This window comes from Neodiprion lecontei, chromosome 4 (genome assembly GCF_021901455.1).
Source record: "Neodiprion lecontei isolate iyNeoLeco1 chromosome 4, iyNeoLeco1.1, whole genome shotgun sequence".
NCBI lineage: Eukaryota > Metazoa > Arthropoda > Insecta > Hymenoptera > Diprionidae > Neodiprion > Neodiprion lecontei.
The window spans coordinates 26,118,077-26,261,620 of record NC_060263.1 but is presented as its reverse complement, the minus strand read 5'-3'; the positions used below and the strand labels follow the sequence as shown (position 1 = coordinate 26,261,620).

General features: G+C 39.0%; 10 protein-coding genes and 6 non-coding genes across 25 annotated transcripts; 6 read left to right on the top strand and 10 right to left on the bottom strand.

Moving 5' to 3' along the window:
* The first annotated feature begins 5,752 nt into the window (after positions 1-5,752).
* Trnas-gcu lies at positions 5,753-5,834 on the top strand. The gene has a single exon. It is a non-coding gene; the product is annotated as a tRNA-Ser (tRNA).
* A 692-nt stretch (positions 5,835-6,526) lies between these two features.
* Trnas-gcu lies at positions 6,527-6,608 on the top strand. Its single transcript has one exon. It is a non-coding gene; the product is annotated as a tRNA-Ser (tRNA).
* A 915-nt stretch (positions 6,609-7,523) lies between these two features.
* Trnak-cuu lies at positions 7,524-7,596 on the top strand. The gene has a single exon. It is a non-coding gene; the product is annotated as a tRNA-Lys (tRNA).
* A 304-nt stretch (positions 7,597-7,900) lies between these two features.
* Positions 7,901-7,974, bottom strand: Trnan-guu. The gene has a single exon. It is a non-coding gene; the product is annotated as a tRNA-Asn (tRNA).
* Positions 7,975-9,427: 1,453 nt separating this feature from the next.
* Positions 9,428-9,551, bottom strand: LOC124294278. Its single transcript, XR_006904232.1, has one exon. It is a non-coding gene; the product is annotated as a U5 spliceosomal RNA (small nuclear RNA).
* A 715-nt stretch (positions 9,552-10,266) lies between these two features.
* On the bottom strand, positions 10,267-10,389 carry LOC124294277. Its single transcript, XR_006904231.1, has one exon. It is a non-coding gene; the product is annotated as a U5 spliceosomal RNA (small nuclear RNA).
* Positions 10,390-30,203: 19,814 nt separating this feature from the next.
* LOC107227717 lies at positions 30,204-118,171 on the top strand. 7 transcript variants are annotated; one of them, XR_006903715.1, is made up of 9 exons: positions 30,204-30,620; positions 67,184-67,242; positions 98,706-99,272; positions 102,483-102,875; positions 105,572-105,984; positions 107,981-109,624; positions 110,329-110,501; positions 111,564-111,884; positions 118,120-118,171. XR_006903715.1 is itself a non-coding variant. In XM_046736402.1 (9 exons), the coding sequence occupies exons 4-9, from the start codon at positions 99,123-99,125 to the stop codon at positions 111,794-111,796; spliced, it is 3,006 nt and encodes a 1,001-aa protein (XP_046592358.1). In that variant the 5' UTR covers positions 30,204-30,376; positions 30,527-30,620; positions 67,184-67,242; positions 98,706-99,122; the 3' UTR covers positions 111,797-114,831. The 7 variants fall into 7 exon arrangements, 6 of the variants coding, with proteins under 6 accessions (XP_046592358.1, XP_046592360.1, XP_046592359.1 ...); XM_046736402.1 differs by lacking the exon at positions 118,120-118,171 and having other exon boundaries at positions 30,204-30,376; positions 30,527-30,620; positions 111,564-114,831; XM_046736404.1 differs by lacking the exon at positions 118,120-118,171 and having other exon boundaries at positions 98,706-98,916; positions 99,045-99,272; positions 111,564-114,831.
* On the bottom strand, positions 56,901-60,692 carry LOC124293843. The gene is made up of 2 exons (XM_046736400.1): positions 57,379-60,692; positions 56,901-57,236 (listed from the first exon to the last, which is right to left on the bottom strand). The coding sequence occupies exons 1-2, from the start codon at positions 60,673-60,675 to the stop codon at positions 57,048-57,050; spliced, it is 3,486 nt and encodes a 1,161-aa protein (XP_046592356.1). The 5' UTR covers positions 60,676-60,692; the 3' UTR covers positions 56,901-57,047.
* Positions 60,727-62,010, bottom strand: LOC124294098. Its single transcript, XM_046737962.1, has one exon. The coding sequence runs from the start codon at positions 62,008-62,010 to the stop codon at positions 60,727-60,729; it is 1,284 nt and encodes a 427-aa protein (XP_046593918.1).
* On the bottom strand, positions 80,545-91,461 carry LOC107218608 (balbiani ring protein 3). 3 transcript variants are annotated; one of them, XM_046736408.1, is made up of 5 exons: positions 85,172-85,346; positions 83,939-84,215; positions 82,135-82,347; positions 81,859-82,029; positions 80,545-81,709 (listed from the first exon to the last, which is right to left on the bottom strand). In XM_046736408.1, the coding sequence occupies exons 1-5, from the start codon at positions 85,272-85,274 to the stop codon at positions 81,697-81,699; spliced, it is 777 nt and encodes a 258-aa protein (XP_046592364.1). In that variant the 5' UTR covers positions 85,275-85,346; the 3' UTR covers positions 80,545-81,696. The 3 variants fall into 3 exon arrangements, with proteins under 3 accessions (XP_046592364.1, XP_046592363.1, XP_015512017.2); XM_046736407.1 differs by lacking the exon at positions 85,172-85,346 and adding an exon at positions 91,142-91,461 and having other exon boundaries at positions 80,586-81,709; XM_015656531.2 differs by lacking the exons at positions 80,545-81,709; positions 81,859-82,029; positions 82,135-82,347; positions 83,939-84,215; positions 85,172-85,346 and adding exons at positions 88,772-89,015; positions 89,136-89,348; positions 89,895-90,171; positions 91,142-91,356.
* LOC124292606 lies at positions 91,996-94,100 on the bottom strand. The gene is made up of 4 exons (XM_046736410.1): positions 93,917-94,100; positions 93,325-93,601; positions 92,418-92,489; positions 91,996-92,250 (listed from the first exon to the last, which is right to left on the bottom strand). Exons 1-3 carry the CDS (start codon positions 94,026-94,028, stop codon positions 92,435-92,437), a joined length of 444 nt encoding a protein of 147 aa, XP_046592366.1. The 5' UTR covers positions 94,029-94,100; the 3' UTR covers positions 91,996-92,250; positions 92,418-92,434.
* A 9,785-nt stretch (positions 118,172-127,956) lies between the features above and the next one.
* Positions 127,957-128,926, bottom strand: LOC107217365 (CXXC motif containing zinc binding protein). Its single transcript, XM_015654868.2, has one exon. It carries the CDS (start codon positions 128,602-128,604, stop codon positions 128,119-128,121), a length of 486 nt encoding a protein of 161 aa, XP_015510354.1. The 5' UTR covers positions 128,605-128,926; the 3' UTR covers positions 127,957-128,118.
* A 636-nt stretch (positions 128,927-129,562) lies between these two features.
* On the top strand, positions 129,563-131,724 carry LOC107217367. The gene is made up of 2 exons (XM_015654871.2): positions 129,563-129,694; positions 130,067-131,724. The coding sequence occupies exons 1-2, from the start codon at positions 129,655-129,657 to the stop codon at positions 130,357-130,359; spliced, it is 333 nt and encodes a 110-aa protein (XP_015510357.1). The 5' UTR covers positions 129,563-129,654; the 3' UTR covers positions 130,360-131,724.
* Positions 130,497-137,414, bottom strand: LOC107217366 (balbiani ring protein 3). 2 transcript variants are annotated; one of them, XM_046736387.1, is made up of 4 exons: positions 137,315-137,414; positions 132,463-132,745; positions 131,827-132,039; positions 130,497-131,678 (listed from the first exon to the last, which is right to left on the bottom strand). In XM_046736387.1, the coding sequence occupies exons 1-4, from the start codon at positions 137,319-137,321 to the stop codon at positions 131,666-131,668; spliced, it is 516 nt and encodes a 171-aa protein (XP_046592343.1). In that variant the 5' UTR covers positions 137,322-137,414; the 3' UTR covers positions 130,497-131,665. The 2 variants fall into 2 exon arrangements, with proteins under 2 accessions (XP_046592343.1, XP_015510355.2); XM_015654869.2 differs by lacking the exon at positions 137,315-137,414 and adding an exon at positions 132,931-133,205.
* LOC107217353 (dynein regulatory complex protein 9) lies at positions 133,441-138,028 on the top strand. The gene is made up of 9 exons (XM_015654855.2): positions 133,441-133,470; positions 133,716-134,002; positions 134,092-134,245; positions 134,366-134,638; positions 134,725-134,898; positions 135,820-136,163; positions 136,236-136,519; positions 137,334-137,581; positions 137,652-138,028. The coding sequence occupies exons 3-9, from the start codon at positions 134,228-134,230 to the stop codon at positions 137,964-137,966; spliced, it is 1,656 nt and encodes a 551-aa protein (XP_015510341.2). The 5' UTR covers positions 133,441-133,470; positions 133,716-134,002; positions 134,092-134,227; the 3' UTR covers positions 137,967-138,028.
* Positions 138,029-138,174: 146 nt separating this feature from the next.
* LOC107217369 (dnaJ homolog subfamily C member 3) lies at positions 138,175-143,198 on the bottom strand. The gene is made up of 6 exons (XM_015654873.2): positions 143,005-143,198; positions 142,792-142,902; positions 142,330-142,529; positions 141,491-141,816; positions 141,061-141,404; positions 138,175-140,977 (listed from the first exon to the last, which is right to left on the bottom strand). The coding sequence occupies exons 1-6, from the start codon at positions 143,051-143,053 to the stop codon at positions 140,553-140,555; spliced, it is 1,455 nt and encodes a 484-aa protein (XP_015510359.1). The 5' UTR covers positions 143,054-143,198; the 3' UTR covers positions 138,175-140,552.
* Positions 143,199-143,544: the final 346 nt, after the last annotated feature.

The following is a 143,544-nucleotide window of genomic DNA, read 5'->3' as shown; positions in this document are numbered from 1 at the left end:
TAATGGGATGAAATTTGACGGAAAAGAGTCGATTGATAAAAAAGATAGGGGTGCGTCAAAAGACGGTAATTGACAACGATCGTCCTTCTCTTGTCTCGAGGACTTATTGGCTTCGGATGAAAGTGATGAAGAGATTATGCACTAGTGTGCGTGAAAAGGTGAATCGCACACCGAAATTTTCGCTGTCAAGTATTAACGCACTTTAAGCGCAATCCTGTTTCGCACTCGTGAAAGTTTCGCAATACGAAAAGCGGCTTATGCAAGTTTCGTTTCATTATTTTGACTAATCCTCACAGCTATAGCCACCCGTCGCATTCCACCTGGACGAGAAAACTTCGTAAACTGTTTTAAGAAGATTACTCAAGCTTTCTTTACCGTCAATCTTACATTGCTTCGTAAGTTAACTTTCGGTAGTATGCATATTACACCATTCTTGAAGCGAATATTTTTAGGTGAAATACGGGCGACGATTGGGCGAATGATTTGATGATTTTTTTCAATCTATACATATAAAATTCAAACCGAAACGATTCATCCGCATGAATATTTGCGGAATAAATTTTTGCGACTTTATAAAGCTCGAGGATAAAACGACCGTTGAAGTATCTCAGCTTACTGAAGAGGACAGCTCCAGCAAGAATGAAAATGCAGGAAAACAGAAGAAACAGCGAAGGTCCCGGCATCGCGTTTCTGGTAGAATTGCAGAATTTAATCTCGAAGTCTCCGAAGTGGAAGCTCTGGCTTATACAGCTTATATGGCGCACGTCATCCGCTACGCCATTGTACCAGTGAAGAAATAATCCCGTGATTACGACCCTCGTGAAACAGTGGCGTCAACAACCGAATCGATTTCTGATAACCAATTTTTCACGCAACAAACGGTTCGTTTCTGCGGAATGATCGAAGGCCGATTGCTTTTTGAATAGTCTTTCAAAGTCTCATTGCACACTGAAACATGGAGAGAAATTTCTGGTTACAGTTACTCTAGAGTTCTTAAATATTTTCATTTTTTACGTTCACCGAATAATAAGGTTCCATATAAAAAATGAAAATCAATTTTATAGCTGCAACCGTAAAATCTATCATGTGTCACTGTTCTTTTTGGTCATGCACACTCGTTTTATACTTTCTCGGATAAGCTATTCCGACAATTCAATTTTGATTCGACAAGAAATTCATGCTAAGGCTTCGTTAAATTGAGACAATGTCATCAATCAACCAAAAAGTTCAACCTTTCATCAACCAGAAAATGTAGCATTTACAATCCATCGTCGCACCAAATTCTAACAACATTTAAATCGTTGTTGTATCGACACGCATTTTGCCACAATTTTCGGGTGACTATGAGAAATTGAATTTTTCTCAGTGGCCGAAGTCACTTCACTTCGCTATTGCTTTCACATCGCGAACTGTTCGTACCTAGTCGAGTAAACGTAGCGCTCAAAGTTCCACGACTATGCGCCACCGTTTATCGTCGAAAATTGGTAGACAGTAGACCTAAATTCGATTAAGCCAAGCTATGCCTGCGGCGACTGAAGCATCGGGCTCAAATAATTACTCAGGTACCCGCTATCTCATCAACGTCGAATTTACCCCGAACAATGAGGACCTTTCAAGGGTCGAGCTACTATTTGGAAACTCCATTTCCAGACCCGTACGAACCGGAGGATTTTCTGCCCAATCCCATTTTAGTCTTCTTGCTAGGATTTCTGGATCTTTGCGCTGTGGGTCCGATTCGTTTTTTGGTCTTTCCATGACTGTCCTCGATGTAATGTAATGGATGGTCACAGATGAAAATTACGTTTGGCAAACCGACACTGAGTGGATTATATGTATATCGGGATGGCTCATTTTTTTACTTTTTTTTTCGTAAGGTGCTACTAGAAAAATTTGCGAAAAATGTTGAAAAACGATGTCGTAAAACCTGGAGGAGGTAGGAAAATATTTATAGGTCGATACCAATTTTGAAATATTATTTTATTTATTTTTATGTGTACACCTTACGGACTTATATTATATATATATACTTACATTAGTTAATTTTTTTCGTATCATGGACCGATTAATCACTGTTCATCAAAATCAGTAATGAAAACGAAATAGGGACATTAAGGTGATGTGATACTCCGCTTTCGGTAAGAAAAACTGTTGTCCAAATTTCTTCGAGACGATTAATCTTTCGGATAAAAGACGCGAACAGCCAACTGCGGAATTGTTAGGCGCAGTTTGATGTTGCTTGGTGGATGATTAATCGGACCTCGATACGAAAAAAATAAACTAATATATGTATGTAAGTCTGTAAGGTGTACATATAAAAATATGTAAAAAATATTTCAATAATTGGTAGTGATCTATAAATATTTTTCTACCTCCTCCAGGTTTTAGGATAATTTGTTTTTTTCAATATTAGTCACAAACTTTTTGATCAGCACTTTAAAAAAAAAAGTTTCCAAATGAGCCACTCTAATGTATATCTATCATTCACATTTGCGCATTAGGAATTCATCATAGCTTGGCTAAAGCCATCGTCTCGGAATCTTAAGTATCATATAAGTTTGTTCAAGATCTAATGATGAGAAGTTGATGTAGCAGTGCGCTTAATCGATATTCGAACGCGAAACTAATGAAGAACAATTAGCGTCAACCTAAGTCATTTGGCTGTCGGTTTCTCTTGCCGTGAATTTTTATTGTGCGGTATAAAACTTATCCGGTCCATTTTGCATGCCGTTGAAACGCGTTATGCAACCCAAGACGAATCTGCTGCTGCTGTTTTTCTTTCATCAACTAGGCCAACGAGAGCTTATTACACTTTTCCCACTTCTGTAAATACTGTCAGATGTCAAGGCTTTATTTTTAACCTGCGCGTAAGTATCGTGTAACGAAGTGACGCAATGAACCTTCCGAAAGAGTCGTAGATATTTCTTATTTGTACTATAAAACAGCAGTGTCAACTTTTATCTTTTCCCCCGGTGTTGAAACGTCGATTTTACAAGTCGAACAACCAATATAGTTAGTGCCAAAATCTCAATCGGATATAAAGCTTGTGGGTTTCACCCTTTCGCAAGTAAGAAATTCCAAAACTCCGAATCTTGGAAGACCGCGGATCATCAACGACTTCCTACAATAATTCATTGATTCTAAAGCGACTGAAGTTTCCTAAGCAACAATTTCACAAAGACGGACAAGCTGAGAAAGCAAAAAATTACGAAATCCACTGACGCAACTGGTCAAGCAACGAGACATGTCATTCGACGAAAAAGAGGAGCAGACAGCCCGTTGATCCCTGATTCAAAGTCGGGTCCATACGAAGATGAGATCGATGGTATTCGGGGCACGTGTTGCACCGAAGAGCGGCAAAAAGGAAAAGGACGAGACAGTTGAAGAGCTTGTAACGCTGACGCTTCAGTTTCCTGACCTCCTGAAGAATCTGAAATGACAGGTGTGAACGTATCCACCAGCAGACGTGATTTCGAGAACTGTAGCGTAAGCAGCATTATGTTGAATTCGCCAAATATGAGGAGAGAAATGTCGTTTGAAACCAAAAAAAAATGATCGGAACAACAATTTAGGTTATCGGTGTACAGACCATTTGGCGTAACGTTTGATTTCCTGCTTTGCCTATTTATTTGATTTCATCTCGTAGATTTCAGAACAACCTAAAATCGTTACAGTTTGTACGCACGTTAAACAATTTGCGTTATGGGAATACTAATTGCCTAATCGAAAACCAGATCTATGAAGAAAAAAAAATTTTATATCCAGTAGCTATAACCATCAGCGAGGAATTTAAATGAGTTTCGTGAGATAATAAACGCATTATGTTACGAAAAAATTATACTCTCGGCATGTTAATTATACTTTATTAAATTTTTAGTATGCAAAACTATAAAGAGAGCGAGTAAGTGCCGCCACATACTTTATCAGATAACAGTGAAGTTTGCATGAGAAATCTAGAAAGATTGGGGAAAAAGGTATTGCAAATATCGTCGTGTTTACACAGCTGTTTCAGCCTCGTTAGCATCCTTGACATGTGTATAACGTTTGATGCCAGTGATTGAGAACGAGTTTTTTAACCTACACATGCACACTGCACGTTACAACTGCAGTGTTTATACATGCAGACATGCACTACACTCAAGTACCATTGCCGCTACTTAAGCTTATCGCTATGCAAACATGTGTTCTTATCAAGGGCGTAACAGAAAAATCACCAGCTGTTGCAACCGCGTTTCAACTAATCTATACTGTACATTCTAGTTTGTGTACGATTGTCGATAGTTGAGCGGTGAACCGTTGAATTAAACAAATTTCCAAGTAGTATAAACAACAAATCAGATATTATTGCAGGGACTGGCAATGAATATGCGTAAAATGGCTGAAAAATCCGCACATTGAGCATTCATCAAATTAATGTATTCTTCAGTTACAACGTTTTTTACGTCAGCAAAAAAATAAAAAGTATTGGAATTATAAAAATTTTGGATATCAGTGTTATATTTCGAATCACTTCGAAATGATGAAAAATCTACTAGATTCGTTCGATTTTTTACTCTACGACGATTCGTTTTATTCAGAAGATTATTCCATTCAATGTGACTGAAATACTTTTTTTTTGTCTTGTTGGCACTGTTGAATATAATTTGACGACACTGCGCCGATATACGTAGCTTATAACCATCAAATGGCAATATTGAATTGGCCATTTAAATAATACAAAATTTCACATAATACCACAACGCGGTTGTTCTATTTGATGATTGAAAAACACACTCGATGAAAAATAACCCACTAATTTTTTAGGGTTTTCAAGCTTGGGTGAGAACCCAGAAAATTGAAGATGCGTAGAGTTCACAGGCCAGACTCATATATTTTGAAATAGTAAAATCATAGCAGTGGTTTTAGAACTAGGTCTGAAATCAACCAGCTTTAATTTTATTGAAAACAACTTTAACTGATATAGCCTGTAATTTTGTTCGACTGAAATGTCATTACAAGTGTGCCTGTCAGCATCAGTATTGATATTTCTTAAACAAATGGAATGTTAGACTGTTTCATTTATCAATTGCATCTTTGTAGATTCAAGTGGCCATGTCTGAGTAGATATACCTGAATATAAAAATGCAATTATGGAGCCTTACAAGACGTATTATAAATTATAATGTGATTTAAATTCTGAATGATTTACATCACGAAATTTTCTTACAGAATGTTGCAAGGTCGTGTTAGATTGATATTTGGAAACTCTACGTACCGAGGTCTGAATAGCTATTTCTTCGCTGCGAACCGCTAACATATTCTCAAGAATAAAAGACTGAAAAGCCATTCCACACGCAATGATGTCGTTAGGATACCAATTCTTCAGTTATGACATGCAATTTTACCGAATTACTACCGGTTCCTGCTACTAATCATATCGGCCTTACAGCCATCATAACACAATCGCCTCAGAAATCACTGCAATATTTACTGCCAGAGCCATTGATGTACGAATGTATACTTTGAATCACTGGAATGGATTATAAACAAAAGGAAAACAAGTGGAAATGGCGGATCCGATATTTTTTATGCGTGATCGACGAGTCGACGAAGTGTAAAACGACGGCGATATTGAATTCTCATTTCCAAATATTTACCCGGCGGGCAAACACGGTTTAATGTTGATATTATGAGTAATCGATGTTTTTGAGCTAAAGGTGATAAAGAGAGTGAATCGAAAGTACGGCGGCCATTTTGAGATGTCATATGATAAGAAGACGAGGTGGCCGAGAGGTTAAGGCGTTGGACTGCTAATCCAATGTGCTCTGCACGCATGGGTTCGAATCCCATCCTCGTCGAATTCTTTTTTGTTGCTTTATCATTCTTCCAAATTGAAAATACATCATGTCATGGGGCGGGGTTGAAGTTTCGAAGACCCCTGATTTCGAATTATTTATTGGTCAAACTTGACGTAAAGAAATCAAACTTTTACGCAACAAGAATGTTTCGAATAGTCGGAAACGCGACGGCTCAAAGTTCCAAAAATTCAAGTTACGATGGAGGGAAGTTCCGAAAAGTAAACTTTCGATAGAGCAAAATTCCGAAAAAGACAGTTTCGATAGAGTAAAATTCGGAATATCAAGATATACTCACACAGAGAAGTTCACTCAACGAATGGGCGTAAAAAATCAGAAAAACCGAAAATCGGTATGACCAGGATTCCGAACGTAAAAATATCAAAAATTCAAAATAAACAAAGATCAAAGTAGTGAAATTTCACCAAGCTAGAAATTTAAAGAACTGAAAATTTTCGACCATTCAGAATTTCGATGTTTAAAATTTTTTAATTTTCTCACTTTCTCACTTTTGGAACTTGATTTGTTATGCCCTTTCGTCATTTTGTCCTTTCGGAACTTATCGATTTCGGATTTCCAACCGCGCTCCCATATCACGCTCTTACATTTTCAATTATCATTTCGTTTGCTGATTGATGTGTAATAAAAATGAATCTAAAGTACGGCGGCCATTTTGAGATATCATTGTTCGACAAGACGAGGTGGCCGAGAGGTTAAGGCGTTGGACTGCTAATCCAATGTGCTCTGCACGCGTGGGTTCGAATCCCATCCTCGTCGAATTTGGTTCTTGTCTTTTTTGTCATTCTTCCGAATTAGAAAATGCGTCGTACCATACTTTAACAATTTTAACCTCATTTCATTGGCTGATTAGTTTTACCATTACATCATTTGTTTACATTGCAACGATCTGCAAGTCACGGACCTCAACGTGTCAAGCAGTCGTCTCGTTCTCGAAAATTTCATCGATTTTTCCATATCCTTTTTATTAAATCTGTTTACGGATATATCAATTGTACAGTCTAAATATCGAAAGTTTCCAATTAAAAACAGTGGTCAATTGAAGGTTCAGAAGCTATAACTCATTGTAAAGACAAAGAAGTTCAATTTAACTGAAACTGTGTCGTCTCAGTGAGGAAACAAATGTTTAAAAGCACGTGTTGGCATTAAAAACTCTCCATTATCAATAATTTTGAAGTAATTAGATTATCGTGCAATTTTTTAATGAATCTGGAATGGATTCTCTATAAATTCTCTAATCGGAAGACGAATTTTTCCAACAGTTTTTAGTTCATCAGGGGTTGTAATTGATAAATTTATCCCTCGTTCGAAAAAATTTTAACATTGTGAAAATTTAGTGCAAGGAATGCCTATGTAATTTGATAATCAAAATGACGCTTGATGCCTTCAAATTCTACAAATAACACAGTTCTGAGTTCGAGGAAGCAGAAGAATCCTTGAACAACTAAATTTTCCTCACTTAATTTACCGTTTTAAGATTATTTTTCGCAACAATTACTGGGGGTATTTAAAAACTAATCAATATACCTAATTTTTACTTTTTGAATATTGATTCGAATATTTCATTATTTGATGAATTTTTCCACAGAACGTTACATTGAATACATCTTAAATAATCTTGAATCATACAACTTATACTAAATTTTATTGCAACTACATCAATGTACATCAATAGCCCGGCTAGCTCAGTCGGTAGAGCATGAGACTCTTAATCTCAGGGTCGTGGGTTCGAGCCCCACGTTGGGCGAGATACTTTTTTGTCTTTTTATATTGCATTCGCGCGATCAAGGAGACTTTTGAAACCTGGCGATCAAGATTTGACAAATTTAAATTCATTATAAGAGAGAGATACTTTTCTGTCATGCATCAACTTACGCTCGCTTCATACCAATCCGTCTATAGGCTCTTGTATCGCAATCTAGTAGGCATTTTAACGAAAAGGAAAAAACGACTGAACAAAAATGAAACTTACCGTGCACTCGAATTTGCAGGTAGTTGGAATAAAGCTCGTCGCCGTCATTTACCGGTGTGCTTGATTTTTCAAAAATAACCGCCCCCGGGTGGGCTCGAACCACCAACCTTTCGGTTAACAGCCGAACGCGCTAGCCAATTGCGCCACGGAGGCTTCGAGGATGAGTTAGATAGGAATTTATATAATTCTACGTACGATAAATCTCTTGCTCATGCTGTTTCCAATTATAGTAATCTTTAGATTGACGACCTGGCTCTTTTAGGAGTCAGCTAATAACTCGGAAACTCCACCGGACGTGTTGACTATTTATACACATAAATCATACTTTTATGAAATATCGAATTTCAAGGGAAAAATGCTGGCCCTCTGAAGGTTGAAGGAATTTATCGTAATTATGATTTTAAGTTTTCGTGTCAGGCTTCGGAATTATTTGTTCCCTGTCGTACTTCGAAGATCAGTTCGACAGTGAAGACTTATGAAAACCCCAACGGTTTGCGTTGAAAACTTTGCACAGTCGGTTATAAGACCCAGCTAGAAAGTTTCGTGGCATAAAACGCGATCGACCCATTTTCACGATTCAGTAAAAAGTAGATAAATTCAAGGGGATTTCCTGTAATTGGAAGTATCCTCAAGTGAACTGAGTGATTAGTATACCTATAATAAAAACTCAAAAAATATCCCGCACTTCAGAATCTCGTCAGATTTGCCTTGTTTGCCATTCAGGCTATTTTCCTTATAATTTGCATTGCGAAAATGTTGTTTTTCGTTGCGAAATTGCTTTTGCTTACCTACGAACCGCCTGGAGGCTGAGTCGACTCGGAGCTTGAGCATCGTTCTTGTTGACGGATTGGTAAAATCAACAATCATTTTCCTTCGATTGCGCTCGGCGGAATCCCTTATACCTCGCTGGAATCCTTTATACCTCGCTGGAGCGGCGATAGATTGCTTCTACTCTGGGTGGGGCAGCAGTTACGCCTACTTACCTACAACACGAATATACCCAACATCACTCGCTAGCAGCTCAGTAATCATTATTGCGAACACGACTTTCATTTCGGAATGTCTTATCACACAATCTCGAGCATTCAACGGTGGGGGTGACCTTTAGAGATGTAAGATTCATAAGAATCTATCCTAGGGCAGAGGTAAATATTTACATTGATCGAAAATATTCTTAATTTGCAATTTATCGAGCAGTATTCGATTTCCTTGTTCCAGAGAAATTGCAATCAAGAGTCATCATTTTTTTTCGTAATTGACATATCACTCTGGATCACGCCAGGTCATGGTCTCTACAATGTGCAGATTGAGAAGAATCTATCGGTGGTGCTTCTTGGGTTTTATTATTTTCTGTTTAGCCACAATGCAAATATGATTTAATATAACACAATGAGTGCATTCACGAATAACTTTGAATACCGCCCGACTTCATGTCGATTTCTCAGTGGTAATCATCGCCATTAGGGTGTGCCAATTTACATGTGTACATAGGGAATCTGTACGCGATGTAGGGATAGTTCGTACACATGGTTCGGTGAAAGCTCGTGGAGCAATCCTTCACAGCAATCAGTAAAGCAGTTGGATATTGTGTTTCCATTGTATTGTTGCCCTAGCTTATGCCAGGGTCTATCAAAAATTAGTCTTATAGACTCATCAAGTTGTTCCCCTCCACGGAAATCTTTAGTAAAAGGCGAAAGATTTATTCGTATATTGAAGGGAAACCAGAGTACCTATTACTGCAGCTAGGCAGGTTGATATATGTATCGAGGCCATATATTTGTTGCGAGAGAGAAAAGCTGCACTCAGCCTCTAGTGGCAGGCAGTAGCATTGTAGCCTGAGTGAGTCGGTTGCCTTACCGTGGTGCCAACAACGATTGCCGTGCCGCGTTTCTGTCATCCGGCATCCTACTTACCGATCGAAGATACCTACGTGGAGTATATGGCCCGTAAAGTTGTGAGATTGCGTCATGCTTACGAATAGGTTCATTCACGGTCAGTTGAGTATTACGATGGTAGATATACGTGCCTATGTCATAATATGCGAGCACTTGTGTTTGAGAACTGCAGTCCATTAGCTGTGATATTTTCGGGAATAACGACAGAATGAGTTGACAGATTACTCAAACAATGCAGAAAAATACTGAGCGATAAATTTTGTTGAAATTTTATCCAAGTAATCTGTAGTGTTATTACATTTCACTATTTGAATTTAATAATTCTAGATTTTTAGTGGTTCATATTCAACTAATTTGAACGAAACTAAAAATAGTCGGAAGCAATTTGATTTTATTTCGAAATCAACTCATCAAGAACCTTGACGTTGAATCAATGTAGCAACATTTTCCGCTTCTCAGAGCGGAATTATAATAGTCAATTCTACAAATATGGCCCAATTGGACTTCATGCCCCGTACAAAGTTTGTAATTCTGTTTACCGTAATTTATAGTCCCAGTTTTCACGGGGACGCAAAAAAATTCGAGTTATAGACTCATCAAGTCGTTCCTCTCCACGGAAATCTTTAGTAAAAGGCGAAAGATTTATTCGTATGTTGAAGAGAAACCAGAGTAATTCGGTTTGTGAATCGTTCAGGACTAGGCAAGATCGAGGTCTTACTTTTAAAGCGAGAAATTATGGGCTCGAAAGTCGCCTGGTGACGATTAATTGAACTAAGCGCAGTTAGCTCACAATCAGTCCCTACTACCTCCTGACGTCACCAGACCGTTACTGCAAACCCATTTATTCTACCTATCGCAAGGGCAAGGCGATCTGGTTAAGAACAAGGAAAAAAGAGATATCAGATAATGAGGTTTTCCGCGATCTATACATGTAAACATTCTGCGGCTGTTTATTATGCGCAATATTTTACTTTTGAAGTTATACTTCTTTAGGCGCGTTATGAAAAACTGATGAGAATGAAATTTCAAGATGCGCGCGCATCACTGTAACACAAAATTAACAGGATGAAGTTGCCCACTCAACCAAATTCGAGAGTGAAATTTCAAGATGCGCGCGCATCACTGTAACACAAAATTAACAGGATGAAGTTGCCCACTCAACCGAATTCATTAAGTCTCGAAACAAAGCTAAATATTTATCCACATGGTTTTAGTTTTTACAGTCACAACACGTGTTTTATTTTCATACAAGTGCGAATTATACATGTGGCAATAAAATATATTCAGTAGTGATTTAAATTGAATATTTGGATTAATATTATTTACTATTTGTGAATATTAGTGAAAAAATTGTGCTAAAATACTTTTTCAAGTGCTTCAATATAATTGAGGTTAGTTATCCGTATGTATTATTTATTGATATAAATTAAAATATCATTATTGAAGTTATACTTCTTTATTTAATATAATTAATACTGAATATTATTAAATTATCAATGTTGAATATTTATTATTTAATGATGCCAAAGAAGTATAACTTCTCACGCGCGTACATAAGTACACGCACCCATTTTTTTTTTTTATTTTGCAGCTTCTCAAACGAGATGTACAAAATTTAAAAATAAAAAATTAATTTTGCAGAAGCTTATGTGAATGAGTGTTAAATGGTCTTAAGAATGTTGCATGAATTATTCTGATTAACTGGTGATTCGCACTATTTTAATTTCTTCGAAAATAAATCTAATAGAATGCATTAACATAACATTAGTATAACACATTTTGGCCAACAACGAAAGGATGTGAAACTCCTCGATACCAAAAAAATTTAACAAGGTAAACTTAACATGAACTGAACATTGAATAAAAATTTTAATTTTGGTTATTATATTCGAAATTTGTGTACTTTGTTACCAAGGCTGTCATATGTCTTAAGTTTTTCATGAAAAGTTCACATAATGAATCAATGATTTACAACTCATTTAATTTGTACCGTTGCGGAGTAACGAGAATCTTAATTTTCCTTCCACGTAGACTGCAGAAGACTTGTCAAATAAATTACTTATTTTATTTGTGCGTTGGAAATTCAATACTGCATTTTCATAAAAATAACCGAAGATACTAATTATTGAACAAGTGCAGAAATCAATTGAATAAGTGCAGAAAGCGTTATAGATACTTGCAGCACTCGTAAAAAGAAGCATCAGAGCCTGAAACTGCACAGTGTTGCACATTTACTTCACTATAAACGGATTGCCAAAAATATGTGGGCTAAATCGAGCGACCTCCTGTACGGACCACCGGATGGATTCACCGATTCCATTAGATTTCCCTCAACTCATAAGCAACGTGCAGGAATATAATTTTTCTTTTATTAGCCTTCTTATGGGATCGACGTGGATCTCCTTTGCAAGCATCCAAGATATTTGAAAGTGAAACTCCTGGCGGAGGAAAAACGAAGCCAAGACAGGCAGCTGGACACACCCTTCCTACCCGAGAATTATCTGCGGCTCAGTAACGCCGCTAGTAGCTACCTATCCATTACTTCCTCACCTCAAACCCTCCCCTCGGATACGTGACAACCGAGTTGTAGACATAGACGTAAAAGTTAGGAGAAAATGGATGAACAGCAACGGGGGAATTCTCTTAGAATGCGTCAGCTTCTGTTGTTGTTTTAATGAGGTTGGGTTGGCCAGAAATCGATACTCTTTATCAATTTTATTACGAGACACTCGTACATTGCGTATAATTCATTTAACATATTATCGTATTCTTGAGCTGCGAAGATCGCTTCAAAAGTACAATAACAAAGTTTCAACTTTATGGACTTCATCGGATTTTGGAAAACTATCGGCTATCAACTGGCTTCGAATGCACCATAATACACGCTCGCTTGGAAAGCATATTACCTCGGAAAGGGTGGAGGAACGGTTCTCGTATATGGAAACGGATACAATTGACAATATATTGCAAAGCGTTGGAACGGGGAGCAGCCGGTCAGTGACTCGGTTTTAGTCACGTTCAGCAGACCGTCCCCGTACTCACATGGCGAAGTATAATGTACGCGTGTATGCGAATGAAAAGTGCTTTGAGGGTGACATAAAAGTTTGAAATTCAATTTCCTACACGCACTTCGTAACTTCGGAATTATGTAACTTTCAACGACCCATGGCCCAGTGCTTTGAAAGGTTTTCCAGAAAACACGCGTTTCGCATCTGTAATAAACATGACTAAAACGATGGTTCGATTTAAATAAAATTCGTCAAAATTACGGGTTTTTGCGGAATTCAAAAATAATCTTAAAATTACTGTTCAGAATATGAGAAATAGTTTGTACAACAGTTTCTTTTATTTGCGACATTGTAATTTTTCCGAGATAATTTATCAACTGTTGCACCCGAGTAAAACACAACGTTGAAATCGTTTTATAGCTGCCGTGATACGAAAATTATTCATTTACGAACTTGGAGCAAATAATGCGCATGAAGCAAATTATAGCGTTTTGGAAAAAAATCCTATTTATTATACGTTGCATAACAGATAAAATGCCTCGAGTGCTGCATCCAATATTTAAATCGAGACAGGGTGAGTGAAGTGGAGGCGTATTACCGCTTTTCAACCCATCGGTCAATTCGCTTTGAAAAATAAGTACGTATTCCGCAGTGGCGTTGTACATGCTGCACGACTCCTTTGATCCGAATCACTTTGCATTTTCACACTTCTACACACCTGCCTGTCTGCCTGGCAGCGAGCTCGTCTTTGAACACCCCATTTGTCCGAACCAACGCAACGCGATAGACGCCCAATGCTCCTATTCGCTTATACAGGGTGTCGTGATTTATTTTTTATACCATTTGCAATAAGAACCAGAAAACTTACACGAACGTACCGTAAGGAACCTACAAGAAGCACTTTCTGAGTCAGGGAAGTTAGATTTTTACTCAGGTTTTGGAGAAACGTTTCATTTCATTTCAAAAGCGACTACAACGAATCGGTCTACCGTGAATCCATCCGTAAATCGGTAAAGTTGAAACAGTAATTATTGGCGAGCTAGATAAAGTCACATTAAAGATGCTGTAACGGTGAGAAAATAAAAGTGCGTTGGATGGAATGTAGCAATAGCATTTCAAAATACGTATAATAATATCCGCGCAATACACTGCATTACTTGCCAACATTTTTGTTCAAGCGTCAAAACGGTCCTAGAGAATTTTTGTACACTGTATCAGAACGGTGAAATTGCAAAATGTTTACATAAGTTTATTCTAAGCATGTAAGATCGAAATCGTGAAAAATCAATTCAAAAGATCGATTGTTTATCCGTATAATTTCTGCTTTGCGTAAACTTGCCATTGCGTGATACGTGGGGTGAAGCTATCCGAATGAAATGCGAATTTCTATAATCTGGACGAATTGGAAAACCCTCGGAAATTGCCGAATAAAGGGATCCAGGAAGAACCACCCCTTATTGTTAGACGTAGCGGAGCGCAGACGCAGAGTTCCGACGTTCAGGCGGAGGTCGGTCTTTGAATAAAATGTAGCTTGTAGTATAGCGGGTCGTTACACGATGCCGGGGGAAATTCAGGTACCTGCTTTATCATCCAGCCTTCCGCGCCGATATTTGTCTGATAAATGTGACAGACGTGAGTCCGCAGGTTGTTATAACGACGCGCTGCGCAAACTGAGCCAGCAGTTCCCCCTTTTGCGAAAAAAATTTTCACAGGAAGAACCTGAAGGAATTCCTCAACTGTTTTCATTTTTTACATAATTTTTTTTACATTAAAAAATGAAAATCAGTTTTACAGTTCTAATCATAACATCTGTGGTATATTGTAATATCTTTTTCGATCGATTATTGTCACTTGTACAATATTTACTTACAAAACTAAAGAAATATAGCAATCTCAACAACTTCGCAACGTAACCAGAAAATGTAGCCATTGACTGTTGTAAGCACACAGAATAGTTACTTTCGTCACATTTGCTTTCATTTCCAACAATATTCAAACCGTTGTTGTAACGATACTCGGCATTTTACCATACTTTTATAACAACTGTAACATGAAGAGGAATTTTTCTCACCGCAGTATCGCCGTGAGCTTATTTTATGTTCCGTATCCCGTATCTCAGCGAGAGCGAGTGGTATTCGCGAAATTTTCATCTTGCGGGCCCGGGGAATTCGCCGAAACTTTTTTCTGCCCTTCGTCGTCTCTTGGGCTTCGTCGCATTCCGTCACGTCCTTCCATCCAACCATGCTTTTCTCCAATCTATGGGGGATCCCATTTTCTCTGGCCCATTGCACCCTCGCTGCTTCAGAACCGTCCGAGCTTTTTCAATAAATCAAAAGACGAGAGAGCTTCAACGCGTTCTTTGTCAAAGGGGTTTCGTGGCTAGGTGCATCGGTGAATTAGGGTTCTTACATGTTGCCCCATTCCGTGCCTCCTACCTTCTATCATCTTCCCTTATTTTACCCGCTACTCATCACGTTCCCCTCCCTCGTGGTCGTAAGTTTTCCTGAAATTTTCCTGAACTTTACGAATATCGTTTTTCAGTGGATCAATTTCAGATCTCTGCAGATGTGATTTTTTCATAAAATTTCCTCACTGGTTTTTACCTATCGATTACTTATTATCGACCTACGTGTTAGTTGACTTGATTTTATTCACTCGATAATGTTTACTCTTTGGGTCAAGACATATGCGTGAGTGTAATCATGGGTTGAAGTTTTTTTGGAAAAAACATTCGACTCTCTCGACGATCTCGACGCTGAGATGTTCTTAAGCACCTCTCTGATGTACTTTATACTAGTGCTAAAGAAAAAGAATTCATACTCACGTACACTCGGCTTTTAAACGAGGATATAATTCAATTCCAACAATTTCATGAATTTCCTTCGCGACTTCTGGAGGTGAGAATTCAAGTGAACTATGAAACAGCCACATAGTAAAAAGAAGTGGTAACTTTAAAAATTATCACCATGTTTAGCTGGATTGGGTCAAAATAAAAGTCATTGTAATGGAAAAGTAATCTACGAATACATTGACATAAATCTACTGTTTGTGTAAAATTCTGATGCGTTAAATTTGTGCCTAACTCAAACCTGGAATGTCGGGGTAAACGATGTATATAGCAAGTAGCGTGTTTCAGAAAAAAATAATTAGCGATTTTGTACCCCCTAAAAAGTTCATTGTTCAGGTTTCAATAAAGATTCTGTCCTAATACAAGCGTTTTACGATTTATGCGTAAGATCACAATTATTTAAATTCATGAAGAATCGCAAACAAACATTTTTTTTATGTTTCTTACATCAATCGTAATATCAATTTACGTCACAAAGAAGACCCACACTTGTAACATTAAGTCTCCATTTGACGTTTTGAGATGTGTATCTGACAACTGTTTCATTATTAATTCAATCTCATAAAATATTAATAATTTCATATAAACTTTCAATTTAGGAGAATAAAATTCCCGGTTGATACATCGTTGTGTCAGTGATTGACAGAATCTTTCTTTCAACCAACACGAATGTTTTAGGGGGTCCCATGGTGAAAAATCGTTAATTATTTTTTTCTGAAACACCCTAAGCCAATATGTACGTATAAGGTACGCGTCTAGTTAATGGAAAGACGGGCGGGAAGCTGGTTGTACGGAAAGTTTAAATCGATGGCAGTCAGCAGAGTTGAGAGTTGAGAAATGATGTCATCATTCATCTTCATGAATTATAATCGCCGGCACGTGGTTGGATATCATTACTCACTAATGGATTGATGAAACCAGAAGCGTCTAATAGAAATTGAACAACGTTCAGAGCAAGACCCGTTCATTGACCAATTTATTACTAATTGAATGAGCATTCGGTAATTTGTAATTTATTTGTGCCACGTGATCTTGTACCAATAGGGCCATTCGGTGTATAAATTTGAATTTTACAACGATTCAACGAAAGAGTACCATTTTTTTCAATCTCGACGAATTCTCGATCATATTTACATTCTTCACGAGGCTAATGCTTCAATTTGTAGAGAGATATGTGCGATGTAGGTAGTATGACATATACAGATACTTGAAGGAAAGGAGCAAGTTTTTGCTCTTGTCTCAGAATTCGGAGGGATTTCCCAAAGGTGAGGATTCTGCATCCGTGACATTCCCCAGTGGAGCCAAAGAAGTTACAAATTTCCTTTATGTTTTTCAATGTTTCTTTTTCCTTCGCAGGCCTTCCGTGCCACACTGTGAATGCCACATAATATATCTCTTCAGAAAGCTTCGGCCTCGGTGGTCGTTGTAAAACATGAAAAAAAAAAGAAACACAAATAATAACACAGCATAGAATCGACGTGGGAAAGTGAAGAATGCACGACCACAAGCCTACAAAGTGGAAATTTTTCTTTCAAAGCTCTTCAATTGAAAATTTCGAGAGTTCTTCAACAGAAGAATAAACCGACGGCAGAAAACTTTCAGCGAAATTCGACGCATTTTTTTAAACGGAACTTGAAAATGATTGAATTGGTATCAATGTATTATTCTAAAAATCTGTTGAAGTTGTAGAAGTTGATTTTGACCTGAATTATTTCAAGAAAAAAAAAAAACTCCCCAACGCGTGCCTGTATTAAATAAGGTTCACCGAAGTAAAACAAGGCTTCCAAAGTCTGCTGATTGAAAATTTTTAACGCAGAGCAAAAAGCTTGAGGGTGATTGGTCTGAAATATTTTCGACTCATGAGTTCTCCGTGGCAATTTTCTGAAGGAAATTGTACAATGTACAGATCCGGAAGAAATTGACGGACAACTGGAGATACGAATTGGCGTGGAGATATTGAAAAGTTCGTTTTGTATGCGGGAATGGGAGCGCGAGCGTTCATCGGGGGCAATAAAATTCTGGAATAGAAACGGGTGCGAAGCGCCGTGAGAGGCTTGCGGTTAAGCCGGGTGCAGGGTGGCTCTGGTTTTGGATTTGAGTACGCCAGGACGGGAAGGGAAGGAAAGCGAAGGGAATAAACAGCTCCCCCTCTATTTGTTATCAGTCGGAGACTAAAGCTCCAAGGTTCGGTTGCAGGGGTTGCATTCCGGGCCGGCTTCCGCGTTTCACCCTTACATACAAACGCGTTTCGCCTCTCTTCCCTTATCCGGGCCGAAACGCTCCGTCGGAATGAATACTTCTTTATTTCTTCGATTCCTTCGCCTCTTTTCCCCGTCGGCGAGATACGATAAGAAGGACTCGAGGTATGCGGTTGGACAAATAAAACGGATTCACTTATCACGTTTCCTCGATCAACGGGTTCCGGGTTGCCGAAGAAAGATGGCGAACTTCAATCGGTCACAGGGAAGCTTTTTTTTCTCATCTCAATGGATTTCAGGATGTCGGCTCGTACAGTCTGCTCAAGAATCGGTGCGTTTTATAAATTTCATTACCGGAACAGTCTCGCTTTGATTGCTTATCAATGTCAATATAATTGGTAAATTGGTAAGCTACGAAGAAATTGTTGAAAATAACGGGAAAGAAGGCACCGGAATCATAAAAACAAGCTTATTGATAACTATAGATTTTTTCTTTCATATCGTGTCAAACACCAGTTTAAAAATTTGAGAAGTTAAATCGTTCGATTTTGTTCTACGATGTCTCATTTTATTCAAAAGGATATTTTCTGCAGTATCACGCGAACAGACGTCCACTTTTTTCACCTGTCAATTCAGTATTGATATTTGTCGATCACGATCAATATCGGTACAATGTTCTAAAATTAAATTTTTAACTACGCTTGCATGATAGAGAAAAGTGTTTCCGTCAATTTTTCGAAAATGGTCTTCGGAATGAAATTATTTATCGTAGAGTGAAGTCGAAAAATTCTACCAGATTTTTAATTATTTCAAAGTTCCTATTCAGCATCACAACAATTTATCAGCCAACGGATTAAAAGAATTGTAACAGTTCAATTATCGCTTCAAAGTTAGAGAAAACTCGATCGAATACGAAGAATGAATAGTTGAAAAAAAACTAGCGAAAGCAGCTGAAACGAAATTGCGGCAAAGTAAAAAAATGATCAGTCACACGAATATCGGACTCGTAGATTTTCTTTTGGTGATTCGCAGTAACCGGCGATATAGTAAAATGGCATTGGTTCTGGGCATTTGAACGATTTCATTGTCAGGAACCTCATACCCACATATTTGCGACCCATTACCATTCGGTGTTCATGCGTCTATAACCGAGGGCGATCACCGATCGGCGTCTAGCGGAACGATGAAAATTAATAGAGGTTGTAAATATTGCAGTTAGACGGTGAAACGGATCGAACGTCGCTGCAATGTAGTATTCCGGCCTTATTATTTGGCTAATAAAACCTTAGAGCGGACGCAAGCGTTCCTGCATACGCAGGTTCTCGAGCCAACCGAACCATTCAGCTACCGGTAATAAATTTTCATTCCCATCTACGCACACATGCAAAGCTCCGCCGGACGGGGGCGTTCAGGTCCGCCAACCAGTGCAGCTTGTACAAGGGAAGAAGAGGTCACGGCTGCTAGTCGAGCATGTCTGATATTGCCTCAATTACGCTCGTCCGAACGCCGCAATGTTGCACCGTCGGTGACCGATTCTCCTTAATTATTTTCATTTTTTACAACGATCAAAATATATAATTTATACAACGCGAGCATGTTTTACGCCTTTTTCCATGCGTATTTTCCGTACGCAAAGTATCCGCAGTTATGACGATCGAGTAAGTTTGCGAATGCGCATGCGCAGAGTACAGAAAAACCACGTTTAAGTTCTTGGAGTAAAAGTGGTCTTTTCTGTACTGTACGTGAACCTAACCTCAAATCCGTGCTTCGTGAAAAACCGCGTAATATACTCTTGCTATGTAACTCGTACACCAAGTTACATCTTAAAACAAATTAACACCCGATCGACACTTCATCGAAAACTTTCGGTATGTTAGTATTCTTCTCTACCATGGGTATTGCTTGTACTAGATTTTTTTTTGCAACTGCTGCAACGACTTGTTGACGGTGGCAGCAACAAATTGTTGATCGAGACCGTATTTAGCTGAAAATATGTAGTCAACTCAAAACGTACGGGTTTACATATCCAAAACGAAAAATGTAATATTGAAAACTACGATTGCACTAAATGGTTACTTGTGACACGTTTACTTGTGAATCGATCTACATTTAAACGATTACTGTAACGACACCTATTTTATTAAAATTCTCCAGTTCTATAAATCGAATTAGGTCCGTTTTATCGTTTTATCCAACCCTTTTAAGATTCTTGGCGTTAATTGCCAGCCACGATCGTAATACGAGGTTGGAACTACTGGAACAATTCAATTTCGTCGTAACCGTAGGCTCTTCGTTACTGGTTACTTTACCCTAAATGCCTTCAAAGAAACACTTCTGGCTTTCACCGATGACCAAACGAAACCGGATGAACTCATGCATGGTAATTTTACGCGCGAGTGGGTAGATTACTTTAATTGGGAATTGCAAAGTTTTATCGAACTCCAAGTTTTAGGATTCACCAAACTGTTTGTTGCCAGACTTTAGTTTATTTCCAGCGAAATACAGGTCCCAATATACATTACTGACTTCAAATTACAAATTTACACTTCGGTGCGAGCTTTTGCAAAACTCGAACAGCGTAGTGAATTGTGAGGATCGTGAAATTTGCGTGAATAATCCTCTTATTTTATAGGATTACAGCTGAACTGAAAATAATTTTTTTAAATCGGAGGCAAGACTGTTCCGAATAATTTTCGGAACAGTCTGTTTTTTTTTCTCCTTTTTTTTCAAACCATCAAAGTAACGTGAACCGTGTTGAAAAATTCATTCCCGCACGTTACGCAGGTACTATTAATTATAAGTCGTATTCACTGGTCGATCTTCCGGAGTCTGACCTCAGTCGTGACGCAATTAACCGCAAAAATGCACATGCAGCGTGTGGCGCGAACTGAGAATGCTTGATTAGCTGAGCCGGTGCAGCAAGCCCGTTTGGAAACAACAGCGACAGCCCTTTTTGCCCTGCGTTGGAAGCTGTAATGCGTAGGAGAGCATGTGCAGCTCCGCTTTAGAGAGCCACCTTCAGAAATTTCACCCTCTGCCAGCACATGGAAATTCATATTATCCGAGGCAACGTATAATGTATGTACGAGCAATTCTTTGCTCGAATAGAAAGGGTTCTGAATTAGTACTCTCGTTAGATTTGACGCGATAAAATTTTTCACAGTTTCTATTTTCAACATGAAATTATTTCCGAAAGAGTTTTCCGCTTAGCACTTATCGATCTTTACTAATCAAGAATCGAAAATTTTTAGGGATTAGCGAGTCAAAACTAATAAGGTGGTGTTCCTCTTTCATATACGACTTGCTTTAAAAAAAAAGAATTCATGAGACCTCGAACGTTCTATTTCAAAAACAATAATTATGTCGACCCCCATCGTAAATAATCATACGTGAGATTTTCGAATTTAAGTACAAAACTAAACTTTCCCAAAACATGATGTTTAGAATTTTGATGTTCTTTTTTTGAAAACACAAAAAACAAGCGGAAAAACCAAAATTTTCAAAGCTGATTCGATCTGGTATGAAGTTTTATTGATTTATTATTCATATTTCGAATCGGATCTTCTGAAATTAAACCGATTATTCCATACATAATTTCCAAATATGTTCGGTAAATTGATTTTATATGTAATTCTCCGTATCAGATTCGAATAATATTTAGAAAAAGGAGAGAAATGGTAGAAATTCTCATCCCAATTTAAAAAAATTTCCATCACATCCAAGAGTCGAAATTCAGAACCCTTTCAACTCGAACGAGAATGACCCATACACGTCTGAGAGGATGTATGTAACACGCGTATTTGCACGACGGTTACAACTTCGCGTGTATATGCATAAGGGAAAAGGTAGATGTCAGCAGAATCCAGAGTTGGATTGATACGCACCTGAGCCTACGCCGTTCCGACAAGACAATGATATGGAAACACCCTGCGGAGTGTTTGATGGGGGTAATTTTCACGGGCGGATTCCTTGAAACTTGGGGAGACAGCTCGGGTGCCGAGTTTTTGGGAAACTAATAGCTGCCAGCGGTTTTCCCCTGAGAAGTTACGCATTATTACACACCTGTGATACTTCCTCGCGAATGAACCGCCGAAAATTAGACAACGCGAAATTCCGATATCCATTATGAACCGAGGGTGCTGGCCGATTCAGAGTTGAATGATGCAGCAGTAATCAGCTAGGGCGAAACATCCAAAATTAGTAGGCGCGGTGTGAAAGATTAAGAGCTTTCTATCAAAGCTGCTGATTATTGTATCTCCGCAAAAGAACATACGCAGGCTTGACGCATAAATTATACAGCTGGTTCACGAAACGAATGAAGCTGCAAAAAATGGAGTAAACTACGTTTTGCTAATGCGAAGGAATAACAGAGAAGCGCGTTTGAACAGTCTCGGAACTAAACATAATTTGCAGTCCGTTGATGTAATTCTTTCAAGATTTATCTGTACGATATTTTCTGTCACTTCAGGAGCAGTGACGTGTGGAAAACTTATCTTCATTTTTAGTTCGACTTTCCCGGTTCAATTCCGCTTTTACACTCGTTATAAAATTCAATGACGATGTTCGCCTGTTGATTTGTCAAAGGAGTTAATCCTCTCCATTGACGATTAGCCCGATGATTTCAACATTGCGCAGCAGGTACAGTATTTCGTCTTACACGGCAACGGCTCGTTGAAATTTACCGCTCCAATTATTCCACGCCCACACATATATCCGATGTCGTAAAATACGAAAGTGCATAGGGGGACGGATTCTAACCCTGGTGCATGCGTTGAATCGCCTGAAATAAACTGCGGTCATTAAACGTTCGTGGACAAGCGAGTACCTAATAATTCGCACCCAACGTGAATTAAGACGTGGAACGTCATTCCGACGACGTTCGATCCTCGCATGGATTTCCGAATCGATTGGAATCATCCAAATGATTTAACCATGTTACAACAACTGTGACTGCGTAAAAATGCCGGTGTAATAATTTGTTGCATCGAAATCTGTCGACAATAAAAATTCAAGTTTCCGCTGTCTGTTTGAGCTATTTCGTAAAGAAAATTGTTTGCACTATTTCCAGTATAACTAGAGAAACTCGGACAGGGTTGTTGGAGTTGGAGTTTTCATGGAGAAAGTGTAAAATGAGGCGTTTTGGGGTGCGCAAAGGTAGACGTGGATGTTTGTGACTTGTTTACGAAGCACCCCCCTGGCTCGTTTCTCGTCGCGTGACAATTCGGACGGCGGGAGCTGGCTAGGCTATCAGCCGAACTGCCAAGACAAATAGAAGAGTTTCAAACCGTCATAAAGTTGATATTTGTTTTGGCGACATTCCAAAGCCGAACGGGCGAACGAACGGCAGCTTATAAAGTCTCTCTAGCGGTGTTGTAACGGCTTCTTTCCGACCGGCCTGGATATATCGTAATTACTGAACTTTTTTTTCATCCTCCTTGCAATCCCGCGGATTTTCAACACTTTCGCAAACTCTGCAATAACTGATATCGAATTTTTCCAGCAAGTATCGTCGCCCTCGATTGATGAATACAATTTATTGACCGATTGGGAAGACCAAAGTTGTGTTACTGTGAGTAAATATCAGGATTAACATATTATTGCCTGTTATTATTTCCGTAATATCATTGAACGAGCATTATTTGAATAAACTTAATTCATCGTTATCAAAATGTCTCGTACGAGTGAGTATATTTCATTCAATTAAATTTTTTTCCAATCTCACGGAAGCAATTATTATTCGATTGATTTTGATACTTACAAAAAAATATCACCGCGAGGTTACTGTTATTATTTTCGTTTCGTGTTTGCAAGCGGATAGAATAATATAACGAACGTTGGAAAATCGGTATCCCTCCTCCCCTCAATTTTGGCTGAAATCGATTTCCCTATCTACGGTGCAATTTCTATGCCTGTTATAACGTTTAATTACGTACAGATTATACGCGTCTCTAACACGTTTAACCTTTAATGGGTGTATAATAATACAGCTCGATGCGGAGCAAATATTTACCGGGACGATGGCGCCAATTTGTGGTGCTGTATCCACAGAGACTCGTGATACACGTTGCGTGGATGCTGGTGTCATTATCGTGACCGGTAACCGCAGACTTGGAAGTCACGCCACAAACGCTGGCAATCTGTTAGCCTGTTCCAACAATGCCGACAGGCTTGATCCAATGTCTGGAAATTTCTGCAAGCCCACTTTCCGATCAGTCATATTTGATTTATTGCTGTACTACGGTTTAAACTTTTCGACTCTTTTACTCTCATTCGTATATATGAATGTTGTATCGATATTTCGTAAAGTTTACAGCTACAATCTTCCTACCTCAAGTATTAAAAACTGTTCGATCCACATCCTTGCTTTGGAAACTTTATGGAGATACCCTGTAATAACTCCCGTTTCATGGTAACCCATATGGGGGGGAAAAAAAAACCTCAAAAACCCTCGACTTGGGGATGAATTCCTACCCAAGGGTTTTCTGCGTAAAGGTAGGGTCATCAAGGTCAAATGCTCTAATTTAAGTTTATGAAAAATTATTGTTTACTGCTGAAAATTTTGATTAAGGGTAACGAACCCTCGTCAATAATTTTACAGAGAAAGATTCACGCTTTGCTTTTGCACGGCATTTGACACGTGACTCAGGAATAAGGAAAAAAAAATATTTTCACACCGTAAAAAATTTTAACCAGTAGTAATGCAATAACGTTGCCACGCTTTTCGCGTATTTTTCTGGTTGAAAACAAATCACAGTTTAGTCGGCTGTATTTTTGAGGTGTTAAAAAACAATGCTTGTCCGTATCGGGGCCGTTTTCCTCAACAATACAAGAGAACAATAGCAGCTGGGTTCAAACTGTCGTCAACGTTTCAGTACGAAATCGGGTCATTCGATAAAATCGAGTTACATACACTTCGCTACATAAAACATGCACATAATTCATGGAAATGGCCGATATTTAGAAAAAGTTGAAGAAATAGAATTACGGTGAATCTTTCAGTAATTCAACTTGCAATTATAATTAAATCGGTTTTCAGATTTTGTCGCGAAAAACGATGGAATTCGATGGAAAAGTTCAAAGAAATAAAAGATAAATGGTGACTTAAACGACAAGAGAAAACTTTTATTGCAATGTTATCTTTACAAGCGGATTGAGAAAAGTGAAATCGATTCAATCAAACTCAATATGACGGTCAAATTTATCACCAAGATAGTGACTGTATGAAACTGAAAATAAGAATGTTCAATATGTTATAAAAAATAGTAGCTATCAATCGAATAATTCACGTTATGTGTAAGTGTAAGGTGTTTTGTTGGATTCAATTGAAACCAAGCCAAATCATTTTCTGGAATAAGGACGCATATTTTTTTACTGTCACCATTGTCTGTACATGTAATTTATGTCACAATTACGGTAAATTTTGGAGTGCCGATAATTTTTCGGATCTCGAAAGCATTGAAGGATAAATATTCGCATGGTTTCTAAGTGAATTCGATTAATATAGGCCATGTTGTAAGCAACAATTTTTTTTTTTTTTTTTTTTTTTTTCAACCAAACTAAGTTTTCCTTATCCGATTTTTATTTTGACGGGCTTATTTCGTGGACCATAGAGATCTGCGAGTATTGTGTGAAAAAAAACTTTACAAACGATTAATTATCTCCGTATAATAGCGTACAAAACTGTATTCGTGTAAGTATGGCACAAGAGAAGTTCGTCAAAAATCGAGATATGATCAGCGTGTAAAATGAGCCCCGAAACATTAGAATCGTGCGAAAAAAGTCAAAGTGCAATCATTTTGAACGTTCTAATTGCAAAAAAACCTTCGCCAAATTGTTCATATCTCAGTTAGCGTTGTTCAAATTTGTTCAGTTTCCGTTCTGTGACATTATATTAGAAACATTTTTCATTCGCGTTAAAAAAATATAATTTCCCGTGATTTTCCACCTCGCCCATCTTTCGTTTCGAACGTCGTTGTTCTCGATTTCGTCGTTAAATCGGAGCACAAAATTTCGCCACTCTTTGCGCAAACCCCTTATAACAGGGCAGCATCGAATCACGAGGCAAACACGGCGATGCAGAGGAGAGGCTGCGCCTCTTGTCTTCATATCCGAGCGAGGGAAACCTTCCTCGCTTTTCTCACCGCCTAATACGCGTGTATATATATAAATACATATGTGTTTACACGTGTACATAAACACGCCCGACCCCCCCGTACATCTACTTAAATACGTACATATGTCGAGCGTATACCTCGTACTCACACCGGCGCCTTCGGGTCGAACATCGGCTTCCACATTCGTCCTGCGCCTCAGCCCGACTCGCAATAACTCGATCTTGCCTCTCCGTGCTTGACTAATCGATGACTGAAGGGCTGAGGGAAAATTCGTCGCGAAGAAAAAAAATTACCGACGGTTATTATTACGGTTTTCTTTTTCTTTTTTTCTCATTTTTCAGGCGACGAATTTCAAACTTGCGGCGTATGTGTTGACAAGAAATTCAAGTACATGGCCGTATAATGTACGTATAAATTGAAACGTGCATGGTACGTTTTAGAAATGATGATATGAAAAAGTAATCGGCGAATTTGAAAAATTGAATGTACAACTCTTTGGATTTTTCCCGTCTCAGACTAGTAAGGAAAAATCTACACTGTGCTTCGATCTCCGGTTAGGATATGCTACGTTTTATTGGAAATTAAATTTCAAACTATGGATTGAAACGTTTTAAGGTATAAGGACTGTAGGAACGTGTGTGCAAAAAAATATGGGGACGAAAATATAAGCCGATGAATTAGACAAGAATAAAAAAAAACAGAGGTATACACAGATCTTTCAAACATTAAATACCAAGGAGGAAGTTATCACATGAAACGTGTACTATTAAAATTTCTCAGTAATCGTAAAGGTGTGAAAAAAAATTGTTAGTTTTAATAAAAATTCAAGAATTGAACATGAATTAAAAAACAAAAAAAAATGTACAAAGAATCAGCTAATTAATTGTTCTTTCCAAACTCAAAATTGAATTGCAATAGATATCTTTACGTTGGTCTATTTTTTTTTTTTCAATGTACCAACTATTAAATTGACAAATCAGAAATTTCAGCACTTTATGAGTTGAAATTTTCAAACCACAAAATTTGTGAAATATATGAGTTGTAAGATGTATAAACCAAAAATTGAACGACAGAGTAGTAACGAGACGAAAATTCAAATTGATCGATTCTTTTTCTTCCTCATTGGCTACGTTCAAAGTCAAAGTCAAAATCAAAATCAAATGAATCAGTTACAAAATGTATTTAAGCATTTGATAGAATATTTCGTATATTCCAGCGCGCGATCTTAATGGCGGAAAGGTTTTATGACAATTCATAGTTTCATTAAAAATATTCTTCAATTCCAGGTAAAAATATTCATTTATTTTTCACTAATTATATCAAATGAGTACTTAGTCAGTTAGACGACGATAATAATTGATACTTCGATCACATAAATTGATGTTGCAAAAGAAAAGTAAAAAACAAAAACCAATTGCGAGGCAAAACAATCGAGTCGTTCGATTAATCTAGTTTGAAAAATAATCGATTACACTCGATTGATCGGGAAAACAATTGATTTAATCGAAAATCCCACCTTCAACTTGTCTCCATCCGCGGTGTAAAGTGCATTAAACTTGAAGCAATATTCTTGCGCCATTGCGCAGCTCAAACCGAAGGTTGACTCGGTTGACTTTTTAACGTTGATGCAGCAACTTTACCGTTCCGAGATAATACATGAAGGGCGTACGTAGGTATGTACATAAATTTACCTAATTTATTAGGTGACATGGTACCCGGGTGTTCTGGTAGGCTGATAGATGCAACGTGTACACCATAGGACCGGATTAGTTACGTGTTGCATGGATCTACTCGTCCTACTCGTCCCGCACGCACTGCCACGTTGATTTATCGGGTTCGTACCGAGAATCACAAACGATTCCTTTTACTAACGATCAATTGTGATCTTCGTGATTTATTCCAAGCTACTCCGCGATCAATTCAGGTCTACCTGCAGCGTGAATTTCTTATAGGACCTTCGTTATTCTTATGATTAATTAATGCGGGCACAGACTTTGCATCGTATCTTAAAAACCATGAAATGCCATGGCAGTGTCACTGAAAATAAATATGGTATTCAATCGTTCGTTATTAATACTTTGTCAGAATCTAAATTGAGTCACAACATTCCGCGGTTATTGCTTGGTGTTTCATTCGTCGTATTTTCTAAGGATGAAATAATCCGATCAATCGTAAAGGATCGATACAAATTACTGTATAACGAAGAGAAATTGCAAGGATCGCCTCTGTAAGATGAAATTCAATCGGGGTACGTCGGAAAAATTATTTTACCCCTGTCGAATGACGACTCAATTGAAAAAACGAGGTATCGACAGAATAACGAAAAAATTTGTTAAATATGAAACTGTCAAACACCATTCTTATCCGCTAAATTTTCCTGGACTTCACTGACATTTCATGAGGATGTAAAAAATAATCGTTACACTATGTGCGACGTTTGTCAAATGTTCGCATTTGCAATTGCGTGTTGTTATTCGGTGAAATATCCTAAATACCGTGGCGGGATATGCGATTGTATAACACGCAATTTCGTCAGTTTTAAACGAACTAGAGAAGTCCGAAATTCCGGGCAGTAAAATAAGGTGCGAGAAAGCCGCGACTTATTATACACGATAATAATGAAATTATGTAATTCACCTTGTTTCGCAACTTATATTGTACAAATAGGTGATTTCAAAGGTAGATAATACTTTCGCGCCTTTCCATTCCATCATCGCATACTTCACTTATACAAGACCTTGGAGAAATTGTATTGCGGACACGTCGAGACAATATTTAAATGTATTTTCATGATTTTAAATCCAAAATGAACGAAACAGTTTGTCGCATAGAGATTTCAAATACGACGATATTTTTATCCTCCGATTCTTTTAGTCTCTGACGATACCTCGGAACAATAAGCCGTGCAACATAAAATGTGAAACAATTCATTTTATAGCAAAATCTATTTTTATCATGAGAAAAAGTGGCAGAATTTTTCTACGATAACAAGATTAGAAATTAAACAAATATTCGTTGTTTCATTTATATATTTGTTTCAATTACTATATCATTGCACCAGCAGCTGAAAATTTTTTACTCTCAAACATGTCGAACTGTTTCGATATCAACGAATTCCAGCACTCTGCACATTTATTTGTAAAGTGCAGTAGTTTTGATCAGAATTGTTTGGTTACGGAATATTCACCATCAAAACCAAAATTTCTATGTTTCAGCGAAACATTCCTTTCGATTTACTTAATCACCGTATTTATCATTAGCCAAAATTCACCAAATTTTTTTCTGCGCATATAAATCAGATTTATGACTCTTTGAAAATTCAATACGATTTCCACCCTTCTGCGATACATTGCGTGCCTATTTCTACTACGTTCTTGACTCTCGTCCCGTCGCCCTACAATAACGTATGTACCTACGTATAGATTATGTGTATATAGGTATACACGCGCATATATACGTAGATACGTACCGCACATGCGTATACATTAGGGTAGGTTTTGGTACCGAAAATTATATACAAATTTTCTGCAAGAATTTCTCAAACGGTATATTCGGTGTGCCAAAATGTAGATGTTTCGATAAAAACTGTTGTTTTAAAAGAGAAAAGAATATAACAAAAAAACCTCTGGGATTGGAAAAAAATTAAGATATGTGTCTATAAAACTGCCGATCGGATATTTTGACAAAAGTATAGTATTGTACATCTCATTAAGCAAATTCACTTGTAAACAAAGCTCCGTTAATTATATCTTCGCGAATACTAACGTCTTCGATATTTCGTAATTGGCTAGTGCTGTGCGATTAATCGATTAATCAGTAATTCGATCGATCGTTATTCCGATCAGACGATAAATCGTCGACTTCGGTCGATCGTTATTGAGATTAACTTTCTTTCGAGTACTTTCGAATAACCGATTAAACAAGAAAAGGATCAATCGAATGAAGTCGATCAATCGAAGCTGCCGATTGATCAATAAATCGCACAGCATTAGTACCGACGCGACAGCTCATCCTCGTACCCTTACGTTCTACAACCAAGAAAAAAACAAAAACAATGATATTACCGAACAACAACCAAAAACATCCCTGTCCAACCGTATACGCGTATCGCGCGTTTCTCGATAAGAAGACAGTCGGTCCGACAGTGGGTGTGCAACGAGGACGAGGAGACGCGGACCTCCGCCCCTGTTTCGCCTCCTCCCCCCTTAAGCTCGCGGCGCTTTGGCACTCGGCGCACCCCCGGATTGGCCCCGGTTGTCCCGTCGAGGCGCGGGCGTCTCGCCCGTTCACTTCGAAAGAGCTCGCAGGCCGCAGTCTTCGTTCGGTGCTCGTCGCGTTCGCGTCGCTTGTCGTCGCGCCGAAACTCCGTCCGCAGGTGCAACGCATGTGCGTTCGACACGTCTCGTCGGCGTTTCATTTAATACGTGAGATACGCGCATACGTGCACGTTTCATAATTAATTACGGAGTTCGCGTTGTGCGGGTAATTTATTGTACGTTGAAGGTTTTTTATTTTTTTTTTTTCTTTTTTCTCATCGGTTTTCTTGTATCAACGATTCTTCGTTCGTTTTTTTCTTTTTTTTTTTTGGATCGATTGGAGAAAAAATCAAATTTTCACGATCCACGCGATATTTGGTTCTCAGTTTTGTTGATATAGGATTATATGCGTTTCTACCATTGGTTTATATCATCGCCTGACCGACATCCCCGGAATGACGTTACGCCTCGATGAGATTGGTAAGATTCTATTCTATTCGATTTTATCGTCGTCTTGTTTTACTATATACTTGTCATTCATCCGTTCGTCGATTGTCACTCCTACTACGCTTCTCCGTATCTTTTGTCGCCCACTTTACTATACGTACTACGTTTTACTATGGAATACGTTTGATGCATCTTTGTTTGTGCGATGTACACGACTGTCGGGTCATTTCGGAGTTAGTCGACGATAATTTTTGATTTTTTTATTGGAAATACTTGTATGTACTCAAAAGTTGAAAAATTCGTGTGCGTAACTAAATAAAAAAGAAAAAAATTTGACCTAATTATTTTTTTGGTCAATATTTGAGTATGTAATAAAAAAGAAACAGGCCTTAGCCCAACTACTGTTCCGATGGTAAATTTTTTGAGGGATGAAGCAAACTCTGTGGAATCTTGTACATTTTTTGAGAGTACGAAACTGGTATACTGTGACTAAATATTACACAGACGTAGTCGATTATTGTCATTCAACTCTTTTCGATCAATGCTTCAAGGACGTGAAAATTTATGGCAGGGATTTTATCGTCTCTTCCAGCTTCGTCAGCTGATAAAACTGTGAGAACAATTACTTTTTTGGAATCAAAATTGGAACGTAAAGTTTTATCCAACATTTACTTCGTGCAAATGATTTTCAATTTTCCTACAACTTTGGTCCGAACAACGCTTTGATTTGAAAAAATTTCAAATTTTATACTACCTATTCAATTCTCGATTTAGTCACTATTTAACGATCGAACATTGTGTCCATATTATTATGTATTTTGTGCGTAACAATCGGACACTACGCATTTATACGCATATCTGTACAAACTTGTTGCAATTTTTCTCACGTAATCTGTAAAATCTTGTGAATTAACGTATTTCCCTACGTTTTAATTTGCATACGTCAATCGAACGTTTCTTGTACATACGCGTTGCCGGTTTAGGCAGCAATTAACGGCCTGATTAATTAATGCGGCGATCGAGTATCACTGACCAGGCATAAGAGCTAGCTGCTACGTTATACCTGTGGAGAGGCCGTTGAGCAGTCCTGTAACGTGTTCTTCGCGTTATCAGATCCTACACGCCGCGTATATTGTAAATGGAAGGAAGTAGTTTCGATGCTAGGTTTACTTTTTGCATTTCCATATTCTCAGTCTGCTCAAGACAGCATGAAATTGTACATCCGCTATCTTTTCTTTCTATTTTTCTCTCGTTAAAAATTTTGATAAATTGTTATATCACGTGACGTAAATTGTATCTTATATATTATATACCTGATTCGAGAATTAATTCTGCAACCTGTCGATAAGCTCGGACCTTCGTTTTTGGAGTCTTATTCCAAATATTCATCACTCATTTGTCTTTTTGATATTGGAAATCATTTCTACTATATACAATGTACAGTGATTTACAAATGAATTTACAGTTCATCCATTTTGCAATCGGGCATAAACGACAAAAATATCGTCATCGTTCGATCACGTATAAGTACCGATCGTCGTTCCACGAATTAAGTAAATCAAAAACGAGCAGTTATGAAAATACGTTGTGTAAAAATTTGTTATTTGTGAGTGGATTTTGAACCTTAACAAGATCCGTGCTGACGGTGTGTTTATGAAAGCAATCATACAAGCCGAAAACCAACTTGTGCCAATGACCGTTCCCCCATTATATAATTGATGGAAATTAACCGACCGTGTAAAATTAGTATCGGTGTACGTATTGCCGCGTATCAGAATCGCAGAACGTATCCGCGTGTTGGGTTAATTATTCGGATCGTTCCCGCAGTTGAACCGATGCAACAGTTGCACACAGAGATCCGAATATAAAAGAAAAATCCAACTCACTGCGTATCTTTAAAACATCTCTTTTTTGATTTTTCATGCGACAAAAATTACTCTCAACGTTATTATTACTGACAAGTAATTTTCTTTAAATTTGAACTGCAATTATAGCAGACCTTATATGTATAGCTATATAATTAGGTTGAAAAAGAATAGTTTTCGAAAATGCGAGTTTCGATCCTACGGTACTTGAAACAACAATGTTCATTCAAGGGAGAACGTTACTTTACAGAATGATCAAAGGCTGATTGTAGAATTTCATTTGTACAACGAAAGGATGAAATGTTGAATAAATATTGTCTCATAGTTTCTCGACAATTGTAAAAGTATTTAAACCGTTATCGTAACTATACACCAATTTTCAAGCGACTGTATATAATGTACAAAAATGACGGAATGTTTTTTCAAGTGCAAAGAAATATTTCACATCCAAGTGTAATTCGCACAGCGATGTTGCAATGATACAGGAACAACGATATTATACGATAACCGAGATAACTCGACCTGTGTTGTTACACAAGACTTGTTATTTTCCTTCGCTCCGTAATTACGCGTATAATAATATATCGCATTGTTACATCCTTCTGCGTTTCGTCGAGGCAGCAGAAGGAAAGCCTCCTGGTAATGTACAACGTTTTAGATTAAAACTGATTAATCCAAGAATAGTATGATCAGGATTAACGACGTCGTCTCGCAAAAGGCAGCCGCCCGCCTCATTCCATCGCACGTACCATGCAGCTCAAACGTTTCCCAAGGGTTCAGGCTGCTTATTGCTACTGGATGGGCCAGCGCAGTGGCAAAACCCGTGGAGAAGGAGGCTGACGAGAAGGGAAAGGGAGGGAAGGGGAGGGTCTGGGGTAGTTTAATTGTGGCGTGCAGACCCTGCAAGGGCGCTCTGGCTTTCGACGGCGCAAGTCAGAGGGGCGCGCGATGCATAAATGCGAAACATCGAACCTAAGGGCTGCTGGTTAAAGATGCAGAATTCGCGTGCGAGAGTTGTAACTGTTTGTAGGGGGAGGCTGAAAGTATTAACATCAGGGAGGAATTCACTATCAGGCAATTTTGTTAAAACGACTTTCGAGTTGTTGGCTCTTAGAAATATGGCCATTATTCGTTTGGTATGGCTTACTAAATTTCAAGCAATTTTATAATTGTGCCAAGTGACGGTTTTTTCTAAACATGCATTGGTCACCGACTTCAACCTCATTTTCTAGGTGACCGTGTTATTCCAGTGAAGTTTGAAAATTATACTTTAAACTATCGCGTTTCTTCATTTTGTCCTTTTCTTGGTCAATTCGAAAGGCAGGTCAATATTGTACCGACATGTTGTTGGATCAGTTATAAGTGAAGGTGCACATTTTTTTTTTCTTGAGGCTCTCAATTCGAAAAAAACTATTAATTCGATACGATGAAAGCGGAAAAAAACCTACAGCAATACGCGTGCCTCTTCATTTCAGTCCTTTCAACCGCATATAATATTTATAAATAAAGAACACTATTTGTAATAATTTCCACTCTGAATCAATTTTTCACCTCAAACACGAACAAGCTTAATTCACACTTTTATTTATAGAATAGTCGACAGGTATCTATAAAAAAAATTCGCAAAGATAACGTAAAAACTTTTGCCTGGAATATCATCAAAATGGTGGAAAAAAAACCAGAACACTTATATCGATTGCATGCGTACTGTAGGTATAAATATATGTATTGAATGGAAATATGTATACCTATATACACACCTTATACATTGTAATATACGTGTAATAATGCAATGGGATAAAACTGGTTTTCAAAGAACCAGATCCAGGCTTAAGCCGACAAGGGTAGAGCATCGCGGGAAGGGGATGAGAGAGAGGAGAGAATGCAGGAGGGGGAAATCCAAACAAGAAAGTGTTATAACAGAATGGTTATAATAAATAATACATTGCATAGCCGCCTGAGTTGAAAGATTTAAAAAGAAAAAAAAAGAAAAATGAATTCTTATGCATCTCATCGAACAAACGATCAATCGTACCCTTCGTTTATACGTTTTTTTGTTTTCGCATAAAATCTGCTTGTCATATCGAGGGGTGCGTTTTATTAAAAACAAGCATTTGCTGAATTCAACCTACATACGGGGATCATTCAGACTTCCGTACTTATCCGATATATTTTTACAACGATTCGCACGTTTGAACTTACACGTAATTTCTTTAAATTATATTGAAGAGTTTTCATGGATCAGAATTTAGAGATGTAAAAAATAAAAACGATTGTCGAGCTGCTAATTTTTTCGCAATTTACCTTAGATTCTAATCGAAATATGTGCTGTATGAAACTCTGTAGAAAAAGGATGGTAATTTTCAGAATTCTTGAAAAGGTGTTATTCTTGGCTTCGTAAAATATAATCAGCGATAATTTTGTTGAAAACAATTGCTTTAGTAGCAACTACAGATAGCAGATTTTATTACAGATTTTGTTTTCACACATTCGATGTTAAGTGATTTTTTTGAAATACGATTACGCGAAAATGAAGAAGCGCTTATAGAAATTCATCACATCCGACAATATCTCGAATTTTCTTCATTCTTTCGTTTCATCAAATTCGGGAATGATCCCAAGGCTGATTTACATTGAAAGTAACGAAATTGCGAAAGAGTGCAGCAGCGTTTCGTGCGTATCAAGAAAACGACGAGGGTGTCGAGGAGCGCTTGACAGATTAATGAAGTGAAAAGAGGAGCGAAACGCGCGAAAATCCCTCCTCGCGACGATGCGCTTAAGACGAATTTCGTGTCGAATCTGTAGGATTTTTTTCCTCGAGGGTTTATCGATTCCTAAACGCGGGGTTTTGGATTTCTTGCTTCTCGAGCGCTGCAGGCTCTCCAGCTCTTCACCATCGACGGAAGTAACATTTAGACGCCGTTAGAAACACCTCGGCCGAACTTTTACGTCCTCGCCCTTGGAATGAAAAATAGCCCAACGTGCAGCCTCTGAATCATTCAGTCTTGAAACGAAAGCCGGTGACGAGTTCACCGCTTTTGCAAATTAGTCAGGAATAGATACGCGTACCTACGACGTTGCTAAACTCGCCAAAGTTACCGATACCAGCCAAAAGTTAGGAATGGAGATGGAAACGTGGAACAAAATTATTTTCAATTTTATTTTACGTCAGCTTTTGTCTTGGAAAAATTGTGGTAAACTTCTGAAAATTAACTAATACCTGTGAGATAATTATTTGTCAATCAGTTTATAATACTGCATTGGGTGTAGTTTAGCAGCTTTTTCACGATAGGAATTGGGTATATAATATAAATGTGCTGAAACTTGGTCATGTGAAATTCTGCTTTTTTTTTTTTCATTACTCTGAAAAAATCTTTATACGTAACACGCAACTGTGAATACAACGAGGCGTTATAAATTAATACAATTAAATCTTTTCATAAAATCAAACACCGATTTTTTTTATTCATGTATTACGTAATATAGGTGCATAGAATATTTGACAATAATTATAATCGAAATGAATATTTTCTTGGATTCGAGGTTGCAGTTTTTATCCATTTTTTCAAGTTTCATCGTGGTTTTCTCCATTCGAAATATACTAAATTCCGCCATAAATATCATCATCGGGAATAACTGTAATAACACGCTTTGCCCGACATTCTGTGATTAAATTCCCTCCCGCAACTTTCCCGATCACCAAGTCGCTTAAATAAGTAAATCATCCAAATGTAATAAAAGAAAATGTAAATTACGAAAGCACGCGTACAATAAATATACGCGCAAAAGCTGCTGCATCGGGAGTAAAAGAACGAAGCATAGCACAAAGGGGGACGCAATTCGTTTATGTATAAGTACAGAAAAAGTCGTAAAGAGACGTACACCGCACTCGATCTTCCCTTCCCTTCTATTCCCTTTGCTTTCTTCGCACAGTACTAAAACGCAACCGGGATGCGGTTCTCCGTATGCGTAGACACCCAGGAAAAATTATCCCTCCCCCCCCCCCACCCTCACCCCCTTAAACCCCCCCCCCCCCCCCCCCCCAGGCGGCAACCCTCGAACAGAGACGGGATGCGCCCTCCGCCCTTGCACTTCACTGTGCTGAGCTGTCGCGATTTAGTGCGTTACGTTGCCTCGGATCTCCTCCTCTTCACCCTCGGATGCAGGCAGGCTGCGTGCTTTTGCAACCCCCTGAAGGGTTCCGAGCGGGGTGAAGAAGGGATCAAGGGACGCGTTTATCTGCCTGTATGCAGAACGTTTCGGAAAGTTGAGAGAAATTTGATTATTTATTATATTTTGTAACGTTATCGGTTATTGCGAGAAAATTCTGTGTAGTAAAATGAATTGCGATAAGTCTGAGAATTGTTGAAATTGGAAGAGAAAGTTTGGCGCAAGTGAATATTCGTTTCATAGTTGGGCAACGTTTAATTGATTCAATTTACGCTGTCAACATCAGTTTAATTGGAATAGAGTTTAAAAACAAAAATTACTAAAAGCTACTAAATTTATTTTAAAACGTGATAATGGTCGAGTAGCTCTCGAGTAACCGTGACTAGGAATTTCTCTCGTGGTTACAGGCTACATCTAATCTAAAAATCATAAATCATAGATGTAACTTTGAAGGTGAATTTGTAGAAAGTAAGAAAAAATTTCGGGATAATGAAAGCAGAACGATTCTTACGTAGAATTTCGTTCTGTAAATCGTTATTTATCGCGTTGCACGAAGTTTTATGTACCTACATGACGAAAATATAACCCACCGAAAGTCGTTAATTAAAGTCGATAAATTTTAGCGGCTGCGAGTTATAAGCAAAACGTAAATCACGTAGGTATAACGGAAACTTTCCGGGCGACCAGTAAACTTTCGGTATTTATTATACGAATGCTTTTAAGTTTTTATGTACTTTCGGAAACAATATCAATGAATACGTAAAACATTTTTTTTTCATATCAAATGCCAAGTCTTGTACGTAAGGTAGATTTGCAATAACCTAGTTTTTTTTACATTATTCGTCCGCATAAAATTTATCGTTGAAATCTACAGAACAAATTATGTTATATTACATTTATATTAACATTTTTATACATAGATACCGGTTCTGTGCATTTTAAATTTATTTTTTGTTTCATCCACTAATTTTATTACGTAATTCCACCTCGATATAAAACTTGCAGCAAATTGCAAATTATTCTCACAAACATTGTTTCGTTTCGAAAAGTTTTTACGACCAATTCGGTGACCGTTTAAAATCCGTCAAACGAGAGAAAATCTCTGACCCTTCGAGAGCCCTTCCAAGGTGTGAGTTAAAAAATCTTTATTGCCTTGGTGCATGCAGCAGCAGCAACAGCGGCACGAGACGAAAGTATGTACGCGGATTGAATCAATACCGAGAAAAGGAGCGAGACGGAGAGAAAGGACGAAGGATATGAAAGAGCGAGACGAAGGATTTAAGTAGCGCGTCAACTCCGCAAAGATCAGTTCCTTATAAGGAAAGAACCGTTTCATTGAATTACTCTGGACGCGGAGTGATGGATGTTGGGTAATTTTGATCGAAGATAAACCGTTTCACGATCTTATAATTACCACGATTATAATGTGTGCGGGTATAAGACGTACCGACAATTCTACAAATGCCAATGTTGGATCCACGAGTCTTCAATCGATCAGCAAGATCCGAAATCTCTTGAAAGTTTAGACCGCTTGACGAGGTAATTCGTGTGCTAATTGTATCGCGCAGTTTATACATATCGATTGTACGATGTTAATACGACGTTTTCGAGCTGTCGACATCTTGTCTGTATTATGTATAATATATCATGTATGTATCTGAAATCGTACGTCATACATCATACATAGTATTAAAGTTCGAAGCCAAAGTTTGAATGTTCGGATGTTCGGATCTTCAGAAAGTGACGTTAACCAAAATTTTTTTTTTCTCTTGACGTCATCGATCTACAGTAATCGCAACGACCAAAATCAGCTAGCCGAATTCCTCAGTTTGGAAACAACCGCGCAGTAGAGCGGACGCATGAGAGTCGCGCTCCGCAAATTTCGAGTACCGGGTTCTCTACCTTCTGGATCCTGCGCTCGGGTACGCTTCCTGGTGCAACTCGACTTCCAGGACGAGCGCTCCGTAGTTCTGGCTGTCCTGGTCCTTGACCTGATGACTTTTGACCTTCCGGGCTAATTTTCTAAATAAATTAGGTACACTAGGCATCCGACCCCGAGCGAGCTTTAGCGAGCGTGGGTTTGAAAAAACTAGTTATTATATGAATGTCGATATTATAGTGTGTTGAACTCGTAGTCATTTTTAATCGAAAACTTAATTAATTTACGGAAAATGGTAATGTTTTCAAATGACATTCAATGAAAATAATCGTGTTTGCATGTTTTTTCCGCAACTCGAATTGCTTTATTGTCTCATGAAATTGGAGGAGTTGAAAATGATGTCTGAAAGCTCGAAGAAACGCTGCATTCCAATCAGGAATGTAAATTGCAGTGCGAATTTTTCGGCGACGATTGTCGTGATGGGGAGGATATAATAAAATGAGCGAGAAGGAAAAAGATGGGCGAGGAGGAGAAGCAGAAGAGGGAGGTTATCGTTGCGCGATAGTGGGCCAAGGATGAACGGGTGATAAATAATAATTATAAGAGGCGAAGTTGCGCGGGGAGCTGCTGGTTTATCCGAATGACGAAATCCATTCCATTCCACCGGATCTCGTTATAAAAGTGTTTCTGACAATGGCCAGAGAGAGAAAGAGAGAGAACGAGAGAAAGAGCGTTGCAATCATAATTTGGCACGATGACGATGGCGCGGATTTATCGCAGGGAAGAAAGAAGGAAAAAAGAAATGAAAAGATAATGAAGACGAATTTACGAGTGATGATGATCGTTACGCTAAGAAGAAAACGACTCCATTTGTCATATGTATCTACAGTTACCAGTGCCGAGCGATTAATCGATCAATTGTACACCACTAATTGTCACTATAAAATTCTATGGTAAAACGTGTATCGTTTCAACAACGGTTAAAATATTGTTGAAAGGTACAAAAGAATTATACGATAAATTCCTGAGTTTCGAACAGTCACAATTCCCAGTCCGTTGAAGGTAGGCACTTTTGCCACGTATGGCTGAGTTTGCTTCGCGGTTTAAGTTGGGACACCCTGTATATAGGTATGTAGATTTTTGTACACATATGTATATAGAGTGTTTCAGAAAAAAATAATTTGTGATTTTCCACCATGCCACCCCCTAAAAAGTTTGTTTAGGTTAAATGGTTGTGTGAAAGAATACGCTCGCTTGATTTTTCACTATCAAATAGCTGCGGGTGGTGAAGTGACCAAAAAAGATTGATCTTCGACACCGCCGAAAGGAAATTTCGGCTAATTCGATTCCCGATGTTCTACGAGACTGGCGTTAGTATAATTTTGCGATTCCCTAATTGACTTTAAGCGTGTCTGGGAAATTGTCCTGAAATCACGATCGAAGAGGGTGCAAGAGCTGAAAATACTGTTCGTAGATAATTTGTGGGAAGTCGTCGCTAAGTGATTTAGAAAATTTCCAAATTAACCGAATCCCTTGGAGCGTTTTATGGTATGACAATTATACGTTTCACACTCAGCGATTTTCGGTAGTTATAAAAATTAGGTAATCAGTAATTTTTACCTTCCTTTTTCTTGCAAAACCAACCTTGGTGAAAAAAATACACATTTCCATGAATTTCCTAAAAAAAAAATGGCATACGTTGATTTAAAATCGCGATTGTCCATCAATTTTAGTATTCAAGCACTAATTTAGTCGTTTAAATTTACAGTTTATATTATAACGTTTGGTTATTAACAATTTAATTATCGAATATCTATAATAATAACTCTCTGGTTATCTGCTTTTAATTTCGCACAAAACTTATAACCTAATTTAACCCAATTTGATCTAATCCAAGCCGCAGACAGGAAATTAATTATACGAAATTAGTTATAACACGTTAACACCAAGAAGGATCATATTTTATGAAGTTTGACACGTTAGTGCAACGTTGCGTTTTCAGCGAAAATTATTATTTCGCAAATACCGGATTGTCTGCAATTCACAATCATATTCATATATTGTCTACTCAACTCGACTACTTCGAAATTATTCTAAACTTGCAAAATAATATTTTTTCTTCGATACTTCGCTATATCAACGTTGATAATTTCAACCACCATCGTATCCTATAACCCACCGAATGCTAATGATGAGAAAAACAAAAAAATTAACGAATGCCATTACTCTTGAAAATTACTCTGATCGTTATTACGAAACGTGTCTTCACTTTTCCGAGAACCACTACGTCATTTTTACAGCAATGTTTCGTTTGTACTTTTCGAGGCTAATGGCCGCGGGTCGTGGTCTATAGTTTTGGAAAGATTAACACCGTGTATTGTTTGCATTCCGCGTTTCGTCATTTCCGACTTTGCGTTGTTACATTTACCAACCAATCAATAAGCTTGAATCGATCTGTCTCAAACTGCGTCTAATTCGCTAACGATACAAATGCTGTAAGTGTGCAAATGATTGATGATAGACTATTTGTTTGGTATCGCTATCTGTATTTCACTGCACAAATAATATTGGACAACGATTTCTATTTTAAAATTATCACGGAACAATGCAGCAGTGAACCAGAATGAACCGAATGTGTGCGTTGTTATGTCAATAGTTGCAAGTCGATCCGAAATAGTCACAACTCAAGCCATTTAACCGTCGGTGCAATTACTTTCAAATAAAACTACTCGCTGAGTTGTCACGAGGATTGTCAATTCTATCACTTCTGAACGGGCTTCACGTATGTTTAGTTACAAAAAAGTTCCAACCTTGAGTAAACACGTATGTATTATCTATTAGAATCATCGAAAAACATCGAAATATTGTTGCAGTAATTGCTTGGTGTAAAAATGGTCAATTGTAAATTTTAGGTCACAAAATAGTCGACTTGAATGTATATTACTTTTGACTCGTGGTACTCTGTTAGCTACTCGACTCCAACGCATTCACGGTTGATCCGATTAGTGGGAACTTTTACTTATTGCTGACTATTCAGTTGTTCATTTTGGGTGTGAAACCTTCAATTATCAGCTTGGCGATAAAAAGAATACTATTCATCGATATTGAATTAGTCAAATTAACTGAAGAAACAACGAATAAAAGTACTCTTACAACAATTGAAGCCCCAAGTGACGAATTAAATAGTAACAACAATCTCATTTATCTCTGCGTAATACAAACGTTAATAATTGCGTATCGAATCTGACCCGTTACGTAGATCTCTGTAACATATATCAGCCGTTTAGATCGATCAAGCTTGATCGCAATTTCAACGTGTCACCGATATTACACCAGCATGGCGGGTTTCAAAAATTCGCGAGACGATGAACGTCGAGTCCAATATGCAACAAGTAATGAAACGATGTTTTGAAAATAAAAACGAACCGTTGTCTTACGTCAGTGCGTTACGGATCTCCGATTGCGACTGCGTCGAAAATAGTCTCTAACGCGATTCCGTTGTCGCCATTTTGCTCTCCCACGCATTTTCAAACGTCGGCGGCGACAATCATGCATGAAAATGTGCAGCCTCCACATATACCCGTTTCCGATATCCCCGAGACCGAGTGTACGGTGGATATAACAGCTGCACGGACATCGTGACACTGGTTATAACTACAAGTGACATTCGTGACACGTTCGAGGAGCACGTGAGACTCTGGAGACTTGTACTCTCGCACCTTCCACCCTTCGACCATCTACGAAGAGGATGATAATTTACATCCTGGAGACACTGTGCCGTTTCTATTTTTAGATCGGAGAATAAGGATACACACGTACGGAGGGGTGTACATTGTGATCAAATGAAACGCCACTGTCCCTCTTTTCTGTACGCAGAGGCGTACGCGTGAAGGTGAATACTTAATGCCTGTATAATGATGCAGTCCCAATGGGACAGGTGAACCATCGGTCCCCGGGTACTGGATAAATGACGGTGTGAGGTACGACGCCAAAGACGGCTCGACGCGTGTCTTTTGACAATAAGAAATGGACGATAAAATTATACCTTAGATGTAAGAAGAGGGGTTTCGTTGCGGGAGGGACGAGATCTTGGCTCTTGCTGCGAGTGCTGATATTTCTTGATATGTATCGCGCTTGCGGTGCGTGTAACGTTGTACGGTTCGTTATACGCGAATACGTTGTAACGAGGATTTTCGCACAAGCATGCACGTGTTTAACCCTCGCGCGGTCTTCCTTATAAATATTTATACCTTTTCAACAGGCTTGGATATATTCAAAGAGATTGTAATTCTTTTTTTACTCCTTGCGCTGCTAAACCTTACCCAACGTAATTCGAGAAGAAACAGTAAACGAGCGGTGATAAGTTTTTTTCTTAATCCAACTATCTTTCAGGATTTACCAAACGTACCTTTCCAGTCAACGAGTGGTAAAGACAGAAATATCGTGTGATGAACGGTTGGAAGTTCGACTGAAACTCGACGAGTTGAATTCAGTTGAAACAATGTTCCCTTAGGACGATTGTTTTTTCTGTCGTAAATTTCAGATGCGATAGCATAATTATGGGTGACTTTGAAGAGATCCTAGTATCGAATCATTTCAACAATGAAAAAATCCCATCGTTTGAACAACTTTAATGGACTATCGCTCACATTGATCGTAATTGAATTTTTAACGTATCAGCAAAGTTATGTTTTTCACTTGGATTCTCATTTGATCCGAAAAAAAACAAAGAAAAAAAAAGAGTTCAATCGAGTCACTATAAGTAATGAATAGTAAATCAGTGCCTCGATAAACGATACTTCAATTATTAAAATTGTTGAAACAACGTAATTGTTTCATTGCAGAAATGGTTCGATTATGAAATAATTGTGCTATTGTAGCCGAATTTAATTTCTGTGTCAAGGGTATATTGTTTCAACTGAATTCGATTCGATTAACTTCAGCTGCACTTTGAAACCTTCGTTACATCATATTTCTTTCTTTACAGCTCTTTGGCTGGACTGTAGATTCGACACACCCTGAAACCCTTGTTGTATAATTCATTCTCCGACTTCGCTGCAATAAAATCTTTTTGTAAAACTATGAGACGAGTAAAAAACGTTTTTCCGCGAATCATCTTTTCATACTCCACGTAGGCCGTACAGTTCATACATTTTATACCATATCACTGCACAGAGAGAAGAATTTCTTTCAGCAAAAAATGGGTCCGTTTACGCCGAGGCAGATATGCGATAAGGCATATCGGGTGTGTCGCAGCGTAGAATCTTTCAAGGCGATAAGGAAACTTTGAAATACTTGAGCTCGTGTGTATCGAGATCTCCGCCCTCGTTCCTCGTTCGAAACTACGAGCTCCGTGTTTTTCCGTCTCTCCGATACCCACAGCTATAAGGGGTTGCCAAGAAAATCTTTATCGAACCATTTTATAATATATTGCAAGGGACACGCAGCGGGATAAAATCAAATTTTCATCACCTTTTACCCGATTTATTCTATTTCTTTATTCCTTATCTCGAAAGCAGAGGAACCGGTATACACGTATATTTATGTCCTAGTTTTTGATACGAATCTCGCGACTCTGATTTTAGCTCAAAACACGGTTTCACCCATAAATTGAGCCTGATCATACGTTCATGATTCGATCGCACAAAGTCTCGAAAGGTTGAAAATAACCTACGATCGCTTATTAGCTTTAAAAAGCTCGAAAAAAGAAGGTATAAAAGGCTCATAATTTCCCATTATCTCAATAATCGTCATCAATTTTGTTTAAAAAAGAAGATTGAAAAACTGCTTCTGTACCTATAATAAATATATTCTTCAATCTTGGGTAGCGGCAAGTGGTTTCATCTGCATACATTTTTTACAAATCCGTCACCGGTTCGATACCGCGTCGATATCATCCCCTAGTTTCGATGCGTCGACCGATCCTTTTATCAGAAAAAGGACGGCATGGGAATGTGTGCATGAATGCATCGAAGGTACGCCTCGAGGTTTTCCATTAGTGGATTGGGCTCTTGAAAGGCTTCGAAGACGGGCGAGATTTGGAGGAAAAGAAGAAAAGAAAGGAGCAAATCATATTTTCTTTCCCCCTTTAATTCTGCGTATCACCTCTAGGGGATTGCGTTTCAGGCAAATGTCGATGCCGACAGTATTTGCTTGAAGGGTCGAACGATGAGAGATTGAACTCCGGTTAAAAAGGTGTTTGCACAGCGCTTAAGTTCCCCAAATTATCGAACTTACGATATTGACTTCGAAATGCGAAATGGGGAAAGTGGGTTTAATGATTCCCACGAGTTAATTTTACACCTGCAAGTCTGTGGATTCATCCGAGTGCTTTTTCACTTCCAACAACTTTTACAGATGAATATACGATACATACATTCTTTTTCTACGATACCTTTGTTCAAACCAATCGGGATTAAATTTTTTTCAACTTCGTTTATCTACATCAAGCGAATGATTCCATTATATTATCATTGATTCCTTGTTAACTCAAAGAAAGTTTCAGACATTTAGGGTGGTTCTTTAGCCAATGCAAAGTCCTTAGCTTTGTATGAGATTATGGCCGTTTGACGTTTTTTCAACGCAAATGCTATCACAGTTATTTCACGAAATCCAAAGGCTTTGTCAAAAAACGAGATAATGGTGGTTGGAATAATGATTTTTCCAACAATGCCTTGACACGGCCGATCGTTTCGAAAAGATATTTTACGATAAACACGACAATGTATAAGTTACAAACCTCGCTTCCGGAATCCGATAATACGGCGCGGAATTTAAATATCTTGAATTGTATTTTCACATATCCTGGATCGATTTACAACTAATAACAACAAAATGAAGATTGAAACGTTCATTTTCGACTAAAACAAATCTATTGTACATTGAAACGCATGAAAATAATGGAACTATACACTCGCTATTAATTGTATCCGATGACAACGGTAATCGGACGAAAAACTATGGACAGAATTTTGTCAATAAAATTTTATTCTTGTGCATTAATTCAACAAGTTTAATGTAAATTATACGCTTCTCCGAAAGGATTGCAATTTCCAATTGTTGAATTTACGACTTGCTTGGGCGAATTAACTATCGATCCACCTTTTCTAATCAAGTATAATCGAGAAACTGTAAGCTTGCAGGCTTGAATCAAACACATGTTCCATGTCCGTCTTAAACTAGGTTGCAGTTTATCGCCGCGTGTATCTCGAGTCGTTTCAGCCGTAGGCAGCAATTCTAACTCGCCAATTTTACACGAGTTAGTCATCGAATTGAGGTCCGATGCCACAACAGTGTTCCAAAACTGTATACATATAATGGTTTATACTGTTCTGCACGGGTTTATTTTCGATCCAACTTATATTCGGAATCGGCCCGGATTGCAACACGATTGCACTAAATAACAACGCCGCGTCATCTTAATTTCCGTAAAAATGATCCTCACTTTTCGATAGGCGGTTCAATTTCGCGTGCTTCCAACTCTGACAACCATTTTTCACATCTAGTCCTCGCTTAATTTTTCACCCGAGCTTTTCTCGCCTCCGCAAATGTATAGCACGAGGCCAGACCATCGGTGCATATACGTTGAAAAACGGCTCGTCAATCTTTGAACGTGCATATGTATATATATACGATCTTTGATCCAAACCGCGATGATCTGGTCTGGTTTCATTTATAGGGTATTTTTAAAGTTGTAAATTTCTTATTTCTTGTTTCGTTACACGATGTTTTTCTCGAAACGCTTTTAGAACCGCGTGGCCATGTGTTCTATAATGTGCCTGTTTTGATTTCATAACAGATTCTATAACGTGCAATACTATAATATAATAACTCGATTCAAAATTCATTGATCGCAATAACTGTATTTCTCGGAAACTGACAATTAGCAGGAAAGATTTATCAGTCTCGAAGACTTTTTCCATCTTCTTCGTCACGATCAAAATGAATACAGATTCTTGCACGATTGCTCGGAGATCATGTCATTTCTCATTTCGTTCACATCGCGATCACAAAATAATGCTTATAATGAATGTAGAATATAAATGATAATTTCCAATAGGTGAACAGGAAATGAAAAACAATTTCATACACTGAGAAAACGAAAGCCTGTCTGATAGTTTGTTTGGAACACGGTTCGTTTCATTCAAAGAAAGAAATTTAGTTGGGTTCAGCGATTATTGGTTGATCAATTAAATATTATTTTAGAGCACTCAAATAAAAAGCAAATGTTTCTAAACAAGTTTTATTGAGATTCGAGTAAATAGTAATCTACAGGAGGGTCGTTTGGGTTGTCAGGTGAAATCATTGCGTTTATTTTAATAATAATAATAATAATAATAATAATATTTCTTTCGTCATAGTTAGTAAATTCAATAAATTACCACTCCTTTATATAGCCATTGGGCTAGTTAAGTAAGGAAATAGCGGTTTGAGATATGCTCACGTCTGGAATTGAACCAGATAAGAACTCTCGTCTGGTTTTGTGGAAACTGTATAATATAAACAACAAGGACGAAACAACCTCGAGATTATGCTCGACCGATTTTCATATCTGTGCGGTTTCGTTCCGGCCTTTATATGCACTTATCGAGGTTGAGATTCTAGCTGATTATATGGTACAGAGTCAATTTGTATGTAATGCAGGCACTAATCATACTAATTACTGCGCTAATTACTCACTTACGCCTGAGTACATACGCATTCGCTTCCATCGATTTTTTTTATCGGTTTTTTTTTTCTTATCTGTACGAGATTGCGCGAATTTAACCGAAATGCCGCGTTTAAAAACGCTGCTCTGAAACAGATATTTGAATTTGTTAACATTGTGTGATCTGAAATTTTCAGAGAAATTTTAACGGTTGAAAATTTTTTAAAACCGTCCATGATCGCGTTTTTTTTTTAAGTTCTTTAGTTATTACGTTGATCAAGATGTTGTATTAATACCACCTATATGAAACGTCCTTTAAGCATAATTGTAATGCGAAGGATTCGACGTTTTTCTTCTTTCTTTCATGCACCTTAAATGAAACAGATGATGTAGAAAATTGAGGGAAAAAGATGAAGACCGAAATGGTGAAAACACTGAACCCTGTATCACAAAAACTTTGCATCTAACTTATTCGGGCTTACTACGGCTGCTGAATAAATGACGAACCGCGATATCTTCATTCACGTGGTAAGATTAAATTTAGATTTTCACGTATGTATATATACTGGATATATGCGACGGAATCCAGCGGTGCGTTGGTTAAAATCAAAGACTTGAAGGGACGCGATGTAATTTTGAATGACACTGCAAAATGCAGACGGATTACTATCGAGCTTTCATCGTCAGATGCAGAGAATTCAAAGCAGGAAGCTATTTGTATGGATTAACTTACGCCGTGATAAATTTCTGTACGTGCAGTTATATATATATATACTCACTATGTGTAATCCCTAACTATGTTCATTTCTTACCGTAACCGAAAGATAATATATAATACACTTCTGGGTACGGAATGAAAATCCGTTTCGTAGCTGTGACCGGAAAATATATTGCACCTGAAATTTGGGTAGTTCAAGCTTGATCGAAAACTGCAATATTGGAGTTCTGAAGAGTAAGCGAAGATACTTGGTTTTTACAATCAACGGAAAGCACGAACTTGAGGCTCAATCCATTCCACTGATCCATATTTTTTTATTATTAAAAGTTTTAGTTCAAACTTGATTGATCGAGACTTCTGATACATAAAATCTATTGAACATAATTATTCTTTTTTTTTTCAACTACAACAATCTGATGAACTAAACAAACATACTCAGGAATACAATAACTAATAAATATTTCAACAATATTGTGAAAGTTTGAATCATTGCGACAACACGTTGCATTTCACCAAAATTTCCACGCAACTGTGAAGAATGAAATTGTTATCATCCATGAATACCGACCGAAATCCGAACACATTCCTCCCGTGAATAATCTATCCGCGTTTCGAACGCGAAACGTTTTCCCATCGCTGCTGACGCCGCTGTCCTAATCGGCTCGATCTCATGGGTCCCATTATTTAATCTCCTCCTTCTTGAGAGAAACCGTACGCGAGCTGCAAAAGATCCTTCGCCGATGGTGTGCCACCAGGGAACGCGGAGCACACGTGGCTCTGGATGGCCGTTTCGCCTTCTGTTATATACATATTATACATAGGGTATATACCTATTAATGGAACGCGAACTTTAGTCCGTAATGACCGGTGAAGTTTGACGGTAAAACTCGCGGAATTACCACGCCGTTTCTATACTACATGGGAGATTCGTGCAGCCAATTTGAGACCAATCAAACGTTCGAAACTCTGACCACGTTGGAATGGATCCAGTTTTTCTTTTTTTTTTTTTCATCTTTTACCGCATGCTTTGGTAACCCAGCTTTAAAACGTTCCCGTATGGATCGTTGATTGTAGCCAAACATTTTTTTTGTTTATTTTTTTTACTTTTTAATGACGTTTATTAGCGATTTTGACGATAAACTTGAATAGATCCAGATTTAGACCATTTTTTAGACAAAAACCGTGAAAATTCACTTTTATTTATAACAATGTAATTTTTTCATTTTCTATCGCTAAATTTAAACCTTGTCGTTAGGTGGAATTTAATTTTTCTTCCTGTTTGTTTTTCAACTTTTATGCGGAGGAACTTTGATTCGTATGAACTTTGATGGTGGTCAAGATTTTTTGAATGCATGTGGAGGCATCAGAAATGAATGGATCAATTTATCAAACAGAATCGCAGTCAAGAAAATCGAACTCTGAAGTAAAATGAATATTCGTATCAATGTAATTGGATTTCCGGACTGACATGATATTGTTTAACAATTCACGTGTGTCATTTGAGGAATTTTATAATAAATTACCCTGAATACCAAGTTCACGGCGTGCATTGTATGATAGTTTTTAATAAATAGAAGAAAAATCGATTCTGCTTTTGGAAATTTTGAAATCCGTTCCTCCGAATTCTGTAATGCGAGTGTATGAGTGTTAAAAAAATGTTTAAAAAGGTGCGAGAGCGCTTTAAAGTTTGGAAAATTGTAGAGACTAAAAAGAAATCAAGAATTGACGTTCAAGCCGTTCAAAGTTGCTCGAATTTCAGGTGAGATATTCTGCAATCACGGTTTAGGTATAAAAAATTATTTCCTGAATTCTGAAAGTGGTGTGAAAGATGAAACGTTAACGATTGTTCCTGGAACTTGTTCTACAAATTATTCGTCACCAAATTAAAATTTAAAAAATTCGGATTCAGCATCAATAAATTAGTTTGAAAAATGATTTGATAAATTTTCCAAAAATAACAGGCACCTGATCCTAATTTGATTCAACGAGAATCTGACGCGAATGTTCGATGGATCGGTTTTTTTCCACCCCTATAAATTTACAACATGCATCGTCACGTTCTTTCGCAGAGATAAAATTCTTCCATTTTTGGTTTCTTTTTTTTTTTTTTTTTTTGTTTCTCGCGAAATTCCCGTACGATTAATGGGGAGCTTTATATCCGCCCGACGTTCGCGCGCGTGAAATAGATGGGGAAATTATGTACTTTAAATTGTACATACGCGTATATCTTCCGTGTATTTATCCTTAAGGTAATAAAAATCCGGTATGCGATAATAAATAACGAAGAAATTCGCTCTCCCTTTCCTCCCTAGGGAGAATTAAAGGGAACGTATCGTCAAAGTATGTATGAATATGGAATAATTGAACCCACAAAGTTAAGCATGAACCGACCGAATTACTCGGGGCGATCCGCGGTTCCCGCGACTTTCCGACTTGTATTCCCGAGACCTGAAAAAACACAAAAGCAGCTCTTTCTTTCATCCCACGGCAACACGCGAAACGTGATCCCGAATCCCCTCGTACATGCAAGAACGTGTCTCTCCTCCTGCGGGAACTCCCTATTTTTCACATCGAATTCCGGCGTCTCAACGAGGGGACTCTGAGGGAACACCGAGGAACGAGCTTGAATTATGGCGCCGGTGACGTCACTCGACACAGCCCACTCACCGCCGTGTCTGATTGCGAGAGAAATTTCTAGTGCACACCTTGAATATTTTGGTCTTTTTTCACCGGGATCGGAAAATCGGTATACAATTCTGGGTACAAGATTAAAGGGAGCAATTTTCTCTCTAGCTGCAAGTGATTGTCGTCACTCGTAATATATTTTTTTTTTAAATTACTATGACGATAGCCTGTTGTTGGTGCAACGATAAATTGATGCCAATTACCTGATATATGTTTCAAAAAATGTAACACTGATAATTATTTTAACACTAAATAGTTAGTTGGAATACATTTTATTGTGATTCCAACTATACTCGAACCCGTGTTTGTAACGATACCGATTTTAACGGTACTTTTTATTGATTTTATTACCAAATTATCGAACATTGAGTATCTAATTATCGAATTATGGTATTTATTCGTGAGCTACGTTAGCCTCTCTGAGAATAAAAAAATGGGAAATATTGCTATTATTGAATAAAAGCTTAAATATTCGTGTTTCGTTTCAAGTCACTTCAGAATCGTTAAAATTGTAGTGGATTTGCTCGATTTTCACTCTACGATGTCTTATTTTACTAGGAACAATATTGTCTGCAATTTTTCTGAAACAAATCTCTTTTATCTCTCTAAATATTCAATTTCAACAAGATATTAAATTGACCAGTGACCAAAAAAATATTGTTCCCAAAAAAAAAAAAAAAAATTAACCATCCTATAGAGTGAGATCGACGAAATGTGTGCTACATTTTTCATCGTTAGGAGTTGATTGGAATAAAGCGTCGATATCGAAAGCTGTGGTCTACCTAGCGTGTTAAAATAATAAAATATTTCCGTTTCAATTTCCTTACTCAAAACCAATTTTGCATTCACTATCACACTGAGTAAAATTTCATTCGTCATAGTTACTAAAAAATTCTGGCTAAACAGACATCGTCATAATAACTGCACAGTCAGGAATTTCTCTTGCTACGGTGATACAAAAAGCGAGAAAAAAAAAGAATAAAAAATAATAAACGTGATTATCAGTAAAAAAAGTATAATATTTTGTCCCGTATAAGCCTGCACAGGAATATTACGTACTTCGATTAACTCTGTCCGATACGTATATAGAGTATTGCAGAGCGATACGCTTGCATGTCTCTATGTCACATGTTTCGTGTTACGCAAAAATGTTATCGGCATCATATCTCATCATGTCGTGACGCTGCACTCCAGCATATCAACGTGACGGAGCTATTGAATATATTATAAATACTTGCGTATTGATGAAACGTTTCACTTCATCATCGGCGAAATGAAAGCTGAAAATATTGGAGAAGAAACTGTCACAGACTCTGAATTTCCTCGTTTTTATGCACGACTACGTGAAAATATGCGGATGCAAATTATGCCGTACAACGATTTGCCGCTGCAATCATCCGTCATATGCTACAACGTTCAGTCAGCGAGATTGACACGCTAGAGGTTGAAAAAAGGGGTAAAAATCGTTACGAGCTGATTTTACTCCGGCAGCTGTGTATCGGAGAAAATGTTTTACATGCAATTTTTATCACTGGTACGTACATTCGTTACGGATGAAAAATTCGCTCGGGTCTACCTTGTGTTGACATAAAGTTAATGTGTTACTTTTCTCATCCTTATTTATTTATAACGCAATGTTGAACGCCGCTGCCGGCTGAAAGTCTCCTCGTACGATAAAAGTGAAAATGAAAGTGAATAAAGGTTCGTCTGAGGAATTGTTTTCAAAAACTCTTTGATGTGGTGTATTTCATACGTAATTGCATAAGAGTCAAAATTTGTCAAACGATATTGTTCGCTGTTTTGATTGTACAATTTAGTGAAAAAAGAGGAACGGTTTTCATGAGCAACGGTATCAGAATTCGATTCGACTTTATGTTTATAATCAAAAAACTTCGAAAGAATATGATACTACTGTTGTGAAATAAGTTTGAGAGCTTTTTAACGTTGGAATTAAACAATCGTCGAGCGATTCTTTGGAGTTTTGGAATGTGTGAAACTTGAAAAAGGGCGAAATATACAGCCATAAGACGTGCTTCTTCTTGTGATCGATTATTTTCCCCAGATGGTAATTGCATCGTTACTTACGTTTTGGTTATCGCCATCGCATAACCGTTCGACCGGTGCAGAAGTAAACGCTGAAAATCCCCATTCGCGAGGAAAATCGTATTTCAGATAATTTTCCCGCTGGGTACACCAGCGAAATATGCTTGCAATGGAATTTACATTTTATGGATGGACGTAACTTCCCTCGCAAAATCGAATCAAGCTTTTTCCACATCTCTTTTATACCACGTGTTTTTTCATAGCCCAGCAGCTTATACTGAGCGATTATGGCGAAAGTTGTTAGACTCTAAATGGAACAACGTTTGTTAGTTGAAAATGAAGGGAATTGGTGCAGGAAAATAGAGATCAAAATTTTACCAGAATCAGAAGAAAATTTGTTTTCAAAGTTAAAACTAACTACTATCCGGTTTGGAGATGATTATTCCTGACATATTATTCTTGAATTATGCAGACACGATTCGAAGCGATTGAAATATTTCATACACAAATTTTGAACGTCTGATGCGTGGAACGGGATTATTCTCGACTTACAAGCTGTCTGAGTTTTAACCTAGGCGGAGAGAGGCGCATTTTGAGTGACATCTAACAGATGGTTTCACAAATATTTCAACACATCGCCGCTTGATGTTTATCCGGATATATGAATCTTGGCATCTAAGAATAACGCCCGCTAGCCGCCGGCGGAACTATAATACGACTATCAAATTCGCGATAATTTTTCACTTCTCGGTGAAGAGAGTTAGCTGTCTGTATATCAAGAAATATATAACTGCTTCAGTTTTTCATCCGTTACTTTCTGGCGTCCCTGGTGAAACGATCCTTCGAGTCCGGTTAAGACTGGTGGGTGTGAAGTGATCGATTCTGGTCTCCATCTTGACGAGAGGGTAGATCGGTTTTGAACATCGTCATGCGCCATGATTTCATTGGAAGGAAAATTGTAAAAAGTGGAGTGCAGAAATGAAAATGAACACCCCATGTTTGATGCCTCCTGGTAAACGTAGCAACGTTTGAACACGCGTTTGTGAAATTGTCCATATAACCATGAATTCAAGAAAAATTTTTGCAACAAATAACGACGTGTTTTATAATATAACCGTTGCAGTTTAGAACAGGGATGAAATATAATCATTTTCGTATTTAACAACAGTGAGTTGGCCTTGCAGCGAACTAACATCAATTATCCGGTGCAGCATCTCTCTGCGCTTGCATCTGGGACAATTTCAAGCCCATCGTCAGTTTTAAAAGGTTAAACAGGTCTGACACCTCGAGAATAACTCTGACTGGTGTAATTCGGTGGATTTAAAGTCCTACTTCAATCCTACAAAGAGGTCAACACTGTTTGGACATAATTGGTTGGAAATAAAGGTTTCGGGTATATTTCGGTGCGGAATTCGAAACCGACTTTGAATATATCAGTGAAATTTGTGACCAGAAAATTTATCGAAATCTTGATATTTCTTATTTCCATTCTACATTAGTGCTTCTAAATCAACACTAGAGCGAAGTGTGAGGATTCGATTCACGAAACTTTGGAGTATAGCATTAACTTTGGAAAGGGTTCGTCAAAGTGTCTTCCGGTAGAGACTCGCGAGATAAGCATCAAATTCCGGATCCAACTAGTCAAAGAACCCCAACGTGAGATACGAAATCCAGAAATTTGCATCCCGCCAACTCTCTCTCTCTCTTCAGAGATTCGGAAAGGAGAAACTTTTGCGAAGCTTACTAGATGGATGTCTTAAGGCTGTTGTGAGTTACGGTTTTCGGCAAGAGGCTGTCCGCCATGTTCTCCCTAAGGAAGGGACCGTCTAGTCTACAGGATTGTGGGAAATCCTGGTGAATTGAATTGGATCTAGAGAGTTAAGTCCTCCGATTTCGAGGATTCGGTTGTCGTCTCAAATATTGACAAAATTCTTTCATTCCTCCCCGCGCTTCGTTCTCTCGGCTTTACGTCCCACGCTCAGGGAATGCGACCCACCGCGCATAAACTCTACATCATGCCCATAACCGTACATTTTACCCCAAATACACTTCGCGCTGGTTCTGAGTAACGAGATGAACCTGGGAACTCGTGGGTGCGGAGATGAAAAATACGCCTATTTTTCCCCTCTCCTCATCAATTATACCGCGACTTAACGTTCGATCATAATTTGATACAAACGCATACAATTTAATGTAGAATTCCCGTTTTTCAAAACATTTTTCGGAGTACAAAACAGACAGATTTTGTTCCTTTGCATCATATGTCGGGAGTTTGCGTTACTATAAATGGTTAAGAAAACAATCTAAATATAAGGATAAGAAAGTTATGAATTCGTTCTCGTTCCTCGCATTAAGGACGAATTTTGTAATCCATTCATTCCCATCGTACTTATCAAATTGACGTCATATCCAACCACAGAAATAACGGTATAAAGAATCACGAAGACGTGATTTATTCCCTCGTTTTTCCTCATTGCAAAAAAATGTTTCAATCGTTATGATCATCGCAATGATGCAGAGTCGTAATGTTATCTGAACTGGGTAATTATTTTGCATCGATCGATGACCAGGCGTGCAGAGCAGATGACGGGGGTAGAAGTTTCAACGAGCAATTTGTCAGGGGAGCAATTTAACCTTTGACCCGTCTCGTCTTTGGACCCGCGTATTACTCGAACCTCTGGGCTCGAGTGTGTAACGAACGACGAGCCAGAGGGAAAGTTCTAATCAAGCCTTACGCGTGGTCTGATTTTTTACGCTGGCATTACCTACCCTGTGGCATAAAATACGTAGGCACATGTAGTCGCTCGCCTAGTACCGACACACTTGTTATCACCTCGGGCTGCAGCTGCTGCTTCCAACTCTGCAACTTGGCTCGTTAGCGAGTGTTGGACGTGGGCTTGAGCTTTCATCAATCAACCGTATTACTTTAATGCCAAAACAACGTCCCTGCCCGAAAAGTTTTTGAGCTCCTTTTGTTTACCCGCGTTTTTCACCTTAGACTGATTCTTGTTTTTGGAATGTGTGGTTTTCCGCTTTTCTCTTTTTTTTTCATCTTATTTGTTTACTTCATCGCCGCGGTTGGATCGATGCCTTGTTCTTCCGCCATCGCGTATTTTTTCTTTTCTCTTCTACTAGTTCTTTTCCGCCTTAACGAGGGAAATAAAACGAATCATCGTTTGTTTCCCAACCGATTTGATAGCAACAACGAGATCCCCTGCAATGTTTGCTTATTGTTAGTAAGAAATTTTTCTCTTCTCAACGCACTCTCGGAACATATTTCTTCTATCAAGGCTTGATATATTCGGGCCGATTATAGCCGCTGAAAATTATACTGTTTTGTCGGAAATTGACCACCAGGATTAATTCCCGTACTTCCCTTTCATCTTGAAATTAATACTTATAACAATTATTGATATGGGCAAGGTTAGGTATTTTAAATAAATCCACTCGGTTTGGGGGTCAATCAATGATGATTTATTACCCCAGAGGAGGAAAACCTCAGCAGGAACTGAGTAAAAACCTCCTCGAAATCGTGTACAATGTATGTGTGAATGAATGTTAGATTTATGAGTGGATGTGTGCACTGGATGTATCTAGAGAGAGAATTGTGACGCTTCGAGTGAAGACACAATAGGGGTGAGCTCAACCGCCTTACAAGATGCTAGCGTGGAAGCTAGTTACACGATAATTATCAAGGCGATAATTAATTCCCCAGTGGGAATACAAGAGAGAGATGGAACGGCCGAGAGGCGCTCCTTTAATGGCCGAGAGGCGCTATTTTTATGGCCGAGAGGCGCTATTTTTATGGCCGAGAGGCGCTATTTGAATGGCCGAGAGGCGCTATGTCATGGAGTGACGACGAGTGTCGACCCTCTTATGCCGCAGTGGCGTTGTCTCAGTTATGTATCAACACAACCATCGTGACAAATACGACTTAGCGTCAGTTCAAATCAGAGATTCGAATCATAGGCTCACCAAATTGGAGAGGAGCCTGAGTGCTGTCTGGCTCACGCGTATCAAGCAACTGCTCGTGCCAGCACGTGTTGACCCGGCGTTTCTCCGACTTATCGTACTGCGCATGTCAGGTAGCCATTGTTTTCGAGTTCTGCACAGATTTGAAGGTGTGTGTCACGCGTAATCACATACGCGTATCCCAATACAAGTAACTCTGCCGTGTAGGCACGATACACACTCCCCCCGTTGCGAATGAATGAGCAATGTAATGTGTGATCATGGTATTGTACGATTTAATGTGAGATACAGTTTATCAAATTCACAGATATTTGTCAAGAATTAATTGGTAAAGGACACAACATAGTGACGTTTCGTTTGAACAACCCTTGTGCTGTTCTGACAGTGGCGACTCGTGCCACTCCATCATCCCCTGGATGGGTTTCGACCACCACCCCCAATTGCCACCGCATACATGGTTGGTTTTTATCCATGAGTAGTACTATCTGGTTGGTTGTGAGTTCACCCTGGGAAGAATGCCATTTCTGGCGGATTTGGAGCTCGTGGAGATACTCCAAGTACCAGCGCTTCCAAAAGTCCTGTCTGGCCTTGGTAATGAATTGCCACACGCTGAGTCGGTTATCTGGGACATCAGAAAAATCATCTTCAGGTAGCATGGTGAGAGGACGCCCTATTAAGATATGGGCAGGTGTCAGAGCAATAGGATCGTTAGGATCACTAGATAATGAGCATAGAGGTCGAGAATTAAGTACGGATTCAATTTGTATGGCTAAGGAATTTAATTCCTCAAAGGTAAGAAGTTGTTCTTTCACCACTCGTTTGAAGTGATGCTTAAATGACTTCACAGCCGCCTCCCAAATGCCCCCAAAGTGAGGGGAAAGTGGAGGGTTGAAGTGCCAAGTAATGTTTTTCCTCACAGCATACTCGTTTACTTGGTCATGATGCGATTGGGAGGTGAATAAGGAGTAAAGTTCTCGTAGTTGGTTATTCGCGCCCACAAAATTGGTACCGTTGTCCGAATAAACATGAGACGGGACACCTCGACGTCCAGTGAACCGTCCGAAGGCACCCAGGAACCCGTCGGTGGTCAGATCGCTTACGATTTCGAGATGTACGGCCTTTGTCGCCATGCAAACGAATACACACCCGTATACCTTGATCTTGGTTCGATTTCTGAATTTTCGTTCTTTGATGAATAAGGGTCCGAAACAATCTACACCCGCATGTGAGAATGCGGCTGAATTCGTGACTCGTGCACTGGGCAGGTCTGCCATTTTTCCGTGCAGTAACACGGGACGATGTCGAACACATTCGACACATCGTCGGACAATTCGTCGTACTTGCCCCTTTCCATCTAGCAGCCAGAATCGGTGTCGAAGATTTGAAAGTGTGCTCTGGATACCGGAATGGAATGCATTCTTATGAGTCTCACGAATGATTAGATCAGTGACATGATGATGAGAAGGCAACAGAATCGGGTGTTTTTTGGTGAAAGAGATGGGTGCGTGTTTTAGACGTCCGCCAACTCGAAGCAGACCCTGTTGGTCGAGAAATGGATTGAGACATCGAAGTCGTAGGTTTTTCGTCGCGCCAGTTTCCTTAATCTGTTCAATTTCGTCGTGGAATTGTTCATTTTGAATCAGAGTTAGGATTCTCAGTTCAGTCAACGCTCTCTCCTCCACTCTCAAGAGTTTGTGTTTAAATTTACTGGAGTTGCGCATGCGCAGACAATAAGCGAGAGAATTCACGAGAGTTGAGTAAGAAGAAAAACGTTGAAAGATATCCGAGGTGGTGGATGACAAACAGGTGTTTTTCCTAACACCGGGAAGTTCCGATGGGGTCAATTGAATGGGAGTGGGCCACTTATCATGGTTTTGTGTGAGCCATGAAGGGCCCTCGAACCACATTTGATTGGTCAGGAACTCAGAGGGTAGTTGACCTCTGGATAAGCAATCAGCCGGATTGTCCTTGGTACGGATATGTCTCCATTCGATTTTGTCTCCAAGAGACTGGATTTCTGTGACGCGATTGGCTTCAAAGACCTTGAGAGACTCGGGCGATCTTTTGAGCCATTGGAGGACAATAGTAGAGTCAGACCAGAAGATAGTTTGCGATATGGGGAAATCAAAGGCCGGTAGTGCGTCTCGATACAAACGTGAGAGTAGCTGTGCACCACACAGTTCTAGCTTCGGAATAGTTATATCCTTGATTGGGGCGACTCTCGTTTTTGAGCACGCCAACCGGACAATCATTTGTCCCTGTTGGTCCGTTGATCTTACATATAGACAAGCACCATAGCCAACCTGGCTTGCGTCACAGAAGCCGTGTAGCTCAATCTCAGTGGGATTAGGAAGTGTGAGATTGCGCTCGATAGAAAAGTCCCTGATGGATGGTAGCTGTTCCGCGAATTTGAGCCAGCGAGTGTGCAGTTCTTGTGGCACTGCCTCGTCCCAATGGACCTTAGATTTCCAACACTGTTGGATGATGGTTTTTGCAGCTAGTACCACCGGACCCAGCAGACCAATGGGATCGAAGATTTTCGCGATATCGGAGAGAATTGTTCGTTTAGTTATTTTTCGAGAGGCATCGATTGGACTGACAGTGTAGATGAAGCTATCGGTGAGTGAATTCCACGCAATGCCAAGAGTTTTCGAGATTGGATCGTTATTGATTGCACCATCCAAGTCCAGGGTTCTTTCGTCAAGGTTGTCAAGGGCATGTTGATGATTGGACGCCCATTGTCTAAGCTCGAAACCTCCCTTTCTTACGAGTTGAATGATCTCATCACGCAATTGGAGGATTTCAGTCAGGGAGTTGGCTCCAGTTAAGAGATTGTCGACATAAAAGTCTCGTTTCAAGACTTGAGAAGCCTTCGGAAAATTGTGAGCTTCATCGTCAGCAAGTCGATTCACTGTACGTGTCGCTAGAAATGGTGCAGCAGAGACACCGAAGGTAACTCGACGGAGTTCGTAAGTGCTGATAGTGTTGTTATGATAGTAGAGGATTCGTTGGAATTTGTGATGATCAGAGTGAACACAGATTTGGCGATACATCTGCGCAATATCTGAGGTCATAGCATAGACGTAAATACGGAAACGTAGGAGAATAGTGAAGAGGTTGTCTTGGATAGTGGGTCCGGTCAACAAGACGTCGTTCAGGGAGATACCCTTCTCGGATTTGGCAGAAGCGTCAAACACGACGCGCACCTTGGTGGTGGTGCTGGAAGCCTTAATCACTGGATGGTGAGGCATGTAATACCCGGGTTCATGGTCATCTAGGACGTGCACCATGTGACCAAGGTCAATATATTCCTGCATGACCTTGTAGTATTCAGCCTTGAGCTGCGCGTCAGCATTTAGCCTTCTTTGCAAGGACAGAAATCGTCGATAAGCTTGATTCTTCGAGTTTCCAAAATCTACGTCTTCAATGCGGAAAGGCAGTTGAACAACGTAACGTCCTTCTGCGTTACGAGTCGTGTATTGTTGGTAATGTTGTTCACATAGGGAATTGTCTAGGGATCTGGAACCCCTTGGGCCCGCGTCTTCAATCGTCCAGAACCTAGTTAATTGACTCGACAAATCTGTCAGTTGACAGGATACAGGTTGCAAGGTATTGTCGTTGTTAATTCCCCCAGCAACGACCCAGCCTAGTTGCGTTTTTTGTATGATTAGGTCGCAATCGTTTCGTGAAAGGTTGATTTGTCCAATGGACAGGAGAGATAGAGTGATTCCCGATCCAATGAGGACGTCTACTGTTTGTGGTATGTGAAATTGAGGATCAGCCAATTTAATGTTTTTAGGTAAGTGAATTTTGTCGCGTGGGAAGGTCTCACTTGGACTTATGTCCGCGATTTGGTTAACTGTTAAGAATGTTATTGGTCTTTTGAATTTATTATCGAGAGATTTACAAGTTACTTGAACAAGGTGTTTAGAGAAAGTTTGCATTCCATTAACTGCCCCGATGGGAAGTAAGCAAGTCTGCATTGGAAGTTTTAATTTCAGTGTTAGATTTTCTGTAATGAAATTGGCTGTTGCACAAGTGTCAAGTAAAGCACGAGCTTGTATGAATTTGCCAGATGAGTCGCGCAGCTGTATGAGTGCGCTCATCATAAGTTGGAATCGCGGCGTTCGTAGGATCGTTGCGAGAGTGTGTGCGGCTAGTCAGGTTGTCGTGCTCTTGTCGGCGGCTGCAGTAGCAGGTGTTTGGATTCTTTGAGTATTGGTACCAGTGTGTTCATTAATTGTGTTTCGTGGATAATGTAACATGGTGTGATGGAATTTGTTACAGGTCTTGCATCTAATAGAGGTACAGGCCCCCTTGTGGTTCCGCATGCAGTTTTGGCAGAGTCGAGCTGATTTGACGAATTTAACTCGTTGATCGACTGTCAGTGTGTTAAAGTGAGGACATTTGTAAAGAGGATGAGAACCCTTGCAATGAGCACAGGTGTTAGAGATTGATGTTACAAGTGCTCGTGTTGTGTGTTCGGTCCTTTGGTATTTGCGAGGGTTGCCAGTTTGATCACGTCGTCGTTTGAATGAGTTAGTGTGTGATTCTGGTTTGCGTGAGCTAAGCCGGAAGGCTGTTTTTGTCACGAATTTACTAAAGAGTTCAAAGGTTGGAAGAATATTGTCATCGTCAAAGGTCTCCTCCCATTTATCTCTAATTTCTATTGGTAATTTAAGTTCAAGTATGCGCACCACAAATGCCTCGGTCGGTTTTGCCTTTAATGTATCTAAACAATTCAAGTGTTGGCGAGCTTCGTCTATGAGTTTAGTAAGATTTTCATTGGTCGGATTAGATATGGGATTGAGATGCAAGAGAGCATCGTAATGTTTATATGCTAACGGACGTTCCTTCTGATAAGTATCAGTTAAAAGAGCCCAAGCCCTTTGATAGTTTTCTGCGCTTGCATCGAAAAGCGAGAGTTTGTGTGATGCTGTGCCGTGCAATGCTCCGCGGAGGTATATGAATTTGTCAATATCTTCAACGTCTTCACGTTTTTCCATCATAGTCTGGAACTTGTTTTTAAAAGAAAGCCAATTTTCAAAATTCCCGTCAAACTTGGGTATTTCAGTCGTGGGGAGTTTAGCACGACGGTGTGTATCGGTCGTTGTGTTATTATTGGTTGAGTTATTGAGTGTACCCTTGTTGAGCAAGTCTTCAGCCGCGGCTCTTGCTTGATTGGCATGTAATATTTTACTGGAGAGTTCGTAATAATTTGTGCGTAATTCTTCAGCGAGAACTACCTCTGGGTCCTCGGGCCTTGTCATTTCAAGCTTGTCGGCAAGTTTGTCATAGATTTTAAACCATTCTGCCAATTTATTAAAGCGCAAATTTGTTACTGCATAATTAGCTGTTTCGTCTTCGAATTCCCTTCGGATTGTTTCTATTTTCTTAGCAAGTGTCTCGCGTTTTGTGCTCAAGGGAATGTTTTTGGCGTCCATTTTGAGATAGTTTTATATAGTAGAAATATAATGTGAGAATCACTGATGTGATTTGAAAGAAAAATTAAATATTTAGAATTTGATTAACAAATAACGAAATAAACAATTGCACACGCGGTGACAATTATTGCACAGGTTAAATAAATGAATGTATGATCGAATAATATTATTTCCTGTTAATAGTGAGTTAATGTTGGAACTTATCTCTTGTCTTATTGCGTCTCACGATGCTGGTGGCAGGCGGTGACGTCGTATTGCAGTTGACCTTTGATTCACTTGACACTCGTAAACCAGGGGTCGTGGGTTCAAACCTCACAGGAGGCACCAAATGTTTTGTCGGAAATTGACCACCAGGATTAATTCCCGTACTTCCCTTTCATCTTGAAATTAATACTTATAACAATTATTGATATGGGCAAGGTTAGGTATTTTAAATAAATCCACTCGGTTTGGGGGTCAATCAATGATGATTTATTACCCCAGAGGAGGAAAACCTCAGCAGGAACTGAGTAAAAACCTCCTCGAAATCGTGTACAATGTATGTGTGAATGAATGTTAGATTTATGAGTGGATGTGTGCACTGGATGTATCTAGAGAGAGAATTGTGACGCTTCGAGTGAAGACACAATAGGGGTGAGCTCAACCGCCTTACAAGATGCTAGCGTGGAAGCTAGTTACACGATAATTATCAAGGCGATAATTAATTCCCCAGTGGGAATACAAGAGAGAGATGGAACGGCCGAGAGGCGCTCCTTTAATGGCCGAGAGGCGCTATTTTTATGGCCGAGAGGCGCTATTTTTATGGCCGAGAGGCGCTATTTGAATGGCCGAGAGGCGCTATGTCATGGAGTGACGACGAGTGTCGACCCTCTTATGCCGCAGTGGCGTTGTCTCAGTTATGTATCAACACAACCATCGTGACAAATACGACTTAGCGTCAGTTCAAATCAGAGATTCGAATCATAGGCTCACCAAATTGGAGAGGAGCCTGAGTGCTGTCTGGCTCACGCGTATCAAGCAACTGCTCGTGCCAGCACGTGTTGACCCGGCGTTTCTCCGACTTATCGTACTGCGCATGTCAGGTAGCCATTGTTTTCGAGTTCTGCACAGATTTGAAGGTGTGTGTCACGCGTAATCACATACGCGTATCCCAATACAAGTAACTCTGCCGTGTAGGCACGATACATATACCAAAGGGGACGGAAGATACGCATCTGCTCGTTTTAATCAGTCGTACCTTTCGTCCCTCTCTTCGCGATTTTAATTGCACGTGACGGACATTGTCGTAACAAAATCCGGGACTGTCAGAACCAGAAAATTACACAATATACATTAGGGTGGGCCAAAAAAATCGACGATTTTTTTTTTCACTTGGTACTCCGAAAACTTGGTTGGTAGAGACCTCAAAAACATTCTCTCCGAGTATGAGCTCTTAATTTTAATAGGAAGGTCTTCCGCCTCGCAGTTTTCTATTTTCTTTCTTATGGTGAGGAAGAAAAATACATATCTCGGTATCTACTATTTATAAAAAAAAAAAAAACATGTATCATATTATTGTAGGAAATTGAATTTTGTCTTGTGCAACTAACGCCACTGTGAAAAATAGTATGCATTGAAGTTTGACGGTGATCATCTTCTGAACAGTGAGGTATACAAAAAAGTTGTAAGAGACCTTTTTTGTAGAGAATTCAATTTCCTACAAAAATATGATACACGTTTTTTTTTATAAATAGTAGAAACTGAGATATGTATCTTTCTTCGTCACGATAAGAAAAAAATAAAAAACCGCGAGGCGGAGGACTTTCCTATTAAAATTAAGAGCTCATACTTGGAGAGAATGTTCTTGAGGTCTCTACCAACCAAGCTTTCGGAGTATCAAGTAAAAAAAAAGTAGTCGATTTACACCCACCCTAATATACATAATAATGAAATTTTTCTACAGACGCTACGCACGAAATTTTCTGTCACGTTGAATCGATCCAGTTGATTGCACCCGCATTTAGTCTTATTAAGAGAATTCATCCCGCAGCTTTCGCTTCATGCTACACGCGCCTGTCGACATGAATTTCCTTTGTCAAAATTCCGTCGTCAACGTGCTTGACACTTTTTACATATTCATAAAAGTAAAAGAAATTCCGTTACCTTCACTCTTATCAGCAACTTTGCTCATTATACGTGCAGTTCCTGGTCATATACCGCAGTTAATATAATACACGAGATGCTTTTTTGAGATAGGAATTCTGCAGCTCGCTTAGGCTGCACGGTCTTGCGAAATTTTCACCGTTACTACACCCGAACGTAATCCGGCCGATCAACGATAAATTAAGAGTCAAATCTGTGCTTCGCAGGATCAGCCTGATACTTGAAGTGTCGATACGTGCAACAAAAATTTAGGCCATTGCTAACACAAGTTGACGAAATATTTACGCAATATCCTCTCAAATATTTTCACTCAGTCCTATACTCAACTACAATATCGAATTACTCTGACAATGAGAAGTGAATTTGTGTATGTTAGGTACGATTTTGGTTACACCTTACGGCTTCGAACGAAGCCAGTAAACGAGCTTCGCATTATCTATTTGCAGATTTGGGAAATTCAGGATATCCTCAACTGACTGAAAAAATTAATTGAATCTATACAATTTTCATGATTCACAGATTACTTTATTATATTTCATTCAAACAATTTCAAACACTTTGTATTTGACACGATAAAGATATTCTTTTTTTTAGTAGGTGGAAATTTGGTGCCGAAAAATAATGTAACGGGATTGAATATTCGGTCAGAATAAAAAAAAAAAACAGCCCGACTTTTTTTTAAACCCTGACTCTGCGCTGTGATTAATTGGGGTTCCCGGACTAATTAATAGCTTTGGGCGTACGAATTCAATCGACATTCAATTCAACCTGTAGATCCTTTTCCATTTGATTGTTTCGGTTGGTTTTTCTTTTTCATCCGTGTTGTGGATAATATTAGGGGTGCGAGTTTTATTCATTTTGAAACTCTGCAAGTTGTATAAATATTTTTTATCGTACCAAAGGAAGATTTAATCCGAGGTAACACAGCGACAGGCAAAAATAGCATGGTTAAAACTGTATGCCGTGAATCCAAACGATATTTTTTCTTCCGTACAATTAGCGGCGCTTCGTATATTTCACCAATTCTTTAGTAAACAATGTAATAAATTTGGTGTAGTAACTTTTTTCGTTACCCTTCTATTTTCTTCTTTAATTCCTATCAAAGGCATAAAATCTCATGAAATAAAAATTGCAATGCACGTACAAATTGATTGCTTTCCACGTTAGTTTCTCGAAAGACTTTAGGCCGCAGGCGATTAGAAGATTGAATTTTTTTTTTTTTATTGTCATCCATTATCGCGGCGATGTAATCAGAAAGTAGTTTTAAATCACCGTCCAGAATAATTGTCAGAATTGCGTTAGATTAAATTATTCGCTAAATATCTTACGTTTGTAAATAATACAAATAAATTTCACAAAATTTTCAGTTTTTCATGTGACTGTTATAAGTCTCAAGATAATATGTTGGTACGGCATGCTTCTTTTTTCTATTTATATTTTTATCCCAACATACCTATTCGGTACAATAAATTTGAAACTAAATGCTACGTTGATTTTTCTTTTATCGTTTTAAAAGTTCGGTGAAAATTTTTCCATTAAATTTATTACAACAATAACATCGACTCGTATCGGGAAATCAGCAACGTTGAGACGCTGACGGTTTTTAATATCGATGAAAAATTGAACGGTTATTTAAATCCTTGGGCAGCCGAAGTCTATCGTTTGTCGGGAATAGACTGAATGATCCTCTATACTCACCCCGGTCTGCCTGGGGTTGAGCTGACGAGTTGCCATGACGACCATCGGTGCCCCGCCATCGACAGAGATGCTCAACCCTGGAGGAGTTCGATCGAAAATCGTCGACAGGCTGAATTAAGCCAACGCAAATTGCACAATTTCTCGGTAAAAAAAGATTTTCGCACCACCGAATCATCCCAAATCTCGCCTCGGATCTTCACTCCGGATTTCCGAAACATTTGAACCACGCCAAAAGATTTGCCTACCGAAAAATTTGACGCTTAGAGAAAATGATAATACTCGTTCGATTCACCACTGCTTTTACCACCGATTCGTCTGGTGGTGTAGATGACAGATAGATAGATAGATAGATCGATAGATAGATAGATAGATAAATAGATAGATAGATAGACACTGGCGGACAAGAGCTTTCTTTTCGGGGATCACAAGTTCTGCTTAAGGCGGGACGTTTTCGACTATGATCGTTGATTATTTTCTCCTATTTTTGTTTTTTATTTCCGTTTCTTTCTCCCTCTCTCCCTTTTTACTATTTTCTTTTACGCACTCGCGATAATTACATTACGTCAGTCTGTGCGGCCGAAACGCGATCGAAGCGGACAATTTTCATCGCGTTATAATATTTCATCAGCCATGATCGTCGAAAGGGAAATTCCGTTGCCTCGGTGTTGTTTTTGTCAGGAAAGTTATTCCGGCCGTGCAGCCGGTGCTTTCAAACTATAATGAATCATTCTCCTTCGATTGATTGGCTTTAGTAAATTAGCCATTAAACCCTCCCCTCGAAGTTCCGTCAAATACAGACAGTGCTGACGACAGTCTGTTCGGCAGACGAATTGAGAAGGGGTTTAAGAATTTCAGAAGCTTCGATTTCATTTTTTTTTTTTTTCTAGTCTTCATTACATAATAAAAATATCCGGTTTTTCGCTTCACCCTTAATTTGGAATCAAACGATTTGCACGATTCGTTCCCTAATTTATGGCGATTAATTTGTTTCCATGCTGCTTTTCATTTTAATTTTCAATTTTAGCTCTAGTATTTCTTTTCACACGGTAAATTTTTTTACGCAAATCTACCACTCGCTGTTACACCCGTCCTCAATAAGCACGGATATCCGATTCAACAACTTCGGTGTGAGCCGCGGTTACGTTATGAATTTACTTGAATTTTAACGAAGCTTCGCATAGTTGATCGTAGTCGAGAATTAACAGTGAACACTTGCATTTCACTCGGATATACGTCAACCGCACATCATATAAATATCGAGAGGAAATAATAGCAGTCAGAAATTGTGGCAACTTGCACGAAAGCTTCAACGAGTACGATATTTATGTTTCAGATGAAACCGTTGGAGCAACGACGATGGCTAATGTGATTATGCTCGAGGCTTCGATATGCGTAAGTGTAGCCGCTATATTCCGCTAAACATATACAATGCAAATTCAACACGTCGTGAGCCATGTACCAAATTTATTGCCATGTTTATTGCCACTTATATTACAAAATTATCGCACGCGGTGCACTTGAATGATTCTCAAAAATTCCTAATGAAAGAAATTTCACCACCAATTGATTCAGCGATAATGGGACTTGTATTTGAATCGAACAAATTCGTTTGATAATAATCTTTTTCTTTTCACTGACCACATAACTAATAATCACGGGTACGATAGTTTACATTTTTGTTTATGACCTGCGTATGTTGTTTACTAAATAGTCAATTGAACAAAAACCAAATTCATTCGGTCTGACCAATTTAAATAATTTTGAATACTCCTTGTAAGTCGTTTAATCTATCGAAAGAAAACATTTGAAATGCGTCGAAATGAGTTCGAATAAAATAAATCGTAAATATATTACATGTAATTATTATCAATAAAACTCACTCACTGTATTCTCAATTCTGCGCGTTTTCATAAACGAAGAGTAATTTTATCCTTGGGAACATAGCCTGTACTGAATTGCAGCAGAAAAGTATGACCATTATATATATTGTCATGTATAATCAAAAGTATTTCTCCGAGCAGTGAAAAACCTTACAAATAAAAACAATTATCGTGATACATCCCGCGCAATAATCCAAAGAGGAAATATTTGTCCCGATATTCCGCAAGGCTATATATATATATAATATATATATATATATAATCCACGTTATTCCTTGCGGATAATACTTAATTTATTTTACTGTCCCTCCGCGGTGCTTCAGCTCCTTCGATATAATCCAGGGAGGAGATTCGACTTTATACGCGCGGATCGGACTTGCACCACTCAACATGATTGACGCTGTTTATCGTCCCCTGGCGAACGCTTTTCAACCTGTGCTTGCAATGGTGATATACCCATAAGTTTCTGGTTCCGATTGGCAGGAGCGGAGCGAGGAATGAGAAATAAATATGGAACATCTTTGAGGGGGTTGATCGGCTAGCGATCGATACGTTTTTTTTTTTATTTATTTTATTATAAATCAGTGAGGCGTTGATTGTTTTTCAAATTTATTCATGCGCAAGCTAAGAACGTTTCTTTGAAAACAGAAGAATAAAATATACCGGGATTGTCATCAAGAGTTTGGATATCGATGTTTCGTTTCGAATCGCTACAAAATGGTTTAAAATTTGGTACATTTGTTTGAATTCACTCTACGACAATACATTTCAATCAAAATATAATTTTTTACCAAGTTGCTGAAACAGATCTTCTCCCTTTTACTTCAGTCATCGATTCAATATTGACATCTATCGATCGTCATCGATTACATACATACCGGTGCAATGTTTTCAAATTATACATCTAAAGATCAAACGTGGTACAAAAAAAAAAATGTGATAAATACAATGAATGTACGATTACGATCTTGTCTAATAAAATCACGAAATAGTAGGTATCAATTTTCGGGAAAATTACTTTTTCAAATCGGGATGAAGAATCGTGAAAAAAAATTCAGCCTCCGATCGTTTGCCGAACATCTAGAGCTAATCCGCAATTGGTTTTGCGGACATACATTCCGCGTGCTCCGTATCCCACGGTACATCCGTAATCAATCCCCGAAGCCAATCAGACACCGCGTATATCGATCCATATTTCAATTAAGTACCCTCGTTCAGTTACAGGTTTAATGCTCGGACTGTCGACGACACGAATCGTATAACGCACTCGAAATCTCTGTGGTAAAGGATTCGATTTCGATTCGCTGTGCAGACAATCGACGTTTTGTTCGATTTTTCGTCTAGTATTTTGAATTATACAACAGCCAAAACATGTATGATACTAATCGAAGCAGACTCTTTATACGTGTCGATTAGTTGAACTATAATCACGGAGTCGTTGCATGCTTGGAAAACCGTGAAATTTCGCGTGATTTATTAGTCGCTGGATAATTCACGGAATTTGAATTTATTTTGCCACTCGATAACGTTGATCAAAATTTGTATGAATCCTAAACCAAACTTTTAGTGTGTTTAAATCGAAAATTATTCTTTAATTTCACCCACACAGAGTTAGAATAGTATTATTTTCCGTTGTTGTTAATGTCTCCTATACACATTTCAAACATTCCAAATTCGCATGTTAATATTTTTCCTTTTTTGACCTCTGAATTCTTCACAATCACGCACATTACCTAAATTGTTACGAAACTTTTCAGTCTCGCTCTCTAACCTTTCCCCGCGGTTTATCGTCAAGCCGCCCTTTCGTGTATACGCGAAATATAATTTTCAATGCTTATGGTAGTTACACGGTGTGTAGCTTCAGACGACGCGACGTCTAACTTCTAATCTGTGGCTAAGCTGTGGCTATAAGATGGAAAGATTAAACTTTAGTTTCCTGCTTAAACCCGGCTTCTCGCGATATTTATCCAGGTGTTGTATGCACGCGAGTTTGTAACATGCATACATATATACGTATATATATACATATATATATATACACGGTATAAAAGTTGGTATCCATCTTTCTTCGTAAAGTTCACAACTCCCGGCTTCTTTTATTACAACTATATCGATGCAGTCGAAGCTGGCTTACGGCGACATTACAAATTAACTCGGAATTACTTAATGATTTCAAACAAGAATCGCACTAAGTATTTATTCCATTGAAACCATTAAAATATTTGTAAATACCGTATTCCGTAATCAAAGGAATGCCTGTGAGTGGAAAAATATTTTTGTCATTACGCAATAGATTTTCATCTTTTGATCGTATCGAGATATTTACGAGCCGGGTTATTCAATGTCTATTGGAATCATTTGCTTGAATGAAAATGAGTAAATCCTGAAATAACCGACCAACTCGAGTGTCCTTTGGAAAATTTATCAAAGTGTCTCATATTCACAATCTTCGCAAAAGCAATTGGTTTCGAATTTTAGTCTACTACGTGCCACCAAAGAAATTAAACATGTTTTCGTGGTCAAATCATTCCTAGTTTGTACGATTCCGGCACTTTTGGTTTACTCGGAAAAGACACGCGTCAATCGCGACGTGTCGGTGAGAGAAAGAGGGAGAGTAATAAAAATTGAGGAAAGAAAGAGTGGAAAAGATTCCCGCGCAAAGTTTCCATGCCTTCGTTTACCTCTGTTCTCGTATAAAATACTTTCATCCATCCAAATCCTTGGGTCGTTATTTTTACCCCAATTCGAAACGGCGCGAGTATATAAATGAAAAAGGCGTCATTCCCCAAGCCTCGTATCCGCTCTTGATATTGAGACGATGGAAAAGGGTTGTGGTTGGACTACAATGATCCCGCAATGTGTCTGCAAGGATAATACGCCGAAGCTTGAAAGATTATCGTTGGCAGTTGTCCGCGGAATGAAAGACCGAAGGGTGAAAACGTGCGGAGACTAAGTCCGCAATATTTACTCTCTTCCTATCTATGTGTGAGCTTATGCCGGATACCATACCTCGAACCTTATCCAGACACTCGGACGATGGTGAGGCTCTACTTCAACTATCCATTAATTTCACTCAAGCGGCTCGAGAGATTCTTTCGGGAACAGAGATTAGACCGAATTCTGCAACACCTTCAGAAGTTAAAAACCTTCTCTTCCCTAAAAACCTCCCTGAATTCTGACTCGATTAACATGCTCCAATTGTAACTGCAGTTACTGCCAAGGTGCTTTGAGATATGATCGGACGAGCTGCCGTGTTGACCTTACTTACTCGGTACGAGTACGAAAGCGACGCAGCTTCGTTTCGTAATTTTACACTCGGATGGTTCAGGCTTTCATACCTGAATCAGTAGAACATACATCCAACTGGCATTATCCACAACTCTAGTTTTTAGTCCCAATCCGTCGACCCACGTTGGGGATTTTCTGCGACCCTTGGTGGGCGACAGGGTGAAGAGTAAGTTATTCATCTGGAAACGGATTTCCTGTCATACGAAAAACCAATTCCAACAGGTTTCGGAGCCGACGTAGACTTGGGCTTGATTTCTCTTTTGGAAAAGAATCGTTCGATGCGGTTTCTTCCCCTAGTTTGAGGAAACTATAACAACATTCGGTTACTCTTCGCTTATTTACGATTTCCTCAATTATACGTACTTTGATTATCGTTTAAGGACCGTTTAAGACCACCGATAAATACAATTTTCTAAAAACGCCAATTTATCTCGGTGAATGGATGGCGAAGAGAAAAAATATTGCGTCCGTTTCTTCGAACCCTAACGATGGCCAACGACGATAAAACGATAATAAATGGCGCCGGGTAGAACGTAATTTTTTTTTCACGCAGACACGATTAGGGAGTAAAGCTAGCCATACGTATGGTGAGGTTGTTTCCGAGCCACAACCTCTCTTGGCTCAACATGGATTAAGTAGTCACGTCACAACCGGCGAGAAAGGTTTTTTTTTTTTGCAATTCATTTGAAAAAAAGGAAGCCAAGGTACCATATACAACACTATTCGTTGAAAGATGTGATTCAAGCCAGTTCCAAAGGGTGACTAATCGCAAGGTGAAGTTACGAAGTAGAATCCTAATCGAGAAACCTTTCCAAAATTTAGGAAAAGTGACGTACAACGTCTCACGCTTGAAAAATACTTTCAATCGTAATCCGAGACTATTTTTATATCACCTGGTTCCTATTTTTTTTTTTTTTTTGTTACGAACAATATTCCGTTGATCAAAGATCATTGTTTTCTTTGGTATTCGCGCACCAGAAAGGTATCGGGAAAATTAACTGTGACCTTTACATCGATGATTGGAAACGAAGAATTTTCATTTCCCGTGTTTTCGCGCGGGTATAGCGTATCATTCGCAATGAAATAGCAGAGTCGAACCAGCTTATAACAAACACTCGGCAACTGGCTGTCGGCAATCTTTCGAGACGTATTCCGAAGGGGGATCTATTCTCTCGGTTCGCGGTCGCAATATCAGGAGAAGAATACTTATACCGAGTTCTTTCCTACCCCGCATGGCGAATCCATACTAAGAGTTCTACCAAATTTCTTTTATTTTCTACTTCATCCACGGCTTCTCCACTCGTTTCTCCATTTCTCTCCCTCGCTCTTTTTCGCTCTTTCTCTTTCTCTCTCTCTCTCTCTCTCTCTCTCTCGTACCTGTAACTGCTACGTCAAGTTATTTCACGATTGCTGGGCTCTGACAGAGTCTCTCGTTCTGGATATTCGCCGGGATGCCGCGGGAAGATGGGATTTGCCAACGTCATCCAATCCCCTCGACGTTTTTTGCCCGTCGAAATTCTCTCGTATAAATACTTTGCTCGCCTGCAGTATTTCGTACGATCGTTGTATAAAAATATATTATGTTTAAGGGTCTTTGTACTGGAATCCCCCGAAGCTTCATCGTTTGAGTTTAACGAATAGAAAATTATTAATGAGCTAACTTGTGATGAATGATTGTATCCGATGAATATTGATGAGAAAATTTTACTCGTATTTGGAAATTTGTTTATTTTAAACATCAATTTATAGACTCATTTTGAAGATAATTTTTTCAAGGGGATGCCCTTCAATCACTCAAATTTAATCACAGAAATTCAGAGAATGTTTCATCTCCATTTTAATCCGAAAACGCCACAGACGAATTACGTAATTATTAATGACTGAGTTCATTACAACCACGCGGAAAATTAAATACCGTTTATCAGTTGTAATTAAACGATGCAATACATTGATTGTTAGGAATCTACGAATTTAGCTCGAAAGTATACACTGAAAAAATTTCTAATATTCAAAGGTGATTTTATCTTTCTATTTTCTATTCCGAGCATATCGATTGCTGTGACAATATTCCGTGTCGAAGAGTTGTCTATACGAAATATAATCGAGTAAACAAGCTGTCTTGAACCTCAATATTCGTGATCTATATAACATAAATTGCATGAGTAAAAGATTAATCGCCTACCTGACAATGAATGTACAATATTGTTTGATGAATGCCTTAAACAACTAGAATGAGTAGAGAATAATTTTCGTTTGTGAGGGTTAACTTTCCTCCGTTTTTTGTGTCCAACAATAAGCATGACGACAAACAACATCGTACAAAGCTTGACAATTTAGAGAAGGCGGTACAGAGTTGAAGGTTGAAATTTTGAATCCATCCGACAAAAGCCTCCCTCTCCCATCTTCAAGATTATACCAACCTGTTACAGGAATAACGACCGACGACGGAAAGAGGGGAAGAGGAAATGAAAAATTCGGGAAGCTCGAAAGTCGTTTTTTATTCTATCTTCGCGGCCGAACTTTATTGCGTATGTATAAGTTATCTCGGAGAATATTTTATTCTCTTCAGAAATTCTCTGAACATTTCACGATGTATGTTTATTCACAAATCTTCGCGCATCGCGAACCATTGAAATTGTTTTATTTCACTTATGTATTCGTTTTACCTTTCTCAAATTTGTGTCTGTGAAACATTAGTACGTAGATTCGGAAATAACACAGCGCTTCAAATGACGGGTAAACAAAAATTTATCCGTAAGTAAAAAATTTTGTCGATAATAAGGTAAATCAAAAAACACAAACATTCTAGTTTCACGTAAAAATGGAAAATGGGATGAATCACGATAATCAATTAACACGTGAAACCAGAACTTCTTGACACGTTTTTGTTAAAAATTATCCGTGGAATCGGAACGTTATTCCCTCTTTTGAATTTGAGATTTGCGAACTTGGATATTTGGAAATATTTCGGACTATTTTAAAATCGAGTACAGCCTGCAACCCCTAATCCCAAAGCAACGCGCCCAATTGTTCCCTGTCTCTTTTTTCAAATGGCGTAAAGGGATGGAGCGACACAGAACGCCGCTGCTAAAGTCGCTCGGTTGAGCGAAATGAAAGAGAGGCGTCGGCAGTGGTGACGTAACTCCTTGTCTTTGGAGAGGTGAGCCACTCTCGTTTTCCCCTCGGGAATTCACCTTCACCCTTAAAACTGAAAGTATTTACCGTCACTGCAGTGCAGCGTCGTCTGCCTTTTCTCGTAGTAAATTGCACACTCCGTTTAAATGAACGGGACAATCCTTTTCCAGCTGCACAACGTTTCTAGCTGTTGCAGGATGCGGTACGCATCGTAACCTGCGGTTTTTTACGAACGAAGATTAACTTCGGACCCTTTACTGACTCTTAAACCCTCCGATTGTGACCCCCTGTCCTTCACTTTCGGATTGTGATTTGCGCAACCCTGCCGGAAGGTTTTTCGGTCAAATCGGTGTCCTGTGATGTACTTCTTTTGTCATTCTCATCTTCAGATTACTGCGGAAATCATGAACTTTGTTTAATTCGATTTTTGCATTTTTCCTGCGCCGTTGACAATCCACCAAAGTGAATAAATCCAGTCTAAGCACAACGAGGATGAGAAGGTTGGTGAGTTTCGTAGTTTGAATCGCAGTAGTCGGTTAATATTTACTTCTCTCATCAAATTTATCGCCATTTTATATACTTTCTTCGTCAAATTATATCAGGGTTCTTGGTTCTTTCGAGAACTCTTAAATTCTGGACTGAGTTAAAAATCTTTCGAATCCAGCGGTGCTTGCAAAAACTTGTCATACGAAGACGATTTTCAAGACGTTGGCCATGTTTGCAAGCGAACGGGATGTTTGAAATATAAAAACCAAGACATTTCAGAATAGTCAATGAATCCTTCAAGCTCTCGCGGAATTAAGTTTTTTTAAACTGAAATTTGGGTTGGTCACAATTTCTTTCATTATATGGCGTGTTTTTTTAGACTTTCGGAAATACTTTTATCACGAAAAAAATAGTAACCAAGCCAAATTCCAGTTTGTAAGAAATACATTCCGCGGGAGCTTAAAGGATTCATTGACGATTCTAAAAAGTCTTGATTTTTGTGTCTCAACCATTCCATTTGCCTACAAACGTGGCCACCGTTTTGCAAATCGTCTTCTGCAAAGCTCCGTTCAAACCAACGTACAGGAGTCAATTTTTGAGGTAATTTGAAAACCTTCTTGTGTTCTAGAGAGTCATTCCGCAGCTTTCAAATGCATTTTGTTTCGCTCTGTTCCATCCGTTAGTTTAGTCAAAATAAAAATCTAAATAAAATGATCGTTCTCTGCTACCCTTGCCTCGGCACCTCCCTTATACCTACAGCCCCTAAAGGAACTCGATTGTCGTTTACGACGTCGCCTCGGTGTTTTTAGAGCGAAGGTTTTCGTCTCAGAGTTATAGCGAAGGCGAAGCGCTTTTTCTTATCATTCAGCCACCGGATAGTAATACGTAAACAGTATGTTACGCATTTACGAAATGTCGTTTTAGCGCAGATCCTTCATCTTTACAAAACGCCCTGTACGTGTATAATGCAGGAAATGATCACGTAGTTCGACTGGTGCTTCAGACCTGGACGCGACCCAACCTTGACAAATCATAAAATATTCATGACGAATTCAGTGGAACGCTTGCGGCGCTTTACACATGGGTTGTTCTAACTGTCGTAAAGGATTTCAACGGACCCTGTAGCTTTCCGTGCTCTGGATGGTCTCTCTATTCGCAAAGGAAATACGACGCCGTTCGTGGTCGTTGCTTTTACGATATGTATATATAGGCAAGTTGATCCTCAACGCCACGATTTCAGTTTCACAGGCAAACTTGCTAGGCAACGTCGGATATCATTGGCAATAAATTTTTCTCACCTTTAGTATGCGACTCTTCTTGAAATATAAGGTTCCGGAAATCGCGGAAGCACTTTTCTCGAATTTTTTTCAGCTGCTCGAGGGACACGACAAGTCATTGGCAAAATTGTAATCTGTCAATTACAAATTACAAATTACAAATATGAATACAAATTACGCAATTCGTAATTGAGAGGATAATAAGCTGCGTTTTACATTTGTATTTTTGTTTTGAGCAAAAAATCAAGTCTAAATTACAATTTGAATACGTTTCTTTATAATTCAAATCGAGGAAATACAAATTAGTAATTTATTTCGCTTCAATAACAATTTCTGCAACCAAATAACATTTTCATTTGGATCAATCGTACGATTCCCAAATGTGATTGATATCTTTATTCGATTGAATTAAAAGTTTTTTTTTTAATGTCATCGATCGTTGCATAAAATTTCTAATTTCTCATACCTCTGTGTTTACAACAGACATATACGCGAGTAGATGCAAGTATAATTTGTATTTTATTTCATCCTTATTACAAAATCCAAACGTAAGTTTTAACGTTTAATTTGTGGTTGATGAAATGCAAACTTTCCAACTATAATTCGCGTGCTACAAACGTTGAAATATAAAAAAAAACGACAACTTGATTCGTGCATCAATCCTTTCGCATACCGTGTAGGACAATTATCAGCGAGGTTGATCTTGTGCAGCTGGATTCTCGTGCAGCGATCGAAGTAGACAGTTGGTCTTCGGTAGTCATTAGTACCTACAGTGGATTCAGCCATGATATTTCGAGAGTCCCATTCCAAAGGGGTTGAATTAATAGGGTTACGTCCTGCGAGCGCGAGGGTGAAGCTCGGGGAAATTCTCTACGGATTTCCAAACTATTCTGCAGAGTTTGATGCGGCGTATCGCATCGCATTCAAGCGCTTTGTAAAACGTATTTAACGCGTAAATATCTCGAGTGTTTGATTTACTCTCGCTGCTCGTTGACATAGAAAACGAAATGGCAAAATGAACTCGTGCTGCGGAATTTGCAAATGAACCTCTAGCGATTCGACGTTCAATTCAAATCTGAATATTCGTTTGCGATTTGTAAATTATTCGAATGATTTAACGAATTTGACACGATTCTTGACTTTGTTATCTATCGAGTCGACTCTCGTGAACACACGTAACTTTTTTAGCATTTTTTATCCATTTTATATCCAGTATTGCAATGATGTGCGAACTTGTTTTCTGATTTCAATGATGAAACTACCGTTACGATTGTATTATGTTATATTGTATTATGGAACCTACAGTGGCGGAAAAAACGATCATAAAATATGATGAAACCGAAGCTAATCGAGTCAAGTCTAATTAAAAAAGTTCCTGTAATCTGGAATGAAATTTAAAAACACTTAATTTCAGGTGTAAACACCTTTTCATATCAACAATGTCAGAAAAACCATATTCGTCTACTGTTTTTTCACTCGATAATTCAAATTTCTCGTTCGATTCTGACTACAAAATTAATTAAAAAAAAAAAATCAGTTCGTATCAGTTAATGTATGTAATGAGATGTTATAATTTCTACCTCTGTCACAGCAATTTCTTTTGTTGGATGCCAATCCGTCTCTTATGTGTATATCTACCTACACAGTTTCAATTGAAATGTTCCTTTTTTCCTCTAAATTCCGTCGAAACCGACTTTCTTCGAAACAACGAAACAACGCAATTTCTATTTGAGATTTTCGATGCGGTTCTCGCAGATCTGTCTAGCCGTTCACCCCGTTCATCCGTTAATCCGAAGAGAGTGAAATGTCTCTCGAATTCGCGACGTATACAACGTTAGTTTCGCGAATGCGTCCAAAATTTGAAAGGACCCAACCGGCTGCAGCTACGAGTAAGAACATAAGACAGGGTACGCAAGGATTAACAATTCAAACAGAGGAGTGCAAAGCCGCGAGTTTAGCCCTGGGTTTTCGAAGGGTTGAAACTCCGGAGAGTGCGAAGGTTGGAGGGTGGAGAACGAAGACGCGTTTAGATCATGATTCGGGAGCAGGCAGAAGCCTCGAGCTTTTGCTGCCTCGTCCATTCTTTCTTCAGCGATGCAAAAACTCGCAAGGAATTTCCCTTTGCAGGGCAGACTTCCCGGCGCCAACAAATTATAACTTCTCACTTTCCCGGCGAAGCTATTAGTTTTGCTCACAGTTTGGCAAAGGGTACATAATTGAATGCTCCCTCTCTCCCTTTTTCCCCCCTCGCTTTCAACCCCGCTTTTTGGGGCAGCGAGTCGGCCTCGAAGCAACGTACGCAACGCCACGTTTCTCCGAAACCGTCGCCATTACTCTAGGATACTTATTTCCTGTGCAGTTCACCGCCGGAAACGCACCGCCGGTTAGGCGAACAGGATTGTATCCGGAAATTTTTTAATCACGCTTTTTACTCGAAATTAGTCGATTCTTTGTCGAAATTATAGAGATTTGGAATTGGTTTAATGATCGTACAATTAACAACCGCAAATTCCTTGGTCACTAATCGATGTTGAATTTAATTTGTGTAGCATAAATTACACTAAAGTGACAATTTTTGAAATTATAATAACTGAAAAAACATACAACAAGCTTCCTTAAATGATTTCGAAATCGCAACTTAATCTTTCAGTTCGCGGTACCAAAACTTTGCATAGAAAAGATTGAAATATTTTTGTCTTTCATTCGAAATGATTTGAAGAAATTTAGTTCCGTTGACAGAAGATTTGGTTCTTTGTATAGTAAGTCCAAGATTCACTTACATAATAACACAATTTCAGCTTTTAAAGAACTAAACATTCTCCGAGTGCATCCTTGTTTTTTAGTTCGTTTATTTAGTTTACGTCTCCTTTCGATAGATCAAAATAAATAAAATCACACGGAGGTTGATACGTGTGCGAGCCGATGGACGTGTTACATCGAATACATTTTTAAAGACCGAAGTTAGGTCGACGCTTCAGAGATGTCAAACTTTTTCGAAGAGCTGTTTGACGGCTCAAACTCCGCAAAAACTTTCGGCATCGATTCGGTCGGTTGACAGTTGACGTTGTTAAAAAATGAATAAAAAAGAAATGTTACATGATTTCACGTGACTTGAGGTATGAACATTGGAATAATAAATTAGGGAGACTTATTACCGAGTGAATCGAACTGATTTCAACAACGGTTAAATGTATAAGGCATGCTTGGCCAAACAAGCTAGTCTTTCTAAAACCTTTCCAAATTATTCGAATTTTAGTACCGCTCGAGAAAGTTTATTGTGAATATTTTTCAAATTCTCAAAGTGAACCTTTTGGGAGGGCGAATTGAAAAAAAAATTATTCAAACAATATGAAAACTGTGAGTTTCAGCAAACACATGAGAGACCAAAAAGGTTTCAGTTATCGGCTGTCTGTTCCAATGCATTCTTGATTTAATAATTTTATCTGTCACATTTAGGGCTTTTTTCGTCAAAAGTTACAAAAAAAGTATTGTATTTGTGGAATATCACTGCATATTTTAATGGCCTGAAGATAAAAAAATGACAAAAAGATTTCTCGACGAGTGCTTTGGTATACCAGAGCAGAAAAAATCAAAAGGTATTCCGTTCCGTTTTTATTGTATATGTGCGAAATTCTAGAAACATACCGAAGTCTGTAAGATTCCTCGTGGTAATCGGTAATTGACTCACGAATAAAATAACATTTCGCGCATGAGGAAATAAAATCCCGTCTATAAGCTAGCTAAAAAGAAATATTACCGAAATTAACATCTTCTGCCACCTTGTAAGTGGAAATTAAAACAGATGTAGGGTATCTTCCGATCCGTCTATAATGTTGAAATTAGTCAGGTACTTCGCAATGTCAGGGAAATATGCTTTCAGGAGTGATAATTTATACCTAAAGTGCTCCGGGAAAGTTTTATTATGTATTGTACATAGTATAATACATACGTACAGAAATTGATTCTGCCCTGGTCTAAGGTAAAGTCTACGTATATACGTATATACTATACATTATATATTATATATCTATAACAGGTACATAGTGGAGCTGGTAGTGAAATTTAATTAAATTTAAAGTAAACAAGTTCTTAAAATGCGAACGAGTATGAGAGATTCTTCATTCGCTCGAGGCTAAATAGGAAATTTAATAACCTATTTATAAATTCTCTAGAAAATTCTCTAGAGAAACTACTTTCGGTTAATCAGAAGGGGAAATATCGACGTGCACTTGAAGTCAACCGTTCGGAAAATAAAGCACCGGCCGCTTCTGGGATAACAAATTTTCAAAAGTTCTCGCAACTTACGGTGAAATGTGTCAAAATTTATGAGAAGTAATGATAATTCTCTATTGGGAGGAAGCGATGCGTGCTCTAGCTATTTTGAATTTCGCTAATTTTTTTCCTTGCAAAATCAAAACGTTTTCAAAGTTTCAGCAGGATGAATTTTTTTTCACACGTTTGTTTATATCGATTTTTCTTCATCCAGTTGAACGATGAATTCAATGAAAAGTTACAAATAATCTGTCAAACTTTCGGAACGTTAGAATAACGTTGAAATTGTTGTTCAATTATTGTACAATAATGTTGGGATCAGAAACGATTTTTAATTAATTTAAGGCTGTAACGTATAATCGCACTTTTGTTGTTTTTTCATTTCTCACCATTATTCTCTATCCTTTTACATTTCAGTGAAATTCTTCGGAAATTGGCGTGATTAAACGTAAAGTTGTATAATTCTTTTATCATTGATCGTTGAATCTGCGGGATTATCGAAGATTAAACGCACCGTTATGGAATACGCGATGGCAATCTATTCGGAGCGTATAAAGGTCGGAGTATTACTTCTACTAATTCGAGCAGCAATTATAGTTCGTAAAATTTCTCGCTATTCGTGAAACCCTTTGAAGTACAATGATGGAGGAAATTTAAAACGTTTTCGCTCGAACCACGACAGATATAATTGACAGTGGATCCGTATAAACAGGGTGACCATTTTTCAAACCACTTTGGCAAACGGAAGAAAAGACAATCGGAAAAAATAAATAAAAATAGCATCAATTTTAGGGTGCAAAGTAATATGGCGAAAGAGCTCACACGAAATTAACCCTAGAAGTGACGAGGGTCAAAATTGATGGATTTGGTACGAAGTGCCCTCTGGAAAAAAATGAGAGGAAGGAATAACCTTTTAACCTCTGATACAATTACACTGTGGTATAACTGCCGACATTATTCCAATGATAGTACAAAAAATGTTTCGTCCTAGTGGGGAAAAAGTGCTTTTGCTTGCACTCCGCTATGAGACTAAAGCTTGTTAACCACGCTTTTGTCACACAATATTCGTCTTCGGGCCACTCGTCGTGAAAAGACCTACTTTGCATCCTCGATGTACAATCTATTACCTCAACCGCTTGTTTCTACTCCTAGGATCCCTTTTTTATTCCCGTCTTTTAACTTTAACGATTAACTTTTATGAAATGGAAATTATATTCCAACATGAAACTCGGAATGTTTTCCAGGGATCTGTATAGTTACGTGCGACCGAGGTTTTTTTTTTTTTTTTAAACACATCATATTTGTTCGTTTGCACAAAAGTTTTGTATTCAAGTTTTTCCTCGAGCATGATAAAACGATATCTTTCACTTGTGAAAAACAAATAACAATATTGCTTGAAATTATTTTCATTACAAAACCAAGAAGAAGCTTATCAAGCAAAACAACGGCCACTTGCGGAGAAGTAAAGCCACACCGTATAAACGCAGGGAGACTCGTATGGGATTATATCATTGAACACACCTGAAATCGAATAAATGTGCGTAAATATCTAGCATTGATCATAGAAATTGTTGATGTAGCGAATCTGAATTGAAGCCATTACACTGCAATCGCTCGATGACATCGCGGTAAAGATTCTCGGTACACAAATTTGGAAGAATAATACTCACTTGCAGTGAGCTTTGCTCCATCTACGTCCAATCGTACATTTCATCGGCAACATCATGCACTTGCAGCCGTCATCTTCATCCCACCACATTCCTAATTGTTTCTGGCATTCGGTACTGTTCTTTTTTTCGTCCTCGTGCTCATATTTGCGATTCGGTAGTTCATTCATACACCTGTAGATTGGTGTTTTCCGTAATAAAATAGCGATTCCAGTAAACACAGATCGGCAACATTAATTCAAGACCTTCAGCTTTCAAATTTGGGATGATGATACTCACGCGCAGTGAGCTTCGCTCCAAATCCCTTGAGTTGAACATGGCATTGGCATCAGCATGCACTTGCAGGAACAGTCGTCTTTATCCCACCGCATTCCTTCTTGTTCTTCGCATTTCATTTTGCTCTCTCTTTCTGCCTTGCACTCACATTTGCAACTATTCTTATCGAACATTTGTCGGTCGTTGCAGTCCATCTCCGTTGCTTCACACTTACACCTGCAAATTGGTATTTTCCGTAATAAAACAGTAATCAGCTGCCGCGTCAGCAACGGTTGTAATTTTTGCTACAAAATACATACGAAGTTGAGAACTTGATACCGATCAAGAATTTCCGAACGGAAAACGCGGTTTGTTGATAACATCACAGTCTCGATATACAGAAAAAATAAGTCTTTATCATCTGTACAACATTAGTGGCTCGGTGGGATTTTACATTTTGAGCCCGCACGGAAAAAAAAAACCAACTTGGGTGTAAATTCGCACCCTCAACTCATAGATAATGCTAAATACCCAACGAGAAAAAAAATTCAGGGTGCTAATTTACCCCAAGTTGGAGTAAATTATCTCCTTGATGGAGAGAAAACTGTTTTCGCTATCAAACGCCAATTCCCTCATGGCAAAGCGCGCTATCGGCAAACTGTTATAAACTTCACGCTGATTCACAGTGCAGGCGAATGTTTCTGTTACACACATTCCATGTTCATGTTACATATTTCCGTTCATTCATAATCCATTATATTGAAAATCAAATCGAATTAAACACATTAAAAAATCGTTTCTTCGCCAAAAATATGATGAAAAGTATTCTACTGGTAAACGCGTCGCACAACGGGGAGGAGATTTTTTCTAAACATCGAGCAACTGCATGGAACAACTGTGCTGGTCGGTAATGGACTACTACTATTTCAGCTACTTTTTTACACCTAATCGTCGGCAGGACTCTCAATATTATAGAGAAAGGTGAAAATGCGTAAAAGAAGTATCTTTTCCAACCGATAGTGAATGCATCTACTGGTATAGAATCTCGGTCTTTGAACCAAGAAACAAATCGAGTGCATTTATAGTTCGTTCTAGTCGCTTGTAGCTCTACGAGTATCTCTGCAGGTTCAAATTTTTTTCGTATTCCTTCAAACGCACTGTTCTCATAGTTTTTAATCTGTTTCTGGTTCCCGTTTTCTAGATTCAAAATCTGCCTATGAACTTTCCTTGGATGAGATGTAAGAGGCGAGAATCCAAATCTGTCGCCTCTCACACCACGTCCATATCTGTTTTGCCAGATCACTTAGATTTTTTAACCGAATACCGCTCATGCGGTTGATATAGCAACTCGTGGCTGTGTTGCCAAGTCTTAATAATATCGCGGTACTAATGCCGAAAGAGCGTGATCGCTATACTTACCCACACTAACTCGATACGCCCTTTTGGCATTAGCACCGCGATATATCGCGTTCTAAGGATTTCATTCATTTATTTTCTTTTCCTGTCTTTTATAGTCTTCTCGATCCTCAGTTGATTATTTTCTTGGTCCGATGATGTGCTTCTGCTACTTTTTTTACCCATTTTTTTGGGTCCGTTTTGCCCAATCGTTGTGGCTTGTTGGCACAAAGAATAATGACGAGAACTATATCTTCGCGAGTTGGTGGACAAAAAATCTTTTCTTAAATAATAGCTTTAAAACTGTGGCGATATCGGTATAAAGCAGCGGTACAACGAGATGATCCAGAGGAAGAGGCGTGCAATACAACTCCGTCTACATCGAAAGCGAACACTTGACACACATCAACGTTCGAAAATGATTAATTCTCACCTGCAACTGACGTGTTCTTCGACCCTCACGACAGCGCACCGCTTCATCCACCAGCGGCCGTACAAAAGTTTCACATCAACGTAAACTTCAGTTATCCTTGTTTCTAACGGCTCACAGGATAAGCCAGTCCTACAGTTGCCGTCGCATCGTTTAACGGAAGCTATCGGTGGCACGTACCGATAACCTGATGTGGGTTTCAGATCAACGAGGGTATCCTTGACTTGACACATGCTGGTTCTGATGGTTTGCGCCATTGCGCCTAGCGCCGTTTGACAATCTGGAGAGAAAAAAATTGAAACCTTGAGATCGTAAGTCTGCCCTCTGTCCCTATTATAGGTTTATTCATTAAACAGAGTCTTTCGGATATTTGAAGTGAGATTGTTCTCGTAATTATCGCTGGCAAGTTCTTGCGCGCTCTGCGTATTCCATAAGACATTCGGATGAAGTTTAGAAATCGTGGAAGAATTATTGACTCCGACACCTGATAATATTGACACTGGCCGGCCATGCTCCCAACGAATCGTCGGAATTGAGACGTGATATTATTTTTGAACTGACCCTCACACCAAAGATTTCTTATCCTTCCTGCAATACTGATACTCTAAACTTGAAGTCACGTACGGAATACAATTTGGTAAGAAAAGAAAATGTCATTCGATTCGCGGCTCACTCTTTTCGAGTGGCCATCGATGCTGTACAAAATTTACGTTAAGGTGAGTTTCCCACACAAAATTATTCTGTAAATTTAAATCAGCCAAATCTCAAAGCGACTTTGCGAAAAAATATTTTCAATGGGTGAACAATTCACGGGTATCAACTATTTTCGGAAGAAAAAATTACTCTGAAGCAACTCCAAGTTGTGTAGGTTATAGATCTCCATGCTTATACAATCCATGGAGCTGCTTCACCCACCTGGTGTAAGATTATTCCAGAAGAGGACTCCGTGTACAGATTACCGGTTGGATTTTTTATTTTCTCAGTTTTTGTTTCATAGATTTGCTTTGAATAGCAGGATTTTGTGTGAAATAATAACGTGAAAACGTTATCTTGTCCGTGATAATATCGTCTAGGATCGTTTCGTCCGGGAGGGATTTGTGTAAAATTATTTTGTTCCAAATCATATTGTGTACGATCAATTTGCGTAGAATATCTTCGTGCAGAACCGATTTATGTAGGAACAGCGCATACTCGCTATTTTTCTATTTTTATCGGGATTGAAACTGTGGAACTCACCAATGTCCACGTGCTTCCCGTACGTAGACTCGATCACGTGACATTGGGCGATTGTCAACACCGAAACGAAAATGCAAAAACCAAAGGAACCGATCAAGTTCATTATTTGTGCTGAGTAATCCGTAGATGGAAATAACAAAAAACTATTCCGCAGGACTGCGACTTGATTCGTACGAAAGCTCGTCGAGCTCTGTGCTTCGGACCATTTCATAACTCTCGACGTTCTCACGGCAAACCCTTGAAAAATTAAACCGCTTATACCACCACCTACCCGAGAAACACAAATGTGGTCGCTTGGAGAAAAGTTTGATAATCGCGAAGTGTATTACCTTCCGCTTGATTGTGAGCAGTATGGTTCCTTATCCTCCTAGGATGTGGTCGTCCTCTGATTACACTGGCCTGCTAAAAAATACTCTTTTTTCTCCTTATTATTATGTGTAATTATAACTGATTTGACGCTCATGAATCGAACATAGTATCAAAAAATAAGTACCGCGTATACTTTTCATGTAATTTTTTTCAAGGGATGGGGGCGGCGGGAGGAGGGGGGAGTACAGCTCTTGAGTAGACTTTTTTCTCAAAGTAAACGAAAGCACTTAGAGCAAGTTGAGTTTTAAGGCTTTATAATTTGTAATTCAAGAAAATCTTAGATTTTTGTAATTGAAATTAATAATAAAATGGCGGCATGGCGCATATATGTAACAAACGACCATGTTTTCAATCCGGTGGCGCAGATTTCTCAGTCAATTTATATCCGAGCGACATGAAATTTTGACAGAATCTTCAAATCTTGTCTATCGATCCGAGCTCGTGGCTCGAAAACTTGATGCGTTTTTCTCATTTTCACGATTTCTTGCAACTCTGGATGAATCGAAAGCGAACACTGACACACGTTAAGGTTTCAAAGTGATTAATTCTCACATGCTATCGCATCGTTTAACGGAAACCTTCGACGGCACCGATATCCTGGCATGAGTTTCAGATCAACGAGTCGATCGTGCGCGCTTTGCCGGAGCTGCTTCTTATGATTTCCGCTAAATAGCGAATATGCGAGCCACAATTAGCAGACAAAAAAATTAAGTCTCAGACCTTGAACTTATCTTGCTTTCTGTTACGGCTTCAAAACACTTCAAGAAATATTGCATGATAATCGCCGACAAGTTTCTACACGAACTACGAGATTAAAAAGACAATTAACCGATCCCATAATTTCAGAAATATTGCAAGAATTAAAAACTCCCATATTAATTATGATACCCGTAAACTCGAACGAACCCGATCTTCATCGAATAACAAAGTCTGATCCGATTTACAGATCGCCGTTGTCACGTTTTTATTGACATTGGAATTGTTTAACTCACCAATTTCCTCATGGGCGTCGTAATCGGCGTTGCGCTTGGACTGGATTTTTTCGCCATGAGCGATTGTCAATGCCGCGAGTGAAAAATGCAAAGTCATGACGGAACGAGGATCATGTTTTCTTCACCGATCTGAAGATGACGAAGACTCTGAAATATGTCGCGGTATTGCGCTTTGACTCGTCAAAAAACTCGTCGAGCCTGCTTCCTTTTATTTGCAACGGACGGTTTCACAACTATCCATGTCCTAACGTGGAAAATACCAATGTGGTCACCAGGAAAACGGTTCATTTTTATCAGCTTCTTTTGAAGTAGAAGGTTTCTTACTTATTCCTGTAGGTTGTGGTCGACGCAATCAACTTCTACCGATTAATTATCGTTAGCAAAATTCAGATTATATTCCTACTCCTAATACAGGACGATGAATTTGGATGAGACTACGATTGTAGCGTGCGACTATGTTTATTTCTCCAGTTGACATCAGTGTGGTTTTTTATATCATTGAATAACATCGGACCTGGGTTTTCACCGATCGAAAACTTTCCATAGCGCTGAAAACAATTGGACGCAAAACTATTTCGAGTTGGAACCAATTTCAAGTAACGATCCGAACGAATATTCAAATTTGTGACAGTTTCTCGAGCATTGTCAAAAAAGGTAGAACTTTGCAAAGGTTTCGATGTTTCGAACTTGAAAGTGATTCCGTATGAAAAGTTTCAAAGAAATTAATATGAAGTTTCAGAGTAGTTGCTATATTTTGAAAAGTTTTCAACGATTCACCTAAAAAACGATAAGATCCGAATTGCCGAATTCGACATGGAATGCCCCATATGTACAATACCCTGCAAAAGAGAATATGAAGAAAAAACTTATTTTTATACCATAATTACTAATGCTGCTGTCGCGTTACCGCCATAATTATTCCAATGAATTGATATATTCATTTGAAAGCGGCACTGATTGATGATTAGCTTTGAAATTCGAGATGGTAATACGTAATTGCACTACTACTACTTTTATTCCAGTAATGACCGTTAAGGAGTACTCGTGCAGGTTAATGGAAAATGCCAGGCTACGTATTTATTGATCGGGCCCAATACGAGGTACAAGTTGAAAACGTTGTCGCAACTTTATTTGAACTTAAAAAGTGAAGCATCGGGTATACAAAAAATTAATACGAGATTCAGTTTTTTCGCTTTTACCGCACCGTTATACTTCGACGGGGCAGTGGTTACATATTTTCCTAGATAGATTTGGTACATTTATAGGAAGATAATGCATAGGAGGTGAAAATGAGTATAATTTGTACAAAACACGGTCATTGACGGGATCTTGACTTTTGAGTGAAGAAATGTTTTCAAAATTGAATAACGGTATTTCAGAACAGTAAATATCAGTGTAAATAAATGCGCAGGCAAATGTTTCAGCTAGGAATACATAGGCAAGCTTTGACTTGTTTGGAACGTTATTCATGCTTGACTATTTTTTACTTTCGTTTATTTATAATTCTTTGCATTTAGAATAAAACTCAATTGGACCCATTCGACGGGTATTTTTATTGAAAATCTATGTTTCGGAGAAACGTTATCTCACCCGTTAGTAATTTCGTAGAGTATTCGCATGAAACGCACAAAGGAAAAGATATTCAATCGAGATCTAAGGCGTTCCATTTGCGACGAACAGTGTTGCAACCACGGATGTCTTGTGGAGAAATTATCGACACCGTGTGAACCGCGAGATGTAAACATACGCATGGTTTCCCTAAGGGAACAGTTTAATAATTAATCGCTAAGTTTATCCACGTAGCGTTAGTATGAATCACGCGTGATTATTTCTGCGACAGCGCATAGGAAGAACATCGGAGTAGGGAAAAGCGCGCGTTTACGTCTGAGAACGAGAAAGTGGTTTTTTTTTTTTATTGTACTTCTCTTGTGAAATTGAAATATGGAAACCACGCTTTTTTCACACAACGTGTCGCGTGCACCGTGGATGCAAAGCTTTCTTCGCCCCGTGTATTTGCGATATTCGTCTTCGGCCCGCGCATCGTAAAAAGACCTACTTTGCGTCTTTGATGCACAATCTACTGCTCAAACCGCTTGTTTCCAAGTCGAAGGTCTCTTCTTTATCCCCGTCGGTTGTGGTTGATGCGACCAACTGCTGACTGCCTTTTATAAAATTCAAATTATATTCCGTCAAACTCAGAATGTTCTTCAGGGAATTGTATAGTTATGTGCGACGATGCTTGTTTCTCAAAATGACATGATATTTATTCGTTTGAACAAAAGTTTTTCATACAAGATTTTCCTCGAGCATAATAAAACGATATCTTCGAATTGTCAAAAATAAACGACAATACTACTTAAAATTATTTTGACTACCAAACCAAAAAGAAATTTATCAAGCAAATAGATGGCCTCTTGCGGAGACGTGAAGCCAAACCGTCGATACGCAGGGAGACTCGTATGCGATTATGTAATTATTGACACCTGAAATAGAACGAATGTCCGTGAATGTGCAGCATGGATGATAGAAATTGTCAATGTAGCAAATCTGATGATGTCTCCGTGAAAATTCTCAGTACATAAAGTAAGGATCATAATACTGACCTGCAGAGAGTTTCGTTCCAATACCGGTTAGTTGAACATGGCATTGGCATCAGCATGCACTTGCAGGAACAGTCGTCTTTATCCCACCGCATTTCTTTTTGTTCTTCGCATTTCATTTTGTTCTCTGTTCCTGCCTTGCACTCACATTTGCAATTACTCTTATCGAACATTTGTCGGTCGTTGCAGTCCCTCTCCGTTTTTTCACACATACACCTGCAAATTTGTGTTTTCCATAATAAGACAGTAATCAGCTGCCGCGTCAGCAACAGTTGTAATTTTTGCTACAAAATACACTCGGCGTTGAGAACTTGAAACCGATCAATAGGAAAAATAAATCTGCATCGTCGCTGCGACATCAATGGCTCGGTGGGATTTCGCGTTCTGAGCCCTTACGGAAAAAAACACAACTTGGGTGTGAGTTCGTACCCTCAGCTCAAAAACACTGCTAAATGCCCATGAGAAAAAAGTTGAGGGTGCGAACTGCCATGCAAGTTGGGAGGTTTTCGCCGAAAATATGATGAGAAGTGTTTCGCTGCTGCACGAGTCGTACAACGGGGAAGGAATTTTTTGTAAATCTTGAGCAATTATACGAAACAACGTGCGTATTAACATTCCAAAATATCGATTCAAATTCCGGAGTTTTTAGACGGTGCCAAGACTTTTCTGCGTTTCTCAAATTCCTGAAATTCCCTATAACTCCGTACACCTTGAAAGCGAACACTTGACAAACATTAACGTTCGAAAATGATTAATTCTCACCTGCAACGGACGTGTTCTTCGACCCTCACGACAGCGCACTGCTTCATCCCCCTGCGGCCGTACAAAAGTTTCAAATCAACGTGAACTTTAGTCATCCTTGTTTCTAACGGCTCACAGGATAAGCCAGTCTTACAGTAGCCGTCGCATCGTTTAACGGAAGCTATCGGTGGCAGGTACCGATAACCTGATGTGGGTTTCAGATCAACGAGGGTATCCTTGACTTGACACATGCTGGTTCTGATGGTTTGCGCCCTTCCGAATTGCGCCGCTTGACAATCTGGAGAGAAAAAAATTGAAACCTTGAGATCGTAAGTCTGCCCTCTGTCCCTATTATAGGTTTATTCATTAAACAGAGTCTTTCGGATATTTGAAGTCAGATTTTTCTCGTAATTATCGCTGGCAAGTTCTTGCGCGCTCTGCGTATTCCATAAGACATTCGGATGAAGTTTAGAAATCGTGGAAGAATTATTGACTCTGACACCTGATAATATTGACACTGGCCGGCCATGCTCCCAACGAATCGTCAGAATTAAGAAATGATATTATTTTTGAACTGACCGTCACACCAAAGATTTCTTATCCTTCCTGCAATACTGATACTCTAAACTTGAAGTCACGTACGGAATACAATTTGGTAGAAAAAGAGAATGTCATTCGATTCGCGGCTCACTCTTTTCGAGTGGCCATCGATGCTGTACAAAATTTACGTTCAGGTGAGTTTCCCACACAAAATTACTCCACACAAAATTATTCTGTAAATTTAAATCAGCCAAATCACAAAGCGACTTTGCGAAAAAATATTTTTAATGGGTGAACAATTCACGGGTATCAACTATTTTCGGAAGAAAAAGTTACTCTGAAGCAACTCCAAGTTGTGTAGGTTATAGATCCCCGTGCTTAGACAATTCATGGAACTGCTTCACCCACCTGGTGTAAGATTATTTCAGAAGAGGACTCTGTATTCAGATTACCTCTTGGATTTTTTATTTTTTCAACTTTGTTTCATAGATTTGCTTTGAATAGCAGGATTTTGTCTGAAATAATAACGTGAAAAGGTAATCTTGTCTGTGATAATATCATCTACGATCGTTTCGTCCGGGACGGATTTGTGTAAAATAATTTTGTTCCAAATCATATTGTGTACGATCAATTTGCGTAGAATAACTTCGTGCAGAACCGATTTATGTAGGAACAGCGCATACTCGCTATTTTTATATTTTTATCGGGATTGAAACTGTGGAACTCACCAATGTCCACGTGCTCCTTGTACATAGACTCGATCACTTGACATTGGGCGATTGTCAACACCGAAACAAAAATGCAAAAACCAAAGGAACCAACCAAGTTCATGATTCGTGCTGACTGATCCGTAGATGAAAATGACAATAAATACTTCACAGAACAGCGATTTGACTCGTAAGAAAGCTCGTCGAGTTCTGTGTTTCTTTCCATTTATAACGGACCGTTTTATAACTACCGATGGACTCAAGGATAACCCTTGAAACCGCTTCCACCACTATTTGTGTGAGAAACACAAATGCGGTCGCCCAGAGGAAAGTTAGAAAATTGCGAAGTTTATTCTCATCCGCTTCTTTATAAACAGTGTGTTTCTTTTTTATCCTTCTGTGATGTGGTCAACGCATCCGTCTACTGATTGCATTTCATAAAATTGAAACTTTATTCCAACATGAGACTCAAGATGTTGTTGAATCGGAGGAAATACAAATCACAGCCAGAAAGGATGTACATCTTTTATGTCTAACTAAATAAGTGTGGATTTTCGAATTCTCAAATATCGTGAATCATTCATTTTTGGGAACTCAAAGTCTGACAAACTACCCAAAATATCAGATGAAAAAAATGTCTCCGTCCTGGGATCAATCCTGAATAACGATCAAAACAACTAGTAAAATTTCTCCTAGTTTCTCAAGAATTGAAAATAATTGAAATTTAATCAACATTGAAAATTTTTAACGCAAACTTATTTCCACTAAAGAAAATGGACTCCTTCGTAGGTATAGGTCGACTCTGAGAAGAAGTCGTGTGAAAAACGATCTTCAATCTCACAATTACTTACAAGGTCGCCGTATTACTACCGTCGTTATTTTATTCAATTTATTTATTTATTCATTTCTGCAAATACATGTTGAAAGTTTCACGAACAATAAGTTGTTTCTCGAGGATAAGAAAATGATACCAGGCAGTTGTAGAACATAAATTGCCATACAGCCAAAAGTTATATCTATTTAAAAACCGAAAAGAAATTGATTAATAAGAAAAATATGTCTTGCCGAGATGCGGTGAAACCAAGTCGTGGATTTAGGAAACTCGTATGGGATTACGCCATCAAACACATCTGTAATTGAATAAATTTTCGTTAATGCATAATACAAATTAGAGACACTGATTGCGTTATTAATGAGAAGTGCTCCAAATTAAAAGCATTCCAGTAGGTACAAACCGAAGGGCAACATTAACACAAGTATTTCGGCTTTCAAATTTTGAATGATGACAGGTACTCACTCGCACTCCTCTTTGCTCTAGTTAGGTGGAGTTGAAGAAACGAAGCCGCTCTCCGTTGTTTCAGACTTACACCTGCAAATTGGTATTTTCCATAATAAAACAGTAATCAGCTGCCGCGTCAGCAAGGGTTGTAATTTTTGCTACAAAATACATTCGACATTCAGAACTTGACACCGACCAAGAATTACCGAACGGAAAACGCGGTTTGTAGATAACTTCGCAATCTCGGCAGACAGGAAAAAGAAGTCCGCATCCGTACGACATTGATGAAATGGTGGGATTTTGCGCACTAATCCCTATAGGAAAAAAAACTCAACTTACGTGTAAATTCGCACACTCAACTCGTAGACAATGCTAAATAAATGCCTAAATACCCATGAGAAAACAGTTGAGGATGCGAATTTACACCCAAGTTGGGAGTTTTCTCCACGAGGGAGAGAAAACTGTTTTCATAATCGAACGCCAGTAATCCATCTTAATATAAATCGCGTTATCGGCAAATTGTAACGAGTTTCATGGTGGTTAACAGTGCAAAGGAATGTTTCAAGTACATAGACGGCCTTCCGCGCATGTTAAACATAATTTTTGCTTCAAAGTTTTCTATTTTCGTTAATTTATAGTCCATTATGTTAAAAAAACAATCCAATTAGACGTATTAAAAGATCGTTTCCTCGCCAAAAATATGATGAAAAGTGTTCCTCTGCTGCACGAGTCGCGCAACGCGGAGGAGATTTTTTGCAAGTATTGAGCAATTATATGAAACAACATGCGTATAAACATTCCGAAATATTGATTCGAATTCCGGAATTTTCTGCGTTTCTTAGGTTTTTTTAATTTCCTACAACTCCGAACACCTCGAAAACGAACACTTGACACACATCAACGTTCGAAAGTGATTAATTCTCACCTGCAACGGACGTGTTCTTCGACCCTCACGACAGCGCACTGCTTCATCCTCCTGCGGCTGTACAAAGGTTTTAAATCAACGTAAACTTCAGTTATCCTTGTTTCTAACGGCTCACAGGATGATCCAGTCCTACAGTTGCCGTCGCATCGTTTAACGGAAACCTTTGATGGCATGAACCGATACCCTGTCGTGGGTTTCAGATCAACGAGGGTATCCTGGACTTGACACATGCTGTTTCTGATGGTTTGCGCCCTTCCCAATTGCGCCGTTTGACAATCTGGAGAGAGAAAAATCGAAACCGTATTCCTCAGATCTCGAATCTGCCCTGCTTCCTGTAACGGCCTCAAAACACTTGAAATGATATTGTACGATAATCGCTTACAACTTTTCACACTTTCACTTTCACTGCGGTATTCAAAAGACAGCTAAATGATCCCATAATGTCAGGAACCTTGGAAGAATTCAAAATTTCGATAATAATTGTGATGCGGTAAACTCAAACGAGACCGATCTTTATCAAATAAGAAAATCTAATCCGATTTACAAATCGCCGTTGTCACATTTTTATTAACATTGAAATTGTTGAACTCACCAATTTCCTCATGGACGTCGTAATCCGCGTTGCGCTTAGACAGGATTTTTTCACCATGGGCGATTGTCAATGCTGTGAGAAAAATGCAAAATCCTGACGAAACGAACTTCATGATTTCTTTACCGATCTAAAGATGACAATGACTCTGAAATATGTCGTGGTATTGCGCTCTGACTTGTCACAAAGCCCGTCGAACTCTGAGCTTCTTCTTATTTCCAAACGAGTTTTATAGCTGCGGACTCCCGAAAAAAAAATCATTGATACTACGCGGCAAATTTAAATTGAGCAACCAAGATAACTGTTTGAGAACCAGTCAAGTTCGTGTTTGCTCGTTTGTTACTCGGCAGATTGTTTTGCGTTTATCGCTTTGGGATAAACCCACATCAATTAGAACGTCTCGCGATTCGACGATTACGGAAAAAAGTGACGACGTAAAACAAAGTTTATCTGCCTGATTCCTGTGTCATGATCATCTGTTATTTCAATGTGGATTATGTATATATATATATATATATATATATATATATTGGACCATTTTTAAACTTTCCGCGAATAAAAGTCCAGATAAACTTTGCCCCTCGTAGTCGGCCACATTTGGTAGTGTAGATGCCGACGGGATGTGATCCACAACTCACTATATTACGCGCATTCCAAATCCATCCAGGAGTTTGACGATTCTCATAAGGAAACGTTTTCAGGTGTCCCCCTCCGATTTCGATGAAACTCTGGTATGTTATAGAGGGTCAAAATCGATTACATACGTATTTTTTTTTATCGGCCCAAACTCATTTTAAAGGGGTGAAACACGCCTCCAAAGTTGACCACCTCCCAAGATGATTTTTCTGTTTTGCACACAAGGAGGGGATTTGGATAACTAATAATGATAGTAATAAATACCTTGTCAAAAGTGATGAAAAACACACTTCGAATATTCTCAAGAACTCTTTATTTTAGGGGTTAACTTGTGTATACAAAGTTCATTTTTTACATTAGAAACAAGATGTTCATCAGAGCTCAATGAATCTAACAGCACTGTGAAGAGCATGCAAGAATACAGAATACGTGCTTTCGATTTTTTCCCAAATACTGAATTCGTATCGACTTTTTTCCCAATATTGCGGATTATGTCTAGTATTTAGCCATGAATCATTGAATAATATTGTTTGAGGCTCGCATTCATTCTGGCATCGCTCTCTTATCATTTTACTGTTTTATCATTTTTTTCCATGAAACGTAATTATTTTTCATTTCAAGCAGACTATCAACTACTCGAAAATTCGATGTGTGTCATATGTAAACAAGTCATATCTCTACTTGAATTAATTCTATGGCACAGATATTTGAGAGGTAAGGGCTGGGAAAAAGATAAACAAAAAACAAGTAGTGATTATTAGCCATTTTGCATTGAAAAAATTAATAAAGAAATTTTTTTTTGTTACTTTGATTCATACACTAAATACACCTGTAAATAGTTTTGTAAATAAATTACGTTTGTATATAATACAAAATTGTTGAATATGCACATTATTCTACTTCCTCTATCGTGGCCACACCCTTTAAACAAAAACAAGTTCCAAGTTTATCTATAAATCGCTTTATGGATGATAGTCGGTACAATAATAATATTCATCAAAAAAATGCTGTAGGCAAAATGATTTTTTACACCAAGAACATCTGATTACTGCGACATTCGTGCAACCTTCGATTTTACAATTCGGATGAGATGACTGTCCAAATGCAAAATCGACGGGGTTATCAAATTTATCAGGTTTCTTTCCAATGAACCCGCTTTTATGCCACGCATAACGAAACAAATTATGATATCGCGGAGATGACAGTTGGTTGTGAAATAAAGAGTGTAATTTTATTATATTATTCCTTAAATGTAAATCTAAATCATAATCAAGAAGAACTACGGTGTCTGAAAAATGACGAATATAATTTTTACATATACGGAAGCCGAAAACATCGAGAGGTTGAATTTTTCCAGTGGTTCCTTTCGGTATCAATAAAGTCGTCAACTTTTTGTCCGGGGGTATTGTCTCTTGCACAACTCTAAAACAAGGCCCACTAAAAGAATCAATTAGAAGTAGACTCTTCGGTCCCACTTTTGGGATAAACACTTCTTCTAACCACATCTTGAAATGCTCTGTAATGAATCATTGTGATTAATACCGTTTGAATATATGCAGCGCGAAACAAGAATTATTATACCTGAAGTAAGTTTTCCTGATTTGGAAGCTGTGATGAAAACATTTGGCGGTCTGAATAAATGTTGTTCAACTATAGGTCCGAACGTTCCGGATGGTTCTTTTAAAACAATAAATAAAAGAGATAATAATTTTCCGTCCGCTGAAATTGTAGGCTGTATAGTGTAACTGTGCGTTGTTGAAGTTACTGACTGTACTATGCACGACAATTGTTTAGTTCCTTCTTCCGTTAACGTTCGTCCAGAATGAATCTCTATTTGGAAACCACTCTGATCAGAATTATATATATTTTGTAATCCATATTCGGAAATGTAAGGTTCAACTCTTTTCAAAAATTCTTCAGCACTCTTGTGTAAATATTCACTATTTTCCGATGATTTTCGCGTGACGAATTTATTGATTGTTCTGCTAGTAATGCGATGGATCTTCTTAAAGTGAAGTAACCACGTTGGCGATGCTTTAAATCGAAAATCCTTGTGACTGATAAGTCCTTGGGCCTGTAAAGCCCATCTTCGCAGATCCGTATCATGAACAATCAAGCCTGCGTCAATGGCATTTTTCATATTCTGCAATGTATACTCTGATATGCGAGCCAATTTTTTCATGTATGTCCCTCCCTGGTTGATTTGGTGTGCACAACGACGCAATTGTCGTACTGATTTGACTTTTTTATATCTATGACGAACCGTATCAATTGAGCGATTTTTTTTCGTCTTTGCACTTCTCCAATATTCAACAGCTCTTCTTTTATAATCGAAACTTAAAGGTTCGTCATCTTCGGAACAGCTATCTTCAAGTCCTTCGGAAGGCACCTAAAAATCTGCATCTTCCACTGCGAACGTTTCAAGATTTTTGTAGGGCTCTTCAAAGTCAAGAGAATTTTCCTCAATCATTTCCACACTATTATATTCTGTCATGCTTTGTAATAAAATGTTTTCGAAGTTCGATACTATTTCACGTTCATCATTTGTTAACGGGGACTCGGGTATATTCATTACTTCAAATGCTGCCCACAGAAGTTTAATAACGTTTATTGGATTCACTTTCATTGTCAACGTGAGAAGAAATTCAATAACTGCTCGAAGTTCTGTTATTAATGTATTAACAAGCACTAAACGGTCTCAAGACTTTTCATATTGAAAATATCCGAAAGATACGCGTAATCGTTAAAAAAAATATCTGTGCCATAGAATTAATTCAAGTAGAGATATGACTTCTTTACATATGACACACATCGAATTTTCGAGTAGTTGATAGTCTGCTTGAAATGAAAAGTATTTACGTTGCTTGAAAAAAAATGATAAAACAGTAAAATGATAAGAGAGCGATGCCAGAATGAATGCGAGCCTCAAACAATGTTATTCAATGATTCACGGCTAAATACTAGACATAATCCGCAATATTGGGAAAAAAGTCGACACGAATTCAGTATTTGGGAAAAAATCGAAAGCACGTATTCTGTATTCTTGCATGCTCTTCACAGTGCTGTTAGATTCATTGAGCTCTGATGAACATCTTGTTTCTAATGTAAAAAATGAACTTTGTATACACAAGTTAACCCCTAAAATAAAGAGTTCTTGAGAATATTCGAAGTGTGTTTTTCATCACTTTTGACAAGGTATTTATTACTATCATTATTAGTTATCGAAATCCCCTCCTTGTGTGCAAAACAGAAAAATCATCTTGGGAGGTGGTCAACTTTGGAGGGGTGTTTCACTCTTTTAAAATGAGTTTGGGCCGATAAAAAAAAATACGTATGTCATCGATTTTGACCCTCTATAACATACCAGAGTTTCATCGAAATCGGAGGGGGACACCTGAAAACGTTTCCTTGTCAGTGGTATGTAGTCGATGTGCCATTTAATGCAAAAATGATCAAGAAGATCCCTAGCAGAATTCCAGCTCATCTTAACCAGCCACCAGAATTTGGATCTGAAATATTTTTGGCACAATAGTGTACCGTAGTATAATTAACGACAATAAAGTGTGTATGTGAATGGGAATTCTGCAAGAGATGTGACTTGATCCAAATGTTATTCGAGGGTGTTGATTTCGCATTCCATACTCATCTCGAATTCGAATATTCAATGGAAATAGCCAATTTGAACACAACAATTTAAGTGAGCCTTCAGGAGCATACAAAAAGCTCGAAAGTCGACGCGATTTTTTTAAACAACCCACAACCCTTTATACCACAATTAGTATCTTTACACAAGCTTAAGTTCCTTTTCAAGTTACATTGCCTCATGTACCACATTCCCTGATATACTCGATTTATTACAGTTCCACAAACACCCAACTCCATGCCGTCCATGCCGTGTTGGCGCAAGTGCCGATTGACCGTGAACCGCATGAGGTTTGTAATCCGAATCGTTATATCCGCTCAATCTATCCGTCTATCCACCGCGGCACCGCTCAAATTTTCCTCATAAATTTAATTCGCAAACTGTATCGCACACTGATATTTCCGTGCCGTGCAGTTTTAATAAGTTTTCATCCCAAGGGAATTGCCCACATGCCGTCCCTCCTATTTTTCTCTCTGCGGGTCTGCCTAACGAATTTTTCGTCCCTTGTTGCAGATCTTGGGTTATTCACGGTCAGGAGACGCTGCAGGAACGAAATACGAACATCCTGCGAAAGTCAACGAGCCGTTGACTCGTTGAAGGAAAAGGAGCGTGTCGAGGGAAGAACCTGGTGGGAAGTAATGGAGTCGCTCGGTATGACAATGCGAGGGGCTGCCTGAAGGATAGCTGTGCCAACGAAGATCTATAATTAAAGAAACATGCGCTGGTACGAATAAAGGCTTGGAGAAATAGCGGTGCCGATAACGTGACTGAAGCAAGTTTCGTCATTGATTTGTGGAATAAGATGTGCGCGTACACTGGAAAATAAACTAATCAAGTTATTATCTTATCAAGCGCTCCTATGTTAATCTGTCGCTGTGTCTAAGTATTTAAAATACACACCCACTTCACTGGCATAAAAAAACGAGCAAAATGTTTGGAACAAAGTTCCGTTCGTGGATGGAAGCTCACATAGTGCGACCGAGGAAGAAGAAGGATCGGAAGAAAGGGGAAAAGGGTTTCGACTCGAACTGCAATTCTCCAAGCAGCCATAGCGGCAACAGATCCCCAGCTCTACATCAGGTGAATAAAATTTCGTCATGTGTATCACTCGCATCACTGTTTCAAAACTGTTTTTCAATGGCCTGTATCAGAACGAAACTGAAAAGGTTTCCGCCCCGTCAACCAAAAGTTAAGAAAGGGTTGTAATAAGATTGCGGCAGGTCTCTTTCTGCCCAAGACCAAAGGTGGTCTTTGCTGCCTTTCTCTGTCCCATCTTTGCCCCCGTGAAAAGGATCTTTATAGTCCCTTATGTTTCTCGCTCAGCAATTTTCTTCCTTGCAATCGCGAGGTATCATATGGTGCAACCTTGATTGGCATCCATCCTTTGGTTATCTCGTTGCAAATGAGCTATTCATGATATTCGTACGGTTGAATGGAATCTTTTGATTGTCACAGATCACAGGGGTCGGCGGAACTAGCGAAGGATGTATTTATGTGTCGGACTGTGTCTGTGTGGTAGAGCTGAGTAGAGAATTCGTTGAAGGATTATCTCTCCGTTCCTCGCTCACGGTGTCAGGAACCTAACTCTGTACCCGCATTTCTGAACTCCTTGCCGACAGTTGGCAATTAAATTACACCCGCTGCAAACCCGCCATTTGCATTATTCCAAATTGTATGAAACTGCTGTATACGTACATCACCCTGCCCGTTTCCTTAACGTGACAAGATTTCACGCATAAAATTACGAGAAGACACAGCCGTTCAACCCGGTGTTCTCAAACTTCTTCTCCAGGGTTGTTGTTCAATTTTGTCAAAAGTATACCCGCAAGTATAACAATTTGCTTCACGTGTTTGCTACCACTTCTTACGTATTAGCGAATCTTGTGAAATCCAGGAATGAAGCAAAGAATAATATAAACGAATTAAAGAAAAGAGCACTAGAATTCTACAGTAAATATTATTTTCGTTTATTATGCCTTTCAACTCGAATTACCTCTATAATCCCCATTTAATTACGGTACAAGTGAGGCACACTTGGTTCTAATTAAACCTGGCCATTATCGTCATGACAAGGGTCATATGTAATATCGAATCGTATTCAACCTTTTCAGTATTCGAAAATTTACACCGCAACGGACATGGGAAAAATAGAATTGATTATTTTTAGTATACTAGTTGAAGATACCTATAACTTCCAAACCATGTAGATTGCAAAATGTAATTCCGGTGTGGACTTCCATTGATCATAATTTCGTGTCAATTTAACATTATCCGATGTCATTCTGACACTATATGATGCTAAATTTTCTGAACGACCACAATAATTGTTCTACAGTAGTTCATACAAGCCAATTTGAACACCACATCTTTCACAGTAATGGTTTTCCGTGGGGTGAAGAAATCTTTATGCAGTATTCTGGTATAGGCTATGGTCTCAAAACCGGTGCGGTTGATATTGTGCAATATACCTAGTTTGATGTTCCATTCGGTAAGGTAATTCATATATTTATTCGCCAGTTCTGTATAAGCTTCCTCCTATTCCAATTGAAAATAAGGTACAAAGTGCCATGACTATAGGACATGATTTTCGCCGTCACAAAACCATAAATGTAGAGCGAAGTTGTAGTCAGAAGACAATTGGGCATGACCCCAACCAGGATACCATTCCCGCAGGAACAGCGCTCTCGTTTGTTCTTCGATAACTGCCAGCCGCGGTGGAGCCAAACCGAGTGCCATCTGGTTCAAGCCAGTAACCGGCAGAAAATGGAAGGTATCCGCAGCGTTAGTCTCGCGTGGCTTGGCCGCGATTTCGTAAGCTTCGTTAGTCTCTTGAAAACTCCCCAGCCGAGTGTAACAGGATCCGGAATCGGTCCGGTAGACCAGCAATGAAGAGTTGGGGTTAAGCAGGGCAGGCGGTTATTTCCGCGCATCGTTCCTCGGTCTGTTTTACCGGACCAACTAATCCTCCTCCAGTCGTGCCACGGGATCCTCTGTACGCGATACTCGGCCACAGGCTTATAAGCTGTTCATCAAACTCTATGGAAGGGTTAACTTGGGGGAAGTTGGAACGCGCGTAGCATTCCTAAGGCGGATCTCCCCCTGAAGAAGACCCCCATCCTCCATCCATTCCCGTACCCTTATTCTCTTCCGCGACGAGCCACCAACAGCCCGCCTAATTAGGGATCTCCTCCGCTTTGCCAATTTCAAGAGGCCTGCGCCGACGTCGATGAGGACGCGGAGAGCGGCTTACTTCGGTGATTTCATCCGCCGCGTCTACGACATGCACTGTACCTATACACGTACCTGCGCAAGGAAGTCTCGCCGTGTTTCAAGGGTCGACGGATACTGCACCCGTCATTAATGATGCAGCCGGCACAGTCTCCAATTTTAACACTACTCGAAGGAAGCGATCGCACGTTTCACACGTTGTAGCAACGAAGGACTTATTGTGAGGAGACACACTGTTCCCAGTTGTGTCTTTATCCAGATGTGCATAATGTAAACTGATCTTCGTACCTTGTCTGACCTCCAAAAGTGGAAGCTCAAGTATAATAGCTGTTTAATTCCACGCGTCGATGTTCCGGCTAATTTAGAATGACCATCGATGTATTGTCACTTTCTGAAGGTTTGGTCATTCTTGTGGTCGAGAGGATTTTCAATCTCACCGTGCAAAGAACAGAGTCCAAATAAACGTCGCTCAAAATGTAGATGCTCTCCAAACTTCTAAGAAATTACATTTGTCAGTCTGATAAACGACCTGGTCCAGCCAATCTTCATCCGTTGATGTGCTGCAACGGTTTTCATTCAATTCACGTACAGTGACCGATACATTGAGTTCGTTCGAGTAACGAAGCAATGGACCCTACTAAGGTCGCAAAACGCGCGCTTTTTATTCCTCCACCCCATTGAACCTGTCCGCCTCTCTGTAATTATCGACGCTCTAGCACTCGACTATCCGCAGTCGTCGTCTGGCTTGACAATTAAAAAGTCTGGACTGCAGCGTTTTCGCCCGTTTTTTCTCTCTCTCGCTCTTGCCGCAACTACATCCAATACAGGCCGATCAGTCTGACCAGCCTTCTGCTCGACTACTTGAATATCTGGCACGAGCCAGACGCTTTGCGCTCTGTCCAGCTCACTTCTATCGGCAAACTTCAGTCCTGTTCTATACCGTTGTAGTCGAGACGTCGCCGCGTCGCCGAGTCACTTCACGAAGCGGTGATTTGCTCTTTGAGGAAGCTCCGACCGCGCGAATCGAACCCTCCTGACGTCTGTCCGTCCATCTTCTTCCAGGTTCATCCGGCGGAAGCGCCGTCGAAGAACCTCGACACGATTCACCTGCAAGCCTCGGCGTACACGACGGTCACGACGTCGTCTGGGACGTCGGCTGGAACTGGGAGCGTCCATCTATCGTCGCCTGAGAGCGCCTATAGCACGGGTTACTCGACAGACGGGACTTCACCCGGGGCTAGTTACCCCCCGGAATATTACATCAACATCAGGACGGGGACCCATTATTTCCAGAGTAGCAAGGGCGGCAACAAAAAGCTCGGCGAGGAAACCCCTGTACCCCCGACCGACGGGGGAAACGACCAGAAATTGATCCGACTCACCAACGGAATGGAGTCCAATACCAGGGTCAACCCCAAGGAGTTTAGGGATGCCAGGACCAGCACCCCGAACAAGGTGAGTGACATTTCATAAATTAGATGCGAACTAATAATCCGAGGGTGGAAACTATTTCGAGCTCATTGGGTGTGTGTGTGTGTGTGTGTGTGTAATGTGTATGCTAATTTAATGATCGATTCGACATTTTTCGTTCGATGACAATTTTTTATTTTTTTTTTTTTTATTTTCATTAATAGACATGTTTACCAGAGTTACGAAAAAAACTTTATCCACAGAAGCAAAAAAGAAACAAATAATAACTCACAGTGGTCATAAATTTTTTGACAACTCTGATTTCCTTTTGTCTTTGGATGATTTATCATTTAATTCGAAGGTTATTTCTTTTTCAGATTAAATATCGACTGTATGTAATTCGAAATTGCATTATCCTGTACAAAAATAAATATGAGGTCAAATTTGGTAATATTATTTCGATTTAGGGCGTTATTAAAATTGAAATCACGTTTAAACAGCATGTTCAAATTTCATTGCTTTGTCTCGACATTTGAAGGAGATTTTGGATGTGGGGTCTAAAGTCTTGATTTTGAAATTACGCTAATTCAAACACAAAGGCATTAAAAAATAAATTACAAATGCAAAGTTTACGTGAATTCGACTCTCATTGGACGTTTTACAATGAGAATGAAATTGCCAGTAGAATTGTAAATGAGAAAGGATTGTCAGACGAATTTATTAGAATCGAGTTGAAAACGATGTGTAAAATACTATGCGAAGAAACGGTATAAAAATTCTGTCAAACTTTCTTCGCAACTTCTTCCAATTCGGAAACTCAGGAATCCTAGATTTTTTCGAAGCTTTTCTTTTCAGTTCAGTTTCCTTGAAGGTTTGAAAAGCTGAATCGCGTATCTTTCATTTATTTTATCTAACACGAGGACACGTTACCTCCAGACGAACGAACGCTTTGCGATTTTTATAATAGATTGCAGGCTGTACTTGCATCATACTGCGACCTACGAAATTTGAGCCTCTCGAGTCGAACGATCACAGAGCCGGTAAGTTGACAAGCGGTTCCACGAGGCTCAAGAGAGCAGAAATATAAAAGCCGGAGGGGCGAGAATCGGCTTTGAATATATCTCAAAGTCCCCCTCTGCACTCGAGTAAACTACGCCACGCGAGCAATTTGTGCCACGTTAGAAAACGGGGACAAATACTTTGTATACATAGGGCATTCCGTGCCAACTCGGTAAATGATTGACCATAATATTTTTTGTTTCTCACTACGATCTTTTCTGAGATAGTGTAACTCCCAAAGACCGTACAGTGTTTTTGTCTATCTTTTTCTTCTCCTTTTTTTTTTTTTTTTTTTTTTTGATTTCAAAAATTGGATAAGTATGTGCTCTCACCCTGAAATTGACGTTGGAGTTTTGAAATTGAAAACCGAATAGTTTCGTTTGTTGTCTTTAGCAAATACATTTGGTCATTTTTGAAGACAAGTTTAAAAAAATTTATAAACTAAAAAATAAAAAATTTCATGGTCAATTGCTTACTCATCATTGACTTGGGATATACCATGTATATGTTGTATACGCGGTACAGCGGCTGGGTTTGCAAATGAGGATAGTATTAAAATTTGGGGGGCCTCGTTATCTTTTTTTGAGTATAATGGAAGCAAAATATCCACGTATATTTCTGAACACAGAAATCCACTCGAGGCGCAATTTGGTACGCTAGCTAAGGCGATTAATGACGCAAGTGAAGCTAATCGTGTGTTTCGCGGGACGAGATCAACTTCAAGAACTGTTTTCTCCTCTTCTTTCTACCACGAGGAAAATCGCGAGGGTATAAAAACGAAGCGAAATGATGAAAATCGATCCGGGGCTTACATCGTTTAAAGCTGATATCTCACGGGAAACTTTTGGGCAATATTTATTGTTCAACATTGCCTCACAATTTTACATTGAATTACGCATCTATGTAGCCCACATCGACAATTATGGGTGTGATGTGTTCTGTATACAGAAAGTACTACAATGAAACAACTGTTGTGTTACGAATCGACGGTTGCATCCGATCGTTCGTCATTTTCCAATTTGCAAAAAATTAACTTCCACACTCTGCGGCGAAACTCGTTATATCTCTGACCGTTTACCTGGGTATTTGTTTTTATTTAAAACTTGTTCTTTTTGCGTCACGGTATTCGATAATTGCTATTTTTAAATGAATAGCGTGAAATTAGGTTGCGGCTCTCAGATCCTCCGGTTTTGTTTAAAATTCATAACTGGTAAAACACCTCTACAATTATAAAGTTTACCGACAAATTCAGTAAATTGTTGGCCATAATTTATGGTGCGAAAATTCAATTTAGATAAACAGAAGCCATCCTCTGCCGTTTTCATTGTATTAAAGTTTAATCCGATATCGGATAATATCTACATATTCTGCGATTTTCACCAAAAAATATCATACGCTGGTAGAAACCGAAGTATGAGCGGGACTGGAACAACATGGCGGAACAAATAGACAATCAGCTGATATTCTTAGGTTAATTACTCGAGTACGAAACTGTAGAAAACCTCGTGCATGCGACGTGACGTCTATTTTCTAAAATTAATTTGTAACTATTGCAATTATTTAATATCGGTGGGAAAATATCGATGTTAAGACTTTGTTTAACTATTAAGACATTTCGCTAGAATCTCATCTTCTAATTGCTTTAAGATATAAAATTTTTTACGTTTCTTTCCAATTTCCAGATCTCCGAACACAACGTTTCGCAAACGATTCACGCGACGGTTCAGCGACAACATCAGCCTGTCCAGCAGAAGCCCCAAGCTCACAGAAGGACGGAGTCCTGCTCCGTGGACGCATTGCGGATTTCGAATTTCCTCCCGGTTCCGACTTCCATGCCCCCGCCGCTGGTCCCCTCGCCGCCGCTCCAGTCTCCCAGACAGCGTTCCCGCATCCGGACGAACCCGTGGCTCTCGGCCAATTCCTCAGGCTCGAGTACGACGGGGGTTAAATCCCGACTCACCGTTGGCGAATCGAGCAGCAGCTCGGGTCTGAAGCTGACGGAATCTTCGGGCAGCGCAAGCGACGTGAACGTGAACATAAACGTTGTGAGAAATTCCGAATTTCGTCCTGGGAGCCTCAGCGCCGGTCGAAGTCCGTAAGTTCAGCTGCTGCGCTCGTCGCCTGAGAAGATTGATGCGACTCACGGTATGGATCGAAAATTGGGAAGAGAGAGAAAAAATAAGTCTGTTAAACAAATTTCCAGCCACGTTATTCGCGCCAATGCCAGTGAACACGGATTAAACAACATCTCTGATATACAATGACAATCAATTTGAGATCATTCGAATGGCAGAAGCTAAGATTATAACAATTTGAGATGCAGGTTTTGCCTGTAATATGAAAACCTGATGTACCGTAGTTAGAAAAATAAATTTTAATCACTCCGGGATAACTACTAGCAAACAATTTTTCAAGCGATTTCTGGAGATCTTTGCGGTTGAGGAAAATGAGTGTATGAACATTAAAATCGGATAAAATACGCAAGAGTTCAATCATTTTAAACGTTCTACTTGTAACATATTTTTTCAAATCGTTGATACCTTACGTTATTCGAATTTCTTCAGATTCATTTCCACAAAAAGGCAAAAATGTTGATTCATTTGCGTTCACTGTATCATTTTGAGCCTTTTTAGGTGGTTTTTTCTCTTCTCCTAACTTTTGGTGCAGACTGTGGTTTGCATTCATCCTTAAATTTCTTAATGCAAACGTTCAGCGTCCCGAAATCGATGTGCGAATTTACCTCTTTTTCAACTCGCCCGCCCTTTTTTACCCGTAGGCAGGGGAAGCTCCGTTTAGACGTTTAATTCAACGGTGCTGAATTCCCTGCTCCATTGATTTTCAGTGAATACATTTCGGTCAGTTGTATTATTCATTGCGTTGGTACCGCGGGATATTAAGTCCTGAACGATGGGTGGCATGAAAGAAGAGGATTTTACCGTCTCCCCTAAATTTCTCCGGTCAAAATGCTGCACCGTATCTTTAGTATAATTTTCGTATATAACCCACGCAATACAAACTTTTGTGTACGCTTTAACGCGCAATAAGATAAAAATGGTTAAATATTTTTCCTCGTTTCGTGAACGTTGAACCGGTCTGAGATTAAAATTCATAAAATATGTATGTGATCCAGAAAAACACATGTCAAGCGTTTCGGCATAAGTATGAATCATACGTAATATAACGACGGACTTCATTCCGCTGAACTTAATTGTGTAACTTGGGCTCTTGGAAATTCCATGAATTGTTTCATCTTGAGAGCAATCTTGAAAACTCAATTGTATTTCAGAAGCAACATATAATTTACGTAGTATCAAATTGGATCGATGTCTTCCTTTTCTTCATTAGCATGAAATTTGTAACTCTATTCACGAAGATCGCTTCGATAACGGACACTAGAACTTTTTTAAAGCAGATGGTACGATTCGACGGAATTTGAAAAATCTTTCCAACTTGCTGTTTTAATTATGTTTTTGGGTACACAAATGACTTTCTTCCAAGCAGAATAAATTAATTACTGATCTCAGTTCTTTTGGGTAGTTTCGAAACTGGCTGACAAATATTTCTGGTATTTTTTAATAATTTCAAAAATACAGTTACGCAATAAAAGAGAAAATAATAAAGAACGATCGACTGGAGCGGTGAGGAAAAGACAATTTCTTAACGAGGAAACTTTTTTCCACTTATATCGCGTTTATTATAAACCTGAGGATAACCTTTACGCGCGAACTTTGTGTATCCAACAAAAAGTTGCGACACGGTTTAAATTTACTTTTTATTCTTGAGGCAGCAACTTTTTACTAACAAGGAAAGTGTCAGATCTCCGGATCGCGGATTCCGCCGAAACTTTTAGGATAGTTTCTTTGGCCAAGAATACAGAGCTTCTGGCATGTAGTTCCATCCATTGTGCTTCTCTTTACCCTGGTTAAAATTGATTAAATTAGCAGTTTGAATTGCTACGAGATTGTATCAACTTGTTCAAAACGAAAGAAAAAAAAATCCCATCCGATTACAAAAAAAGACTGAGCAAAATTCGTGGAATTGAATACGAAGAAAAGAAATGTATCATATATGAAATTTTCTTATTTTCCAAGGATCAACCAAAACTGGAGGATTTCACCGCGGATGGAGATCCGTTCGAAGGTTCCCATCCCGGTGGCACGCTGCAGCAGCAGCTCGTCGGGATCCTCGTTGACGCGAAGCGTGCGTTCGTCGGAGGACGACATAACGCTGAACGAGATGATGGGTAAATACGACGAGAGTTACGTGTACGAGAAGGAGACGGACATCCTGTCGGACAGCGATCCGACGGACTGCGAGGACTACGTAGATTCGTTGTCGGACATCGACACGGGTCAGGACGGCGGCGACGAGAACGAGCCCTTCGAGAACGACGACTTCGACTTCATCGACAACGGGTCGATCCTCGAACTCGACAAGCTGGACTCGCACGCGGGCTTCCGGAACACGGGACACTGCACGTACTTCACCTTCAGCAGCGAGCTCAGCCGGAAGGGAACGCGGCTGCGGGAGTCGTTCCTGAGGCGAAGGACGAAGGATGAGAGCAGCTCGCACAGATCGAGCGTGAGGAGCGGATCGAGGCGGCAAAGCACGCGGGGAAGAAAGACGGACGACAAGTCGGCGGAGAAGCGGAAGAAGCGGGTGTCGCAGCGTCGCAGGCAGAGCTTCGCCGAGAAGTGCGACGACGAGACGGCGAATCTTAACCGCGTGCTGGTCGAGCGGATGCTGCTGAAAAACTCTGGTTTCAATCAGGGCAGCCGCAGCGTCGGTGGGACGCCGATTTGCCTCCGGCGACGGAAGTGCGACGTGAACAAGAACCTCTCGCCCGTCAAGCTGATACAGGACAGCGCCCTGGTGCGCTCGGTCATCGCCGAGAACGAAGTCGCCAAGCGGCGGTCGAACTCCGTCAGCTACGTGAACGGAAACGCGGTGCGGAGCCGGCTCATCGACGGCGCCTACATGGCCACATTCGCCTCGGAGATCGCCCTGATGGAGGCGGACAAGGAGGCGGACCGGAAGTACAAGGAGCTTATACTCGAGGCGGAGAACATACTGGTGAACATGAAGAACAACTCATCGCCGGTGGTCATGCCGTCGCCGAGGAAGATCCACAATGGACTGGCCAACAAACGCGTAGAACTTATCAAGAACACGGAGCTGAACATCGAGCTGGCGCTCTCCAAGAGCAGGAACTCCCAGCCCGAGCTCCAGAGCGGCAGCATCAGGGACTTGGAGCACACGAGCCCGAAGAGACAGTTCGCTCAGCCTTGTTCCCCGATACGCAAGTTCATGGAGCGAAATTCACCCGGCGGTATCATCGTGAAGGAGAATTTTTACAAGCAGGACGTGCAGGTCAAGTGTCCGAGTTCACCGATGATGGTCAGGAAAACTCCGCAGAATTCACCTAGCAGGAGCTTCGTCCAGGCGAACAGGCTTCAGATCACCGAACGGGATGTTAGTCACGACGTCAAGAGTCGAGATCTTCGGACGTTTGTCCACAACGGTGTCAACTCACCGAGACAGCTCAAGGACAAACCCATCGCATCTCCCTACCTAAATGCGCATCGGGATTCACTGATTCAGAAGGAAAAATTACTCCTTGCCAAGAAGGAAGTCAGGTCTTCGAGGACCCTCAAAGACGAGGGACTGACATCAAGCTCGTCGGATTCCGACGATAGGTGCGATGTCAGGAAGAAACCACCGTTACTTACCTTCAGGTATTTATTTATCTAACGATGTTTCATTCATCGGTTAGAATTTTCGATCCCCTCATTTTTTATCTATCTATCCCTATTTTTTTTTTGTTAACGTGTGAAGATGTACTTTGACAAATGCGCATGTGCCAAATCAAGCTAATCGGTTGATCAGACAAGTTTTTCGTCTGCTTGTCAGGTTTACCAACTTAAACAGACGAAAAACTCTTGACGCATGCGCACTTTGGTGTTCAGTTTCCTGAGACTATCGCAGTACACCTTTCTAAGAATCCATTAATTACGCTTACACCGTATGAAGAATTATGAAGATACTCTGGAGAACTCATTCGAGTTCTTGAAATAATTAATATGATGCATCAGCTGAGACAAACGAAAATCTAAAGCGTCACTCTCTCATTCCAGAATTAATATAACACATTTCGCGTGGAATTAATGCCGTCGTTTATTCTCAATTTCATGAAATTAAAAGGAGTTTGCATCATCTCACGAAATTTAATTTTGAATTCTTACACGTGTTGTAAAAAAAAAAAGTGAAATGTAAATTAATCCCAATTAAGAATACAGAGAATCTTAATGAAAAAAAGCATGAGGCATGAATCACTCCGATCGACCATAAGTCTCTACAGTTTTATTGTCGGTGTCATTAGAAAAGGAGTGAAAAATATGAGAGCGTGCCTGCATGAATTTTGTATGACACCTTTCTACAGATCGATTGATATCGGACCGACGCGGGAGGGTTCTTCATACTGTCCCCAAAGCGAACCAGTTAAGCGAAAAGTATACGCGGGTAGCGTGACTTACGGGCGGATACAAAAGTCGCTGGGGGAGCACAATGTCGCTTTTAGAAACTCCGACGGCGACACGGCCACCGACGATACGGGTATGTACCCTACAAAGGATTCTTCCGCGCGTGGCTTTGCCAGTTGATATAATACCTGAACACACTCGTCATATTTCCAACAATTATTGACTCGATTTTGTGCGATACACCTCATGAAGGAACGAGTGAGATAAATTTCCGAAAAGTAATCACCGGTAAAAAAAAATTTTTTATCATATTATACGAAAACACAAAAAGAATGAGATGTGGTAGATTTTTTTAGCTTTCTGGTGGAAAATGATGAATTATCACGAAAAGCTTCAATCGTGTACAACTATCTGTAACAATATGAAAAACCGTGAATTTTCATAAAATTGTACATACTTCTACGAAAAATTATGTCGGCCTAGAGTTTTCCAAGACAAAAATAAAAACTAAATCCGTTTGCATTGTACGAGATGATAGGAAATTCACAATTGAAGAAAAACAAAAACAACAACACTTTTACTGAGATAATTGTAGGGAACTGGGAGTTAACTTACAAATGTTGAGAAAATCTAGAACGCGAAATAAAATAAATTGTTCTTTTGCACAGAATTTCGCAGAAGAATATCAATTTTGACGAATGACTCTATAAAATCACGAATGTCTAAAAGAAAACATGAAATAGTATTCTTGAACCACCACTAGATGTCTCATCCCTCTCCAAAGAATAGTTGATGATCACAAATAGAGTACCTATAGCAATAGCCTACATTTGAAGACGCTTCTAATATTTAAAATATGATCACGGTGGAATTAGAGAATCTTCCAGTTACTTTTCAACTAAGTCTTTAAAAAAAAAATCCTTAATTACTTCTCTTAACCAGGAATTCTAAATATTTCACAAAAAATGATATGGACTTCAACGATTGACGTCCGGAAACGAATGTTGGGAAAAATTTTATTCGATAACTAAGATCGTGTTTTAAATTCCCTTGAAAATGGTAGCTAATAAATTAGAAGAATTTTTCTTTACCAGGGGTGAAATGATCATTGTATGGAAAATGAGCATACACTGTTCTCTGAATCCTTATCCCCCTCTGCGCAAGATGAAATTTGACGATAAATCGCATGTTACAGATGACTCGAAACGATCGTTGAAAGAGAAGGTGGCCCAACTCCGACAGGAGCGAATAGCAGCGGAGGCAAATATTAACGCCCAAGACACGCAGCTGTACCAGCATCAGTTGTCTCAGCTGAGGAGACAAAAGCTGGTACAAACCATCGAGGGTCTAAAACGAAGTTTGGAAGACCAGTCGGCAACACTGAAGCAAACTTGCCTCGAAGCTGTTCTCGACAATGACGTGAATTAGACGATATTTCTCTGCGTAAAGCGTAACCAGAGGAAAAAGAATCTCGCTGCTTAGCAGCTGCACGATTTTTTCGAAATGTCATTTAATCGTAAGTAGCAAATTGAATAGCCGTACTGAAAGGAGAGCGCAAACCGCGGCGTTCAAATGGTAAAAATATGCGTTGAGAATTACAATCGAAGCCAACATATCACCTCCAGTTGTTGTTATCTGCGGCAAGTGTTCGATTGGAGAACGTCACGTTTTTGGCAACAGATATCTTATTTCTTTCTAATATACGAATTAAAAGTGAAAGTTTGTAACTTAATCAACGTGTACGTCTGAACGTTTCAAGCTATTTCGGACGAAAACCAACGTGCCTATTTGGTTACTTACTCCCTACTATGTACAGCTTTACTATTAAACATTACGGAACAAAATCAGTCGATATTCTCCGATTAGGAACTGCAATACAGTACGGATAATGTTTGCAATGAAAGTTCCACCTCACCGCAGGATCCATCGAGACTTAATGAGGAAACAACCTGTCTCAAAAACTCATCCAACCCAAAGTGAAATTTGATGGGAAGGCAGAATTTATACTCGTAGGAAGCTCAGGACAGACTTTGAGGCGCTTAATTGCTACTCGGGTCGCCATATTTAATTCTGACGGCGAAATACGAGGATTATTGCGTTGATGATTGAACTGTTTGAGCGGTATTCGTTTGATATACAAACATGATGCATGGATCTGCTTGTACGTATAATAAGGCATCTGTTATAACGCGCTCATAGTAATTACGTGAATACACATTGATTGAGTATATTTTATATGTACAGTTAATTTCATAAGTTTCAAAAAAATTCTGTTAATCAAGATCTTCCTTAGATTTCTCGTATTTATTCTTGAGACAAGGTTAAACTGGCCGCAGTTCCAATCGTTTCCCAATTCAATATACTGCATTTTTATCACACCAATACGGGCCTATTCGATGATATTCCTTGCTCAAATGATACGTTATAAAGTGCGAGAAACAAGAAAAAAAAATCAAGTCGGGAACACACGTGTAATAATGAAAAGGTAAGAGAATCCTGAATTGTTTGATACAAGCAAAAAGAAGGAAAATAAGTATTAGGCAAATACAGTATTGTGTAAGATTATGACCGGTCTAGATTTTTCATCTGTAGTGAAACTATCAGCGGTAGTGGAAATATGCGTTTAAAAATTAACTTAACAGTGCTGTAATACAGCGATAATTCGAAATCTCATAGTTTAATGTTTATGAATTTTATTTAAAGCATCGTCGAACGCACCGATGCCGCTTTCACGTAGGTAAAACATAAATTCATTATCCGTTCTCATAGCCACGACAGTTTAAAAAATAAGTACGCTCAGGCGAACGATGTTTTCGTTTAATTTACTCCCATGTACTTGAAAGTCAGCTGTGAAAGTTGCAAGATGTACGCACATGACAGCCTAGTAAGAAATACTATATACCTACAGAACTGCATAGTACGAAATCTTTAGTACCATGTGTATAACAATCATAACATGTTCAAGATAACATTTAAAATCCTCAAATAGATCAAGTATCTCCTTAATTCATACCAAAGATAGATGTGTAGACAGAATACCTTGTGTAGTAAAATTTAGCCAGTTAGCAAGAAAATTAATAACAATTATAATTATAACTGTCCCCCATACTAGTATCATAGGTTATAGTCTTGTGTGATTAGGATATTCAAGGTAATTATTATTAGGATTTTTTAGCGTAGATGTTATAGTTGGTAATGGTTTATATATATATAACGTTGCGATGGGTAAATCCGCTTAATTTTCGTCAATCTCAATCGGATGCAATGCAATTCTTTTATTCGTTTCTTCAATTATTATTCATCAACATTAAAGATTGAATTGTTTGCATCGTTTGCAAAAAAATTTGTTTCTCATTGTTTCGCATCATTAACATACCTGCAACACCGTGACTGTTACTTCTGTTACTTCGAATGAACCTTCGATGCGCTCTTGACAAGTAGTTGATTTGTCGCGCATTTTTTTATCCTTATCGCATTACTAACCAGTATCATGTGGTGAACTCTGTTAATATTTACTTACGAATCAACTCTTCAGGTTTCCCAGATGCAACAATATGCTTTTACTCAAAGATCTTAGGGCGATAATTGATACCATGAACTACATACCTTATAACACGAAATATGAGTAGCGAACATAATGAAAATTGAAAACTTTAAAATAACGTGAAATAAAAATGATAACACGTACGTAAATGTAGCGTAAAATCTGACTGAGCCAAGTTGTACTAATCGGTATTAATCGCATGTAGTAATGAAACCGAAATCATAAATCAGGCTTGTCATGAAAAACATACGATGTAACGAACGTACTATTGGAGTTATGATACATCCGTATGTTATACATGTATATCTCACTTAATTTATTATCGTAGTTACGCATTATTGGTTAGTTTGATTGATATTCTAACACTAGATATTTCTGGCTTTAAAGTACTTAACATGTAACTACTAATATACATTCAGCCATAGTGATATTTTTGTGAGAATAGACTGATATAGAGTTATCGATTTGTTGTTGAATTATAATCGGTTATCAGTTTTTTCAGATGTGATTTATTTTAAGGTGATGCCTGCGACTGAGAGAGAAATGAATAACATAAAATATGATTACGATATATTTATTCATGTTAGATATTAGAAATCGTAGGAGTAACGTGTCCAGAGAAGATTAGTAAACAGTAGCGAACCACATATTAGCAAGTTAAAGATAAGTTAGAAAAGAAACCTTATACCTTCGAAGTTTTAAACAATGATTTTCTCGTTTTTCTTCTTGCTTCTTGTTCCATAAAATGTAAGTAATTAGTTCACCGGTTAAACCATATTATTGTCGAATAAGTTTTGTTTGTAATTGTAAGACACACCTCACTTGAACATTACACGTTGAGATTATTTACCCATTTCCAAAGTACTTGACGTAACATTCCAAGATGTCCAAAATTGAAGAGACAAAAAAAAACAAACACCGCGTAAAATTATACCAAAATTAATAATGATATGATGATGCCGATGGCTATTGTGAAGATCGCCATTATTATTATTATTATTATTATCATAATTATTATTATTTTTGTTGTTAATCATCATCACTGCTACGATCATAAACATTATGTTTTCATTATTATCGAAACCTCGCCTCTGGCCGAGTCATACTGCTGCATTGCGACCATGAAAGAATGAATTGTTGGGAAAAAATCGATGGAAAAGAGAAAAAAACCCAAGAATGGAAATTAAGATTAATGAAAATATTGTTGAAAACAATACAGAGTATATAAGGACCTCTTTACATGTATAAGTGAACAGTTTTTTTGTATATGATTATGATAAATAAATTATATTATGTCGTTGGATATAATTCGGACTCTTACTATTTTTGTATGACCTTTGTTTTGACGAGTGGAAGAATCTTCGCCAGTGGGTTACGTTGTATTCGGGTGAAGATGGCAGATCGAATTATCGGCTGTTCCACGACACGCCGAAATGCAGAAGAGGCATTGGGTTTGAGTTTGTTCATAAGGCTTGACATTAAGCAACCATGTAATTACTATTTGCAATAATTCTTAGAGATTAAAGAGATTATATTAATTTCGGAGGATTAACCAACATTTTGATTTTATTTTACGTTTTTGTAACGCGATCATAAAGGTTATCAAATTTCTTCGCGACCAACGAGGATCGACCATTGAAAGAAAAATATTCTTCATAGCAAAAACTAAAATTACAAGGTACCCGTCCTGATCTCCACTAGTAACGCTCCTCCGCTTCTCACTAAACATCAACAAAATCAAGATATCCAATTTTTTACAAGTCTTCTAAAAACCTGTAGAGACGGTGTAAAAGAATTACCTCGATTGGATTTTTTCGGTCGAGAATATGCCGATTTTCAATAATGATGGAATTGATTTCTTGATACGGTATATCGATGTACTTTCGCGGAAGGAATCGATTGCGCAGAGTTTGGAATAACTGCGAGCAGCGGGTCCAAAGTTACAGATGAAAAACCTGAGTTTTTCCTCGTATTTTCTGACCTCTTATTTACCGCTTCGAAAAGTAGCTGAAAAGTTGTACGGACGGTAAAAATGCTATTTACACCAGATTCTCGAAGAGGTGAGGGGAAAAAAAATGTCAAACTCAGAGCTACAATTTTCTAGTTTTATTTTATTTAATAAGTCTCAATTTCAGTACAATTGTTTGTATGTCAGTGTATGGTATTGTTACAAGTAGTAAAATAATATACAAGTCAGGAAACAAAGAAATGCAAAAAAATGATTGCTTATTAAACAAGAAATCCAACTATTACGTTAAGAAGCAAGAGTGCAATAAACATCACGTAAATTAGAATATGAAGAATGCTGTATGACATGGGTATTTCTGTACTTAGTGAGCGTTGCTTTTCTTTCTTCAGCCGCTTTTAATTCCAGGTTTTCCGTATCTTTACTGATTTCCTTGGGGCCTCATTAGTCCAGAAAGCATCATTCGGATTGGTGTCAAGACGAAAAAGTTCGAGTCTGCCGATTTTGAATAATTATAAAATTTATTTATTGATATTCTCTATCGACATAATTTCGCGAAAGGAATTCATCGCTCATAGTTTGGAACTGCCGCATGCAACGCGTCATAAGTTACAACCCAAAAACGAGAAAATATCCCTCGGCAGCTCTTGCTTCTCCGAGGGTTTGAAGGCCTTTTCTGGTTTACTTGGAGTTTGATCAGTCTAGAAAGTTTTATCCCAAACGATTCAGGACTCAGGATTCGCAAAAAAGAGGAAGGCCGTTCAGATTTCAGATTACCCGTTCAGATTTTTCAGCAGCAAATTTGCCGATTATGAGTAATGATGAGATTGAATTATTTATGCATTTTATCGAAGTAATTTTGCGATGAAAATTCGTTGCGCTGAGTCTCGATTCGCTGCGAACAACGGATCAAAAGTTACGGACGAAAAACAAAAATTTCTCTGTATTAGCTTCGTATTCTTGCAGCTGTTAGTCCTAGGATGATCCAAATGCGTGTTGAGTAATCCTGAGGATTCGATTAGTCTAGGAAGCGTCATTTGAATAGATTACGAGATGAAAAGTTTTATGCTGGGAGAAGAAGAATGGTTATCGAGAATGCGATAATAAAATCATATTCAAGTTAGTAACGCTATGGTAACGATTCATGATGTTCAGAAAGTGACATCAACCAAAATTTTTTTTCTCTTGACGTCATCGATCTATAGTAATAGTAACGAACAAAATCAGGTAGCCGAATTCCTCAGTCTAGAAACAACTGCGCGATAGAGCGGACGTATGAAAATCATGCTCCGCAGATTTCGAGTACCGGGTTCTCTAATTCCTGGATCCTGCGCTCCGGATACGCTAGGTGGTGAAACTCGAATTCAGAAACAAGGGCTCCGTAGTTTCTGCGTTTGGTCTCGGATTCGATTTGTATGACCCTCTCCTGACTAATTAAACCCTCAGGAACTCAGAAAACGCAGCGAAAAGTGCGTAGATCCTACAGGAGAGAAATGGCGAGCGAAAAAGCACCTTTTTCGGTTTTGATGCGTTGATAGCCTTGCTTTTTTTTTGAGTGAAAAACTTTTAGTCTCCGATTCGATTTGTATGACCCTCTCCTGACTAATTGAACCCTCAGTAACTCAGAAAACGCAGCGAAAAGAGCGTGGGATCAACAGAAAAGAAGTTACGAAGAAAAAAGCACCTGCTGAAAAATGTCGAAAACACAGGTTTTCGTTTTTCGGCTCTAACTTTTGATGCGTTGATCGCAGCGCATTGGGACTGCGCCCAATCGATTTCTCTCGCAAAATTACGTCGGAATAGTGCCACAATTAATTTATTCCAGCACTTTTGAAAATCGCGAAAATTTTCGTCAAAAATGCAAAGGGGTTAGCCTTGCTTTTTCTTCATTTTTGAAACCGAAAATTTTTAGTCTCAGATTCGATCTAAACGACCGTTTCCTGACTAATTGGACCCCCAGGAACTCAGAAAACGCAGCGAAAGGAGCGTGGGATCAACAGGAAAGAAGTTACGAAGGAAAATGCACCTGCTGAAAAATGTCGAAATCTGAGGTTCTGGTTTTTCGGCTGTAACTTTTTATCCGCTGCTCGCAGCCTATCGGGACTGCGCTAAATCGATTCGTCTCGCAAAATTGCGTCCGAATAGTGCCAGAAAAAATTTATTCCAGCACTTTTTGAATATTAATCCTCACGTAATATTTTTGATATGTTCTGATACTGAAAATATTTATTGCTATTCCAGGTACAACCCGAGGTGGTTATCGGTGGTTGTTCGAGGTGGTTGGCGATTGTTGGAGGTGGTCGGAGGTGGACGAGGAGGAGGATGAACTGAACTGAGTCTCAAAGCCCTGTTGACATAAAAGCAGCTATTCGATAGAAATTATAGTTTATAGTTTACACAGCCCATTGCATGATATTTCATTATAAATACATATGTTTCAATGTATTTAGGAATAATTTATCAAATATACAGAGATCATGTGCAAATTATAAATGAATTCGACCGCAGTTTGATGTATTTATTAGAGCTTTAACAATAAATTTAGGCTTTGTTACTTCTTTTATTTTATTATGGATGATCAAAAACATTTCCGACTAATCGTGCTGTGGAAGCATGGGGATTAAACCAAATGTAGCAAAAGATTAGAAACAGTGTATGTAGAGTACGGGTATTTTTCTAATAATGCAAATAGAATAGAATACCACGCCTTGCGAATTAGCTTTCCAGTCAGAGATGAATGATGAATTTTAAGGACTGCATTATCGTTGTTGAATACTCTACGCCTCATAGGAAACGAAAATCTGTAACGATAAAATTGATGCACCGAATCATCGTCGACTTTAACTTTTGAAATGTCCTACCATTTTCGAACACCTCCTACCTCCCCCTGCCACCTCCGACCATCAATGGCCACTTTCGACCACCCCCTATCACCTTCTGCCAGCGCCGACCACCTCCTACCATTTCCGAACACCTCCGACCATCCTATTTAGCTATATTACCAGATTAGCTATGATATGAAAAGAGAAGAATTATTCATTTCGAAATGGGATTCTATTCGACGCGCGCTCGATGTATTCCATAACATTAGTATTCATAATTATTCCAACAACTTTTCATTTGCTCTCTCGATCTTGAATTTTCATAGGCATAGAATCGAAACGTTGTTTTAGCTGGTCGCAAGTGAAGTATCAGCGTTGGGTGGAGGAGCAGAATTGTTTTTCGAAAAGTATTCGGATGGAAAAAAATTCAGAGTAACTGTAATACATCACGGATGCGCTAATTTTGAACGAGATGAAATGGATGCTTCGTATATGAGACGGTATTTAACGCTGCGTAGTGGTTTAAAGACCTAGAAAGGTGATAGGGAGAGAAAGAACGACGCTTCTTAACACTTCGAGTGTATTTTAACACACATTTGAAAGATACGAGCGAAATTTTTCATCATCCAACTGTCGCAGAACGGCAGCGTTATTAGCCGACCCGTTCACTGAAGAATATATCTTCAGTCAACGGCTGACCATCGAAGGGCCTGGCCGCTTGAGTCTGGAATCGGCAGGAGAGATAAAGTGCGTATTTCTTGTATAAAATGTGAAAGCTAAAATCATTATACATCATATCATATCATCATACCTCATACATCATACATCATACATCGTACATCATACATCATCATACAGAGTATCAAAGTTCGAAACCATAGTTTGGATGTCGGACGTTCAGAAAGTGACGTCACCAATTCAAAATCAGCTAGCCGAATTCCTCAGTCTGGAAACAACCGCGCAGTAGAGCGGACGGATGAGAGGCGCGCTCCGCAAATTTCGAGTACCGGGTTCTCAACCTCCCGGATCCCGCGCTTCAGGTTCGCTACGTATTTCGAGTCCCGGGTTCTCAACCTCCCGGATCTCGCGCTTCGGGTCCGCTACGCGGTGAAACTCGACTTCCAGGATAAGCGCTCCGTGGTTCCTGGTTCATGTTTACAATAAATTATTTCAATTCGTTTTTCGCGCAACCCCAAATTCGGTAGCTGTCGGTCCGCTAATAAAATTTCTCGACTTCCAGGATAAGCGCTCCGTGGTTCCTGGTTCATGTTTACAATAAATTATTTCAATTCGTTTTTCGCGCAACCCCAAATTCGGTAGCTGTCGGTCCGCTAATAAAATTTCTCGACTTCCAGGATAAGCGCTCCGTGGTTCCTGGTTCATGTTTACAATAAATTATTTCAATTCGTTTTTCGCGCAACCCCAAATTCGGTAGCTGTCGGTCCGCTAATAAAATTTCTCGACTTCCAGGATAAGCGCTCCGTGGTTCCTGGTTCATGTTTACAATAAATTATTTCAATTCGTTTTTCGCGCAACCCCAAATTCGGTAGCTGTCGGTCCGCTAATAAAATTTCTCGACTTCCAGGATAAGCGCTCCGTGGTTCCTGGTTCATGTTTACAATAAATTATTTCAATTCGTTTTTCGCGCAACCCCAAATTCGGTAGCTGTCGGTCCGCTAATAAAATTTCTCGACTTCCAGGATAAGCGCTCCGTGGTTCCTGGTTCATGTTTACAATAAATTATTCCAATTCGTTTTTCGCGCAACCCCAAATTCGGTAGCTGTCGGTCCGCTAATAAAATTTCTCGACTTCCAGGATAAGCGCTCCGTGGTTCCTGGTTCATGTTTACAATAAATTATTTCAATTCGTTTTTCGCGCAACCCCAAATTCGGTAGCTGTCGGTCCGCTAATAAAATTCCTATAACTTTGCAATCTTCTCATAATCTTTTTGGTAAAATATGTCGATAAAAAAATTATATCAAACCTTACACATTATTTTTGATTTGTTCTCACGCTGAAAATATTTATTAATATTCGAGGTATAACTCGAGGTGGTAGGCGGTTTTCGTTGGAGGTAGTTAGGGGTGGTTGCGGGTAATCTCGGTGATTCAGGAGGAGAAGGACGAGGATTTGTGCTCGGTGAGTAAAACACTTTTATAATATTTCATGGCAATTGTAATTATATTTTATCTGAAATATTTCAAACTTGTCATGTTTACATTAAATTATTTCAATTCATTTTTCGCGCAAGCACAAATTCAGTAGCTATGAATAAGCTTATACAATTTATTATATCATTAATTAATTAATTAATATTCCTATAATATTTAATGGCAATTGTAATTACATTTCATCTGAAATATTACAAACTTGTCACGTTTACAATAAATTATTTCAATTCATTTTTCGTGCAAGCACATATTTAGTAGCTATGAATAATCTTGTACAATTTATTATACTATTAATTAATTAATTAATATTCTTATAATATTTGATGGCAATTGTAATTATATTTCATCTGATATATTACAAACTTGTCACCTTTACAATAAATTATTTCAATTCATTTTTCGTGCAAGCACATATTCAGTAGCTATGAATAAGCTTATACAATTTATTATATTATTAATTAATTATTTGATCAATTACTCAATTATATTAATCCTTACACAATATTTTCGATGTGTTCTTATACTGAAAATATTTATTACTATTCAAGGTATAACCTGAGGTGGTTGAAGGTGGTCGGAGGTGGACGAGGAGGAGGACGAGGAGGACGAGGATTTGTGCTGGGTGAGTAAAACACTTTTATAATATTTGATGGCAATTGTAATTACATTTCATCTGAAATATTACAAACTTGTCACGTTTACAATAAATTATTTCAATTCATTTTTCGTGCAAGCACATATTCAGTAGCTATGAATAATCTTGTACAATTTATTATATTATTAATTAATTGATTAATTACATTAATCCTTACACAATATTTTTGATGTGTTCCTATACTAAAAATATTCATTACTATTCCAGGTATTACCCGAGGTGGTCGGAGGTGGACGAGGAGGAGGACGAGGTGGACGAGGAGGAGGCGGGGTGGGTCGTGGGAGAGGACCTCTCCTCTCCTCAGAGGAGGGGAGGGGGAGGGGCCGGGAAGGGGGAGAGGTGGGCGGGGAGGGGAAAGGGAAGGGAAGGGAAGGGAAGGGATGGGAAGGGAAGGGAAGGGAAGGGAAGGGGGTGGGGAGGGGGGGTGGGGAGGGGGAGGGGGAGGGAGGGCGGGAGGGAGGGAGGGCGGGAGGGCGGGAGGGAGGGCGGGAGGGAGGGCGGGAGGGAGGGAGGGAGGGAGGGCGGGCGGGGGGGGCGGGAGGGAGGGAGGGAGAGTTGGAGGGTGGGCGGGCGGGCGGGCGTGTGGGGGACTTGTACTGACATCCGTCGTCCACTACCTCCCTCCCTCCCGCCCCCCCCCCGCCCGCCCTCCCTCCCTCCCTCCCTCCCGCCCTCCCTCCCGCCCTCCCTCCCGCCCTCCCGCCCTCCCTCCCTCCCGCCCTCCCTCCCCCTCCCCCTCCCCACCCCCCTCCCCACCCCCTTCCCTTCCCTTCCCTTCCCTTCCCATCCCTTCCCTTCCCTTCCCTTCCCTTTCCCCTCCCCGCCCACCTCTCCCCCTTCCCGGCCCCTCCCCCTCCCCTCCTCTGAGGAGAGGAGAGGTCCTCTCCCACGACCCACCCCGCCTCCTCCTCGTCCACCTCGTCCTCCTCCTCGTCCACCTGGTCCTCCTCCTCGTCCACCTCCGACCACCTCGGGTAATACCTGGAATAGTAATGAATATTTTTAGTATAGAAACACATCAAAAATATTGTGTAAGGATTAATGTAATTAATCAATTAATTAATAATATAATAAATTGTACAAGATTATTCATAGCTACTGAATATGTGCTTGCACGAAAAATGAATTGAAATAATTTATTGTAAACGTGACAAGTTTGTAATATTTCAGATGAAATGTAATTACAATTGCCATCAAATATTATAAAAGTGTTTTACTCACCCAGCACAAATCCTCGTCCTCCTCGTCCTCCTCCTCGTCCACCTCCGACCACCTTCAACCACCTCAGGTTATACCTTGAATAGTAATAAATATTTTCAGTATAAGAACACATCGAAAATATTGTGTAAGGATTAATATAATTGAGTAATTGATCAAATAATTAATTAATAATATAATAAATTGTATAAGCTTATTCATAGCTACTGAATATGTGCTTGCACGAAAAATGAATTGAAATAATTTATTGTAAAGGTGACAAGTTTGTAATATATCAGATGAAATATAATTACAATTGCCATCAAATATTATAAGAATATTAATTAATTAATTAATAGTATAATAAATTGTACAAGATTATTCATAGCTACTAAATATGTGCTTGCACGAAAAATGAATTGAAATAATTTATTGTAAACGTGACAAGTTTGTAATATTTCAGATGAAATGTAATTACAATTGCCATTAAATATTATAGGAATATTAATTAATTAATTAATGATATAATAAATTGTATAAGCTTATTCATAGCTACTGAATTTGTGCTTGCGCGAAAAATGAATTGAAATAATTTAATGTAAACATGACAAGTTTGAAATATTTCAGATAAAATATAATTACAATTGCCATGAAATATTATAAAAGTGTTTTACTCACCGAGCACAAATCCTCGTCCTTCTCCTCCTGAATCACCGAGATTACCCGCAACCACCCCTAACTACCTCCAACGAAAACCGCCTACCACCTCGAGTTATACCTCGAATATTAATAAATATTTTCAGCGTGAGAACAAATCAAAAATAATGTGTAAGGTTTGATATAATTTTTTTATCGACATATTTTACCAAAAAGATTATGAGAAGATTGCAAAGTTATAGGAATTTTATTAGCGGACCGACAGCTACCGAATTTGGGGTTGCGCGAAAAACGAATTGAAATAATTTATTGTAAACATGAACCAGGAACCACGGAGCGCTTATCCTGGAAGTCGAGAAATTTTATTAGCGGACCGACAGCTACCGAATTTGGGGTTGCGCGAAAAACGAATTGAAATAATTTATTGTAAACATGAACCAGGAACCACGGAGCGCTTATCCTGGAAGTCGAGAAATTTTATTAGCGGACCGACAGCTACCGAATTTGGGGTTGCGCGAAAAACGAATTGGAATAATTTATTGTAAACATGAACCAGGAACCACGGAGCGCTTATCCTGGAAGTCGAGAAATTTTATTAGCGGACCGACAGCTACCGAATTTGGGGTTGCGCGAAAAACGAATTGAAATAATTTATTGTAAACATGAACCAGGAACCACGGAGCGCTTATCCTGGAAGTCGAGAAATTTTATTAGCGGACCGACAGCTACCGAATTTGGGGTTGCGCGAAAAACGAATTGAAATAATTTATTGTAAACATGAACCAGGAACCACGGAGCGCTTATCCTGGAAGTCGAGAAATTTTATTAGCGGACCGACAGCTACCGAATTTGGGGTTGCGCGAAAAACGAATTGAAATAATTTATTGTAAACATGAACCAGGAACCACGGAGCGCTTATCCTGGAAGTCGAGAAATTTTATTAGCGGACCGACAGCTACCGAATTTGGGGTTGCGCGAAAAACGAATTGAAATAATTTATTGTAAACATGAACCAGGAACCACGGAGCGCTTATCCTGGAAGTCGAGAAATTTTATTAGCGGACCGACAGCTACCGAATTTGGGGTTGCGCGAAAAACGAATTGAAATAATTTATTGTAAACATGAACCAGGAACCACGGAGCGCTTATCCTGGAAGTCGAGAAATTTTATTAGCGGACCGACAGCTACCGAATTTGGGGTTGCGCGAAAAACGAATTGAAATAATTTATTGTAAACATGAACCAGGAACCACGGAGCGCTTATCCTGGAAGTCGAGAAATTTTATTAGCGGACCGACAGCTACCGAATTTGGGGTTGCGCGAAAAACGAATTGAAATAATTTATTGTAAACATGAACCAGGAACCACGGAGCGCTTATCCTGGAAGTCGAGAAATTTTATTAGCGGACCGACAGCTACCGAATTTGGGGTTGCGCGAAAAACGAATTGAAATAATTTATTGTAAACATGAACCAGGAACCACGGAGCGCTTATCCTGGAAGTCGAGTTTCACCGCGTAGCGGACCCGAAGCGCGAGATCCGGGAGGTTGAGAACCCGGGACTCGAAATACGTAGCGAACCTGAAGCGCGGGATCCAGGAGGTTGAGAACCCGGTACTCGAAATTTGCGGAGCGCGCCTCTCATCCGTCCGCTCTACTGCGCGGTTGTTTCCAGACTGAGGAATTCGGCTAGCTGATTTTGAATTGGTGACGTCACTTTCTGAACGTCCGACATCCAAACTATGGTTTCGAACTTTGATACTCTGTATGATGATGTATGATGTACGATGTATGATGTATGATGTATGAGGTATGATGATATGATATGATGTATAATGATTTTAGCTTTCACATTTTATACAAGAAATACGCACTTTATCTCTCCTGCCGATTCCAGACTCAAGCGGCCAGGCCCTTCGATGGTCAGCCGTTGACTGAAGATATATTCTTCAGTGAACGGGTCGGCTAATAACGCTGCCGTTCTGCGACAGTTGGATGATGAAAAATTTCGCTCGTATCTTTCGAATGTGTGTTAAAATACACTCGAAGTGTTAAGAAGCGTCGTTCTTTCTCTCCCTATCACCTTTCTAGGTCTTTAAACCACTACGCAGCGTTAAATACCGTCTCATATACGAAGCATCCATTTCATCTCGTTCAAAATTAGCGCATCCGTGATGTATTACAGTTACTCTGAATTTTTTTCCATCCGAATACTTTTCGAAAAACAATTCTGCTCCTCCACCCAACGCTGATACTTCACTTGCGACCAGCTAAAACAACGTTTCGATTCTATGCCTATGAAAATTCAAGATCGAGAGAGCAAATGAAAAGTTGTTGGAATAATTATGAATACTAATGTTATGGAATACATCGAGCGCGCGTCGAATAGAATCCCATTTCGAAATGAATAATTCTTCTCTTTTCATATCATAGCTAATCTGGTAATATAGCTAAATAGGATGGTCGGAGGTGTTCGGAAATGGTAGGAGGTGGTCGGCGCTGGCAGAAGGTGATAGGGGGTGGTCGAAAGTGGCTATTGATGGTCGGAGGTGGCAGGGGGAGGTAGGAGGTGTTCGAAAATGGTAGGACATTTCAAAAGTTAAAGTCGACGATGATTCGGTGCATCAATTTTATCGTTACAGATTTTCGTTTCCCATGAGGCGTAGAGTATTCAACAACGATAATGCAGTCCTTAAAATTCATCATTCATCTCTGACTGGAAAGCTAATTCGCAAGGCGTGGTATTCTATTCTATTTGCATTATTAGAAAAATACCCGTACTCTACATACACTGTTTCTAATCTTTTGCTACATTTGGTTTAATCCCCATGCTTCCACAGCACGATTAGTCGGAAATGTTTTTGATTATACATAATAAAATAAAAGAAGTAACAAAGCTTAAATTTATTGTTAAAGCTCTAATGTCAATTCATTCATTGTTTGCACATGACCTCTGTATATTTGATAAACTATTCCTAAATACATTGAAACATATGTACTTATAATGAAATATCATGCAATGGGCTGTGTAAACTATAAACTATAATTTCTATCGAATAGCTGCTTTTATGTCAACAGGGCTTTGAGACTCAGTTCAGTTCGTCCTCCTCCTCGTCCACCTCCGACCACCTCCAACAATCGCCAACCACCTCGAACAACCACCGATAACCACCTCGGGTTGTACCTGGAATAGCAATAAATATTTTCAGTATAAGAACACATCAAAAACATTACGTAAGGATTCATATAATCACAGGTTCTGGTTTTTTGGCTGTAATTTCTGATCTGCTGCTCGCAGCGTATCGGGACTGCGCTTAAATGATTTGTCTCGCAAAATTACGTCGGAATAATGCCAGAACGAATTTATTCCAGCTTTTTTTAAAATCGCGAAAAATGTCGCCAAAAATGCAAATCACCCCACTACCTCATGACCCCATCACCCCACTACCCCACCACCCCATCACCCCACTACGCCATCACCCCATCACCTCACCATGCGAGTACCTTCCATCACCTCCGACTACCTCCAACCACCGCCAACCACCTCCAACAACCACCCATAACCACTTCAAGTTATACCTTGAATAGTTATTAATATTTTCAACATAAGAACACATCAAAAATATTGTGTAAGGATTGGTATAATCAATTAATTAATTAATAATATAACAAATTTTGTCAGCGCAGTTATAGCTACTAAATTTGTGCTTGCGCGAAAAATGAATTGAAACAATCTATTGTCAACAGGACAAGTTTGAAAAATTTTAGATGAAATATAATTACAATTGCCATTGAATAATATAAAAATGTTTAACTCATGAGCACAAATCCTCGTCCTCCTCGTCCTCTCCTTGAAGTCGAGTTTCGCTAGGTAGCGGACCTGGAGTGCAGGAACGATGGAGCGCTTGTCCCGGAATTCGAGTTTCTCCAGGTAGTGAACCTTGAGCGCAGAAACTACGCAGCGCTTGTACTGAAAGTCGAGTTTCATCAGGTAGCGGACCTGGAGCTCAGAAACTACGTAGTGCTTCTTCCTGAAGTCGAGTTTCACCAGGTACCGACCTGTAGCGTAGAAACTACAGAGCGCTTGTCCTGGAACTCGAGTTGCACCAGGAAGCGGGCCCGGAGCGCAGGATCCAGAACCCCGTACTCGAAATTTCCGGAGCGCGATTTTCATGCGTCCACTCTACTGCGCGGTTGTTTCCAGACTAAGGAATTTGGCTAGCTGATTTTCGTAGTCGACAATAACTGTAGATCCATAACGCCAAAAGATAAAAAATTTTGAGTGACGTCACTTTCTGAACATCCAAACTCTGGTTTCGAACTTCAATACTATGTATGATATGACACGATGTATAATGATTTTAGTTTTTACATTTCCGACAAGAAATACGCAGTTTATCTTCCGTACCAATTTCAGACTCAAGCGGCTAGGCCCTTCGATGGTTAGCCTTTGACTAAAGATATATTCTTCAGTCGACGGTTTTGATCACACCGTCGGTAGTGTAGCTCCGTACTCTCTCCCCCCAAATCATTAGAATGTTGATAACAGTAGGAATAAATCCTAACGGATAATCAAATTTACCGCCAAATATTTATTGATTCTCGACCTGTGCTCATTACGGTGAACAGATTCAACAATTTATTAGCTACATATTTGACACATCGTTACATGAAATTTCAAGAGCGTCTCTTATTCCTAGAATTACGCGAATTATCGCATTGGTAAGGAGGGGATCCTTTCACTTGGTCTTCTCGAACCTGTGCTCGATTTCGTAAACGCCGACTGGATTAGCAATTTTCTCACAATAATCAGCCCATTCGCCCTCGCTGAGGTCAACGTCTGTAAATTCCTTGCCTCCGTCGATAGCCTTAGCCACCCATCCCTGACGAGCTGAAAATTCGGCGGGCTCTATGCCGCGGCAGTCGAAAACAGCGAGTGTCTTGAACTTTCCCTGATCCTCGGCGGTGTATGACTGCGTTGAGCCTTCGATAATCGTCATGGTATTCTCCCTCGAACACAGTTTACATTTGCTGACGAAATGATTCACGCCGCTTCCTCGCTTGGACGGCGTCGATTCCGACTGCGATACGTAGTTCCATTTCTCCGATACTTCGCCGCAGTTGCCGCATGTAAATTTCAAATAATAACGAAAATCATCACCCGACGTTTTCAGTTCCTCTATATTCTCCAGCGTCGCTTTAATTTGCAGTGCCACTTTTACCATATTTGAATAATAATTACTGGAATTTAGCTGCGTATTTTTTTCAAATTCACATCTATTTTTAAGATCAGTCTCTGCTCAGGTTAGGTTTTTCTCTTGTTTACTTACACTTTCTTCCGCAGAGTTACTGCAAACTATTTTCCGAATGCTTTCTTGGATATGAATAGTCCATAAAATTTACAGAATCTCTCGCCGATGAAAATTATACACATACACTTAACAATAGCAGTAATTTAACGTCAACACTTATTGTTAAATTGTACACAACTTATGACCATTTCCACAGTCCGTACGGTTCGTAACATGGATACATAGCGCAGCTGTCACCCGTGGTGTATTCGTTCATACAAATACGCCCTGAAATCCCACAGATGGCAGCGCTCAAACGAGCGGTGGAAAATACTAGCTTGTTTGAAAGTCCCAACACATTCGACACTTCCCTAGTATGTTATATTCTTTATGAGTTGATCATTTTCAGAAGCGCTCCACAGTTTTGGGACTTTTATTTTGACTTGATAAACATAACGATCCATTTTTCATTTTCCGAGCAATTGTTTGAAAACATACCATTTCTGAAATGGTGCGATACAGCGCACACTAGTAACATGCAAATGCATCTGGTTATCGACGATCTCAGAAAAATAGGGCATAAACTCGTGCTACATAAATTGGAGAATTCATTCCTTAATTACGCAATCAAGGCTCTTAATTATTAAGGTATTACATACATTATTTTACAGACAAGGAAAGATGCTTACATACCTATAATAGGATTATATGCGCTTTGAACCTACTATAGATCTACATTACTTCAGTACCAATAAGAGAGTGGTTTGTGCATCTAGTTTACAAAAATGGATTAGTAATACGTTGCATTTTTGAGTCATCGTTATCCATAAAAAAAATTGAGTACATCAATCCACCGTTTCTGCTTACATGGATAGGCATTTGACTCGGAACTCGCCCAGCATGCGCGCAAGCGCGACCTTTGATCGATCAATAAGATTTTTTCACACCGTAGTCGACAAATTTCTCTCAGTGCAGTAAACTACGATGAATTCCGATTCTCACACCTGTTTGCCCGAGGCTGCTGGTGAGTGATGATTATGTACTCAGTGATCAGTGATTAGAAAATTGTAAAATAAGTGGGACAGATCAAGCATAATTGTATCGCAAAGTATGCGCAAACAGAATTTTGAATACACTACGAAACCCGTGTCTGTTCGCTTACATACTTTTTTCTACTGTTTAAAATAGTTTATTCATTCACCGGTGCCACAGGAATATTAATGAACTCAAACTCGCAAATTTCAAGTATTTCCCGTGCACTTTCAAATCAAAATCATGATTTTCTTATGAATCATGCTACCATATCATGCATTAAAAATTTTCTCAACGCACTCGATGCTCGTATCATTTTCATACAGCTTCGTTGAATCAGTGAGGTGAAGAATATCTTTTTCAGTCATAGGCGACCTTCCCAGAGATGAGGGAAGCGACAACATTGCCGAATCTGTCGACGAGCTGCGAGCTAAGCTGAGCAGGATGAAACGTCTCATGGAGGCTCGCAAAGGAACTACTCTTGGTGACCTCAGTGCGCGGAAGAAGAAGGAAACATCCGACATAATCGACGGGAACTTTTTATCCTGGATTTTCGGCTCCGCACTCGCCGTTATACTGAGCGTTAGCTTCTACGCGTTTTACAACCTCTACAACGCAGTACTAAAGAAGTTTCCTCCACGCCACTCGGAGCTGTAAATATTTTACGCTCAAAATTTGAATATACGTCTTGGTGGAGGAGTCTTTGAAGTCGTTTCAATTATCATTCGATTCTTAGAATAATCAAGGACGGGATAATTTCTTCTTAGGCATAGAAATAATTTTTGCCCAATAGAAAACTGATTTATATTCACTAGAATCGAGGTGCTTTGTCTTTATCAAGTTGTCGCTGGTTAAGGGACCCCAATTTCAGGGAAGAATTAAATATATTTAAGTGCACAGCAATATTTATGGGTATAGTGATACATCATTTGGATCCTGATTTTTATTTAGTCTTAACTTACGCGAATCTTTTCTGTCGAGTTTATTCTTTCGCGCGATTTACTGGAATGTGAATTAAGTCGCAACGCATACAAATAATCGTATAATAACAGTCTTGAGCGTAATTCGTAAATAAATGATGAAGAAAACTATACCTCTAAGAAATGCCACTTTAGATAATATTTGGCCTTCAGAGAGTATCATGAAACAATCGATTAGCGAACGCTACAAAATTTTTTAAACTTTGAAATAGTTTTCTACAAAATGATTAATTTCGAATTGTCAAAAGTATCGTCACACGATTTAATATTCCATATTTTCTTTCGGTAGAGGTAACAGCTATATTTCAAGGGTAGAATTTACGCACATATTATACCTGTAAATGAATATTTTGCCATATTCAAGCAGGGAATTTATTACGCCCACATTCGTAGCTGTTGGATAAGAAACTAATGTATACAAATTTCTAGTCAATATTTAATTAGATTAATTGAGATTGAAGTCTTTACATTCTGCTCAAAAATAAATTATTTGTCACGACACTTCGCTATGATTATGACACGAAATTCAATTCAAATCGATTGTATACGCGTTATCTAAGATTACATATAGTCGAAATCATATCGGAAAGTGCCGATGAAAAATTCACTCAGTGAAAGAACGAACCTTTTGTGCCAAACGATTTGTGACTGAGTTTTGATATTATAACTGCCATGTAGTTATGGATAAATAACATACCATAAGTGTTTTAACCTTCAATTACTTATACTGTTGTATCACTGCAGTCGTTATTCTAATCAGTTTGTATATTTATTTATTTCTACAAATATTTATTGAAAGTATCACACACAAGTTGTCCATCAAAAATAATAAAATGAAACCTTTTACCCGTGGAACACAGCTGTCCATACAGCTTAAGATTACATTAGTTAAAGAATTGCAAAAACATGAACTTACGAGGAAAAGGTCTCTGATGAAGATGTGAAATCTAACCCTAGCTCTGGGAAACTTTTACCGGATTACATCATTGAACACATCTGTAATTACATAAATGTCCATAAATATATTACGTAAATCAAAGAAGTTGAATGTTCAACAAGTGATAAAGACTCCGATTGAACCCATCACGGTGTAAACCCTCAAAAATTTGCGGCCTACCTATAACTTTGGAATAACAATACTCACTTGCACTGTTTTTCGTCCCAGTATTGGCCATTCGTACAGAGGACTTCCAATTCGTTGCAATTGCAGGAGCATTCGTCGTCGTTCCATGTCTTTCCCATTTGACGTTCGCAATCCTCCTTTTCCTGATTTCCATTCTTGCAGTCACAGCTACAACTGTCCACATTGTAATCTTGTCGATCGTTGCAATCCTTCGCCGTCCGTTGACATTTACACCTGTATCAAACAGTAAATGTGGTTTATAGATGACATCATGATATCGGTAAAAAAGTAGACTCAGTTTGCATAATTCGCACGAAACGTGACTTGATAAGATTTTACGATCAGAGTGGTAGGTCTTTTCATAATTCAATGAATATTTGTCCAAACAGCAGATCACACTGTTGGAATATTAGCAGGTATCAATTTCACGCACACTCACAGTGCAAACTAATGTTCCAGGTATTTAACCTATTACTCATATAGATATAATGTAGTTTTTGGTTTATTACTTTTCATTTTCACGCAATCATAATTGTATTTATTGCAAACAGAATTTCTCAGAAATTTGAAAGAAGTTCAAATTTTTCAGATTCCTGACAATTCATAGCATAACCGGAGAATAATTGATACACGTTCGGGAAATTAATTCATTCTCACCTGCACTGGTCGTGTTCCTCAACTTTCACGACACCGCACATCATTATCGGCTGGCCATACACTTGGTTCAAACGTTTTACTTGAACATGAACGTCAACCAGCCTTTTCGACACGGGTACACATGATAAACCGGCGAGGCAGTGCCCGTCACATCGTTTAATGGAAACTGTTGGCGGTATGAAGCGAAACCCTGGCAAGGGTTTCAGATCAACGTGTCGTTCGTAAGGTCTGCAGATGCTGTTCATAATGGTATGCTTCAAACCACGACTACCTTGGCGGCAATCTGCAGAAAAATGCATGAAAACTTTAAGATTCAAGATATTGTCGACTGATCCCGAAATTTCAGAGCTCTGAAAAGAATTAAACGCTCCGATATTATAAATAACACGGCTCGTATGAAACACATAGTCAGAAGAAATACAATTTGTTACTATATATTTTTATTATGATTTGAATTGTAAAACTCACTGATCTCGTTATGAACATCATAATCTGCGCTGCGGTTAGACAGGATTCTTTGACTTTGGGCGATTGCCAACAACGCGACGAAAATGCAGAGAACGAACGAAGCAAAGTTCATGATTTCCGCAGTGATCTGGCAGATCAGACTACAGATCAAAAATGTTTCGCAGGACTGTACAAAATCTTTTCAAGCTCTGAGATGCCTTCCGTCTGCAACGAACAGTTTTATAACTGCGAATATCCTAATGGGAAATTCTCGAGAGTTATAAGACTGAATGGAGTAGGGTTGTCAAGAGAGTAGTTTGATAATCGTGGGGCTTATTTTTTTTCTTCATTTCTTGGTAGAACATTACTTGTACATGCCTGTAGGATGTGGTTAATGTAACGCAAGTAACACAATCGTTGGAAGACGGACGGTCATACGAATGGTTTAAGTTGGCGTACAGTCGAGTGTCGACAAAAGCTTAGCGACAAGTTGACGAAGAGCGAATTCATTTTCAATTACTGAAATGGTAGCGGAAAATAAACCAGGCAAATTCAAGTTAGGTATACATTAAGTCTACGAACATCTTCTACGCTGTCAATTTTTGGTAGAGAAAAATTACAACATGACTATAGCCAATAGTAGTACAATAAGTTGCCTGTGGACCACTTACTGGCTAACTTTTATGAACTTAAAAATATGTTGCAACATGAAACTCAAGACATTTTATAGAATTCGAAGAGACTATCCAGTTGCAGTGTGGGTTATTCTTTATTATTCGTAGTTTAGATTATTTCATTTCCGTCAGAGTACGTGGACAACTCTTTCGAGCCAGTTGAAAAAGAAATAATCGTTGCGACACAAATCTCGCTGCACTGCAATCGTTTAAAAATTCACGGAAGAACATCGACGATATATTACGTGTCCATTACGAAACTGCGATGACAAAAAGATGAAAATATACCTATTACGAGCACGAGTTCATTGAGAAAAGATATATTCGTCACAATTCTTCAGTCCAATTCTTACATCATAGCAGAGTGCAGTGCCAACGTGATGAGCCGGCGACAGGAAGCTAAACCACGTGATTCAAACGTAACAAAATACGCGTTGTACGCCTCGTAGAAATAAATATTTCTCGTAATAAATTACCAATTCGAGTGTATTCTTCTTCCATATATCAGCCTGCCACACATTACAACATCTTACGATGGAATGGGACGACTTTAAGGACAAAATATCGGTCCCGATATACGTAGCAATAACGCTGGCGATGTTCCTGTTTGATAAATACGGCAAATTATAAACCCGAATGACAGGATGAATGCGGTAGCCAAGGTAGATAAATACTGTAATCGTCTTCTACGGTTTATCGATTCGCTGTAAGGTTACTTTGATTTCTCACAACGTCTAATTACGTAACTGACAACAGCAATTAATTTTCTTGAAACATCGCAGACCGCAAAGTCTTCCGACGTGGAAAACCAGACCAAGGCGAGAACGCCGCAAAGAAATTCGTACACCCAGCAAAGGCACAGCTCGAGCAATGCCCTGGCAAAAATATCGGCCGTAACAGCCGATCAGCGACGAGCTTCGGAAGTCGGACAGGCGACTATTTCTTCGGTACGAAAAGACGAGCAGCTGGCCGAAGACACGCGAAGGAAGTCCGCCCATATGGCGGTGACTAACGTCATGAGGATTTCCGGCAGCGAATTGGAACCCAACCTGCAGGTTGTCCGCGCTTTTCTCGGATTAAGAAAATGAAAAATTACAAGTGAGTAACGCGTTTCGCTTTAATTCGCATTTCCTCTTGATAGAATTACGAGGAAACGCAAAGTGGGCAGTTGGAAAAATCTTACAAAAAAGAAACTAACGAACAGAAACGGGTAATGGTTCAAGAAGTTCCGAGGGATGAACAAGAGACAACTGATGATCTTATCGCCAAGAGTAAACCGCGAATGCAACCGTTTGTGGGCAAGGCGGAACCGGTCGTAAGAATCCTACCTTACTTCGCTTAGTGCTGGTTTTAATATCGACTTTTCAAAGCTGAAACCATCGGGGCACCGTTGGACGCATATGAACGGCAGCAAACCAACGCGGTCCCTGTGATTGCAGAAAACGTGAATTCACTGGGTTCTCAATGCCACTATTAGAACAAGAATTTCTTTCCTCCTTTTATTCAAAGTCGAAAGCTCTTCTTATCCGATTACAAACTTACGTTCAAGGAGAAGCCAACACGGTAGGACGTGTCGATTTCAACAAAATTTATCGACGTACTCTTGATCCGAAATAAAGACACCCGATTCTCGGCATTTCACCAAAGGCGAATTTGCTGGCATTGTATTTATGTTATTATTATTATATTACATTAAGCCTTGTTTTAGACGACTTTCAAAAGCAATCTATTTTCCTAAGAATTTTCTCGACACGCGTTTGCCATTTTTGGATGTAATCGATATCGGATAAGGCCGTATACTTAGGAATAATCGTGCTTTTTAATTTTACACAGCGTCACGAGGAAACAGAGATTTTGTAGCCATGAATATCTAGGTTACGTTGGAAGTAATAGATTATAAAAATACGAGGTAGACGAAGAAATCTGGTCACTATATTTTTGGGAAATTTGGGAAAGAGAAAAAGCACGTTTTCCAAAAGGTATATCGAAAACCAGTTTATCATAGAATTTTTTCTACTCTGCCAACAAATGCCTATTCGATGAAACGCCGCAACACGGGTCTATTTACTTTGCCCCATATGTGTGCATTATTTTTATGTTGAAATCGGCTTGCCCTAGTTCGTGACTCCTCTTCGGTAAATATCTTTCAGTAGAACCAGTGCGAAGCCCGTGAGGTCCCGAGGTTTTTTAACCACTTGCGATCAGCCCTAACTGGATAAATTTCTTGTTCAATAAGGCGTCAGATATCGAGTGTACGACACCAGTCAGCCGGCGGACGATCGGTAACAAAGGTTCATCGAGCGACGCGAACGTGAAGAGTTTGACGATGGATCACCAAACGGCGACAACATTATCCAGCCTGGAAGCGGCCAGTTTTTACTGCGTTCTACAGGAATGTCTCGATTTCCTGAGCATCCTGCGCTACGTGATCCCGGCCGAGATTGACGAGCGTTGGGACGAGCGTTACAAGACCATCGCGGAACTTTACGGCGTGCCGGATGAGCCGAAAATGATATTTCGCGAGGACATGGGACTTCTGCCTGTGATACCCAGCGTTGCGGAAAAGATTCAGCGCGACAGGTTCGTCGAAGTGTGGCTTTCGTAGTTTCGTGCACGGGCCGTATATGATTGGAGAATGTTTCGCGGCGTTAGGACTTACGCGTACGAAATTCTGAGGAGGACGACCAGTAACATCAGGGAGAATAAAACGTTCGAATCTCTGGAACTGGTTATCGAAGACATTGTTAAAACTCAAGAGGGAGAACGAGAATTGCAAATAAACTGGGAGCTTTGGACGGAGCAGGCCAAACAACTACAAGATCTCGTGGACTATGATAAACTAGAATTTGACGATACACGGAAGCAACGAATCGAGATGGTTCGGAAGGTCAACGCCGACGTGGACAACTCGATATTTCTCAACGGATCTCAACTTGGTACCCGAAGATGATTAATTGTTGAATTAGGGTAATTTCACCAGTGAGTTACCACTTGGACACACTTACTGTGGTGTCCTTATGACCGGTCATTTTCCTGTGTTTTCATCCTATATTCTGAGTCAAGTTTTGTACATATACTGAAATGGAAATATGAAAGAGTCTGTAAAAATAGTGAAGGTTCATTGATTAGGAAATCAAAGGAATTTCAGTCAAATTCGTCAACTTTGATCTGTATCGATTTCTACCTTGTCGTGTGATTTTCGTTGATTTCCGATATGCCAAGTGATTTTCATTGAATTCCAATATTTTTAGTGACTCTTGGATTGTATAGAATCAGAGAAAATCACATTAAATTACTAGAAACAGCCGGAAATCCTGGGAAGTCAATGGAAATCATTCGGTAAATTGGAGATCAACGAACACATACGATAAGATAAAGGAAAATAGAATGATAATGAATTAATATTATATAACGTTTACAGCTAAACTTACAACCTCTCCCGTGATTTCGAGTGATTCGCAATGATTGACAATGATATCAGTTGTCACTACTGATTCCTTGTAGCTTCAGAGAATACAGAGCATAATTCCTTTGATTGACAATTTTATTTCAAACTGTTAAATTTTTGACATCATTGACTAAACAGCCCCTGAAGCAGTGTTTATTTTGATAAAATCATAAAACAGTAAAATGCTCCTACGTAACTCAGCATGACGTCCATTTCGATTTCGTATTCTACTATTATTGTTAAAGACGTTCGTGATCGGATATAAAAAAAAAAAAAAACGTACCATACATGATACACCGCAGGATACGTGGAGAGATGGGAAGACGCTCAACTTGAAAAGCAGGAATTGAAGCTGGCGCAGAAAGAAGGCGAATTGCTGAGCCTCAAGGCAAACTGCGAAAAATTGGAAAAGGCTGATCAGATAGTATCGGGTGAAGTGCGAACTTATCTCGAGGCAAACACTCGGGAAATGGAAGATGAGATTATATCTTGGACAAGCCAATACATCGAGGAGCTTGAAAGACGAGAACAGGAAATGACTGAACTAAAGGTAAGGAGGATAACATCGAGTTTTCTCGTTGCAGATACTTGAACAAAATTGAATTTGTGTATCGCTCCAGGATCACATCGAAGGTCAATTAGTTGAACTAGAGGAACTGAGCTTGTTGAGAGACGCCAGGCAAGTTTTCATCGACGAAGTACTAGCGGAAAAGGAGCGAGCTAGAAAGGAAGAGGAATACTGGCGAGAAATTCATCGGGTCGCCACCCTCATTCAGGCACAGTGGAGGGGGTACATGGTTCGAAAACAAATCGGCCCCTTCAAAGGGCTCCGAGCACGGTTAAAGAAACGCAAAGGCAAGGGTGGCAAAGCCCAGAAGATGGCTGGAAAAGGACGTAAGAAGCCTAGGACTTCACCCTCGAAAAAGAAAAAATAACCATGAACCAAACTTCAGAGTTCTTCGATTAAATATCTCATCACAGCACGTGACGCATTATACCGAAAAAAATAAAATTGACCTTATCACCACAGTGATTTTTTAATTGGAATATTCGAGTAATGTTTTACTTTTTTATTACGCGATAATTCCATACTACACCTGTTTTTGGAATATGTCATATACGTACATATACTAATCTTCCGACTTTTTTTTTTTTTTTTTTTTTTACTACGTTATATTTCAAGCTACTTTGCTGAATTCGACTTTAGCCAGTAACTTGTTTATTTTTACAACAATGTGATATGTTATCCCCTTTTGTTTTATTTCCAAATATCACAGAAATTAGTATTGAAAGATGGGATCCCAATCATCTGAAATAATACTGTAAAAAAGATAAATAAAAATTTTCTCCGTAGTAATATAAATTATTCAAATATATTTTTAAACAAACTTATCAGTGACACAGTATGTACAAGAACACACACACACACACACACACACGCGCGCGCATTTGTATATATGCCAACTTCTCGGGATACAAGACTACACATAATAGCCCAGCATCTGAAGTATCGGCATAATTTGATGCACAAATTACAAGTATGTACAATCATGCACGTATACATACACCCACCGCTTTTGATCAAAAGGGAAGTGGCACCTATTCCGTAGCTTTTGTTTTGGATTACGACGAGTAGAGATGATACTCACTATCCAAAGATTTACATCACTCGTCCTGTATGTATATAATAATATACGTGTTGAGACTTCTAAGGGTAAAAATAAAACATTTACAAACGAAAAATTAATTATTCACGCTATAATAATGTCTTTTGGACCCTGGAAGTCTGTTCACTTCTCACGTCGTTTCGATTTTTTTTTATCATATTAAAGAGAACTTCGCAACAATTAATTGCACCTACGAAGATTAGAAACTTATTAATGGCTTCACGCGAGTATCCGCAATAGCTGTTTGGCAATTGAGAGAAATCTGTGTCTACTCTGTGAATAAGATCGGAACATTGATATCTCTCGAAATACGAGGAGTTAACTGAAAGTTCCGTGTGCGTGTAGAAGATTCATCAACTTTTTCACGCCCAGTTGCAGAATCGCAAACTGTTTCTAATCCCACTAGCAATTAATACGATAAAAATTAATTTCAGGCAGCTTGATTCTTTTTTTTTACACTAATTGCCTATTCCGAATCAGAAAAAGGAAGAGTAGTGGATACCAGAACGAAATAAGAAATTGTGCTTTCAATATGTATAACTATATATCCATTACCGTAAGACCTCGACATGTGTTTGTAAATCATATGAATGTAAAGTTACATATTCTTTTACGAATAAATAAAGGCGAGTCAAAGAAAATGTAAACTTTAGAACGTAAACGCAATCAGTAAAGAGGACTCCAGCATATTACCAATTACGTGCTGCAATCTTGTTAACAAGTGATGCTGCTGTACCTTAGAAGTATATTTTTCAACCTGAAGTAATTTAAATTCAGGGTCAAAGAGCAATGTAATAAAAATGTGAGAGCAATTGAAACGATTGCTCATAGATATCATACAGTTTAATACAGTAAAATCTGTTATTGCATCTTTCGACAAAGATTGTAGTTCTACTTCCCAAAAATAAGATGCTAAAAAATTCGGTCAAACTATTGTTAGGATTTGTCAAATTTTATTTTCGTAACACGAAAGCCAAGTAACGGTATAACAGATCAGCCCAGAGCACGATTAAATAAATTTTCTCAATATCTCATAACCTATTTCAGTACGAAAATTTATGTATTTAGTTCGACCAGATTCAAAGTTTTGTGTATAATAAACATATGGGTATTAATAATGTTTTGAAGATAAAGTAAGAGTAGTTAGGAATGAATTCACGTAATTTCTATTAGATTTTGTAAACCCAGTTTCAGTGAAAACATTCGTTGTATGCAGCGGCTATGTAAAAAAAAAAAAAAAAAACTAAGTGACAAACACGGTTGCCCAAGGTATTTCACCACTTCATTACTGAACATTTTTTATCGTAAATAAATAAGCGGAACTCGGGTTCAGCTTAAATGGGACGTAGCCACTTCAGGAAGTAATCCTAATAATTTCGAACCCCAATTTACAGTGCTTTGGTAATAATTGCGATATGAAGAGATGAAGCTATCGATTACTACAGGCAGTATGAACGCATGAATTTAAATGTACAACATTGAATCGAAAATTTAAAATGCATCTGAAGCGTTTGCTGAAGATTTCTAGTATAATATCTTGTGAATGTTTATCTCTTGTTTCACTTAAACAAGAAAATCATGAGCAGTTTGAAAAATGTGCATAAATTAGAGACTGTCCTATTACGATTTCTTTGGTATCCAGTACTCTTCGATAATTCGGTCAAGCAATTTGATATAAAATTCACGTCTGCGACCTAAATTCACTCACACCCATTAGATAACCGACAGGAAAAGAAAGGCGGAGTTCTGCAGTGCGTTTAGTTATACATATTGTTGTAATAGCAAATGCCCGACGTGTTTTCGTATATCGTCGTCATTAAAAATTCAATAGAACTACTGAGTTTCTTGATTTTGCTAAGGGAAGTGGAACTTGAATTGGAAGGGTGAGCCGTGAGGGCGTGCGAAGTGTGAAAATTCGTGGAAGGGATTGAATCCTTGTTGTCGTCCAGATTCAGGATCTAGCGGATCCTCGCCCTGATCAAACTTTGCACGTTTTTCAGGATCAGTCAATACTTCTTTAGCTGCAGCGATGTCAATGAACTTTTTCTCTGCACGCTTCTTCTCTTCCCCTTCTTGGAAGTTGTCAGGATGCCATTTTTGAGCCGCCTTTCTATAAGCTTTGACGATTTCCTTTTTGGAGGCGGTTCTTGGAACTGAAAGGATTTTGTAGTAGTCTCGGGATTCTGATTGCTTTTGCAATCTCTGCGCTCTCTGAACACCATCCTTAGCTCTTTGCAAATTTGGATCTATTTCCAGTGCCTCTTTGAAATCCCTGATCGCTGTTTGAAATAAACGAAATTATGTTGTACTTGCATTCGATACAAAAAAATCTATACAACAAAACTTATTTGCTGTAACATACCATCGTCATATTGTTCAGCAGCAATGTAGGCTTCTGCCCTATCACAGAATAGGCCTGGTTCTCGTTGGATCTCGAGAGCGTCGTGACAATTTTCTATAGCTTTAGCAGGATCATTGTTACCAAGATGACATCGGCAGAGCAATTGGGCAGCTAGAAAACGCACATTTTGTACGTGCGGTTCATTTTTGAGAACACGCTTACTTCCGTCAATGCAACTTTCATAATCTTTAGCCTCTTCAGATGTCTCTGCATCGTTTATAAACTTCGCAATCTTCTTGACTTTTTTGTAATGTGGAAAGCACTGTTTGTGTTCCGGATCCAACTTTAAGCACTCCCGAATTTCCCTAACACACGAAATTGAAAGAAATAATTTTTGAACAATATATTAATATCAACTATTGAAAAACTGCTGCTCAAAGAAGACACTCACTTGAGAGACTCGTCGACTTGGCCCAGGCGATACAATAGCGAAGAGAGCTTGAAGTATCCCTGAGTATTGTCGGCCAAAAGTTTTGTCGTCGATCGTATATCAGAAACAGCGTTCATGTAATCACCTAATGCTGCATGGCTCTCGGCTCTCAGTTCCCGAAGGTGCGATGCCCAAGGGCAAACTTCTATTATTCGATTTATCAACTGAATAACTGCTGGATAATCACCACTTTGTGATAACACTTCAGCCAGCTGAATATCCTCCCTGACTGGAGATAATTTGTACAACCCATTCAAAGCATCTTCGTTCGACGGATCAAATGCCAGCTGAACAGACGTAAAAATCAATTATTCAAGTATTTGCCATTTTACTTTATTTGTATTCTGAGAAATCTTAGTAAATCAAATGATGAAAAGGCTACTCTCAGGATACATATCTAATCTAATCTGTTTCCAGCCGATTATGGTAAAGAAAGTGAAACAGATCGATTCTATACTTTAATACCATATGTGATCACATGAAATGAAGTATTATGTATGTAAACTGTGGTGGCTTGATCACTGCAATATACACGTTTATATTAAAGTAAGCGTCGAGCTTGATACAGTAATGTGAAACAACAGCTACAAGAACAATGCTTTCCAATAGAGTTGCAAGGATTGCAATTCCCATTTGCATTCGGTCTTTCGCTCCAAGAAAATCTTAGTAGAAATACGTAACATTCAACATAAATACAATAAGAATTAGACATTTAGACCAAAAAAAAAGTCAAATACTGGGAAAACTTACATAGCTACGGTTATGAGGAAATGGAGGTATCTTGAGTCAGAAACACTTACCACATTATGAAAGTCGACTTCAGCTGCGTCTAATTCGGCCTGTTTCAACAATACGTTACCACGCTGTAATCTAGCGGCATGAAAATCAGGCTTCAATTCCAAAACTTTGTCCAAATCAAATAAGGCGAACTTTGCTTTACCGAGGGCTAAGTACACCGTACCTCTTTTGTAATATGTGAGGTAGTTATTCGGATCACCCTCTGCGTAAGTAAAGAAAATTGAAGCGTCATCACATGTGTTTGTAATTTTAGGGATTGACTGAATCAACTGTGACGTACGACAAAGAAATCAACAGGTTTTCAAAAAGTCTAGAAACATCAGAACGAGCTGCCTGTCTTTGATGAACTATAATTTTTGATGTGTGTAAACGAAGAAACAGAATTTTCGGATAAACAAGAATAGAAACACTTGACCGAGGTAAAAGTTAAATCATATAATTATTCATGTACAAAATTCACTCACCCACTGCGGCATGATAATGGGACAAGGCATCTTGAAGTTGACCTCTGGCTAAAAATTCCCTCCCTAGTTCTAAATGCCTGTCAATCTCGGCCTGAGAAACGCTCAGAGCAGCTGTGAAAGTGAAAAGCGTTCAAATTGTTTAAATGCTCAGCCGAGAGAAGTGCAGGCAATGGGAAGAGAAATAGTTTCGCGAAAAAGGTTAGAGTAACTCACCATCTAAGGACCGTTCTAATACAACCAGTATCAGCCAATATTGAAACATGACTGGAAGAATCGACGTTTGCAGAGGTTGTTTTCCGTTGGATTATGCTTCAAACTTAACAACAGTGTACACAAACGTTGACTCGCCTCCCCGATATCGCAAAACTGACTAGCCGTACCGCCATTGCGATCGTGGTCTATCCTCATTGGTCCAACTCATTGAACTTCATGATCGAGGAACACACGTGATTACGTCCGCAAATTAGGCAGCGTGTCACGACGGCGACTCTATTTCACCTTCCGTAAGTAGATGCTACGCCTATGGCATCCGCGTAATCACCCATAAATTTGAAATTTGATATTCTTTCGCCAACGAAATGGCCAAGGATTAAAAAATTATTCGATTTATCACGAATCATGTAGAATACGTTCAATGTTACAGCAGTCAAATAATAGCCGCATAGTCGTGAGGCTCTTGGTTGTTCGAAAGAAGTAATAAGTGAAAATTTATATTCTCATAGTTTTTGGCAGAATACAAAAAATATCGGACGA

What these genes read in the sequence shown, in the direction of transcription:
- LOC124293843 (XM_046736400.1), bottom strand. Translation starts at nt 60,675, where the DNA reads ATGATGAGCGCACTCATACAGCTGCGCGACTCATCTGGCAAATTCATA. An exon ending in AGCATCACTTCAAACGAGTG is followed by an intron (nt 57,237 to 57,378) that starts GTGAAAGAACAA and finishes ATATCTTAATAG; the next exon opens with GGCGTCCTCTCACCATGCTA.
- LOC124294098 (XM_046737962.1), bottom strand. Translation starts at nt 62,010, where the DNA reads ATGGACGCCAAAAACATTCCCTTGAGCACAAAACGCGAGACACTTGCT.
- LOC107218608 (XM_046736407.1), bottom strand. Translation starts at nt 91,346, where the DNA reads ATGGAAAGAAACACAGAACTCGACGAGCTTTCTTACGAGTCAAATCGC. An exon ending in CAAGGAGCACGTGGACATTG is followed by an intron (nt 84,216 to 91,141) that starts GTGAGTTCCACA and finishes TTTTCTCTCCAG; the next exon opens with ATTGTCAAACGGCGCTAGGC. An exon ending in TGGAGCGAAGCTCACTGCGC is followed by an intron (nt 82,030 to 82,134) that starts GTGAGTATCATC and finishes ACCAATCTACAG; the next exon opens with GTGTATGAATGAACTACCGA.
- LOC124292606 (XM_046736410.1), bottom strand. Translation starts at nt 94,028, where the DNA reads ATGAAGTTCGTTTCGTCAGGATTTTGCATTTTTCTCACAGCATTGACA. An exon ending in CGACGTCCATGAGGAAATTG is followed by an intron (nt 93,602 to 93,916) that starts GTGAGTTCAACA and finishes TTCTCTCTCCAG; the next exon opens with ATTGTCAAACGGCGCAATTG. An exon ending in GAAGAACACGTCCGTTGCAG is followed by an intron (nt 92,490 to 93,324) that starts GTGAGAATTAAT and finishes ACCAATTTGCAG; the next exon opens with GTGTAAGTCTGAAACAACGG.
- LOC107227717 (XM_046736402.1), top strand. Translation starts at nt 99,123, where the DNA reads ATGTTTGGAACAAAGTTCCGTTCGTGGATGGAAGCTCACATAGTGCGA. An exon ending in GGACCAGCACCCCGAACAAG is followed by an intron (nt 102,876 to 105,571) that starts GTGAGTGACATT and finishes TCCAATTTCCAG; the next exon opens with ATCTCCGAACACAACGTTTC. An exon ending in CACGGCCACCGACGATACGG is followed by an intron (nt 110,502 to 111,563) that starts GTATGTACCCTA and finishes CGCATGTTACAG; the next exon opens with ATGACTCGAAACGATCGTTG.
- LOC107217365 (XM_015654868.2), bottom strand. Translation starts at nt 128,604, where the DNA reads ATGGTAAAAGTGGCACTGCAAATTAAAGCGACGCTGGAGAATATAGAG.
- LOC107217367 (XM_015654871.2), top strand. Translation starts at nt 129,655, where the DNA reads ATGAATTCCGATTCTCACACCTGTTTGCCCGAGGCTGCTG. An exon ending in CTGTTTGCCCGAGGCTGCTG is followed by an intron (nt 129,695 to 130,066) that starts GTGAGTGATGAT and finishes TATCTTTTTCAG; the next exon opens with TCATAGGCGACCTTCCCAGA.
- LOC107217366 (XM_015654869.2), bottom strand. Translation starts at nt 133,042, where the DNA reads ATGAACTTTGCTTCGTTCGTTCTCTGCATTTTCGTCGCGTTGTTGGCA. An exon ending in TGATGTTCATAACGAGATCA is followed by an intron (nt 132,746 to 132,930) that starts GTGAGTTTTACA and finishes ATTTTTCTGCAG; the next exon opens with ATTGCCGCCAAGGTAGTCGT. An exon ending in GAGGAACACGACCAGTGCAG is followed by an intron (nt 132,040 to 132,462) that starts GTGAGAATGAAT and finishes TGTTTGATACAG; the next exon opens with GTGTAAATGTCAACGGACGG.
- LOC107217353 (XM_015654855.2), top strand. An exon ending in AATTGGAACCCAACCTGCAG is followed by an intron (nt 134,639 to 134,724) that starts GTTGTCCGCGCT and finishes TCCTCTTGATAG; the next exon opens with AATTACGAGGAAACGCAAAG. An exon ending in AGGAAATGACTGAACTAAAG is followed by an intron (nt 137,582 to 137,651) that starts GTAAGGAGGATA and finishes GTATCGCTCCAG; the next exon opens with GATCACATCGAAGGTCAATT.
- LOC107217369 (XM_015654873.2), bottom strand. Translation starts at nt 143,053, where the DNA reads ATGTTTCAATATTGGCTGATACTGGTTGTATTAGAACGGTCCTTAGAT. An exon ending in ATTAGAACGGTCCTTAGATG is followed by an intron (nt 142,903 to 143,004) that starts GTGAGTTACTCT and finishes TCACTTTCACAG; the next exon opens with CTGCTCTGAGCGTTTCTCAG. An exon ending in TGCTGAACAATATGACGATG is followed by an intron (nt 140,978 to 141,060) that starts GTATGTTACAGC and finishes TATTTCAAACAG; the next exon opens with CGATCAGGGATTTCAAAGAG.